This window comes from Pollicipes pollicipes, unplaced genomic scaffold (assembly GCF_011947565.3).
Source record: "Pollicipes pollicipes isolate AB1234 unplaced genomic scaffold, Ppol_2.1 Scaffold_2555;HRSCAF=2994_pilon_pilon_pilon, whole genome shotgun sequence".
Classification (NCBI taxonomy): Eukaryota; Metazoa; Arthropoda; class Thecostraca; order Pollicipedomorpha; family Pollicipedidae; genus Pollicipes; species Pollicipes pollicipes.
Window position 1 is genome coordinate 9,778,447 of NW_023596136.1, and position 141,857 is coordinate 9,920,303.

The following is a 141,857-nucleotide window of genomic DNA, read 5'->3' on the forward strand; positions in this document are numbered from 1 at the left end:
TTAGGTTAGGTCAGGTTAGGTTAGGTTAGGTTAGGTTAGGTTAGGTTAGGTTAGGTTAGGTAAGGGTATGGTAGGGTAGGTTAGGGTAGGTCAGGTTATGCTACACTGTCATTAGGTTATGTTAGATTAGGTTTGGTTAAATCATCTGGGCCCTTGGTCTCAAAATCCAATATTAACATATCAATAGGTCCCTTAACAGTCCCACTTCATGCAACTCCGTCCTCACGTATGATGCAATAACGCTCGACTGCATCAACACACGTTGATGCTGTGACCTCCACCTCGGAACCTACCTCTGTAATGGAACGGATTCCCACGGGTCTTCTAGGATAGTTGATTCCAGCTCGTCACCCACCCAGTGTAATACCCACCGACCCACTTACCACCCGCACGTCAACGCCCGTCCCCTGCGCCCGTCCGCGACAAGATCAGCGTCAGGGGACCAATGGGGAAATCCCTCGGCCCTGGTTGGTATCAGAAGGCTGCAAGAAAAATCTGAATACAAAAGTGACGCGATGGAGACAGCTGAAACGAATACTTGGGCAGACAAGTGTAGAATTTCGAGACGCAGCGCGGGGTTTGTCATGCAAAACATACATTGCATTCGCGTTCGAGTACTGCTGAAGGGGACACGTTCCGGCCATCTGGGGTGGCGCGTGTTGGTGTCTGGATAAGTGTAGAGCATTTTTGACAGGCCATACGAACGGTGGAAGCTAGTTCTGTGGGGTCACATTTAATTTACTTCTGAATTTCTTCCTGTTTCAAGACTTCGGGTGAGTCTCAGTGTAATGTTCTTTCTTCTTGGTGGTGATGGAGTGAAGTGAAGATGACTGGGCGGAGCCGACCCGGTAAGCGAGTGCGTACAGATGAACTTTTCTTTTCTCAGGTAGGGGGGGGAATCCTCAGGCTCATACCTGAAAATAACGCTGAACTCAGGGAAATCATTCAAGTCCAAAGGTTGGCCATGGATCCAGATGTGCGTGAGAGGAGATCTGGGAGGCTCTGGGAAGGTTGAAAAGGCGAATCTTCTGGCTGCAGGCAGCCTTCTGATAAACACCAAAAATCATGGACAGACTGAAAAGTTCATGAAAAATAAAAAGTTTGGGAATGAGGAGTGTGAGGTGTTCGCGAACAAAGAATGAACACATCCAGGGGAACCATCATTGCATATGACCTTGTAGATTTGTCCGAGACTGAGATTGTGGGATGGCTGGGTGAATTTGGGGTAGTGGGTGCTCAGAGATTCACCAAGAGGGTGGATGGAAAGATGGAGAATACCCCAACCATACTTTTGACATTTGACAGGTCCTCATGCCCAGCCAAAATGGAGCTGGATTACATCACTTACCATGTCCACCAATATATCCCCAACCCACTGATATGTTTTGGTTGTGGCGGATTTGGCCACACTGAAACAAGATGCCCTGGTGATCCTCTATGCCTTCGTTGTGGGAAAGGAAAGCATGAAGGGGAATGTGAGCGCTGGTGTGTGAACTGCAAACAGTCAGGACACTCATGTATGGCCAGAGAGTGTGAAATATGGAAAAAGAAAAGGAGATATGTAAGATTAAAACTGAACAAGAACTCTCATACCCTCAGGCTAGAAGGCAATATGAGAAAGAGCATGACCCCCCTGTCCTGAAGTCATATGCTGCAACTGTCCGGCACCCAAGTGTGGCTCCCACTAACAAGCAGCATGATGACCTCAGGGAAAAAGTAGGAAAACTGGAAGAAAAGGGTGGGTGAGATGATTGCTCTGCTTCAGCAACTGCTGATGAAACAAGGGTGCCCAGGGGAATACCAGGGGGAGGGATGACAGTACCAGACCTGTAGGTAGACAGGATGAGGAAGTTGAGGTGGATGTTATAGCAGAGGGACAGAAGGACACTCAAAAAGATGAGCAGGAAACCTATGAGAGGAGGAATGATGGAGAGGTTCAAGTGATGCAGAGAGATGATGTAGAAAGTGAAAGAGTGGACAGGGAGATGAATCATATGACTCTGGAGCATAATGAGGAGATGGAGGGTTGGCAGAGACCATGTAGGGCAAAGAAAAAGGACAAACAACAATGTAACATATCTGAGGTACCTAATGACACTACCCCATCACCAATGATTAGCCGAGCAGGGAGATCTATGGAGAGGCCGAAGAGAAACTCCAGCCAAAGGAGGTCATGGAAGGATGACTAACTAGTATTGAAATGGAGTGAACCACATTTCTTTCTTCTTTGTTAATAGCTGAATAGTTTATTGGTGATTGGTTGACAGGTATGTTGAATATTTGAACGAATAGGCCAGCAATTCAGACGTTCTCCACGTAATTGTTTCTCGTGCCGAGGGCATGCAGTGGTCGGTGGTGTTTGTTTTCATAGTTATTTTAGGACCCTTAATGCCGGGATTGTTATGCGAAATGGGTTTGCAAAGTTGAGGGAGACTTAAATAACGAGTTCATGGTGTTTTCCGGAGGCAGCTGCGTTTTCGGTTTGAGCAGAGGTCGCCCGGTTGGGCTAGTCCCAGCCAACTTGGTTCTCGGAGGTAAGGTTAAACATCCAGGTGCGATACCTAATTCGGGTCAGGGGGTGGACGAGCTGAGGTTGTTTGTCTCGTGGAGGTCACCCTTCGGAGGGTGCGGGGTGATCCTTGCCGGGGGCAACGGTACAGGCACTATTTCCACTCGACCGGCCGGAGCGCGCCTGGTCCCGACCGCGGGGTTGGGGCTGGCTGGGGAGGGGAATAAGGGAAAGGGAAATGTGTGGTGTACTGAGATGTTTGTTCGTAGTTACAGGACAAGTAGTACATACCGATGTTTGGCATATTTATTAATTTATTTATCTGATTTTTTCATGTTTTTGGGTGGCGGTCCTTTGTTGGATTTCGGCGTTCGGGCTGCGCATTGGTTGTATGTTTGTGTGTGGGGATATGGTACGCGGCACAGGCTACTCGCGTGATTTTCTGATGGTCAAGTTTAAAAGTTCACTAAATGTCGAACTGTTGTCGGCGTGTGTGCTTGACTGGACGGAGTCTGCAGTCTAAGGCAACAATAAAATGACTTTCAGCATTATGCAGTGGAACTGTAGAGGTGTGATTTCAAAGTGGGCGGAGATAAACCACTGTTGCTGGCAAGACCACATAGTGCCGTATGTCTCCAAGAGATACACTTACTCCCTACTGACCAATATGATTTCAGAATTCCCGGATATTCTCTTTACAACGCTTATTCTGACGCACATATTAGACGAGGCGGAGCATCAATCTACGTCAGCAACGACCTACCTACCTCATTTTCAGGTCACACTAAATACTAATTTTCAGGCGGTGGCATGTTCGGTGACAATGGGGCATTCTCGTATTTGTGTTTGTTCTTTATACTTACCACCAAACGAGAATTTGACGTACCTTGAACTGAACGACTTGGTTACACAGCTACCGCAGCCGTATATCATAAACACGGACGCCAATAGTCGGCATTTCTTATGGGGTGCAGACCGGTGCGATTCTCGTGGAAAGGTGTGGGAAATGATAATACGGCGACATACCTTAAAAGTGATGAACGATGGTTCCCCAACCAGAATGGACGAGTACACAGGATTATGGTCACATATCGACCTGACTGTGACGTCAAGCAGTGTGGGACAGTTCATGCATTGGCAAACGGACACTGACTTACACTCCAGTGATCATCTCCCAGTTTATATTACATATGACAGGTATGGAGATATTCCACCACGACGTGACGAATTTACTGGTTGGAATATTAACAAGGCGAACTGGTCTGAATTTACTGACAGATGTTGTTTGCGATTCAATGAAAGGGACGGTATGCAAAACTACCAAAACATTACGAAGGTTTTGCTGGGAGCAGCAAAAGAAAATATTCCTCGGAAAATCAGAAACACCAAATATAGCTGCCCCTGGTGGACTGACGAGTGGCAAGGAGGCAATTCGGGCAAGGAAACGGGCGCTCAATCGATTCCGACGTTCGCACACACATCTGCATTTATTGGCTTACAAGGAGGCGAAGGCGAAAGCCAGAAGGATAATTCGTACGGCAAAGAAAGGTTCGTGGGAAAAACTATTGCATATGTTCAATGTGAATACGCCGATGCAACACTTATGGGACATCATTAGGAAATTTACCAGAAAGGAGCGATTTGCGAGACCCTTACCTGTTCTGAAAGTGGCTGGTAACATAATTGACGACCCAACTGAAGTTGGAAATATCTTCGGACGGTTGTTTTCTGACATGTCCTCTCGGAACTACCGAGCCACTTTTAGAGAGCTGGAATGGGATGTGATGGATCAAATGCCGTCATTTATTTCTGACAATGAGGAGGTTTACAACGATGTGTTCACGATAACTGAGCTACAAATGTCTATTGCTAAATGCGGCAATACATCCATTGGACCGGATGAGATACATTACGCGTTTTTTAGACACCTACGTGATGAACAATTGCATTCAATTTTGGAAATGATGAACTGCATATGGTGTGGAGGTGATATCCCTGATGAATGGAGACACTCGATTATTGTTCCTATTTTGAAACCAGGCGAACCTAGGGAAAACCCTGAGTCATATAGACCAATTCAGCTAACTTCATGTTTAGCAAAATAATGGAACGAATGGTCGCCAGACGGTTATCCTGGTTTCTTGAGCGGAACAATATGTTGTCTAAATATCAGTGTGCATTTAGGAATGGAAGGAGTACCACAGACCATGTAGTCAGGCTGGAGTCCGAGATTAGAAAAGGTTTTTTCTACAACAAATATACCTTGGCTGTTTTTTGGACCTGAAAAATGCATATAATCTCACGTCTAAAGTTGCTTTGCTCACAAAAATGTTTAATATGGGTTTTAGAGGACGCCTTATGTATTTCGTTAGATCGTACCTTGATAACAGAACCTTCCAGGTGCGCAATGGAACATTATCGGATACGTTTGAACAGGAAAACGGCTTAGTCCAAGGAGGAGTTATATCCCAGATACTGTTTAACATCATGATTGATGACGCGTGTGGAAATGTCCCGAGTGAAGTGTCCCGAGCGCTGTACGCTGACGATTGCTCTCTATGGGTGTAGGGAAGGAGAATTTTTCATCTAGTTAATAAAACGCAGGGGGCGCTGAACCATGTGAGTGCATGGGCTGATCGGTGGGGTTTCCCTTTCTCACCTCACAAATGCAACGCAATTGTATTTCGAAGGTATATGAAGGCAAGAGAGATGATGAACATACCTAACTTACATATATTTAACCAACCGTTAACATACACCGACACCGTCAAGTTTTTGGGAGTGATGCTGGACTCTAGGCTGAACTTAAACACGATGATGCAGTACATTAAAACAAAAGCTGTCAAAAGGATATCAATATTAACATGTTTATCTGGAAAAGGCTGTGGCGCAGATCGTTCTACACTATTGAGAATATACAAAGCCATGATAAGACCGATATTAGAGTACGCATGCCAAGTTTTTGATGGTCCCCGTAACAAGGCAGTGGAAATGATTGATGTTATTCAAAATGAATGCATCAGAATTGCTACTGGAGCCTTTAGAACTTCGCCCATTTTACCACTGATGGTTGAAGCAGACATACTTCCCTTGAGACTGAGGAGATGCGACTTGTCTCTCCGTTATTCCCTGAAGATACTAAGTCGAGAGGATCATCCATGCAGAAAACTTATGGCCAATGAGGCTGCGTTACATGAGGTAGAGACTGGATATATGAAAAGGATTTCTGGTTTCCCGCTATATGAGAGAATACTTGATATGTGCCATGAAACAGGATTCGATTTCCCAGAAGAGGTGACCTTAAAACGCAGCGTCGTTCCGCCATGGAGATTACGTAAATGTACGTTGATAAAGTTGACTAACAGGAGCAAGAGAACGCTAGATGAAGTGCAAATTCAATGTGAGTTTAATGATTTGAGAAGCAGGTATACAGAATACGAGTTCATATTTACCGATGGAGCAAAAAGTGCAGACGGAGTTGGATGTGCTTTTGTCCACGGTGAAAGACGTCAAAAATTTAAACTTCCTGAACTTTGTTCGATATTTATAGCTGAAGGATTCGCAGTATTACAGGCTCTGAATTATACACATACAAATCGCATCCTCAAATGGTTATATGCACACACTCCTTGTCCATTATAACAGCCCTGGGAAATCCGACTTCTGAAAACCCGATCGTGATCCATTTACTAGAGACGGTCAATCAGCTTATTGAAATGGGCAGTATAATCCTTGTCCTCTGGATCCCAAGCCATAGTAATATACGTGGAAACGAGACAGCGGATGCACAAGCAAAGATGGCTGTAAGATTGAATGACGTGTGTAATTTTCAAATGGGTCCTAAAGATTATTTTCCTAAAGTGCGCCGAAGTATTCGTGAATTATTCAACAAATATTGGACAGATTACAACCCTAGGACTAATTTAAAACGCTTCAAAGAAGAGGTAGGAGACTGGGTCTCCTGTAAGCGAGCAGTCCGACGCGAAGAGATAGTGCTGTGCCGGCTGAGACTTGGGCATACTCGTTATACCCACTCATACATGATAGATAGAAACCTCCAACCTGAATGTGAACGATGTCAGTGTCCATTAACAGTGTATCACATTCTTCTTGAATGTCCCGTATATTTTCACGAAAGACGATCATTGGTAACACTATGTCAACGGTCCGGAGCACAATTTTGTGTGAGGGTCGCTGGTAGGAAATCAATTCCCGGACATCATTGATGGAGTGATGAAATATTTGCGACACTGCGACCTACTGAAACAATTGTGAAGTGCTGCCTTTGCGTGCGGGACATGTGCAATTTTTGCTTTGCTGTCATTGATTGCTGCCATGTTGTTTATACTATATCGTAATTGTTTGAAATGGGTTGTTTATTCTATGTATAATTTAAGCTTGCGTGCATATCTGCGTACGATGTCTGACTGGATGCTTGAGAAATGTGAGAAGCAAGGAGTGGTATAGGAATTATGTGTAGCAAATATGTGTATATGTGTGATACGTGGGGCGTGTGCGTAAGCAGAGGAGATTACACGAATGAGGTTTGAACGAGCATGGTGAAGACAGATGAATGTGCGTGCATGCGTTAGAGTACACGGCATGGCAGATATGTGAAATTTCCATCTGGTAAATGCTTTGTTAAACGGCAATGTTGTGACTGCCGACTGACTGATGACTAACCTGCAACGTCTATCATGTGGGGAAGCTGCGGTTAAAAGAAAATGATAAAAAAGAGCCTGGCCAAAAAAAACCGGACTTTTTGTTCTCTCGTTTGAGTTCACTAATCAGTTTATGTATCTGAACATTTAACACCGAGTTTTCTAGAAACTAACACCGTTTACTGCACCTCATTGCTACACCACTATCCTGCACGAAAATTCCTGACCAGTGCGACACATTCCTTCTATCCTCTGTCGCGCTTAGTTACCATCTGTGCTACCAAACTTCTAAGACAACACTTCAACGATGGACGCCTGGGCCCAAGAGGCTATGCGCCCTAAACCAACAACGACACAACAAGTGTAGAATTGTTGTACCTAGGGCCATAGATTTGTTTGTGTATTTACGTGTTTCAGGACATATGATTAATGTTCATGGTCTGCTAGGAACAGCTGGTTGGAGGTCGCATTTCATGGTGAGATGCTTGTAAAGAGACCTAAAGGAGGCCTTGAGCTACTGAAGTCACGTCTGAAGCGAGCTGCTGGAGTCATCATAGCACTTGAACTTGGTGTTGCTGGAGCAGGATACTGGACTTTCAGGAAAGTCAACAGGGATCAAGGTATGTGTCAAGTGTAAAAAAGGTGGCAATAATGCTGATTATGATGAATAGCAGCAATTGGCAGATTTGTGTGCATGTATGAGTGCATGCATGCATGCATGCACATGCTTGTGCATGCTTGTTTTTTATATGGAGCATGTTACCATACTTCCAGGAAAGTCAATAGGGATCAGGGTATCAGTCAAATGTAAAAAGGTAGCAATGGTACTGATTATGATGAATAGCAGCAACAGACAGATGTGTGTCTGCATGCATGAGTGGGGGCACTGCAGCACTGCACTGCACTGCACATGCATAGATCACTGCACAAGCTTGTGCATGCTTGTATATTGAAAAGCTCTATCCTATAGCTCATTTTTTTTATTTATCCACACTGGCAGGTTAAATTCAAGCTGCTTAAGCTGTTACTATTTGTCCAAATGGGATGGAGTGTGGCAGTTCATAGCAGCCATGCTTAAGGTTGGGTGACAGAAGTGGTAGGATGGACTATGCCAAGTATTATGGCTAGCTTAACTTTTACAAAAAATATGCTGATGTCCTGAAATGTCACAATTGGATGCCATCCTGGAAATCTATCTGATCAAAACTGTTCTCAGGTTTAAAAATGTTGTGTGTGTGTGAGAGTGCTTGCTTTGTGAAGATGACTGCAAAAAGTGCGTGCTTCATTGTATGCCTTGGAACTTCATGTGAATGTGGGGACAGGAACTGCCACTGTATGATAGGGTGCTGGCTCAGTTTTTCCATTTCTTGATACTTAAAAACTGGGCTTGACTAATTTGCATAGGCCAGAAGTGTTAATCATGACCATCCATGAGGGAAGCAAAATAAGCTACAAACTTGTGTGCCCCTGCTGGCAGAGTTTCGTTATTATTTGCAACCGCAACTGGCCGACGGTGCTGTCGGCGTACTACACCTTCTGCAACACCATAGGGGAGGAGTACCGCCAGATTGAGTCGGCCGACATCCAGGCGTGGAAGGACCCGGGTCCACAGAGTTCCGGCCTCATCGTCCTCCCCTCAGAGGTAGGGCATGGAGCAGCGTGACAGCCATTCCCCGATTCCGACGTGGGGCGATGAGATGTGCTATTGGCTGTTTGATTCTAAGGTTTGAGTTATTTGATGCATCATGTGAATGCTACCAGTGACAGTGGGGTTGACAACACAGTTAAGCTGACCTGTTTGATTGCCTTACATGGGCTTGCAGTGCGGCACCATAAGACATACTGCGCGTGTCACAAGGTGATACTGTCCCCACAGCTGATCAATGGCGGCGGCGCGGGCGCTGGCCCACCTGGTGGTCTGGACGGGGCTCGGCTACTTCCTGATGAGGATGGTCACCCCTAGTGATGAGGAAATGCGCAAGGTGAGAGCTTCGCCAGATTCTGGACTCTGTTACCCATGTATCCTCTGTGACATACATGGTATGTCATTGTTTGAATTTTTGGCATGGTCCTGTGCGTGCAATCAGTGGTATGGCTTGGAGCTGGTATACTTTGTAATTTAACCGTTATGTTCGCAGGCGATAAACCCATACGGCGTGTCAAAGAACGAGAAGGAAACTAAGCTGGTTATGGAGACGTTAAAGAGGTCTGCCGGCATCAAGGGTGAATAGGACCATCTCGGATGCCTAGTCGTAAAAGGTACGCGGACTCCATAACTAGTTTTAAAGAAATACGTCGTCCTGCTGCCCTCGTGAATCAGACCATTTCAGTTCATGTCGCGGTTGAAACTTCCACGCGACCAGAAAAACGAATCGCTCTTCTCGCCAAACGGACATGCACTAGATGTTGGCAGTGACCGCCGTATGTGCACATGTGGGGAGGAGAACGGTGCTCTCGTGGGAAGCAGCGAATACATGGCGGTCATTCCATCCGTTGGGGGGGGGGGGGCGTGACACGCCTGACCTGGCCGGATGTCACCACAGTTGATCTTCCGCTCGGCAGGTTGGCGACCTGCCAGTCAGCCTCGGCCGGCAAGGACACTCAAGCCGCGGTTCGGGTGCTCCCGTCCTCCACACGGTCCTTCGACCGAGCTGTGGCGGCGGGGCTAAGGCTGCTGGTGAATTATATTGTTACGTTGCGACGAGATAGAATGATGGATGACATGTAGTATGTTAATAAAGATATGATGTGTGTACACACTGTGTTTGGCTAAGCATGGTTCCTAACCTACTGGCATAGCAGCTTCTTGTGGTCATTTTCCTGAACCCGGCGATGTGCATTGATACTGGTGACAGTCGTTTACCATGATGCAACACCGCGTTCAGAACGGTTGGGGGTAAAGGCCCGATGAAAGTTGCTAGACATAAAAATAAGAATTGGTTTGGGTAGATCACATTCAGGAAGTAGCAGCTGTGATAATTATCCATTGTTAATTCCGTTTTTCCTAGAACCATCCCAGCCGCGCGTACGCGCCATGCGTACTCAAGCTCAGGCCGCACTTGGGCCGGTTTGTGTGTGGAGAGACAAGACAATACCAATCGAACGTTTTCCTCTGCGAAGCTAAATAATGTTCTCAAAACATCAGAAGGATCGAGCTCTTCCACTGACATCTCCAGTGCGGTCGTTCCTCAGTCTAAACTGCACAGTAGGCAATGAATTTACCCTGAGTCGCCTTTGGGGTATAAAGTGAGCGCACCTATCAACAGCTTTTCCAACTTTATTTTCACAGCAAGTTGCGTTTCAGAGTGGCCGTTCAACTTTAAACCCCCATAACGCATGCAATTTAGCTTCTATTATTTGTCCCTGGCCGTAGCAGTGCCGAATAGACTACTGCCACAAAGACATCAAAACACAGACATCTGGCCAACAAAGATCCACGAGGGCCCATCGAGGTTTGTCTACCTCAGGCCCCGTACACATCCTTAAAACTAATTTTACCACTGCATGAATTCAGTTACAAATGAAATCTTTAGACGGATAGAACTTGTCCACACGGTTTTTGGATTTTGTTAGAGGGACTTTCTACAACTTCGTGTGTCAACCTATTCCAGTAGTTCACTACTCTGAGTAAATGACGTCTGCCTCTTCATAGTTTTACTCCTACCTCTTGTTAAATGAAGCTGGTTTCCTTTATGCATCGGCCTAATTTGCAGCGTCCCATTCAGATATACCTTGCCTATGCCTTTCATAATTTTGTATACATCCATCAGATCCACTCCAAGTCTATGATATTCCAGTGAATACAAATGCAAGGTCCTAAGCCAATCCCTATATTTTAGGTCGCCAGTCCTATTTATCACCTTAGTTGCTTTTCGCTGCGCTCTTTCCAGTCGATCTAATCTTCTTGGAGCATGGGGACCAAGCCTGTACAAAACACTCTAGGTGTGATTTGACAATAGCTATGTACAACTTTTTGGCAACATCCTTTCTTTTGTAATGGACATGTAATGATGCACAGAATGGCACATTGGTGCACTTCACTTGTTGCGCCGTACCTCCGCGGGCTGCACGTCCGTAACAGGGCGTAGCATTTCGAGAGCGCCGTACCTCCGCGGGCTCCATCTCCGTTACAGGGCGTAACAGTACGAGAGCGCCGTACCTCCGCGGGCTCCATCTCCGTAACAGAGCGCAACAGCACGAGAGCGCCGTACCACCGCGGGCTCCGCCTCCGTAACAGGGCGTAACAGTACGAGAGCGCCGTACCTCCGCGGGCTCCATCTCCGTTACAGGGCGTAACAGTACGAGAGCGCCGTATCTCCGCGGGCTCCATCTCCGTTACAGGGCGTAACAGTACGAGAGCGCCGTACCACCGCGGGCTCCACCTCCGTTACAGGGCATAACAGTACGAAGCGCCGTACCCTCCGCGGGCTCCATCTCCGTAACAGGGCGTAGCAGCACGAGAGCGCCGTACCACCGCGGGCTGCATCTCCGTTACAGGGCTTAACAGTGCGCGAGTGTCACACGCATCAAATCCTACGAACCGGCCGAGACGTGCAGACCATGCACACCGACTCTGTACAACTTTTTTGGATAGTGCCTGCCAGGCTTTTCGACATCGATTTAAGTCGGCGTCGCCGTTTTGTTTTTAGTATTGGAGGTGAAAATCGAGTTTTTTGCGTATCGCCGTGGGCAAGCAAATACATGTCGTCCGAAAAATAGTTTGCACTGAATTAGCCTCCAGATAATGATTTCACGCACCGTTCATTCTGAAAAAAGCAACGCAGCATTCGATGTGATATATTCGAAGATGATGCGCAACTGTTTATTGCTCAATTATGTATTGCACTTGACTTCTGTGACCGGCCCCATCTTCCCCGCTTTGAGCCGGCTTGCGTTACGTGCTTGCTCTCCAGGTGCGGCTCCCTCCGGAGACGCCACTGGAGCAGTTCCGCTCCAGTGGCCCCAGCAGACGCCAGCGGGCTTAGCTCGGGTTGACCTCCGGCCGGGGTACGGCCCGGCGTCTGGCAACGGTGGAACCTGGCGCTAGCCGTCAAAATCACTGTTCTGTCCCCGTCACTCCCTTGACTGTAGCATTGCTGGAGATGCCTATCAGAACATCGCGTGGTGATGAAGCCATGACGAAATACTCGGAACCATCAGCGACCACGCATTCAGATTATCGTAACCAGACGCTACTACAAATGCTGTAAACCGAGTGCGTGTCCATAGGGCGCATAGTAACCGGAATGTCCGCGTACAGTGCTACAAGAGCTAGCGCCGCCACACGAACCCACCTCAATCGTACTGAGCACGTCATGATGACAAACCCTCCGCCGGGGGACAGCAGATGTCGCTGCAGCGGCGCCGCTCTGTAATCACGATTTATTGTCAGGCGTGCTGCACTAACCACTGCAAGTCACAGCAGAACGAGTGCACCATCTTAAGTGAGGGCATGAAACAATACTTTACAGTCAAAAAGCTTGCGGCAACATGCAACATATACCAGCGTCAATGAAGCCCTTGGTCCGGGATCCACGTCCAGGCTGTTAGAGATGAGTGGGCGATATTTCTACGGTTTTGCTGGATCATATGCACGATATCACAACAAACATTGGACACAAATTTGACTATAGATGCCCGAAAGACGCCGGAAACTCCTGCCCTTATCAAGTTATAAGGGGATCCCAGCCATCATCACGTTCTTATCCGCCTGCCACATGTTGCTGTGGGCAAGTACGTACAATGGCAAGGGTAAAAAATCGTGACTTATCAACAAAACATCAGCGACTAACACGTTCAAGCACGCCCCTGCCGCCTGCATCACCAGCCTGACCTGACCGGCGCCTGGCTGGCACCCTCTCACGCGTCGGCGCACAGCTCGAGCCGACCGGTGCGGCGCAGGCAGCGCCAGGTTCGCCGCAGGGCCGCCGGGTCCAGCTGGCCACGGCTGTAGCCGGCCGGCCGGCCACACCACCAGTCGGCGTCGGGCACGCGGCGCACGGACCGGCCCGACAGCCAGATGCCCAGCGACGTGTCCTCGCCCTGGAACCTGCCGGTGGCCGGGCGGGTACGCTGACGTCCGAGTATCAGGATCCAGACACCCAGTACCGCGTCCTCGCCCTGGAACCTGCCGATGGCCGAGCGGGTATGGTGATGCCCGAGCCTCAGGATCCAGACACCCAGTACCGTGTCCTCGCCCTGGAACCTGCCGATGGCCGGGCGGGTATGGTGATGCCCGAGTCTTGGGATCAAGACACCCAGTACCGTGTCCTCGCCCTGGAACCTGCCGATGGCCGAGCGGGTATGGTGATGCCCGAGCCTCAGGATCCAGACACCCAGTAACGTGCCCTCGCCCTGGAAATTGCCTATGACCGAGCGGGTATGGTGACGCCCGAGTCTCAGGATCCAGACACCCAGCGACGTGTCCTCGCCCTGGAGCCTGCCGATGGCCGGGCGGGTATGCTGACGTCCGAGTCTCGGTATCCAGACACCCAGTACCGTGTCCTCGCCCTGGAACTTGCTGATGGCCGGGCGGGTATGCTGACGTCCGAGTCTCGGGATCCAGATACCCAGCGGCGTGTCCTCGCCCTGGAACCTGCCGATGGCCGAGCGGGTATGCTGACGCCCGAGTCTCGGGATCCAGACACCCAGAACCGTGTCCTCGCCCTGGGATCGGCCGATGGCCGAGCGGGTATGGTGATGCCCGAGCCTCAGGATCCAGACACCCAGTAACGTGCCCTCGCCCTGGAACCTGCCGATGACCGGGCGGGTATGGTGACGCCCGAGCCTCAGGATCCAGACACCCAGTACCGTGTCCTCGCCCTGGAACTTGCCGATGGCCGAGCGGGTATGCTGACGCCCGAGTCTCGGGATCCAGATACCCAGCGGCGTGTCCTCGCCCTGGAACCTGCCGATGGCCGAGCGGGTATGCTGACGCCCGAGTCTCGGGATCCAGACACCCAGTAACGTGTCCCCGCCCTGGAACCTGCCGATGGCCCGGCGGGTATGCTGACGCTCGAGTCTCAGGATACAGGCACACAGCGACGTCTTGGATCCTGAGCGTACACTTTGAGCTAGTATGTGAAAATAACTTTCATTCGAATTTCAGCGCACCAGGAGGTGCTGGTTAAGCATGGTTAGGCCCGGCACGCTCGGACATCGCCCCGAGCGGCGCCCCACCTGGTTAGATGTTGAGCACTGGCGGCCAGCCGGCGCACCGCGTCCATCGAGAGCAGGCTGGCCGTGCCGCACGCGAACGGCGGATACACCTCCGCCTGGTACACGTACTCGGCCCACTTGCCGTACCGGTTCGCTGGCCAGTTGTACCTGCGACGGTCAGCCGCCTGAGAGTCACTTTCACGCCGTGGTTTGTTCAGGACTGGCATGTGTTACTTTTGCCGGCAACGCTGCTCGACGACGTTGTTGAGTAATGCGCTGAATAAGCACAACCGGATAATACATCGACAAAAAGATAGTCACCTAAGATAAGCAAATAAGCCATTGACAGCACCCTATGCACCTCGCAGCTTTGGAAGCATTTGAACTCCGACATATCGAGACAGATAACACACCTGAAGTTTCCCCACCAGATGTCACTGCCGGTGCGTTTTGGAATGTTCTGCAGTATGCGCGGCAGGTCTAGGATTACGTCGTCGTCACATTTGATGACCCAGTCAGCAGAGCTGTGTGTGGAGACCCTGCCAAGCGAAGACAAGACGCAACATACCATACACGCCAGCGTTCCTTCTGGTTCGCCTCCATCATGTGTGTTCAGAGCTGTGTGTGGAGACCCTGCCAAGCAAAGACAGGACGCAACATACCATACACGCCAGCGTTCCTTCTGGTTCGTCTCTATCATGTGTGTTCCAAACGCCACACACTCGCCATCGGTTAGCCATGGGCGGTCGGCCCGAGGTGCGGGACTCACCAGGAGAAGAAGCCGAGCAGTTTGTCGGGCAGGCGGCGGTACACGTCGATGCCGGGCAGCAGGAGCAGGTCGCCGTGCTCGGCCGCCTCCTCCGCTAGCGCCGCTGGGCGGCGCCACCGTCGTCCCGGTGGCAGCTCGCCGGTCGGCCCTCTAACAGCTCTGCCAGCCGCGCCGGTTCTGCGGTCGGTCAGCAAGGTCACCAAATTAGCAGAGGCGAATCGGCACCCGGACAACGCTGTTAGACAGAGCACCATGCTCTTGGCCGAGCGTCGCAATGACTGGTACGTGTTAGGGCCCTCCATCCTGGATTGGATGGGTTGGTTGCTAACGCCATCAGACTAGTCCCCTGTCCTGTCCCCTGTCCCCTGGTGACATTTGCCCTGAACGTTGTTCCAAAACGCTTGGTGTTGCAGCAACAGTGAGGACCCAGCAGAGGGGGCAGCGGCCAGCCGCGCGTCCTTGTACCGTGGACGGTGAAGACGAGCTGAAGCGGACAGCAGAGCGGCTCGTGGCCGAGCTTCACCAGCCGGCCGTCGGTCGTCAGCAGGGCGGTGACGTGCAGCAGGCCCGGTACCGGTGACTTCGAGTGGCGGCAGCGACCCAGCCGGGCCGGCTCCTCCAGACGCAGCACGCCCTCGAAGCCAGCCGGCAGCAGGTGCGCTTCCAGCGCGGCGCCAGCGGCTGGCGGCGGCGCAGCGGCGGACAGCCGGCGCCCGTCAGACGTCTCCAGGAGCACGGCACCGGCGGCGGCGGCGGACGCCACCGCCACGCGGCGCACCACCACCGGGTGCAGCACGGTGAAGGCGAGCCCGGCGGCCGGCTGGCAGCAGGGCCTGGCCGAGCTGCAGTGCCAGCGACTGCTCCCCGGACGTCGCTGCCGCCGAGTGGAGAGACAGCTGAGCGGGGCAGCGCAGTGGAGCGGAGGGGGGGGGGGGGGGCTCAGCGGGGCGGTGCGGTGGAGCGGAGGGAAGACTGAGCGGGGCGGCACAGTGGAGCGGAGGGGGAGGGGCCTCAGCGGGGCGGTGCGGTGGAGCGGAGGGAAGACTGAGCAGGGCGGCACAGTGGAGCGGAGGGGGGGGGGGGGGGGGCTCAGCGGGGCGGTGCGGTGGAGCGGAGGGGGGAGGGAGGGGGGGGGGGGCTCAGCGGGGCGGTGCGGTGGAGCGGAGGGGAGGGGGGGGGGGGGGGCTCAGCGGGGCGGGTGCGGTGGAGCGGAGGGAAGACTGAGCGGGGCGGCACAGTGGAGCGGAGGGGGAGGGGCCTCAGCGGGGCGGTGCGGTGGAGCGGAGGGAAGACTGAGCGGGGCGGCACAGTGGAGCGGAGGGGGGGGGGGGGCTCAGCGGGGCGGTGCGGTGGAGCGGAGGGGGGAGGGGAGGGGGGCTCAGCGGGGCGGTGCGGTGGAGCGGAGGGGGAGGGGGGGGGCTCAGCGGGGCGGTGCGGTGGAGTGGAGGGACCGTTGAGGCTGCTCGGGGCGTCCATCAGCGTCACGACACTGCTGTTGCGTCACAAAAGCAATCGTCGTTCGCCTTCGCGTCTCTAGACACGCCCACACCGCTCAACTGAATACGCGGCATGAACGGCCCACCTATCCTGAACGGACACACGTACCATTATCAGCAGGCTCCCAGGCTTCACAGGAATATGGGTCCAGTTTGCACCAATCAGCCAGATCGCAAGCGGTGTCTCCCACGACGAAGAGGCCCCGGGCGCCGCCATCGTGCAGGCGCGGCCACCAGGTGGCGCGCACGGCGTCACGCTGCGCCCGGTGGTGACGGGCCGACAGGACGCCGACCACCACCTGCTCCCCGCTGCCGCCTGGTGGCAGCGTGCCGGAAATCCTACAAAGGGTGCTGATGTCCGCCCGTCCCCATTGAACAGCTGATTGAAGGTTGACCTCTTGCATAGCAGCTGTTTCAAGCTGATGCCTCCCTCCCCCCTCCCATTAAACAACTCATTTTGACTTTTACTGGTTACCCTGCCGTCCCAAGGAAACGCCATGGATTACAGTAGTCCAGAGAACCCGTAGGCAAATCGCACTAGGCATGAACAGCGTGCGGCATCACGCCAAGCTTCCAGGATTTTCTTTCTTGCTCAAGTGCAAAAACAAATATTTCCTTCCCGCTATATATTGTTCAGGATCATTCCATTCCTATTCATCATTGTTCCAACCAGAGACTTACCTAGCATGTCAAGTTTCAAAAATGTAATGGCAACGGCAAGAAGGCCAATCAAGGCAGCAAGAGCGGCTGATCTGAATCTGGTGCACATTATGTACCTGAAAAGTGAGTACAATATCAGCGTAATTGTCAACGCTGAAAGATGTAGCTGACTAGGATGTTACCAAAAATGCTGTTGAAAACGAAAATGTAATTGAGCCATGCATCAACTGCAATTAACTAGCACAAACTGTCATAAAGCTTAAGCCAACTGTTCCAAGCAAAATAAAGACTGACGAGAGAGAAATTATTGAAAAAGTTGTGCTAAAGCTTTCTGAAGAATTGTGAAAATGTGAACTGAATGTGAAAGAGTTACCATAAAAATGTTAAAACTTAAAGCAGTTCCTGGATGCCGTCGTGGAATCTGGTAGTGGGAGGAGGGAGAGTGAGTGCTGACGCTTTGTATTCGAAGTGGTAATCATGGGACAGAAAAAGACGATGATTTGGATTCATAGCCCTAGTGTTTCGATAGAATGAACGGAGTTATGACTGCGCGTTCCACTCGTTCGGTCACTACTGCACACAGTTATGACCTCCGTGGCCACAACAAGCAGTACTTCCGATCCTGCCAGAGCAGTCGATTGCACTGGCACAGTTTGGCCAGGTACTGCTGACTAACAGCGAGCGACACCACACACACATTCCTGGTCACTGCACCGTCTATTGTCATCCGTGCTGTGCTCGACATGACCTGGAGCGATACAATAGCAACCATGACGTGGCCAAAAACACCCACTTGACAGGCCTCAATCCTCAATCAAGCACAATCTCGGCACGGGCTCACAGCGACGTTGGCTCGGCAAGGTCCAGCAAGGCCCGGATGGTCAAAACACGGCTCGCGTATAAATAAAAACGACTTTACCGCGACCACAGCATATCATCAAATGGTCACACCACGCCACGGGCGCCTTATAACGCCGCACCAAATGGACAGAAACCCTTTTTATATGTTACAATAACACGTACATGTTATTTCCTTGTTATACCATCGACGAGTGGGATTATGTCAGCGCCAGCATGCGTGTCCCGACCCGTCACAACCAGTTCTCGCACCACGTCTGGGGGCAAGAGAGGCCGGGCAGTGATCCAGTAGGCGCGTACGACCCCTTGCCCTGTCCCCATCACAGCCGCCGGCCGGTGCGTGCCAGTTCAGAATCCGGCCGCCCGCCGCCGGCCCGTGTACTTAGAGTCCCTCGCCACCTCCTTGCCCTGGCGGCGGCGGCGCTCCTTCTTCTCGCGCACCCAGTCGCGCGAGCTCTTCGGCGGCTTGCCGCGCAGCTGGCGCATCCGGTCACGCTTGGCGTAAGCGACCGCGCTGGCCTGGCCGCCGTCGCCCAGGGCCTCCGGGAGCGGCTGCGGCCCGCCGCTCATCAGCACCAGGAACATCTTCTTGGCCTTGGTGCTGTTGGGGTAGTCGACCACCAGGCCGCCGGTGAAGCCGGCCTTCATGGCCTGCGCCGTGATCATCTCCACCTGGGCCGAGCTCTCCGGGTAGAACTGGAACACGGCACGGCCGCCCCGACCCAGGCAGCCGTACAGAGACGAGAAGAATTTGTACAGCCGCTTCCGCGGCACGTGCTCTTTCTTGTCGGCGTTGCAGAGCCACTGCAGGGCTGATATGCTCAGCGCCCCATCGAAAGAGCCCGCTCGGAAGGGCAGGCCCTGGCCTAGGTCGCTGAGCAGCACGTCGCCCTCCACTTCGCGCTCTATGGAGACGTTCAGCATGGCTTGCGAGATGTCGCAGCCGACCCAGACGTGGCCGGCCTCGGTGATCGTTTCGCCGCTGAGTCCTGAGCCGCAGCCGAGGTCGAGCACTAGATGCGGTATGCCCTCCGGTAGCGCCAGCAGTTCCAGCGCTCGCTCCGTCATGCGCTCCTGCACCTCTATCATCCGGGAGTTCGACGAATATTTTCGGGCCTCCTTTTCATCATAAAAAATCTCAGGAGGAGCTGCATGCTCTGGACGACGTGTTGATGAAGCCATTTCAACTTCACAGTCTTTGCTGAATCAGTCTGCAACTGCAATGTGTATTGGATAGTTACACTCATGCTGAGCAAGCCCTCACAACCATCGAGAGATGCCGGGATGTCTTGTGTGTAGTTTGTGGCATCTGTTGTCTTAATGAGTTTGTAATAGAGAAAAATGGCATTTCCTGGACAACAAGACATCTTTATAAGCTATGAAGATGTGTTCTATTCTTCCACCCATATGTTATCAATTATCATACTAATAATAGATTTTGTGCTAATTTTGATACTAATTACTTGCATTTCTCAATATGTCACCTTACAAATTATTTGACTGGACAAACCCCAATGTCACATCATGGTCTAAAATTTCAAGTTGGGCCAGTGAAAACATAGATAATTTGATGGCATATCCTAACTGTAAATAAACAGTAATTAAAAGCATTTGTCTCCTTAAAAGCTGCACCACCAATCAACCTCATACTGAGATGGTTAGCAGACCTACTAAAATGTTGAACCATGATCAGAAATATGCATCACAGTTGTTGCCAAGTCAATAACAGTGGAGCCAGGACACAAGGCCAAACAAAATACAAATTAATCATTTATCCCATAACATTAGTTTTGAAGACATGCTACAAGTTTACGGTATTTACTAACTTTGTACAGCTTTCAGAACACCGTCTTTATCTAGACTTCTACTTTAGGACGCACCACAATATTAATTAATCTTCACATAGGCCTTCAAAACATAACTGTTTACATTACACAATGCCTTTACACACATTTTACTATTAGGGTTAAGACAGACTGCTGTATCACTTGTTCACCAGTGTATGTGCCTTCAGCACCTGACCACATAACTGCATACCATTTTTCAGATATGTGGGATGTTATATGCCCATGCAGTGCCACTGACTGTTTACTGGTGTGTATTGCTTCACTACTGTTCCCATGCTAGCATAAGCACTCACATTGCCACTTCTCTTTTGTTTTAGATGAATGCCACTGTTTGGTAATTTTGTAGCAACTACAAGCCTCAGACAAACCTTTGATTTTTTAGCTCTGTGACTGTAAGATGCCAGTCATAACATACAAGTCCAGGGCTCAGACAGCATAGAGAGAAGGAACCATCCACTGAATTCTGTGAGTGCTAACAACATAAGCAGTGATGAGTCAACAATATGGGGTGGGGTGAAAAAAATGAGCAAACCAAAGTATAAAAGAAGTATTTTCAGGCAACTGCCAGCACAACGAGAGTGAATGTTTCAAGGAGGTATGATGTTATGAAGGCACATTCAGGCAAACATATGGATGACACATTTCCAAGCAAAAGTTCTGGAGATGGAGCCAGATCACAGATTCGCGCACAGGCGTGTGCTCACCAATGTCTCGAATGCGTCCAGGACCGTGAATGATTGTTTTCATCCTGGCACTGGCCACCACGTGGGCCTCCCTTTCGAAGGCTCAAGAAAAGAGCTTCGGAAAGCTTAATTCGCCACCAGGCACGACAGTTATCCCCACCTTTTCATTCGAAGTGTGCTACGAGTGTTCGCCGCTTGGCTTGGAACACGCCGCAGGACTCCGAAAAGTCCTTGGGAACACCACACGTCCGTCAGCTCCTGCTCCTGTACACCACGCTGGAGGCGATCGTGACGCCCCGCAATACCAAACTCAGCCGTTGTCGTCCCAATGCCTCTACATGCGTTTGCACAACAGATCCTCGATAGTATTTAGTACGAATTCTTTCTAAGAGGGGGGCGGTGCTCAGCACTGATTTGCACAAAAATCGACAAAGTTGATATGTATAGATGCTAAACAGTAGTGTGTGTCATCGGTAACAAAACCAAGTGAGACGAAGAAATTCTTTGGCGCAGGAGTCCAAAAGCACATAGCATAGCAAAAGTTCTTCCCAACAACTTAAATTCGTGAGGCGCGGGGTCGATCAAAATATCGCCATAAGCCCACGACCGGTGTTGCAGTCGCCCGACGCTGGGCGGCATCCGTCGCCGCAGGTAACACCAAGCCGTGGGCGGCAAGCGACACAAAATGCCTTTGTGTATAAAAATGTTGCTACCGAGCGCTATTTAAGCCGTTATACGAGAATGTCCCCGTCCAAGGTCTAATATGCGGATCAGACATTGCCAGATTTATTGGCATTTGGCGGAAACTTTATGTGCTGTGGAGTATGAACTCGTACGAGCATGCTGGTTTGTATTGCTTTATAATTTCACTTCCCTAAGACAACTAACGCGATGCAAATGAAACAATGCATAGCATATGACTCAAAATATATTGTCTGGTGTACAACTTTATACATACAGCAAGCTCTGCAGCCTCTACCACGAACGTAGAGGTGGGGATGCGGTAAGGTGACCCCATGCACATCTTGCTTTTTGCCGAGCATGTGTATTCGACGCACCGGCCCAAACAGCAACTACTCACAGACTGGATACCCAAAACGCGTGTTGGCAGAGATCGCACAGTAGCAGAAATACTGTCGCAGCTGGGCTCCACGTATTGCAGAAGTTCCAGTTCCAGCCGCAGACGTCCTCGGCAGTGCGGCTCTGCGTTGCATTCCTAGTGTGAACCAGATAGGAGAGATGGTCAATGGTGCCTGCCCTTTGTTCCGCAGCACGCAGTCGCTGAGGTCTCGCAATAGAGGCTGTGTGACTGGTCCGTGCCAGGGAATCAGTTCGGTGTACCTCACGGCCTCGAGGTTCACCGCTGAGATGGCGAAGACCCTGGCGTGAAGAAGACCCTCGGTTCACTGTCCACGAGCGGCGCTACGATCAGAACCACCTGTTTGCGGACCATGCGGTTTTCATCCCATACCATGTCCGGCAGCAGCCGTTCCCGCACGGACCCAGTACCCGCAACGCTGGAGGACTATGTGTGCTGCGGCAGGTCCCGGAGCACCGCGATGCTTCGGAACAAGTTACGTAAGCCAAAGTCGCAGCCGCTGTTTTGCCGGATGGCGGACTATACCGGCACGTAGTGGCCGACCACTCACTGGACGAGGTCCTTGGGAGCGCTGCTGGAGGTCTCGGTAGAGATGTGAACTAGGAGCAGGCGAGCGGCCATTATCAACCATCTGAAAACAAAAGCGAATATATTAGAACAATTTGCTACGAACTGAGCATTAGATTGCTCAACAGTGAGCGCACGAAATCTCAATTGATACTCGATGAACTTTAAAACCTCATCGGTATAAATTGGATGATGCGTTTTCATATTCACCTGGCATGGTTCGATGGTCCGATTTGCCGCTGGGCCGCCACATTTCAGACAGAGCTGTTTTGAACGTCGGAGGCCAGAAGTTACAGCAGCTGCTGGTTGGTGCTCAGCTGCTGAATCAGTTCGACCGGCAGGTTTGGCAAGGACCCCGACCTAGGCTTAAATGCCACAACGTCCCTCTCTTAGACCTCTCCAGCACAGGTCTTGCCGATGGGCCCAGAAAGTTTCGAGCCCGTGGTCCTGTCATCCAGGCTCAGCAGCAGACGGAGGAGGTTCAGCTTGTTGCCGTGCAGCTGGTAGGTGAACCAGCGTGCGGGCGACTCGGTGGCCAGCTCAAACAGTCGGACACACGTCGCCTATCGTTTCGGTGTTGACGGCCGTGCCATCGCAGCCAAGCACATTGATGCACCATCGCACTGCGGGCTCACGGAGTGTAGCCCATTGAACAAGTGCAGGGCGCGGCCGAACTCGGACGTAAAATGAGTCGCGTGGCGGTTGCCTGGCTCAGTGATGACAACCACGTGTTTTTCGACGGCATTCGTCTGGCTCCGTGCGGCTCATGTAGTTGCTGCCTTCACGGCCGTCGGAGTAGAAGATGGTCAAACCTGACGCATGGATTGCTTCAAAATCTTAACGAACCGTCTCCTTTCTCGCTCTGTCTCTTGCGCAGCAGATCTTCTTATGATCTACGATATTTGATTTCAAGTAGCCAGTCCGTGTCTGCTGTCATGTTGAAAAGCGTTGATTATAGCAGCAGCGGCCTGGTTCAAGCCATCGTAGCTGTCAACCGCTAGAGCGGTGTTAGTCAGATCGTTAACACCATAATCTACAGCGGCAGTGGTCTCAACCGGAACAAACAATCGGTGTCGTCGCCACCTTCTACCATGTACGGAAACGTATAAGAATCCGTGCTCTCGGCTGATTCACCAGTGCTAAGACCACTTGGTCCCGGAACAGGCTCGGGGGCAGCACTAGCAGCCAGCGCTGGCTCAGCAGGTGGCGAGGGCTCAGCAGCCGGCGGGAAAGGCGACTCAGGCCCAGCAGCAGACACCACCTCACTGGCGTCCGAGCCACGACACCCCGGTAGTTGTCTGGCCATCCTCTGCACCTCGCGAGCCTCCCTTGTCGCAATCGTATCCCGGCCATATGACCCCGGGGGTAAGCTTCCGGTGCCTGCAGTGGCCCTTCATGACAACCTCCTCTTGATGCACTGTGCAGACCACCGGGCATGGAAAGCTGCACTGAAGTTTGCACTTGCATTTCGCGACATGGAGAAGCTTGTTGAATTTCGAGGTGGCCGCGTCACTGTGTCACTCTCTTTCTTCGATTTCTTTTTGATAGCTCTGTTGGGACTATTTCGGTCCCTCTCGATCAACTTTTTCACGTATTTTAGACCATGAACAGGGATCGCTTCGTTGGTCCACATTTGCCTGATTTCTACCGTCGCGGTCTTGAAGATGGTATTAGTGAGATTCCTCTTCGATTCGCTCAACCACCTAATGTAGCTCAAGGCTTTCCCGTTGTCGGTAGTTGGTGGTGGGGTAGTGGAACCAGGTGGCCTATCACAAAATGTTTTCTGCGCAACCGGTTGGCCTTCGGCATGCTTATGCAAGCAATTGTTCGAAAGAAATGTTTCAGTACCAGCAAAATTAAACTAATAAACCCATATCTCCCACGCCAAAAAGCACATAAATTGCAAATCAGCATCACAATGATGCGTTAGCAATAACAAACTTGAGCCTAACCTGGTCTGCTAGGGAATTCGCATAACTGCACAGCTTTGGGTTTTACCAAAAATTAATGTTTCTTACTAAAAAGTCACCTTAAATGCTGTTTGGCAATGCTTTGCTAGTGCTTTTCATGACGTCTATTTCGTACTTAATCCACCAAGTACCAATAGAATGGAAAGCGGCGGCTTTGAAGCGTGTTGGATGATGATTCCAGTGCGCAAAATAGGTGGCGCTAGCATCGAATAGGTTTTCTTGGCCTGTCAAAGTAAAACCGCTATCGACCCACGAATATTAACATTGGTGCGGTGCGACAGACCCGAAAGTTTGTCATTAATCCGTGTGCCAAGGAAAAACTTTGTCACAGCTGATTGCAAAAGATGAGCCACCTCGATGACACACCCTACGAAACAGAGCAGCCCGGTAACCCAGGGCATGACAGAGGAAATGAGGCTGTTTAGAGGTGAGCGTCGTGAATGTCTTTAGTCGTTCGATGGGAGTAGAAAACATTCACCATTTCGGGATACCAATTCCCATTTGAATGAGAGTTGCTCCTAGGCCGCGGCAAGGTCGGTCGGGTTGGTGGTCAGTGGGGAGCATGGTGGAGGTGGTTAGGAAACGTGCCTGAAGGAAGTCTTGCGCGTAATTTACGGAAGGGTGTTATGTACCGGCTGAGTATGATATTGATATATCCTGGACTACAGGGCCTTGGGAAAGATGTCATCCGGGTAGTGCAAACAATGGAATATACTAGTCCCGAGACGTGGTCAGCATCAGACTCGGGTTTGGCCCGAATGTCTTAAGTCAGTTCCGGACTGGCTCACGGATTGTGGAATCTGATTCAGCTCGTGACTCAGTTGTTCCATTTTTCATTTGACTAAGTTCAGACTATATTACATTGAAGCACTTGACTCATGACTCATGGAAGCTGCAAAATCAATTATCGTAAATGTCACAATATGTGAATATATGACTCAACTCACATCTGCTTGAAATATCAGACACGATATACCAAATATTCTTCCAGAGCGCAAGCGACATGCCAAAATAATGCCAGTTTGCGTGATATGATCACCATGACCAGGCAACCACTGCCAAAATGCAGGATTTTACACATATAAACATGCTAGCCAGAACTGTCTTCGACTCAAGCTGAATCGTGAATCTGCTCATGGGTCAATCAAATTGGTGCGAGTTATAGGCTGCACCTGCTCACTAGGAAACACGCTGGCTTGGGTCATGACCTGAATCAAATTTTTCAAACAGTTCATGAACTGAGTCATGCCCAGCCAATGGTCCCAGAGGTACCAGCATGGTTATTCCTTGCTTGCCTCTGGACCAAGTACAAGCCCAAGTGACAGCTCCAGGGGCACTCAAGCACGAAGCCCCTCTTTATTTGACCCTGCTGGTGGGGTTATCGTGGGTCACCTCACTCAGGGTCCTAGTTGTTCTAGGGGCCCTGACAGCGCTGATAGCAGCACAGCGACCTCAGTCGCTCAGGATGCGTCCATCGAACAACATACTCAGGCTCAGGCTGGTGCTGGCTCCACAGGTTCACAGTGACTACATAATGCTCTTCAGTGCAGTGGTAGGCAAGGTCTGAAGGTGCTGTGCACCAATGCAGACCAGGTCTTTAGTAAAAGAAATGATTTGTGTATGCTTATTTTTTACTGTAAGCCAGATATCATGCTGTTGACCGATGCCCTCCCCAAAGCCCAGAGGCTTCCTATTGCCGCCATCTCTTCTATCGATTTCCGGGTACACCCTGTGCAAAAAAACACCAAACCTTAATATATCTCTGCCCAACCTCGGATCTAGTGGTAGGAGAGGTGCATGTGTCTATGTGTCCAACCTGCTAAATGCAGCTGAACACTCATTGGGGGTCAAATTCTCTGGAGCAAGTGTGGCTGAAGATGGCTTGGAGTGGGAAAAATGCCCCGTTATTTGGCTGCATATACAGAAGGTCCATCAGGAAACATCCAAGACAGTGTGTGCCAATTGGAGGACCTTATTCAGAGAGCATGCAGAGCCCAGTTTTCCCACTTGATGGCTATAGGTGACTAACTTGCCTCATATTGACTGGGCAACAGAACGGTCACCAGCCCCAGAGAGTCACCCCACCCACTCACTGATAGACACCATCCAGGGCTGCTTTTTGTTCCAGCATGTCCAGCAGCCAACAAGCTACCGGGTTGTGAAGCCCCTAGCGTTCTGGACCTAATTTTTACAAATGAGGAGGGCATGGTGAGCCAAATCAAATTTCTGCTTGGGGCTAGGTAACAGTGACCGTGTGGTAATCAGGTACACTTTGGTTTGCTACTCTGGGCTCCAAACTCCTCGTCCCGGCCAATTGACATACCAAATAGCGAGCATCTGGCTGACAACCTCAGGTTAATGGACTGGTCCTTGATGGAGAGCCTCAGCCTCGAAGATGTCTACAAGTTCTTCAAGGAAAGAATCGCCAGGGCTACTGAGGTTTGCTCCGTTAGGAGAAGGCCTAAACCTAGGAAGGACTTGTACATGAAACCCAATGGCCATGCAGCTAGGAAAAGCTAAGGAAAAATTATGGCGTACATACACGCGAGCCCATGATGCTCTGGACCATGCCAGGTTTGTGCGGTGTCGTAATAACCTTCGGAAGTTGACCAGAAGCCGTCGGAAAGAATATGAGATGAAATTAGTAGCGGACCTTAAAAGAAACCCCGAGGCCTTTTGGAGGTATACCAACTCAAGGCTACGCACAACATTCAGAGTAGAAGACCGTCTTGACGATGATTGAGTGTTGACCAGCAGTAACGAAGGGAAGGCCAATGTCCTCTGAAAATTTTTCGCGAGTGTTTTCACGGACGAAGGTATTAGTATCATGCCTGTGTTGCCGCGCAACTCTACTGGACCTTTTCTGGATGACATGAACATCTCTAACCAGGCAGTGGCAAATAAATTGGCTGCTCTGAAGACCTCGAGCGCCCCCTGGGCCGACGACGTTCACCCAAGGCTTCTTCTTGAGTCCGCAGATGTCCTGGCAGCACACCTCAGCATGCTTTTCCGAAGATCTTTGGCATCCAGAAGGCTCCCCCAGTAGTAGAAGCTTGGCGAGGGTAGTCCCGATTTTTAAGAAAGTTAACGGGCAATCTTCAGCGAGCTACCATCCAGTGAGTCTTACTGCCATTCCCTCCAAGATACTCGAAACTTTCGTCCGTGATGCCCTACTTCATCACTTCTCGGAGTCTGGACTTCTGCATGCAGCCCAGCATGGGTTTCTGCCTAAGCGGTCCTGTATCACCCAGCTATTGGAGGTCATGGAAGATCGGAGCGCCGCGGTAGAGGATGGAGAGCCAGTGGACGTGGCGTACCTGGACTTCAGCAAAACATTTGATTCCGTGCCTCATAACCGTTTGCTCTCCAAGCTTCATGCCTACGGTGTGAGAGGTAATTTGCTACGCTGGATCAGGGCTTTTCGTACCACCGGATGCAGAGAGTGCGGGTCCAGGGCTCGAAGTCGGACTGGACCGATGTCGTCAGCGGCATGGCGCAAGGATCAGTGCTTGAACCAACGCTGTGCTCAATTTTCGTGAAAGGTCTGCCAGAACAAGTGCGAAGCGTGGTCAAGATGTTCGCGGATGACATCAAGGTCTACTGTCGTGTCCCGAGGCCCCTGGCTAACTCAGCTCTGCAGGCTGACTTCGACGCTCTGGCCAAGTGGTCAGAGGAGTGGCTGCTCCCTTTAGTGCAGCGAAATGCAAAATAATGCACATCGGGAACTGCAAACCGAGGCTGACCAACTTCTTGGAGGCCGCCGAAATCGCGGCCGAGTCCACCGAGAGGGACCTAGGGATCTTCGTGGATTACCGGCTCAAGTTCTACGTGCAGAAGGCGGAAACGATCTCCAGGACCAACGATGCTGGCGGTCGTGGGACGGTATTTGCCAACGTCGGCGCTCGCATGTTGCCATTGCTCTATAAGATCTTAGTACGTCCGTACTTAGATTATGGTAACGTCATCTGGGGCCCGTTCGCAAACTGGACCAGGAGCGGCTGGAGCGGGTTCAGCGACGAGCTACCCGGCTTGTGTATGAAATGAGGCGTCAGCCATACCCTGAGAGGTTCAGACTCCTTCAGTTGCCTTCGCTGTACTATCGTCTTCGTAGGGGGAGACATGGTAACAGTGTACCAGCTGTTTCACGGAGGAATGTCGCTGGCGGAAGAGGAGTTCCTGACAGGGCACAACTTGGAGGTTACAAGAGGACACCACAAGAACCCCAGAAAACCTCGAGCTAGGACTCTGGTCCGTCGTAACTCGTTCTGCACGCGGGTTGTCAACGATTAGAACGCTCTTCCATACCCGGTCGTGTCGTCAACCTCAGTTGACCAGTTCAAGTCTAGGTTTGATATGCACTGGGCTGACATCCTGGTTGACGTCCCGCACTAAATATACCCGTAATTTGACCGTTCGGCTACCGGACCGGGAGCCTGACGATACCGGGACCTACAGGACTAGTGGCCTTTTATAATTCCCGATCGCCACAAGGTAAGGTAGGGTAGGGTATGAACTAATTATTTCCCACGAAGTTACATCAGTGAGTCATATGGCGGAGGTCAAATTGACAGCACAAGGAAAATGGTGCACCCTAGGCAAATTCACATCTCATTTTAGTGTCAAAATACATACCATGCAGCATAAGTCATAAAACTTCTTGCAGCATCAGCACACAATTATCATCACAGTTCCTAAACAGAAAGCCAATGTTGTTTCATCCTGAACTCTGAAGTTTGCCAAATTTCAGCCAGAAACCAGAGGAAAGATTCACTTATATATATATATATATATATATATATATAAATATATATATATATATATATATATATATATATATAATGAGCCAGAGTTCTGATAATTGATTTTGCAACCTCCATCAGTCATGAGCCAAGTACCTCAATGTTATATAGTCTGAACTTAGTCAAGTAAAAAATGGAACAGCTGAGTTACGAGCTGAATCAGATTCCACAATCCGTGAGCCAGTCCGGAACTGACTCAAGACATTCGGGCCAAACCCAAGTCTGATGCTAACCACGTCTCGAGACTAGTATATCCCATTGTTTGCACTACCCGGATGACGATATCATTCCCAAGGCCCTGTAGTCCGGGATATATCAATATCATATTCAGCCGGTAGATAACACTCTTCCGTAAATCATGCGCAACACTTCCTTCAGGCGCGTTTCCTAACCACCTCCACCGTGCTCCCCACTGACCACCAACCGACCGACCTTGCTGCGGCCTAGGAGCAACTCTCATTCAAATGGGAATTGGTATCCCGAAACGGTGAAGGTTTTCGACTCCCATCGAGCGACTAAGACATTCACGACGCTCACCTCTAAACAGCTTCATTTCCTCTGTTATGCCCTGGGTTACCGGGCTGCTCTGTTTAGTAGGGTGTGTCATCGAGGGGGTTCATGTCTTGGAATCAGCTGAGACAAAGTTTTTCCTTGGCACACGGATTAATGGCAAGCTTTCGTGTCTGTTGCACCGCACCAATGTTAATATTCGTGGGTCGAGAGCAGTTTTCTTTGACAGGCCAAGAAAACCTGTTCGATACTAGCGCCACCTATTTTACGCACTGGAATCATCATCCAACACCCTTCAAAGCTGCCACTTTCCACACTACTGGTCCTTGGTGGAATAAGTGTGAAATAAACGTCAGGAAAAATACCAGCAAAGCATCGCCAAACAGCATTTAAGCTAACATTTTAGTAGAGAACATTAATTTTTGGTAAAACCCAAAGCTGTGCAGCTATGAGAATGCTCCAGCATGCCGGGTTATTTCAAATTTGTCATTGCTAACGCATCATTGTGTTGTTGATTTGCAATTTATGTGTTCTCGCGTGGGAGATATGGTTTTATTAGTTTAATTTTGTCGGTACTGAAACATTTCTTACGAACAATTACTTGCCTAAGCATGCCGAAGGCTACATGGTCACGTACAAAACATTTCGTGATAGGCCACCCGGCTCCACCGTCCCACCACCAACTGCCGATTACGGAAAAGCATTGAGCTACATCAGGTGGCTGAGCGAATCAAAGAGGCATCTCACTAATACCATCTTCAAGACCGCGACGGTAGAAATCAGGGAACTGTAGACCAACGAAGCGATCCCTGTTCATGGTCTAAAATACGTGAAAAAGTTGATCGAGAGAGATTGAAATAACCCCAACGGAGCTATCAGTATGACATCAAAGAAAGAGAGTGACACAGTGACGCGGCCACCGCGAAATTCAACAAGCCTCTCGATGGCGCGAAATGCAAGTGCAAGCTTCAGTGCATCTTTCCATGCCGGGTGGCCTGCCCAGTGCATCAGGAGGAGGTTGTCATGAAGGGCCACTGCAGGCACCGGAAGCTTACCCTGGGGTCATATGGCCGGGATACGATTGCGACAAGGGAGCCTCGCGAGGTGCGGAGGATGGCCAGACAACTTCCGGGGCGTCGTGGCTCGAACGCCAGTGAGGCGGTGTCTGCTGCTGGACCTGAGTCGCCTTTCCCGCCGGCTGCTTAGCCCTCGCCACCTGCTGAGCCAGCGCTGGCTGCTAGTGCTGCCCGCGAGCCTGTCCGGGACCAAGTGGTCTTAGCACTGGCGAATCAGCCGAGAGCACAGATTCTTACACGGTTCCGTACATGGTAGAAGGCGGCGACAGCACCGATTGTTCGTTCCGGTTGAGACCATTGACTGTAGATTATGGTGTTAACGATCTGACTAACACCGCTCTGGCGGTTGACAGCTACGATGGCCTGAACCGGGCCGCTGATGCTATAACCAACGCCTTTGAACAAGACAGCACAGACGGACTGGCTACTTGAAATCAAATATCGTAGATCCTAAGAAGATCTGCTGCACAAGAGACAGAGCGAGAAAGGAGACGGTTCGTTAAAATTTTGAAGTAATCCATGAGTCAGGTTTGACCATCCTCTACTTCCGACAGCCGCGAAGGCAGCAACTACATGAGCCGCACGGAGCCAGACGAATGCCTTCGAAAAACACGTGGTTGTCATCACTGAGCCAGGTAATCGCCACGTGACTCGTTTTACGTCCGAGTTCGGCCACGCCCTGCACTTGTTCAATGAGCTACACTCCGTGAGCCCGCGGTGCGATGGTGCATCAATGTGCTTGGCTGCGATGGCACGGCCGTCAACAGCGAAACGATAGGCGACGTGTTCCGACTGTTTGAGCTGGCCACCGAGTCACCCGCACGCTGGTTCACCTGCCAGTTGCACGGCAACAAGCTGAACCTCCTCCACCTGCTGTTGAGTCTGGATGGCACGACCACGGGCTCGAAACTTTTCTGGACCCATCGGCAAGACCTTTGCTGGAGAGCTCTAGGAGAGGGACGTTGTAGCATTCAAGCCTAGGTTGGGGTCCGTGCCAAACCTGCCGGTCGAACTGATTCAGCAGCTGAGCACCAACCAGCAGCTGCTGTAACTTCTGGCCTCCGACGTTCAAAACAGCTCTGTCTGAAATGTGGCGGCCCAGCGGCAAATCGGACCATCGAACCATGCCAGGTGAATATGAAAACGCATCATCCTTCAATTTATACCAATGAGGGTTTAAAGTTCATCGAGTATCAATTGATATTTCGTGTGCTCAATGTTGAATAATCTAATGCTCAGTTCGTAGCAAATTGCTCTAATATATTCGCGTTTGTTTTCAGATGGTTGACACTGGCCGCTCGCCTGCTCCTAGTTCACATCTCACCGAGACCTCCAGCAGCGCTCTCAGGGACCTCGGCCAGTGTGTGATTGGCCACTATGTGCCGGTATGGTCCGCCATCCGGAAAAACAGCTGCTGCGCCTTTGGCTTACACAGCTTGTTCCGGAGCATCGCGGTGCTCCGCGACCTGCTGCAGCACGCATGGTCCTCCAGCGTAGCGGGTGCTGGGTCCGTCCGGAACAGCTGCTGCTGGACATGGTGTGGGATGAGAACCGCATGGTCCACGAACAGGCGGTTCTGATCGTAGCGCCGCTCGTGGACAGTGAACCGAGGGTCTTTTTCAGGCCAGGGCCTTCGCCATCTCAGCGGTAAACCTCGAGGCCGTGAGGTACACCGAGCTTATTCCTTGGCACAGACCAGTCACACAGCCTCTATTGCGAGACCTCAGCGACTGCGTGCTGCGGAACAAATTGCAGGCACCGCTGACCATCTCTCCTATCTGGTTCACACTAGGAATGCAACGCAGAGCCGCACTGCCGAGGACGTCTGCGGCTGGAGCTGGAACTTCGGCAATATGCGGAGCCCAGCTGCGACGGTATTTCTGCTACTGTGCGATCTCTGCCAACACGCGTTTTGGGTTTCCAGTCTGTGAGTAGTTGCTGTTTGGGCCGGTGCATGGAATACACATGCTCGGCAAAAAGCAAGATGTGCATGTGGTCACTTTACCGCGCGCCCCACCTCCACGTTCGTGTTACAGGCTGGAGAGCTTGCTGTATGTATTAAGTTGTAGACCAGACAATATATTTTGAGTCATATGCTATGCATTGTTTCATTTGCATCACGTTAGTTGTGTTAGGGAAGTGAAAGTCTAAATCAATACCAAACAGCATGCTCGTACGAGTTCATACTCCACAGCACATAAAGTTTCCTCCAAATGCCAATAAATCTGGCAATGTCTGATCCGCATATTAGACCTTAGACCGGGACATTCTCATACAACGGCTTAAATAGCGCTCGGTAGCAACATTTCTATGCACAAGGGCATTTTGTGTCGCTTGCCGCCCACGGCTTGATGTTACCTGCGACGACGCACGGCGCGCAGCATCGGGTGACTGCAACGCCGGATGTGGGCTTACGGCGATATTGTGATCGACTCGCGCCTCACGAATTTAAGTTGTTGGGAAAAACTTTTGCTGTGCTATGTACTTTTGGACTCTTGCGCCAAAGCATTTCTTTGTCTCACTTTGTTTTGCTACTGATGGCATACCCTAATGTACATATATGTGTGTGTCTGTGCGTGTACGTGTGCGTATGGGTGGGTGTGCATATGTATATATATATATATATATATATATATATATATATATCCATTAACTATATTCAGACTCTGCCTGCCTGCCTACCTGACTTTGCCTGGCTGATTGTCAAGCAGGCGGGCAGTGTCAGGCATGCAGGCAGAGTCAGGCAGGCAGAGCCCGACAGTCAAGCAGGCCGAGCCCAGAAGTCAGGCAGACAAAGTCAGGCATTGAGTGATACAGAATCAGGCAGGCAGGCAGAGTCAGACAACCAGAGCCAGACAATCAGGTAGAGTCAGGCAAGCAGAGTCAGGTAGACAGATAGGTTGTAGAAAGGGATATATATATATATATATATATATATGCACACACACACACATATATATATATATATATATATATATATATATGCACACACACACACACACATATATATATATATATATATATATATATATATATATATATATTGTCATTCTCGTCATCATATATATCATTCTTGTTTGCGGTCAGTGCAAACAAATTATTTGCGTAAGTGTCCAGGAGCGTGACGGATGAAAAAGCCGCCAAAACCTGTTGACAATTCCATTCTCCGAACCTATGGCACCGATCAATAAGAAACCTTCACAATTTGATGCCGCTTGGTCGATAGCTTGTTCTTCCCAGGACATGGTGACTTTGGGATAGGTCAAAGGTCACCAAAAATTCCAAAAAGTGGAAAAATCGACTTGAAAACATCCCCATCTCCAAGCGTATGGAACAGATCAGTACAAAATTTTCGCTTATTAATGCGTCATTGTTGGAATCCTCTGCCCTTCAAGGCATGGTGACGGTTCGTCACTCCAAATGTCATGAAAAACGTCCGATATCTCCGATATTGTCTGCAGACGTCCCCATGTTCTGAGCGTATGCGACCGATCGGCACGAGGCCTGTACCAATCGATGCACAATGGTCCATAGCCATTCTGTCTAGAAGCTAATGTCCTCGTGTGACTTCAGAGGCCACCATAAGTACCCCAACTTACAAAAGTTTGTTTGCAGATGAGTTTCACTGATAATCTATTCCTTCCAGAAGATGGTGACCTTGGATCAGAGCAGAGGACGGAAAAATGCCCAAAACCAAAATTATGGTTTGCGGGCAGCTGCATGCTCCGAGTTTGTAAGGCTGAGAGGCACAAAACATCTACTAACAGAAATATTTACCATTCGATGCCACTTGGTGGATAATCTGGCGAGGTCCATCTTTTCACATATTCATCCGGCCACGATCTCCGCACAAACCCTGACGCTCTCCAGCTATCATCTACACAGTAGCTGCACCACTGTGACCATCTGTCTCAAAAACGCACTTCATCCACACATTGCACCTCGATCCGAAATCTCCAAGTTTGGACCACCGGATTTCAAACAGACGTAGGGTCGGTTTTGCCTATGTTAACGCAGATGAGAGGTCCTTGGTCAGATTATCCTTCCAGTCTAAATTGGTAGCACCTTCGGCCACCCATGTAAACGGTAATTTTTGAGGGGATGAATAGCCACCAAACCAGATGGCAGCATTTATGTCCTGGTGCGGATGTCGAGCTAGTGACAATTGCGATGACCTTTGACCCTTGAATCGCATATCAATATCACTTGTGCATTGATATCGTTCTGGTTTCTTTTGTCACGTGTGTTCATCCAAGGTCAAGCTAGGTCGACCGATGATCTTTGTGAACAGATTTGCTCTTTGAAGGTGTTCCTGTGCGACATTTAATGGTCTTGAATTCTGAAAGCTTCCTAATGACGCTGGGTAGGTCAATGCAACAATAGCCTTCCCCGCCTTGATCTGGCATGCCATATCGCATGAGTACCGATAGTGTAGGGCAGCGCGTCTATGAAACCAGAGTTGCGGGGTGGGATTCTTCGCGGTGCCCACTCTTCCTGCCAGGATGGGAGGCAGGCGATGCCCAGCATCTGAGGTGCGCTGTAAAAGCCAAATGACAAAAGCGACGTCACAGGTCACACCTGTAGATGTTCACTTTTCTACTCCTGTTGTAAAGTTTTCCGAACTCATGTGACACCATCCTCTGCATTGTTTTTAGCAATATTAGTTCCTTACATAAGGGGAGGCAGCTAGGCGTCCTAATGAGATCCATGTGACCTGATTGACCTGTCCAATATTACGTTCACCCATATTCAATCACACCCATCTAATGCAGCTTGACCAGAGCTTTCCGATGCCGTGTCTGCCGTGGCCATAGCCTGCTAGTCTCCGACATCTTTCGGGGAGGCCCTGAGGCCTCATCATTGGACGAGTTTGAAAAACTCGCATAAGGCTGAGCGTGTCATGACCGGGTCTGTCCTTTCCTGTCCCGTCTTGTCTTAAACAGAACGTATGAGCGTGCGCTGGCCAGGGCGGACGGGTTTGGGTTTATCTGTCTTCTGTTTTTCGTTCTGGCCGTCATTACCCTCCGTACTCCGCTTTCGCTCCTCTGTACTCAATGCTTGGATTTTTGCCCCCCCCCCCCCCCAAGTCCTCTGTCTTCTGTCCTAGCCTGCTATCTGTCGTGCACTAACAGAACACTGTCGTGTTCTGCTGCTTTGTTTGTCCCATCCTGCCACGTCGCTTCCAGTATCTAGCTTTGGCGCCAGGAGAACGTCCCTGCCATGTCTCTGACGTCAGAGCATATGTCACGGTGGCCTTTACCTGCAATCGATTTTTCAGCGTTTTTACCAGCATGAGTGAGAGAAACGTTACATTAATTTGCGTTTATGCTACAAAAGTTAGCTTAAAAAAAATGTCACGCGGTGTGAAACGCTCACTGGGACAAAGTGCGTTCATACCAGGTGGTTCATTCGAAATTTATCTCCGAAATACGGAACCCCTAAAGTTCCGGCGCCAACAGTACGTTGTGTCTATGATATCTAAGAATCAAATCATCTAATTAAGAAATTCAAACGGTGGTTATCACGAGCTACTTCACCCAGGCACTGATGCCACATAGATGACATGCTTGACGGTGTTACATGCAGTGCAGATTACCTTAGAAATCATCAAGATCCTCAGTGACCCCAGGTCAATGGAAACCAGTATTTTCAAACCAATATCAGAGCAAGTATGCCAGCAATATTAGCCATAGATCTACGTAACTATGTGAAACGAACGAACCATGCCATAAAACTAGAATTTTGAAGTCATGTCAGTTCAGGCTGTCATGTCAGTTCAGGCTAAGGTCATGTCAGTTCAGGCTAAGTTCATATTAGCTCAGGCTAAGGTCATGTTAGGTCAGGTGAGTTCATCCGATACGATTGGTCCGCTTTTCCGATCAGGTGATATGGATTTGGAGGATTATGTTTGATTTATTGTTACTTCTATTTTTCCGCCTTATTTATCTCAAAACGGGAGTACCAAACGTTTTATCTCAACACGAATTTCGCCCCATGTGACGCCTGATGGTAACCTAAGGTAGGGAGTCTCGTGTAGCGTGAACGGCCCTGGCTGGAGGACAAGACAAAATATGGTCGAGAATTATCTGTTTGTCACGGCGGTACAAGCTGCAACATTTCGTTTCATCCCAATATTACCACGGTCAGCAAAGCGAGAAAAATATGGGTTATCAAAACCTTTTCTATCTTATGTCATGGACGACCCAAGTCAACCGTTTAGAAATCATTTTGAGGTGCGAAATGATTTATGGTGTAGACAGTGGAAGGAATTTCCCAGGTTTAACTAAAAGTGAACTCAAGTGTACCAATGCATTGTCTGTCGAGCGTGCCATTCTGTTAGGGCTCCCTGTTTTCACTCTTAAAACTTCAGATGCATTTGAATGTTTTTCAGGTGCACGGGCTCCTCCGTTCACGGACTTGGTCGTGGCCAGCTCTGTCGTGCCCACAGATCCGGTGCGGTGTCGTACGTAACAGCACAATGTCACCAGCTCCGACGTAGTTTCACCGTCTTCGGCGCATCATTGTGACCGTGGTATCACGATTAAGGGCTGCGTAAATCCTGCCAAATCATGACTTGACAAATCTTATAATTCTTGCGGTCTGCAATTCCAAAGTCTGGTTCGGGCAGACCGCATGCACAGCGGGACGAGTTGGAGCAGGTGCTGCCTCTCTCGGAAACTAACTGATCTTACACTGGGGTGGACCGCTGGGTATCCAGCGTTGATGCTCTCCAACCAAGTCATTGTGACGGCACTGGCTCCGATGCTGTGCATCAAAGCCGTCGAAGAGCATCACCTGTGCTATGGAAGCACCTATTTGTCTCCGGTGCCATGCTGGGAGCTTTGGCATGGCATAGCGACCTCCTCCGCCAGGTCAAGTTTGTTGGCATGCTTCGTGTTCGGAAAAATGTGGTGGACTGTGTACAATTAGCTCAGAGATGCAACTTGTGTGTGGTCGTTAAAATGCACGTTGTTGCCGGCACGGGCCATGCGACATTCTATGTGAACCATTGGAATGTTTTTAGGAAGGGTCTAGAGGAAGAAGAAAAGCTTTGGAGAATAATGTTGTGGTACAGAGGTAAGTACAGGAGGTCTTGGTAAGTTGAAAAGGGAGAACACAGCGCAATAAAGACTGCTGATGAAAATCCTCAAAAGTTTACCGGAATTTACCTAATTGTTTCCATCTTATATTCCGGTTTTTTCCGGCGCTCACGCTTTTAGAGGACATCGATGACTTTTACAAACTTAATGGGGGGTCACTGACCCCCAAAGGTTTTTCCGGAATGGTTTCCAATCGGCACAGCGTAGCCTCGCCAATATTGGCATAGCTGTAGACAATTGAATAGCAGAAATTGAGGTAATTTTCCTTTATCATGCTTGGTCTCCAAAGTATACCAAAAGAAAGCTGCAAGGAAAATATGAATACAAAAGAGACCCAATGGAGACAACTGAATCAGACGCTTGAGCCCAGCGGGCTATGCGTCCTAATCCAAGACAGGAAAGTGTGCACATCCTTTACGAGGAAAACATGAGAGGTGAACACGTTAAGTATGCCTAATATCGAATTAAGCAATTGCATCGCTTGCGTAGCTTGGCCGATACCGCATTGCGCAAAAGACACTAGCTATAAAGGATACATTTTAACGGCGGGAGACAAGTATTCATATATTTAAATCGTTGGCGCGCAATCGTCAACTTTGTTCGAGGCAATCAGGCATCTTGGGACGTCACATAAGCAGCGTTTTTCATGTGAAGTACATCTAGAAATGATGCTTTAGTAATTGCCTTGAACCCCTTGACCTAATACTTGGTGCTGGTCATCTATGACTTTAAATTTAATCGTGTGTTTCGACCAGCTCTCCGCACGTCCTGGATATGGGGTGTTTCTATAATGCCATATTGAATAATATTCACTTCATTCAATCGCATTCACTAATGACCACGATAATTTTCCGAAGTTAACTTACTATTGCTGAAAACAATCCCATAGTAACCACCACGATAGTGCATGATGCTGGAAACCATTATTAGCCCGAACTGAGTTGTTATTTGAACTAATTTAAAATGATCAACCCAAACTTATTATGTCTGCATGATGCTGACAATCGAGCAGTCAAGATCGGCGTCCAGAATTGCTCACTGCTGGTGTCGATTTCGACAATTATATTTTCGGGCATAGCGCGGCTATAATTCCGATTCATATTTCGCCTGCTTTCAATGTTTTTAGCAGCCCAAAATGCAGGCAGACCTTACCAGGCTCAACTTTGACAGTCAGCGACCATTGTTCGGCGCGGCAGTTCCAACCGGCTCCATTGCGTCGTGGGGCGGACATGGATTTGTTACTAAGCTAGCAATCCGACCGGCGAACCCCACGCGCGTGGTCTCCGTGATGGTATCAACTGTAGGCGCGCGGCTGACACTGGGCGGGGCAACGCTGCCTGCCAATAGCGGCAATTATTCATGCTAAGGCAGCCGCTCTAGGAACTAGTTTGGAACATTTGGTCTGGACATTCTGTGCCTTGGACAATATGTGCATGGGACATTCTGTACTTTGGACATTCTGGACATTGGGCATTGTGATATGGACTCATTCCACTCTGCACTCTGTTGGAAGTTACTTCCCATTTTGGGCATGGTGTGCGTTGGGCATTATGAACTTTGGATATTCTGTACCTTGGACATTCTGTACTTTTGACATTCTGTACCTTTGGACATTTTGTACCTTGGACACTATGGTACGGACCCCGCCATGCTGACTGGCTGACAAAAAATCTTGGCGTCATCGTCAGCCGGAGCGTGACGTAACAGGCCATGTGACTTTGTGGTGACGTGACATGCGTAGGACGAATACTGGGCCGTGATTGGTGCTGACGACAGACAGAACGCGGCATTTGTAAGGATTCGAACTGAATATCCTCGAGGACGTGTTGACCTCTCTAAAGTAAGGCCTCGATTACTGCCATAGGTACTGTCACAGTTATCTCCACGTCTCGTCTAATACAGGTCAAAAGGATACTGTCCTAGACAATATATCAAGTGAAGTGATCCACGAAAGTTAAGGGTAAAACGTATAGGCACTCCCTAAGTGTAGCTGCTAAACTTAACTGATAAAAAGCTGCGCCAGTCGAATCATGCGCGTCGCAACAGCAATCGGCAGGTCCAGCCCGGCCCATCCACAGACATCCGTTATTCTGAAAGCGTGTTTTACAAACATCCAAGTATTTGAATACTTGACGGATGCTGACAATATGTATTTTCGCGCATCCATCGCCCGATCCATTTAAAAGGAGCATCACCCGCCTGGAACTGTGAAGTTTACTGAATGAGTTAAGTGTATGGAAAATATGCATAACAGTGGTATTCAACAAACACAGCACACCAAGCCTGACTTGGGAGAAGGGAGCCGATCGTACTTCTCGGCTCTCATTTGGTGGTGGGTTGGGTACATCTGAACTGACATGATGTGGGTGGAACGAAGCTGATCCACACCGATTTTACTATGTATCTGCCGTCCAGCGTTGATGATGCAACTGCACACAGCCTGGCCTGAGTTGAGAAGAGAGGATTGGACGCTGGCCCAGTTTCCCAAGTTTCTACCCTCCTGTGGTGGTGATGAGAGTTCACCTGTCCTGACCTCGCCGGAGAGGGACCGGACGGGAACGAGCCCCTTATGCTCTGTGGTGATCACGTCAGTATGCATCATTTGACCCGGCAGGCAAGCAGCCGACCTGGCCGCAACCCGTCTTCGGCTTTATCTCTGCCCTCCTGCAGTACTCCCGTGGGTCGCCTGACTGAATTGAGAGGAACGGCGCTGATCGGGACAGGCCCAGTCCGTCCTCTCTCCGTTTTCATGGGAAAACTGTGCCGTCATGGAGGCCAGGACCACGTGAGCAATCTAAGGGTGGCCAGAGGGCGGTGCCGTCAGTCAATGATAGGCGGTGAAGGAGGAGAAAGGTGTTAAGGCAATTTAATGCACGCAGCGATGTGAGTAAACTGTTGAACGTAAGCGTTCCGTGAAATGGCTCTTGTCTTAAATGCTTTGGAATGGATGGAACGTACGACTTTGGATCAAACCACGCAATGAGCAGGGAGCTTGTCTTTATTCCGGAGCCGCCAGACTTCCGACTTTCCTCTCCAGACCCGGCTGCGGAGGGTCCCACGTACCGTTCAGCACCGCACTACGGACATCCGAGGTCACGTTGGCCCTCTGGCCAGTTAACCGACGCATGTCTGCTCCGGTGGTGCAGTCTCTGCTGGCGCTGAAAACTCAGCGGCCGTGTGAACAACAGTCAGGATCAAGCCGTGTGCTTCGTGGACCAAATGAAGACAAACAAGCCAAAGATATCAGCGTCCCTTTATTCTATATTCGAAAGTCACAATAGCTTCCAGAGCACAAGAAGGCCGGCCACCGAACACATCACAAGTCGCACGACACCAGGTCCGGAAATGTCATGGCACTCATCGCCGAACACATCGCGAGTCGCACGACACCATGTCCGGAAACGTCATGACACTCACCGGTCTTGGCGATCACAATGCCGCCACCATACGCAAGAGGTCCGTGCTATGACAGGGCTCCTCCGGTGTAACAATTGAACGCCACTTACCGCGTGTGGCGTCGATGTACGCACCAAACCGGCTATCACTTTCAGAGCACGGCTCAAGGCGGCCAATGACTGCACCACTGTGAAATGGATGTGGTCTGCCATATCACACCGAACATCCTCGCATTTGTTCAATAAATATAGTATTCATTCGGACAACAAATAACAGTGATCTTTCTTTCTTTCCCCGTAGACATTTTTCAATTAGGACATTTCCGGAGGCAAACCTTAGCAGCGGGCAGAAGAACAGAACGGAGCATTGCGCCAGCTAAGACACGCAACCACTACTTACGGATGTGCTGTACATACCCTGACATGATAGCTATGTGAGCACACTGCGCACACCTGTTCCGAACGCCCCACAAACGGGGTGCGGTGTGACATAGTGTATGTACGTCCCCAAGGGAAGCGCGTCTCCCGCGCACCAGTGGTCCCCTTCACACCAGGGATCTGCATCAGCGCTTACGGGGGCCAACACAACAGTAAAGAACGGCTTGAGAAGATTGTGTGCGACGCGACTGTGGCAGAAAGCCTCTGGCTGTAGGACGGATGGACACTAATATACTACGCGGAGGACTTCACAGCCTAAAACATGTTCTAGGGCAACGCTCTGAAGGCGTCCATATCACTACATGGAGAGGACTCACAATCCTTCTAATACCCGGCTACAGAACCCTTACATGGCGCATAACTCATCAGTGCAAATGGATGAATGAATGAGCCAATTAATAAATTTTTTAGTAAATGAGAGTCGAAAAACCCATCATGGCGCGGACTAACCAAAAAGTAACGTATTGAACAACATTTTTTCCATCTTAGCTTCCTCCAAAAAAGAAGAAGTGAACAGTATTGTCCCGAGCTGGGGCAGGGGGGTGGCGGGGGGGGGGGAAGGGGAGGACGTATACCCGGTGCATTCCCTACAAAAAGCCATTGCATGTACACCCACACCTACGTAAGCTTACCGTGTGACAACTAGCGCCTCGTCTTTGCGAAGCTTGTCAAAAATAAACACTACAATATGATGCTTGTATTATGACTGCTTTGCTTGGTGTTTGAGCCCAAAGGAGTCAGGTCGACGATCATACCCGGGCCATTGAATTTCGTGTCGAGTCAGAACAAGAAAAGACCCGAATTGTCCTACCAGAGCCGTTAAATAACAATTATTTTGGCTATGGGGATGGCGACCAGGACCAAAACTGCTCGCCCTATCCCGTAGCTGACCGGCCGTGACGCAGTGGGACCAGCCCGGAGGAACGGCCAGGACTCATGTAGTGTTGGGGCATAAAGCCCCGGTACCATGTGCCTCGCGTCACATGCTTTGGAGTCTATCATTCCGCCCACAGAATCCCAGTCCTCGAGTCCAGGCGATTTTCCACTTCATAAACAACGGGCTTTGGGCAACCGAAGCGCTCCGTGCCCCGAGCCGGCAGCCCTACGAGGCCTGCCGTCTCTGTGCGCGCGCCTGCCCGGCAGCTTTGGAGAGCTCTCAGCTCTGGATGGTCTGCCGCTCCACCAGCCGCCGGAAGACGCCGTCACTCTCAGCTCTCGATGGTCTGCCGCTCCACCAGCCGCCGGAAGCCGCCGTCACTCCTGACCAGCAGCTCTGGAGAGCTCTCAGCTCTGGATGGTCTGCCGCTCCACCAGCCGCCGGAAGACGCCGTCACTCCTGGCCATGAGCTCGTCGTAGGAGCCCTGCTCCACCACGGCGCCGCCGCTCAGCACGGCGATCGCGTCTGCCGAGGCGAGCATGCGGCCACGGTCAGGGCACGGCAGCCGGCGCACGTGTGACCGCCGGCGCAGGCGGCCCGATCACGTTTGTGGAATGAACAATCGTCGGCGAAACACACCGTGCGCCGCCATGGACTGCTTCTTCTCATTGGCCTTGTACAGTCAGGTGCCTTCGATTTCGAGATTGAACAGAGGTCTAGGGAAAACTCTGAGTAAGGGGATCAGCCTGCTCTCCTCATCATATCACCAGTCTCATTTCACAGCCAACAACGCGTCCCGGAACTAGCAGACACAACGCTGACGTTCCGCGGAAAAACCTCCTTCCACACTGAGCCGAGTCATTTCCTTGGAAAGAGGTAACACAAGTGACTGAGCTTAAAAAGCCTAAGGCGGATGCCTGTGCCAGCGCTCGCCTGAGCCGCAGGGGGGGGGGGGGGGGGGGCGGGCACGTTGCGTGTTGGAAACGGTTGTTTTCGTCGGGATAAAATTCACGGACGTCTATAAGGTCGTCCTGGTGTGGAGCACACATCCGGTGTCATAAATAACTGAGGCGTTGGAGCGACGACCCAAAACACACGCATATTAGTAACGCCCTCGCACTGATCAGCAAATACAGAGGTGATATGCGTTTAGGTCATGCACGAGCGGGCCGCCGCTGCCGGCAGGCGCTACACGTACCGGCGCGCCGCACGGTGCTGAGCCGGTGGGCGATAGTGATGACGGTGCGGCCCCGCATCAGCCGCTGCAGCGCCTCCTGCACCAGGCTCTCGCTCTCGGAGTCCAGCGCGCTGGTGGCCTCGTCAAGGATGAGCAGCCGCGGGCTCTGGCGGCGCCGGCCAACCGTCAGCGCCTCCCGCACGGCCCGCCCCCGGCAGCACGCGCTCCACAGTCACCGCCAACACTGCTCAACTACTCATTGTAGAAAGCGATGTCGTGTTAAGAAAACAGTTAATAATAACAACACACGCCCATTTCACTGGCATGCTATTTCCATTTCTTTCGAACAAAAATCATTCCATTACTATCCATTTCGCTGGTCGATTACCTTCATTTCATCATATTCCCTCATAACGCAGATGTTGTAAAAGCAGACTAGCGCCTTTTGTCCCCCGCATACCCTTGGCTGTTTTGAGTGAAGCTGGCAGCACTTCTTTGGAAGTTCCAGAAGTCTTATTTAGGTGCAAAAAATGACATAAGACGGGTTTTTTCTAACAGAAAAGACGGCGGGCCGGACACTTCTGCTTACCTTCAGTATGGCGCGGGCTATAGCGATCCTCTGCTTCTGACCTCCGGACAGCATCACGCCCCTCTCACCGACCAGCGTGTCCATACCGTCCTGGAGCCTGAAGACGGAAGCTATGTGCATATGCTACAAAGTGATTTTCGTTAATTTCGAATGCCCAAAAAACATACCAAGAAACTTCAAATCAAGTCGCGTACCACATTCCCCGCCCCCGCCCCCCCAAATATGCACGTTACAACAGAGGCTCAAATGGTATGGCAGTGATTGAAGTTTTCATGTGGATGTCATCGTGTGCCCCAAAAACTGTCAAATATTATGCCAGAGATGAAATATACCCAAAACTGCCGAACAAAACGATAATTCACAATCCAGTTGAGGGTCCAAGATCCAAAAAGCACGCTGAGACTACGCAGATAACGAGCAAAACCGCGTAACTAAGCGCCAACCCCTAATCCAAGCTGCTAGTAGACCAAATCTCACACTGTTTGACTGTGTCCAAAGGCGGGGAAATCCCAACCAGTCTTCAATGTCCAGATATGCGAGGTCAGGCAGTCTCCAGTGTCCAGCCGTGCGCGGTCAGGCAGTCTCTAGTGCCCAGCCGAGGGCGATCAGGCAGTCTCCAGTGTCCAGCCGTGCGCGGTCAGGCAGTCTCTAGTGTCCAGCCGAGCGCGGTCAGGCAGTCTCCAGTGTCCAGCCGTGCGAGGTCAGGCGGTCTCTAGTGTTCAGCCGAGCGCGATCAGGCAGTCTCCAGTGTCCAGCCGTGCGCGGTCAGGCAGTCTCCAGTGTACAGCTGTGCGCAGTCAGGCAGTCTCCAGCCGTGCGCGGTCAGGGAGTCTCCAGTCTCCAGCCATACGCGTTCAGGCAGTCTCTAGTGTCCAGTCGTGCGAGGTCAGGCAGTCTTCAGTGTCCAGCCGTGCATGGTCAGGCAGTCTCCAGTGTCCAGCCGTGCACGGTCAGGCCGTCCCGCACGGCCGGATCCGCGGCGCACCAACAGCCGGCCAGCAGAGGATCCCGGCCGCCGTTCCACGCCCGCCCGTCCACCCGCACGTGCGCGCACCCTCTCACCTATCGACAAACTCTGCGGCGTTGGCCTGTTCGACGGCGTCGCGCAGCTGCTGCTCAGTGACCGTGCTGGCCACGCTGGCGCCGTACAGAATGTTCTCGCGGATCGAGGTGGAGAACAGCACGGGCTCCTGCCGACGGGGGAGGGGGATGCGTCACGACGCGTCCGCGTCAGTGGGCGGCCGCACCCACGCCGCTGGGGAGAGACGCGACAGGCACGGGTGCAGCGTCCTGCGGCACACCGGCGCCGGCAACAGACGGAGCGCGACCGTGACCGACCACTGAGCCGACCAGTGATGCGTGACACCGCCCGGCCTGACCTGGCTGACGACGCCGATCTGGTCCCGCAGCCACATGGGGTCAAGCTCGCGGACGTCGTTGCCGTCCAGTGTGACGCGGCCCTCCAGCGGGTCGTACAGCCGCAGCAGCAGCCAGGCCACCGTGGACTTGCCAGAGCCGCTCGGCCCGACCACTGCCAGCACCGAGCCTGTTGCCCGGGGGGGGGGGGGGGAGAGAGGAACCGGCCGTCAGCACGGGGAGAGCACCAGCCATCAGCACGGGGAGAGGGACCGGTCATCAGCACGGGTAGAGGACCGGCCGTCAGCACGGGGAGGGACCAGCCGGCACCACAGCGAAAACGAGGGAAAACTCGTTGTGAAACACAACGCCAGCGTGTGTGACGTGTGCAGCGCCTCACGCGGAGATAGTAACTACGACACAGACATCGCTGTACGTCATCTGGGTGGTGCTCCGAATACTTTCGCCCACACACAATGGTCTCGCCGCTTCGGCGGATCACAGCACGCCAAACGCCGCTGCTGTGAGCATGCAGGCGATCCTCGCATGACGCTACCGGCAGCTCTGGGCCGACACACACCCTGCCTGCCGGGGTACACGGCGCGTGGTCTGACCTTCCGTGACGCTGAGGCTGAGGCCGCGGAACACCAGGTCATCGGGCCGACTGGGGTAGGCGAACGTGACGTCCTGCAGCCGCAGGTCGCCGCGGAGGGCGGCCGGCCGCGCGCCGCCCGAGTATGGTAGCTGCGGCTGCCGGTCCACCAGCTGCCAGAGCCGCGTGCTGGCGCCCAGGCCGCGCTGCAGCTCCGAGTAAAACGAGCTGAGGCCGCCTGCAGCCCCACCAACCACACCGGTTACAATAGCCGAACGGCACGGCGCTGGAGTGGGGAGGGACGCGAGGGCACTGGCACAGGTGCACACGGCCCGAAGCCCACCGCGCTGGAGAAGGGTGGGACGTAGGGGGCGCTGCCAGAGGTACACACGGCAGGCAACGCGCCCAGGCAGAAACGCCAGTGCATAGTCGCACAGGTACACGCTACACAGGTACTGGCAGAGTGGTGTCCGAACAAGTAACCGTGCCATGGTACACACGTACATACAGCTGCTGCGGCAATAGCCCGGGCGTCAACTCTGAAACTGTAGCTTTCACAGAAACAAAACTCTAGCTTGGACAGAACAAATGGTGCAAACATCGTCTTTTAGTCTCGGTCTGCACGTGCGCAAGAGATTTTATTTTTGACCCGAGCCAACGAGATATTCGAGCATAGAGACAGCAGCAGCTTTGCGATATTCCGCTCCGCGGCGTCCGTTTAAACCCGTCCACACGGTTCCGCTCCCCCCCCCCCCCCCCCATTGTGCGGGGGGTAGTCCCTCACCGACGGCCACGCCCACGTAGGCGGCGTACAGCAGGAAGGCGGAGAGGTCACCGACCGTGACCTGGCCGGCGCCCACCAGCGAGCCGCCGTAGTAGAGCACGGCCAGGATCACGCTGTTGCCGCTGAGCCCCGTCTGCCGGCGCGGGCGGAGACGTCACGGGAAGGTGGGGCACGTGTCGTCCGGCTACCCGGCAGGACGGCGACGCGTGAGGTACAACGTCGAGTTTATGCGAGACGCGTGTGAGCGGGCTGAGGACGCTGCTCAAGCTGGGTTATATGACGTTACTCTTTACTGACAATGAGGAAGCTCCAGTTCAACACAACGTGCCTCGTAAATGAGCATCCTATCTATATGCGCAGGATTGCATCAAGGGTCCTCTGCAAGCTCGTGACGCAACATGGAATAATCAATACGCAGAATGAGCCCGATTAGACAATGGTAATACCGCGCCGACACGCCTACACCTCTCAATCAAAATTCATTGAAACGTAAATACAGAAAACAAATATTTGCATACAATGAACCACAATAAACGTATTAAGCGCTGGGATATGTGCCGTGATAACTCAATGAACACACCGAATCGACAGCAGCCAGCAGTCGCCTCACCATTCCAAAGAAGCCGGCCCGTGCCAACGTCTCGCGCTGACACAAGGCCAGCACGTCACGCGTGCTGCGAGCGTACCCCTCGGCCTCGTGGTCCTCGCGCGCGAACACGCGCACTGTGCGAATATTGGCCAGCTTCTCTTCAGCCACGGCGTTGGCATCAGCTAGGCCGTCCTGCCGTGCGGATCAAAGCGGAGGTAGTGGGGGACGATCGGCGCACGCGCAGAGGTCATAGCTTGGTGGTGCGGTTCAAAGCGGCGGTGGAGGGGGACGCCCGGCGCGCGCGCAGAGGTCACATATTTGTCATGGTTTGCCAGACGTGAATAAACCGGCAGTAACACGATATTGAATGACGTGCTGAGAGTAGTGAAAGAGTGTGTGATTTTACTGGTGCCTGTGAACACTCTCCAACTTATACTGTTGGTTTGGTTGGGCGAAAAGCGATGTTCTGACAACACACAGCGCGTGACGAACATTTCACGAGCCTGACGACAACAGTGAGCTGATCACACAGTTCTCTGAATACACAGCACTGCTATCCCGAGAGATCATAGAGAAGTAATACTAAAAGGTTTGCAAACCGCTGAGACCAACAGCACTGAGCGAGCGCCAGTGGCTACCGGCGGGCCGGAAGGGCAGGTGTCCGGGGAGGAGGGCAGCTCACCTGGACGGCTCTCGTGATCCTGCGCACGTATCGGCCATAAACGACAGCCACCATGGCCACCGGCGGCACGATACTCAGTCCCACCAGCGCCAGCTTCGTCGACACGTAAAACTGACAACAGAGAGGGCATGGCATCCATGAAGTTAGGACAAGTCCGCGATGGGAACCGAGCGCGGCGGATGCTACCGAAAATAAAGTACGATTTGTTATGCGCTCAGTGGTTTACACGGACATAAACCGGACATCTTTTAGCCCGTTGACCCATTATCGAGTGGTAGCATCAAATACCTGGCCACACCAGAATGGTCCAATATAGCCTTCAGACTCGTACCTCTCTGAAAGGAATGAGCAAATTGCGGTCGGTAAAAATGCTAGTGGTGCTATTTTCTTCGTTACCTTTGTTATCTTCGTGAATCGCATGGTATTCAAAACTTTTCTGTGCCTACATCATAAGCGGGGCGATCGCGTGCTACTATTACAAGTATGCTCAGAATCAACTTTCAAGCGTGAAAACTTGACAACCTCGGCATCTGGTAGACCAAGAATATCCCCTCTCCTTCGCCTAAACTCAAACGGAAAATTAAGTCACCAGACAGAGCGACTACGAAGCAAAGATGACCTCCGCCAGTCGACTGCTCCTCCTGAACGCCGTCCAGACATCCGCGGCGAGCGCCTCACCATCATGGATACGCTGGCGGAGGCCATGGCGGTGGCGCGCAGGCCGTCCGAGATGTTCATGGTGACCGACTGACTGACGAGCGCCGTGTCGGCCGACAGCCGGTTCACCAGCTCGCCCGTCCGGCTGCGGTCGAAGAAGGCCACCTCCTGGCGCAGCAGGGCGCCGAACACGGAGACGCGCAGCTGCTGCGCGATCCGGGCGCCTGTCGACGCCACGCCGCGTCAGCGGGGCGCCGCAGAGCCGGGCCGCGGCCGGGCGACGACGGGCCGCGCCGCTGAGCAGGCCAGGGTCGGCGCGGAGCCGTGACCGGCCCGATCAGCTCCGTGCAGCCACGGGGCCGATCGCCGCTGTCTAAACGGCGGGACCGAAAACAATAAGGCACGGGTGCCTGCAGCGCAACCCGGGCCTGGCCGCCGCAGGGCGAACGTGAGTCGGACTTCTGCAGAGTGGTTCCCAGGCGAACGTGAGTCGGACTTCTGCAAAGTGGTCCCTAGGCGAACGTGAGTCGGACTTCTGCAGAGTGGTCCCGGGGAATTGGTTATGAGTCACAGCTTAAACTCCCGTGTTGTTGTCTTTTGGACGCTGATGGAAGTTCACGCAGTGCGCGCAATACTTCATGAACATCGTGTTCGTGCAGGGAGGGATGAACTTTGAATGACGACCATTAGATCTTATCTAAAAATACCGCGGGCCAATGTCGGACTTACCTCGCAGTTGATCAAAACAACGAAATGGCTTTCAATATCAATACCGGGGAAAGCCCAAGCATCCTGCCTGAAAACACCAAGTCTCCCTAAGTCAGACACAAAATCATGGCTAAACAAACTACATTCCTTCAGCAAAAAAAAGAAGAAGATAAAACGAGCCACTAATCCTCCCGTCACACCCGGCTATCGGGTTACTCTGGCGGGGGCCGCGCGTTCGCTGCTGCCGCCGCCGCCCACCTGAGATGCCCATGAGGTAGACTCGGCCGCAGTTGGCGGCGGCGCCGACGATGAAGACGCCACCCAGCGCCAGGCAGATGGTGATGAGCCGCTGCCCGGCAGTGTCTGCCTCCTCCTGGTAGATGATGTCCACCACGCGGCCGATGGCAAACGGCACCGTCATGGTCACGGCGCTGGAGACCAGCAGCAGGCCCACGGCACCTGTCGCGGACAGACGGTCACGGTGGACGCCTTCTGTCGGTGCGAATGACGAACGACAGCTAGCGTTGGAGCGCAGCACGTCGGCCGCGATCAAATGCGCGAAACGTATTACCGTTAAGCAATTCCATTACGACCCAAATAGTATTTCTACGAACAACCGCTCGGCCATTTCGTACCAGAGCACAGTACAAAAGGCAGACAATGTCTGCCTTCTCAGAGCACCGTCTCAAAGAGGAATACGCCGTCCCAGAGGGGAGCATGTCATCCGAGAGGGGCACACCATCAGAGAGGAGCATACCATCCCAAAAAAGAGCACACTGTATCAAAAGGAGCGCACCGTCCCGTTCCTCAGATTCGTCAGCCGCCCGCCAGAAAGAACCGCTCCTCAGACCCGTCCTCCAAGCCCGTCAGCCACCCGCCAGAGAGGAGCACAGTGTCCCGTCCCTCAAAGCCGCCCTTCAGACCCGTCAATCACCCGCCAGAAGGAGGGGGCACACCGTCTCGTCCATCACAGCCGTCCTTCAGTCCAGTCAGTCACTCGCCAGAGAGGAGCACACTGTCCCATCCCTCCGACTCGTCCCTCACACTCGTCAGTCCCCCGCCAGAGAGGAGCACATTGTCCCGTCCCTCAGACCCGTCCCCAAGACCCGTGCGCTGCCCATCAGAGAGGAGCACGCCGTCCCGTCCCTCAGTCCCGTCAGTCACCCGCCAGAGAGGAGCACACCGTCCTACCCCTCAGACTCGTCAGCCATCCAACCGCGGGTACCCGCCACCGCGGCCTACGCCTACCTCCGATCCTCCAGCGTTCCGGCCGAGCCAGCGCCATGAGCCGCCGCATCTCTTGCGGCGCGAACCGCGACGCGCCGAGCTTGCCACTGCGCAGGCGCGGCGGCGCCGTGAAGAGCCAGCGCCGAAGCGGACCGGTGCCGGGCGCCACGCGAGCCGTTAGCGGCGACAGCCGCACCGCAGCCACTCCCAGCAGGCGAGCCAGCGCCATTGGCCTGTCTGGGGAGCGAGCAGCCCGCTCGCCTGCTGTCGGCGAGAGACGGCCCCATGAGGAAACTCAGCGCCACTTGCATAACGTTATGCACGACATCGTGAATGTTTGGAGTCACGGAGAAGTGGGCGGTTGCTTGGGGCTTTGTCATGGCAGTGGGAAATGGCTGTGTACTGGCAGTGTACTGATGACAATGATCAGTACAGTGTCTGCATCTTAGATCATACACTCCTGAATTACATCCCAAGCCTCTTAACCTTGCTCCTGTGTTGCCCCCATGGACCTGGACCTGTTAATGTTCTTGGAGCCCCCCCCCCCCCCCCCCCCACGGACCTGAGATCACAGCATCTGCTTGAAAGATCAGCTGACATAGAGCCCAAAACAAACCAGTGTGGTTCCATACAGCAGCAAAAAACAATCTCTAAGCATTTGCTGTTGAAAGGTGACATCAGAAGCCTTAAATGGGCATAACTACACACAAATTCCAGCTTTTTGAGATAATGACTAGAAATGTTTGAAAAAATAGTGAAAACTTTCCAAAAGCAATGCCTGTTTCAGGTTGAGCAGGTAAATTAATCATTAAAAATCACTTTCATGTAGATTTTATCCAAACATTTTGATATGATGGATTGCTGGGTGGCTACAGTCAAATGACATTGGTATATGCTCAACCCCTTGGATGCACAAGCACTGATTCCCACAACCCAATTATAATATTCTGAGTTGATAACATTATTTTGTGGTGGAATTTTAGTGTTCTGCAATGCTTGGTATAATTTGTAGTATGATTAATAGTAGAAAGGCACACAAAATTGCAACTAATAAATGCAAGCTGGGCACCTTTATTTTTGTCAGAAAATAATCACAGAAAATGCCTGAACCCAGAGGTCATAAGTTAATGTGCATGCCATATAACACCAGCAGCACATAACCAAACACTTATCATGTCTGGGTTACATCTCCAGAGCCTTGCAGTGTAACTACAAACATTGGTTACTTTACACCAGCCATATTGCAATGTTCAGTCACATGGGTCACAGGTATATCAATATTTGTCATACTATTACAACTCCAGGTTAGGTCTCACTGTCTGTTGCCCCTGCCCCTGCCCAAATTCAGTCAATCAGCATCAGACAGATTGGTAGCTGCCCCAGCATCCAACCATCTCAGGCTTGATTAACACACGCTCTGGTGGGGTTGGGTCAAATTGACCCCTCCCAAAGGTATTCCGGGAGTGGCTTCCGAACTGTGTGGCTCATCTGTGCCAAATTTTGCAGAGCTGTAGACAATTAAGTGGTCAACCATTTGGCACAAAAAATAAGATACACCTTGTAAGGTTGCCGACTTATGGCAAATCAAAGTCAAGCCACGCTTTCAGCACAGTCAATTCCTATGAATTGTTCAATCTGAGTGAGCAACAACAGAGTGTTATACAAAGGCATAATCTCTGAGATGCTTTCTTAGGCAATGAAAATATTGAATGACCAAACCACATTGACCTAAAGTCAGGTATAAAGGCCAGACAAAGGTCAAAACCAACTTCTTTTATTACTCTTGTGCTTGCTGTATGGGAGTTGCTGGTGCTTGTTTCAACTCTACTGATAGCAGGAACTGCATTATACACCTTTATAGACTTCTTAGAGGTCAGAATAGGTCATTGACCTAAAATGACCAAGGTGAACATTTTGCTTGTAGAAGCATACTGCCTAGCATAATTTTTGTTGTTTATTCAAATGCAAAACTCTGAGCAGTCTTGCATGGTTTTGTCACCATGGCCTTCAAAAGGTCAAAAAAGGTCAGTGACCTTAACTGAGGCATGTGAGCTTTTGGTTAAAAACAGATATCTAGGTTCTGAGGGCACTTTGGAGACCAGCCTGGAATTTAACCTTGCTTCCCCCCCTTATGTCACCCAAAGATCATGGCCGAGGAACATCAAACTTTGACCTGAGTGAGTTCACATACAGGTCAACACACCCTGAAAGTTAGGCATCCCTAGCATTTTTAGTTCCTGAGAACTCAGGAGGAGGGGTCAAATTGACCCTTCCCACATGAGTAAAGGGTATCTAGCCAGCTACTCTAGCATGTGTTCATGGGCCAGGCAGGTTAGATGTCTGGATTCAGGGTCAAAGGGTAATGAATCAGCTTCAATGAATTGTGTACAATCTGTGGCAATGGCTCAGAAACCAGAGCTGATGATGATGATGTGAGCTTTGGGGTACACTAATTTAAATCACCATATGGTGCCCATAAGACAAGCAGGCTTCTGGAAGCATGAATTTCTTTTTATATCCTAGAAACCCTAGATAATGAATTTTGGAGTAATGAGCACCAGTGGAGCTCATCTGCTTTAGAGCCACTTAATACATCACAAAAACAAAGTCAAAATAAACAAAATATTCTACAATGGTTCAACTCTACTTAGAGGGGCATATGCCAGAACAAAAGTTACATCAGTTTTAACAAACCTAGCATTCAAATACCAATGGTCAGGTATTTTTACACTAGCTTTAAATGCTGCTGCGCCCTGAACCATTTTTCCTATCCCGAATGCAAAGGTGTTAGGTGATTATTATTCTTTAGTCTCCAACTAACATTTGAAACTGCAGTTGATGTCACATACGATGTGGAGAACAAATAAAGCTCTTGCTTGGTACGTGCAGGTTCAGAACATGCTCACGCAAATGGAATGAGCCTCCTCGCATCATCTCATGAAAATGAGCGTCACTATTGGCTGGGATGCAGGGCCATCTTGAAAAGTGGTTACAAAGTCAGAACATGCATTGTTGCACCCGTGTGGACATGACAGTAGAGACCAGGGCGTTTAGTTGCTACTCCTTGCTCTCCCTCCCCCCTCCAACGTACCTCTGATCCCAAACACCTACGACTTATGCCTTGCGCCTCCACCAAATCACCCAAGAACACACTGAGGGATGCTCTAGGTATATCCCCGTGGTTTGTTTACTCCCTTTCGTCGCCGTAGCGCCATGTTAACAGGTTTTGACGTCAATTGAGCATTAAAGTACAGCCGGGATTAGTCAGCAATAGATATTTGCAATTTTTCAAGTCTTATTTCGATGGGTTATTTTGTCGTCCTATAAAAACTCTCGATGCTATATTTCCATCATATTCACATTTGTGGGTCTGTTTGGTCTCAAATTCAGACGGTGCACCGTGCATGGCTGTACCGTGCTACGGGCTGTTTCCACGAGAATATTAGAAACTATTATCTAGCAAAGGCGCCGAAGCTGGTAAGAAACCTTGTAATACACTTAAATAATGCAGTAGACTATACTCAAGCACACACACACAATGCCTTTCTATATGTTCAATTGAGCTTACCGTCGCATGAACGCTGGACTTCATAAGGGTGATACGTGTTCTGTTTCGTCACAAAATAACGATATGGTTTCATCAAGCCTTACAAAATAGTTTATTTACAACGTCACAATATTTTACTGCTCCCAAAGACCCGGGAATGAGTTAAAGTTTTGTTATTTGCTGTAGCCAAATTTCGTTCCAAAAAATTAAAGATATGTCGCCCAGCTCTATTTCAATCGATCCAAAGGAGTATTTATAGCGCTTCTGCGACGATACCCCAAGGCCTTAGTTTGTAAACAATGTGAGGGGGCGGGGTGCGCAAGTTAAAATGATTTCTTTGCACAGATCTCATTTGTGGTGTCTTTAACCAGCAGACATAAGCCACAACCCTTCAACCACAGAGCAAGATGGGCACTCGAGCGGCTGCATGTAAGTGCGCTTTTGTCTCCACACTGTCGCAAGCAAATAATGCATGGGAACATTGAATAATCTTTATTTGACGGGATCGTAAAAGTTCATGCATGCATGGGGCGAAATATTTTCTGCCTTTTCTCCCATCATTGAGTTTTTGGGATTTTTGTCTGCAGTACCATGAACCCTGGGTCCTTTCAGCCTGTTATGCTACTGGCCCACCAAACACTATCTGCAGAATGGCAAGACATTGATTTGACACTTCTTACTTGATTTTACAATAATATTGTGAGCTGCACTTTTAAAAACAGGACTTAAATGCTGATATTATCTGCTTATGTAGTGCCTACAAAATTTATAAGGTTTTCAAATGATTAAACTTTGGCTGCAGTGTGCCAGATGTAGACTTGATAGGGGCTTGCTTAGGAGCCTTTGACATTCCAAGATAATTGCTAGAATTTGTTTTATATCACATTGCCAGAAACATGTGTATCACGGTTGACCTAGCTCCATCACAGGCCAGCAGGAGTTTTTTTGCTTGGGCAGCTTGCTCCCTGTTTGAAAACATGCAATAATGACCAGTACATAATTTCAGTCACTGCGAAGATCAAGAATCTGCAGGACTATTATCTGCGTCTTCTGCATGGAATACCATTACCATCAGAGCTGGATATTGCCTGCACACTGAAATACTTCTCTTTGACACTTATGGGTGAGTAAAGCAGATTTGAGGTGGAAGGATCTGATTCTATGCCTTAGCTCTGTTGTGCCAAGGTGAGAAATGACAGCCCAGAAAAACACCACAATAGTAGTGCTGTATTAATCTAAAAGAGGACCATGATTATCCTGCACATTAGAGTTGTGGGTCATTCTGTGGGTGAGCGGCCCAGTGAGGGACAGCCCCATCACTGACCTGTCCCTCTGAGCAGGCGTGCTAAAGGACGTGCCTGAGGCACCGTTGGTGATGCTGCGCCGGCCTGACCAGGACGCCACACGGCTGGCGCTCTACCCAGCCTTGACTACACTGGCTGCACCGTGCGCTGGTTCAGCTGTTCGACATCGTCCCACTCCTACAGTACGGCGTGCACGGTCAGTGGCTGGTCCGCCGCTGGTCCGCTGGTCCTCCCGGGCACCAGCGGCGACTGGGGTGTTGCGGCCTGAGAACAGGTGATGATGTTGGGGAAGTTGCCTGTACCTCGTGGAAAGGCGTGGGTGATGCCGTTTCGACCAGTTTCTTCTCCCTGCTGTGATGCAATATCATGTTGTGTCTTATATCCTGTGACCAGGTATGAGGTGTTCTTTTGTAGTAATCTCGATCCTATCCATCATTCTGTCACACTATCATATATGCAACGCCGCCTGGGCTGTACTATGTGCCGGTCGCTACGGCGCACTCATGTGTCATGACCTGGTGCCTGCCGCTTACACATCCCTGTTGGGCGGCCAGGGTTCGGCCAGTCGCTGTTGCACACCATGTCGTGCCTGGTGCCGTTTCTGGAGCACAGCCTGATCGACACGCTGCCCTACCTGGTGGCCTCCAGCCTGGCCACGTTCCCCGTGTCGCTGCACCGGGACATCGTCAACACACTCTGCCATTACCTGCTGCCGTTCACGCTCAGTGAGTCGAATGCAAGTTTCGTGGTGTGGCATCAGATGTCCTGTCAGTTCCAAACCGCGGTACGGTTTAGGAAATCGATATTCAAATGATACTGCCCCCGTTACTTTTTTCAGCTGTGCATTGCTTTTTGCTTCAGTTGTTTCAAAAAATAATGCGATCAATTTCCCAAGACGTTTTACCACAACGCTGAGTGAACAGGGCACGTTGGTTCCTCTCATGCTCATCAAAACATTACCCCACATTAGCCTCTTATCCCCTATCTTGCTTCATCCTGCATCCTCGTGACACGCCGCTTGTCCGGGGCAGGCTGCATGCGTCAGCCACATTGGGCCAACAGCCCCCGCGGGAAGAGGACCCCGACCGGGTACCCAGCGCGCATGCGCGGGATAAAGCTCGTCGGTTGCCCCCCCCCCCCCCCCCCCCCGGCGCATGCAAGTCTTCTCCACCGTTAACCATTTTCCTCTAGCCCACAGCCCTGAAATGAGCATTTCTGTTCGAAAGGGCTCTAATAAAGCAATTGCCACACATAACCGACTTGTTTTTATGTGCTGTGCCGTTGCATATATGTAGACACTGGCATCCGTGTGTAAATGGCTTACACGTTTTCAGGCCCTGATGTAGAGAATTATACTTCAAGCTCCATCACGGCCATCGTCATGGTGGTGTTCCAGTATACTGACGTCACAGGTAGGGACTCGTACCCCAAATGTCTTAATTGTTGCCGTCTTTTGTGTGTTGTGACTGCTTATTGCTTGCGTAAGTGCCTGCTTATTGCTTGCGTCTTTTGTGTGTTGTGACTGCTTATTGCTTGCTATAAGTAGGCTTTTTGTAAACTTGCGTCATATCAGTGGCTGAAGACATGCCAACATAGTCCATCCCTTTTCTGGTTTGTAGTCGCCGGAATGTCAAGCGTTGTTAATGCAAGCATGGCGTGTGGATGGGATGCCGAAGTTAGGTTTAGCAAAATAGGTCGTGTGGTTAGCGTACGTAGTCTTGATACTAGTAGCGCAGGCAGGGGGGCACAAGGGGCATGTGTCCCCCCCCCCTTAGGTTCCGAGGGACCCGGGGGGTCCTCGGAACCTGCGATTAAGGGCCCGAATAGCCAGCCGGAGGTCTCATTCAGGGGCCTGGCCCGCAGGGCCAGGCACTCCAATGCCAGCCAGAGGGCCCTGTGCGCTGATCAGGGGCCAACTTAGTTGATAAGGGCCTATATTTCCGTCAGACTCCACCAGTAACGCACAGTCGGCTCCGTGGCAGTATGGACCTGAGGGCCCATTTCCCAAGCAGGGGCAAAGCCGGAGGCAGCGATTTACATTGATCGGGCCCTACAGCGTCTAGCAGGGGCGCTCTGTTGTCAAGGGGCCCCAAGTCGCCCAGAGGCGGTGTTTGAGGAAGCCCCAACAGCTTACTTGGCCCACAGGTCCGACGATCAAGGGCCCGATTGGATGTTCCAGGGGCATAAAAGGGCTGGTCGGATCCTTATTCAGGGGCCGCGACGTGTGAACACGGACCCTCAAATAACGGTCAGAGGACCCTTTGCGCAGATCAGGGACCCCTGAGTCGATATGGGCCCGTATGCTGGCCGAGCAATACCAGTACCGCACAGTTCGGCTCCTTGTCAGTATGGGCCGGAGGGTCCACTTATCAATCAGCTACAAAGCCGGGGCCAGTAATTTGCACTGGTTGGGATCTGTGTCTGTTATCCACCTACAGTGCCTAACAGAGGGTCCTGTGCTCTCAAGGGACCCCCGCGCCGACCAAGGGCAGTGTTTGATGAGACCCGAAGAGGGGCTCGGGCGGCCCCCTAGAACCGACGATCAAAGGCCCGGTTGGAAGGCGTAACGACCCGAGGGACTGGCTGTAGGTCTCAAAGAATCGCGGCTTGTAGGGTAGTGACCTGAAATATCAGTCAGTGGTCCTCTTGCAACGTTTGAGGAACTCCTGAGACAATACGGGTGTATAAGTCGGTCGGAGACCACGAACACTGAAAAGTCGGCTCCACGTCCGTCTGAGACCCTGGGACCCATTACCCAAGCAGAAACGACGGCCGGGTCAGCGATTTGAAATGTCCGGGTTCCCTCACACAATGAGGGGGCTTCTGTGTCGGTTAGGTGCCACAGTGCCGAACAGGGGTCCTGTGGCGGAAAGTGTTCCCGGGTCGGAGCGGCGTGTTGAGGGGCCCAAAGAGAGGCCGAAGGGTCTCGAGACCAAAGATAAAGGGCCCAATGGGATGACTGAGGGATCCGAATGGCTGGGTGTAGGTCACATTAAGGACCCCTCCCACAAGGCCGTAATCTCAAATGTCAGTGAGATGATCTCTTGCACCTATAAGAACCCTAGAGGCAGAGTGTTCTTCTATTTCGACCAGAGATTACAAGTGACGAACAGTCGCTTCCTTACTTGTCTGAGCTCCGGGGCCCGTTTCTCAAGCAGGGACAAGGCCAGGCCCCCGATTTGCATTGGTCGGGTTCCTGTACCGTGCAGGGGCCTGCAGTGCCTAACAGGGCATTCTGTGTCAACAAGAGGGCCTCGATTCGGCCAGGGAAAGATTTTTCTCAACAGGAACGGGCACGGGAGCCTGAATGACAGAGGATCTCTTACGTTGGTCGGGGCCCTCTGACAGTCAAAGGGAACATAAGAACTTATGATGAGTGCTCGCATTGAGGGGTACTAGAAGAGTCCTTTGCCAGTCAGGGCTCCACTACCGAACGGTGGACCGCTCCGACCCTGTTCCAGTATGGGCCAGTTCAGCCCCACTGGAGTGTATGTGTTAAAAAATTTGGCTACCTGCGGCGAACAGTGATGTTATTGCGTTAATGACGGCTCATGCGTCAATCCGGGGCCAACCCGTACGGATCCGAAGGCCTCTCGCGTCAGGGAGCGGACCAATAGGATGTGATGTATCCCTCTAATGGCCTCCGGATCGGCCAGCGGATGCCGCCCTGAGTCGCCAGAGTGACGGCCAGAAAACACATCGCGACGGGACAGAATGGCGCTGCAGCCCTTGACCGGGAACAACAATGTGCCCCGCAGTGTTTTACTTCAGAGGATCCCTTTGCCGGAATAAGGGGTCTCACTAGTGTTGGATGTGAACGGAACCAAATGAGTTCAAAACACGAGGCCGAGCCATGTTTCCCCGAGAGCGTTCATTATTTTGCAGAATCGACTAGTGAAACAAATACCATCAAAAGGTTTGAGCCTGCGCGCCGGGTGCCGCTAGTGTAGTGGTTAACGCCAATGCGTTATTGGGTCGCACTTTTCGCAAAACCGAATGGCGTTGGCCACTGCAAGTAACGTCTGGAGGCGGGTGCCGAGCGCGCAACATTGTGCATTGTAAAACATTGTTTCTTAATGTCTTTTAAAATTAATTCGTGCAGTTCAGCAATTACACTGGGCGTTGTTGTTTACAACTTTGAGGTTGTTCTCTGGACAGGATAAGCAGTTACAGTAACGCAGACATTAGAGATTTCACCCTACTCTTCCACTTCCACGACCAGATTCCAGCACCACTTCGCCTTGCTGTTGATCTAAATACGTACAGGTGAAATATACGCCCGGCATATCTTGAAATATAAGATTTGGTGTCCAAAAGTGTTCAAAGGTACTTCTTTCAGATGCGGCACCATTTTTGGTCACCTGTTAGCCACGACATAGTGTTAGCCACGAGGCCGGCGCTGCGCGACCTAGGAGACTGCAACGCCTGGCGTCGAGTTTTTTCCAGGATATGCGGGTGCACTTGCTCAAAAGTACGTTACGGAACTTTTACCACTAGTCGATTCTGACTGAATGTTGAACACATCCAGACAAACATGGTTTGTCAATGTTAATACGCATTTTGACCCATTTTGATCTTCAGTGTACATACACGGAACCCTTGCTATGCTCTGTACAGCCCAGACAGGAATTCTGGCAAAATTTCTTAGCTCTACCCACTTGAGAATCCACTGGATCGTTGTCAAGTGAAGAACGCTGGCGATTTATTTCATACAGTCAGTTAACGCATGGTTTTGTCAGTATGTTTATTGCAAACATAAGGCAGAATTGATTTTGCAGTAGCGTCTCGCCTTTATTCCAGTTAGAGAGGGTAGAAATGTGCAATGCACACACACACACACACACACACACACACACACACACACACACACACGCACGCACGCACGCACGCACGCACGCACGCACGCACGCACGCACGCACGCACGCACGCACGCACGCACGCACGCACGCACGCACGCACGCACGCACGCACGCACGCACGCACGCACGCACGCACGCACGCACGCACGCACGCACGCACGCACGCACGCACGCACGCACGCACGCACACACACCACACCACACACACACACACACACACACACACACACACACACATATTATATATATATATATATATATATATATATATATAACAAAAACGTGTCTCCCAATAACAAACGGACCATATCCGGGGATGTTTTTTGGGGAAAGGACCCTTTTATTGTCAAGACTCAGAAGGGACTGTGTGAACCCTGTGTCCCCCCTTGGCAAAGGTCTGGCTACGCCCCTGCTTGGTACGGTTGGAGGTGGGGATATGCACGTGTTCTTGTGACGTGTATGGTAGCTGCCTGACGTCCTTAAGTCATATGCTGGTGCGCTCGTTCGCTTAGTGGAAAGGTAGGGGGAAACCGTTTATATTACGCCCAGTACTTTGGGGGTGGGGGGCACCGATTTTGGGCAGGGGAACCAAAAGTTCACATATCAAAGGAAACTGGTGGGGGGGGGGGAGGAGAGGGGGGGGGGGCTAGTCTTGAGTGGGTTTTAGCGCCATCTCTTCGCCCGGCTGACCGGTCCCGGTTCGTGTCGTGAAGCCGTATTTGCGACGGCAAGCGCTGCACTGCCAGCTGCTGGAGACGGTGATGGTCGCGTCGGCGCATGGTGATTCGCGACCTGTTCTGCATCATCGCGCACGGCACGGTCAGCGCCCGGCTGCCGGCCGCCCACCTGCTCTTCCACTACTGGCCGGCGCTCAATCCGTCGTCTGCCGACCGGCGCGGCCACCTGCTCAAGTTCACAGGTCAGTCAGTGGGTCACCGGCCCGCTCAGGGGTCAGAGTCACGGGTTACTCGCCTGCTCAGGGGTCAGTGTCACGGATCATCCGCTCGCTCAGTGGTCAGCGTCGCGGTTCACCTACCCACTCAGGGATCAAGGTCACGAGTCACCCGTCTGCCCAGGGGCCAGGGTCACGGGTCGTCGGCCCGTTAAAGGGTCAGAGTTACGATCATCCACCTGTCAGGTCAAGGCCAAGGCTGTGCCAAGGCTCCCATCGCTGGATAAAATGCCCGATTGTTACGTTGAATGGCCCGAAGACATAACTCAGCACGGATGCATATTGAAGCGTCCAGAGCTCATAACGTTCACTGGTCAAACGTCTAGAAGCGCAGCATCCAGCGTTCACAACATGCAGAAACCATCCAATGTCCCTGGACAGAGGAGAATCAGAAAGTCCAGGCGCGCAGCGTCCAGAACCGCAGCCAGAGCTCAAAACGTCCAGCGTTCATAAAGTCCAGCGTGCGTGAGATCCACGGGTCGAGATACTCTACCGCTTCCTTGCAACCCTCTGCTTAATGGTTCGGATATTGCCCGATAGAGGCTACCGTAGCCGATTTCGTCCGCCTCAGCCGACGAGTGACGTCATGCGGCACAGTGCTGCCCAGTTTAAACCAACGTGCATGGATATGGACAACGTTTTGTTTGAGCATGTAAGCCTTGCCGTGTCAGCACACGCTTGGCAGCAAGCGCATGAACTAATTCAAAACTTGGATCCCTGGCTCGTGACATCGGAAAACAGCTGGTTACTCGGCAGTAGCTGCACGGTAACCGTGGGAAGCACTTGTCAGGGCGCCTGCTGTTTGGTATTGTGGGCTGTGGATAAAATACTCTGTGGTATTTTGCTCCGTTATTCACTGCATTTGTTGATGATGTTTCTAATTTTGTCAAGGAATTCGTGACTGATGTGTAACGCTGACTGATTTGATGACTGCTCCAGGTAGGCGCGCATGTAGATCTCCAACTCCTGGCACGTTAACCTATATTTTTAGTGCTTTTATTTGGCTGTTTCCCCTCCCTCCCCCTCCCCCAGTTGCAAGTTATTTCTCACGCTTCTGCAACCAGGACTTATTACAAATTTTACATGCCTTTATTCTCAAAGGAGGGCGGGGGAAGGGGGGGGGGGCTGTCTCATCAGCTGAACCCGGATACCACCTCCCTGGTTCGACATGTTCAATGACCTAGTCTACAAACAATGCGTTTCTTCAGTTTGTTTCGTTGAAATCGGGGGCGTGGTTTCCCAAAATAAGTTGGTTGGCTGAGCTATGAAAAAAACGAAGAGTACCCTAATAGAATGCCCTGATAATGTGCCGTCAACTTGGTTTCTCCCCGGAATTTGGCTGACTTTTTCACAAATATGCAGGCTGTAGCCAAAGTTCCGGCGTGGGGTGAAATCTCTGCAACTGAACAGGGAACCCGCGCTCCTGATTGCAAGCAAATAGGAAATAAAAGAGCACACTTGACTGCGGATGTATTTAACTGCCTGCCAAACGTCATGCAAAACACCACGCAAGTGCTGCGCCTTAAATGCGCTGTTGATTCACCATCTGAACAGCGGAGCCGTGTGTATGTCACTGAGTTGGTTTGCGACACATAGGCTGGATGAATTGGGAGAAGAATCGTGGGCTTGTATTCACCATCCAGTTTATCAATCTTGACACGCTGTACTCTTCTTACGCCTCCCGAACCTCCCTCGTATAGAATTTGGGAGTCCAGCAACACCAGTCTGGAGTTTATAGAGACGGGTGCAGTTCACGCCGCAGAGGAGCGATGGTTGGCATGGTGGTTAGTGGTTAGGGTGCTCATCTCTGGACTTTTCTATCCTGGGATAGGGTCCGGGGCCACAGCACTACCGCATCCCACGTACCTAATGCCTGATAAAATACGTAATAGACACGTTCTGCCTCGAAACAACCCCTGGCAGCCGGTGAGACGTAAAGCCCCAATCGGTATTAGAGCCCGTCCCGACAAACAAATCGTCGCCCGCCAAACTCGCAAACAACGCTTCCGCTCAATCACTGTATATGTGTGGGGAATAAAAATGTGCATCGGTTGGACGCGGAGCTCGGATACACAAGCCAGCCCGGAGGCTCTGCCCAGCTCGGCGGTCTGGCCGGCAGCCACGCCCGCGGCGGGCCGGCGGACGAGGCAGCCCGGCCGCCAAATAAAGAACGCAGCCACGCGCGCGCCGCCGCTCGGCCGAGAACGGAGCCACCGCCACATGTGCGCGAGGGCCTGTCCGTGCGGCAGCTCGTCCGCGGTCGAAAACACTGCCAGCTCAGCCGGGCACGCCGCCATCTTTGCGTTAGAGCCCGGGGCCTCTGACTCGGTTTCACTCGGTTCGCCGCGGTACACATCCCGGCGGACCGGACATCCGGGACATGTCGGACATCCCTGCATCTCGCTCGTGCTGGACCGGAGCCCCCCCCCCCCTCCCCCTCCTCCTTCTTGACGGGCGGCGTAATGGAAGGGTCTGGTGTCAGTCACGGTCCAGCACCGGACAGGGGTCGCTGTACCCGTTTTCTGTAGGACCCAGATGGTGTTGAACTGGGATCCCTGTGCCATTTATCAAACCGGCTGCGCTTGGGACCTTTTGAGTCGGCGAGTGTCCCTGCGTCGATCCAGGGTCAATCATCCCGGTCAGAGGGTGTTCGGCGTGAGAGAGGGGACCAATGTATCATGTGTATCAATAGTAATCGATAGGCAATCAGAAAGGATACGGCAAGGTCGTTCAGCCTCAATCGGGAAATGCACGGGGTCTCCAGTCTTGGCTGAAGACTCTATTAGGCTCTGGCTGTTGAAGGAGGAGAGGTGGGGGGTCCGGGAACCCCCCGGAGGAGCTTTTTCGGACCCGTGAAGTTCGAAAAAGGGCCTTCTGAATGACAAGAGCAAAAAGTATTGCCAAACGAAAGTTCAGAAAATACCGTGGCATCGTCTAGCAGCCCGGAGGCCCCATCTGGTAAACTCGGGGTCCCCTCTGGCCGCTCAGTCAGGACTTCCTGACCGCCAGGGATATGGAAGTATTTAAGGGCTCTTACAAGTGCTTGGACCTCTGTACCCTTCAGTCTTTGGACACTAAGGGACCGGGAAACTACTCGTATATTCTGGTCGTTCAGGGGTCGCATTCACTCCTCAGGGACCTCCAGTGGCCCACACAGGAGATGTACAGGGGCACGTGCCCCCCCCCCCTTCCATCCCGCCGTAGTGCTCTGGGGAAAGCGATCAAAGTCCCGATTTGTTGCTCCAAAGGGCTCGAAGGGCTCGGTGGAGATCGTATTAGGGATCCCGGCCATGCGGCCCGGGCCCTCAATGCCTTTCAGAGAGCCTTTTACGCCGGTCGCGGACCTCCAGCAGTCGATTAGGGCTTCTACTCGATCAGGCACCAGAAAGAGCCCTGACCCTTTACCCTGAGAGAGCCATGAACTCCAGGGGCATATAAACTATGTTGAGCCTTCCACACTGATAAATGCTGGATCGGACCCGTAAGCAAGCAGGCGCAGACACCTCCCTGGGGAGGCGGGCATCATCTTTATTTTCGAAGGGTACTAAGTCGAAGCAGGGCCATTTATAAAGCCCAAAACCATAAATTTAGAAATGTACCAAAACCCAGTGGCTTCACAATCGGGATGCCTTTCACTCTGGAAAATTCCGAATCAGACAGGACGGAATCGGATGGATGGGAATCTGAATTCAGGGAAGGGGCACCCTGTGCAGGGAAACAGGCACTATGAACCTTTGTTGTCATTGTGGCTTTACGACGCACTTAGCTGCTGAGGCAATATGGCGTCGCCTGCCTCTCACCCTGGTGGGAAGGGCGGGGCACCACGGAGAATGGAATCCTGTAACTAGGGTTTCCTCGACGTGCAGTAGTTAACGCAGGCGCGTTAACCACTACACTATTGTCACCCTAGTCTTCTAACCAGCAACCTTCCTTTTGGGGCATCGTAGCATTTATTTTCCGGAGGCACATAATTCCAGGAGTCATCACAATACCCAGGCCTCTCCATTAATGAAATCCCTGCATTGGCCCGTTCGGCCAGGAATGACCTTTCTTTCGGACCAGCGCTGCATTTATTTCCCTGAGATACCAAATGCAAGTGGGCGGATTGAAAGAACAATTGAAGGTGGTCCAGAACTTGTCTTCAAGAGGCACCGAAATACAGGGGCACCACAATTGCCCTGCCTTACACTGTTGAAATCCAGGGTTCGGCACCTTCGGTGAAAAGGCATCAAGAAACCGTGAACGTTCCGTGACATTATAAAATGTATTTTTATCAGCACCCATTTTCAATCGGAACACCACAAACGGCCCAAACATTCATTCAAAGCGGATACAAAATTTCAGGGGCACTTAAAATGGCCTCTAAAGCTTAATTTTCACGGGGACCGAATTAAGTACAACTCCCTCCAACCTACCTCTTAAACTCCGAGGGTCCCATGTGTACTGAGAGTCCTTTTTTGGCCCCTTGGGGCCGCAGATTAAGAGCCCGATTAAAGCGGCCGAAGGGCAGGGTCAGAGGTCGTATGGATGGATCACACCCCAAAGGCCGGATCCTAAAATGTCAGATCAGCACTGATCGGAGGCCCCATGCGACTTTGTCTCTATTTGAGGCAGCTGACAGAACAGCAATATCGAACAGGTCTTTCCGCGCCATTCTGGGGCCTAGCTGTCATGTCCCGAGCAGGGGAAAGGCCAATATCTCCAAATGTCCAATCAGAAGGCAGCCTACATTCGTCGGGACACCTGGAACAATGAAGGACCCACGCTGCTGGTCAGTGACCACAGTCGCTGGCAGGAGACCATGTGTCGGCAGCGAGCCCCAGGTCGACCAGGAACACATTTGCCTAATAGGGACGATTATGGGACCCCGTATGGTAAAGGGCCTATTGTGCTGGTTTGGCCCCTCCTGGCAATGAAAGGATTCATGAGATATGATAAAAAGGGCTCACATGTACAATGTGATAGCGGAGAGGCTTGTACCAGTCAGGGACACCAGTACCAGACGAGGATCCTCCGCACCGTTTCAACCTGGCGCCGATAAGGCGGATAAGTGTCTCGCTACCAATTATTGGACTTCCTGTGCCAGCTAGCAGTGCTTGCATCAGCGAGGGTCCCTGCGCCGATCCGTTGCTGTATGTCTCAGGCAGAGGGTCAGCCGCATCCAGGGGGGGGGGGGGGACCGGTTGTGGTGCATCCTTCTGAGGGTCTCCGTACGGTCCTGGGGGTTATCACCAGAATGAAAGCCGCTGTGGACTCCAGGATGAGGGTGGAATGCCCTTCAGCTGCTGACCAGAACGTTTTACCAATGTAATTCAGTTGGCTGACCAGTCGATTCTCTGAACGGAAGCAGTTTGCAGCGTTACGAGCGAGAGAGGTCACGCCATTGCGCCTTCCCATTGCGCCTTCCCGTAACCCGTCCGTACTACTAATCTAAAATTGCCACTGGTGAAACATCCCGCCCGAGATACCTTTTACACGCGTACCAATTGATTTCATAAAGCGTTGGAAAGAACCGGTTTCCAATGCGTGGTCATTTCCACTCTCCTGTTCACCGCTGGCTAGGTGTTCTGCGAGGTTCCGTACCCTACAGTGGTGTGACTACAACATTTTTGTCCCGACGTCTCACAGAGCACCTCACGGAGGGGGCACCAAGGAATCACGTACAGCCCGGCCACAATACTCTCCTCTCGCGCCGAGCGCTTACACAAAACACTGCAATTCTATCATCTACACACAAAACAACAAACTCAGCATTCTGGGTGCATTACTGATTCATGACCACAAACGACTTTTAAGGAAACATGTGGATCAAAACTATTGAGTTATCTCTTTAGAGCAGCATCACAAATAAAACATTTAGACGAGGAACAAGACACTGATGAATGACGCTGGTATTGGGTGATTGGCATGCAGTGTTGTCATTTACCATGTTATTGTGTTATTCACAATGTGCGGTGCTAATGATGTCCTCTGCACGGCTAAAGAATCGTGTGTTGTTGCCAAATCAAAACGGGAGTGGGTGCTATCCAGTGAAAAAACCTATTGTTGTTGGCATGTTCGTGTTTTATGCTCTGATTTGAAGTGTTTAAGTTGCATAAGTGAAATGAAGAACCAGATATGTAGAAGAGCCAGCCACCATTCATATACCGTGCAAGCTCTGCGAGCTTGGTCTGCCGTTTGTTACAAAACCACATATATATATATATATATATATATATATATGTGTATGTGTGTATATATATATATATATATATATATATATATATATATATATATATATACATATATGCATAAATATCCACACATGTACACCGCGAAAATGCTACACAACTGGAGAAAGCCTCCTACTTTGTGAACTCCCAAGGGTTCATTGTTCCATCCACCAGAAATCGTCGTATTCCGACCATCGAGTTTGATATTCTTATGCATGCAGTTTGTAGACTGGAACATAGTTTACTGTGCGCAACCCTAGAAAACCAGGCGTGTTCCGTATGCAAATACATGGAGCTGGCTCATTTTCTCCAGATCATGGTGGATCCTGTCATTTTGAGGTTAAGTATTTCGGAGAAAATATTGCAGCATACACTTAGATTGGACGCTTATACCATCAAAATAAAAACTCAAACCTGATTTCTAGCTTACTTGTGGCTAGCCGGGTAGTTCATGAGATCAGCTGATGGCTGAGGGACTAATGCAGAGTTTTTGCTTTGTCTGTTGCAAGAAAGTACAAAATATCCTATCCTTCAAAATGTATTAAAGATGTACGTACAAGTACAATAGCTGCCACAAATTCGATAAACAACGGAAACGATATGCATGATATCGGCGGTATGTAGAATTATGCTCGACAGTTACAAGAACAAATTCATTGGTGTAGTCGGCATAGCCGGTAAATTCAGGTCATCAGTCGATAAGACGCAAAGCCCCACTCAAAACTGTTAAGGTTTAGGTCCAATTCAACGGCGCATGCCCCTCCTAAAATTTGGGAAAACCCTAGACCAATAAGGACGGCACCTGAGCGGTCGAAACTACTGCGGCAGCCCGACAAAGAGGCTCCCGTCAACAGTGAAGGGTCCTCGTAACGAGCGAGAAGAACCTAACAGTCATATGGTGGGACCCCGAAATGATCGGGAGTGCCCCGGCAGGCTAACATATGGGTCCGGCCAGGCACAGGATCCTCTGAGCAGGGGAAATGACCCAAGATCAGTGTGCATGAAGTAATGCCTCTGTGCGATCAAGAGTGCCCGGGCAGGTCAACAGAAAGAGCTCTGACAAGTGAAGGGTCGTCAGCAAATAAGTGCCCCAAAATATGCGCCCCGGTGAGCCCCGGGACGCAGCCCGCGCCCAGGCCGGACACGGCCGCCAGGCGTCAACGTAATTTATAGTGACTATGCTCCGCGGTAAGCATCACGTGATCATCGATAAAATGCCAGGTTGGCTGTGCCATCTGGTTACAAAAGCGGGAAATAGCGGCAGGGAGTAAAAAATATAATCTAATCTAAGCTTGCATAAGTGCCGGGGACACTGGACATTCTAAACATTGGACTTTACGACTCTGGATTATGCGGCTCTGGACGTTGCGCGCCTAGACCCTTTAAATGCCCCCAATAGGTAAGTTGTTCAGTGCATAACCGAGAAACATTAGTCACATGGATAAGACAGTAGTATTAGCCTTATTCCTCGGAAAAACCAGGAGAATGGGGATAGATCATGGCCAATTATGCTAACGTGATGTGTGCCTCTATGTGTGAGGTGCGCTAGCTTAAAATCGATTACATGTGTAAGTGATGCCTGACGCGTGATGTGTGATAGCCTGTTTAATAAAGTCGTTTGCTGTATAATTGGTGCGCGATGTGTGATGCCTGTTTACTTCAACCCGCTTGCATGTTTGAATGAAGCGTGATGCGTGATGCCTATTTGCTTGAATTCATTTGCATGTTCACTGTATGTCCGGGCATTCTAGATCGCAGATATACGCTGTACCTTGGTAATGGCTGGCAATCGCTCTTTGTGTAATCCCCTGAATGCCGGTGTCTTGTAAAAACTGTGACTTGCTGTTTCAAACAAGAACCCTGAAAAATCGAGCAGGATCATCGGCAGGCAATTTTGAATTCATTTCTATTATTGTTTCGAGAAAGGCATTTAGGCGAAATATCAACCTAACTTTATCTCCATTCTCCTGTTTTTTTCCGAGGAATAAGGCTATACTACTGTCTTTCCCCCAATAGGTACGGAATTGGACGCATGCTCGACGTTATGAACGCTGGATGTCGCGATCTTGAACAATGTGAACACGGGACTTTGCAATCTAGGGCGTTTTGATGGCTCCCCTTAGAGAGGAGGGCACGGGTTTTTCGTGACTGTACTACACTTTTTGTATCACTGTATTGCGGGTAGAGCTCAGCACCGCGTCTTCGTTATCGTACTACGCTTTTTGTGTTACTGCAGTGTAGTTCCTTGTTGCTCATGCAATAATAGCGCCATGTCACGTTCTTACCAGGCCTGGATATCGAGGACATCGGTAAGTATAATTTACCATCGCCGTTTTTTATCCTTCTTTACGCGTTGTTCAAAACAGACATTGCTTCCAGCGTTACCTGAGTTTTTGGGCAGCTTGCCAACATACACGAACGTATTTAGATCATAACAGCCACTGTTAACTTGCTCAGCTTTATCTAAAAGATGAGGTACCTGCCATCTGTATGTTAATGATCTTGCGTATTCACCATCTTGCCGACATGTCATCTTCATCCTTATGGTTTCATGAAGCGCAAATCCTCTCCCCACGTCTCCATCCTCCAGGGGTTGAGGACATCTGCGTTCTGAGTGGTCATTTTTGTCCGTTGGTGCCGGATGCAGTCCTGTTATGTCCGCGTGCTGATTGCCAAGCCGACCCCCCCCCCTCCCCCTCCCCCCCCCCACAACCGATCCGCCTTTTCCCCATGCGGGCCTCTTCCGACATCTTTTCCACTCCGGGGGCCCTTTCAGAGCGGCGTAGCTCAGCATTGGGTCTGCTGACGTGACAGACTGCGAGGCCTTATGTCGCGGGCCAGAGCAGTCCCTTGCCCCGAGCTGAGGCGGCTGAGCCGATATAAGCCGATACACTGCCCGTCAGGCTGGGAGCCGCACTCAGTGCGAGCGCGACAACTGCCCCTCCAACGAGAACAACGAGGCCATCCAGCTGTGTCTGGACCACAACGTGGCCGTACTGCAGGGCTCCGAGTACCCGCCGCCGCTCTATCTCTGCCAGGTGGGGATGGTCCGGCTCCGCTGGCGGCGCGGGGGCACGCGTCAGCGACTCTAGGGACCAGGCGCCTGTCGGCCAGCTGGGCGGCACAGGCAGAGCTCAGGCCTCGTGTTGTACCACACTTTGTCCGGAGGTCTGAAGTCGCCCTACACACGCTACCCGGATGCCTTTTTGGTGTTGCATGTGGTGGGTTGGGATCTGGCTGGGAAGATAGCGATTTTACTGATAGTTACTGTGTCGTCCAAATAACCATTACAATTTACGAAAGCCTTACTAATTATGCCTTAGTAAATTTACTTATAATACCTTTGGCGGGCACGGAACGGAAGTTCCTGCTTCATAATTGGTGCCAATCTCTAGTGTCGTGCTCACAAACACTATCGTTTCTTTGCAGCACTGTTCGCAGGATATCCGGGCCGCCAACTCGCAGATCAGCATGTTCGAGATCCTGCTTCCTATGCAGCACGTGTCCACCACTTGTGAGAACAAGGTGCGTGTGGTGCTTAGCTGGCGGAATGAGCTTTTCGGATAAACTAGAGTCTTCAAAGTGGGTGAAGGGACCAGCGAGTGACTCGCCACCGGTATGTAGCACACAAGAATGATGCGTTTTTCGCGTATTCAGCGATTTTGTTTACCCGATCGCCCATTTCGCAAATATGCCAGTAATGACATAATCTTATTTTAGGAATATTTCCTCTGTTCTCAACAACCCGCCTGACGTCAGTTTCATTTTTTGTTTTCATTCCAGAACTGCCGTTCGAACGAGAAGCTGGCCATCTGCACATGCTTCAGCATCGAGTGCGCCTCCTACAACGGTAACCGGCCGATCAGGTACTGTGCCCAGTGCGACAGCATTCGACACAACAACCGGCGTGGCTGGCGACCACCTGGTCCAGTACCGCATCGGCTCGCCGTGGAAAATGGCGCCCGACGTCTCCCGCTACATGGTGGAAGCCGTGGTCAGGTGAGTCGATCGGCGGCGCGTGGGCGGCCACGGGGCTGTGCCGCTCCGTCTGAGGCCTGTGGGTGCAGTCGCTGGCAGGACGTGTGTGCCCATCGTAGCAGGTGTTGTGTGGTGCCTCGAAACATTTCCAGTGCCGTGGTGTCAACCACGCCACGCCAGCTGAGTGGCGTTGCCATGACGCTCGATGACGCCCCGTCATACAGGACAGTTCTTCAATGACTCCGCAGTGGCAACCCGATGACTCCGCGGTAAACCCGACGGTTCCACTGTGACTCCATAGTGACTCCCCGTCGACACCAGGTGGCTTCCCGTAACACCCCCTTTATTCCTCGTCGACTCCCGTTAACACTCCAGGTGACTCCCCGTTTGCATGCCATTGACTCCCCGTTAACATCCTAGTGACCCCCCGTTTATTCCCCGTCGGCCCCGTGAACACCCATGTGACTCCCATTTACACCTCATTGACTCCCCGTCAACACCCAGTTGACTCCCCGTTAACACCCCATTGACTCCCTGTTAACACCCCTGTGACTCCCCCGGTGCGGTGGCCGGCAGTCTGCTGAAGGAGGCGCAGCCGCTGGCCGACAGTCGGCGGAAGTCGCGAGCAGGACCGCCACACCCGCGCCGGCCTCCTGGATGACGCCAACCAGGTAATGGACGGCCGACTGGCACACTCATCCACTCCACTTGACCCACTGGCACAATCATCCACTCCACTTGGCCCACTGGTACGCTCATCCATTCCACTTGGCCCACTGGCACACTCATCCACTCCGCCTGGCCCATTGGCACATTCATCCACTCTTATTTGCCCCACTAGCACGCCCTCCCGCTCCACTTGCCCCAATGGCACGCCCTCCCGCTCCATTTGGCCCACTGGCGCACTCATCCACTCCACTTGGCAGGCCTCATGTAAGTAGTAATCCGCAGGTGAGCGTACAGGCCATGTCGCGGGGAGAGTGCAGCTGCGTAGGCACAAGGCGTGACAGGTGCAGTGAGGTCACATGCCTGATTGGACAATGTACAGATTAGGAGCTCTGAGAAAGATGGGCCACCGGGTCCAGATACTGGGACCTGCCGTACGGTGGTGGGACCGGCCGCGGTACCAGGGTCCCGACTGCGCCGCGGGGTATCCAGGGCGGTGCGCCAGCCTCTGCGCGGTGATGGTGCTACGCCTCGGTGACGCGTGCTGGCGTGTGGCTCCGGCAGCCGGAGGGTCCGTCGCTGGAGGAGCGCCGCTCGCTCAGCCGCTACGGGCGTCTGGCTGCTGGTGAACCTCTGCACGCCGGACCGCACCACGCCGGACGCCACGCTGGCGCGCCTGCTGGCAGCCCTCTTCAACTGGTTCGAGGCGACCGCTTACCTCGGAGACGGTACGTCAGCCGGCCGCTTACCTCGGAGACTGTACGCCAACCGGCCGCTTCTGGTGGTCAAGGTGGCTTTGAGATCGCATGCAAGTGTCTAGTATGCAAGATTGCATACCTGTGGGCATATAGATATGAACACTGATAAGCACACTTTGTGAGTGCAAATCTGTTGCTGTTAAGATGCCCAGTATTACCCGTCACAAGGTATTTGCAAGGGAGGGGCAGACCGTTTGCTGCTACAGTGCCGATTACCAGGAGTTTGTCAGTCTCGATATCCTGTTGCCACGTTGGCTGCATAATCACGCATCTTGGGGACGTGGAAAGGGTATCGGTACCTTCATGCCTCTCGGGCATGCACGAACACCAACAAGAGCTGGCTGGCGCGTCCGGCTGGCGGTGGCGGCCGGTATCCGTGTCCGCGTGCTGACGGTGGCGGCCGATCTCAGTGCTGGGCACGCGGACGACGCCGGCCGGTCTCCGCGTCTGGCGTGCTGACGACGGCGGTGAGTCTCCGCGTCCGGCGTGCTGACGACCGCAGCGAGTCTCGGCGTCAGCCGCGCTGACGACGGCGGCCGGTCTCCGCGTGAACCGCGCTGACGACGACGTGGCTCGTGTTGCAGACCAGACGGGCGGCGCGCTGGAGCTGCTGAAGTCCGAGTACATCCACAGCTGGCTGCAGAACATCCTGGCCGGCCACTTCAAGACGTTCGCCTCCTGCCTGCTGCCGCGGCCGCCCGAGTACGCCAGGGTCGGCGGACACTGGTCAGTCCTGAGGGTGACGCCGCCACGGTCGTGCTGGTTGCAAGCAGAAACATCACACTGGGCGTCTGGGCTTCAGGACACAGCCGCTAGTGCTGGCTGGGAGAGCCCCCGGGTAGTTGGAGCTGGTACCTAAATTCAGCCGTGCTTTTGAGATGTTTGTTATATGGCTTCTAGATGATCTCGATTGAGCTTATAGCGGTCGTTGTTAAGCGAACATATTCTCGCAGCATGCACGTCTAGGACGTTAAGCCTCGGTGCTGTCTCGTCCGCTTCGGTGGCTTGCGGCCTGACCGACACCGATAACCGCCGGCCCGCAGGGACGGCCTGGTGTCGAAGACGCAGCACATCCAGGAGGGCTTCCACAGGCTGTTCTGCCTGGTGCCGTACGACATCATCAGTGCCGACTTATGGAACCACATCATGCCCAACTGGCTGGAGGCCATCCTGCAGGACGTGCCCGAGGACGAGCTGCCCGAGCTCAAGATCATTCTCAGGTCAGCGACTGCCCGGCCTCGCGCCGGCGCGGTTCGACGGCTCGCAGAGGACATCGCCCTGTTGTTACGGCGCCGGCGAGCGATAGCTCTTAGTGTTCCGTGCTACTGGTTTGTGCGCGCAATTTAAGTGTCCCTGGACCCAATCCATGGTCCCTAACAGGGATGACCCTGTTCGATACTCGAGGTCCCTTGTCTTGTGTGTTGGTCTCCATGCCTTTGTCTCAGTGCTTTTGTCCCCCTGCTTTTGTCCCAGTGTTTTAGCCCCATTGCGGTGCTTTAGCACCCTGTTAAAAGTCATACGTGGTTTGGTTAAAAGCTGTGAGGTGTTTCCTTACAATTCCTGGAGGTTGTTTTACTGCGTCACTTGCAGCGTGCAACAAACGATTTTCGAAAACATGATACAGTTAACTGCGGTATGTAACACACGGTCGCCAGTGGCGTCGCTTGTGACCCTACTACATGCATGTTATGTTTGCAGCAAGCTGCTGGACCCGGATATGTCTCCGCTCGGCTTCGACGCCGACCAAATGTACCAGTTTGTGTCGGTGCGGTTCCACTCGAGCGCGCCACGCGTGCAGGAGCAGGCGCTCGCCTGGCTGCAGGTACGGCACCACGCCACCGGAGCCGCACGGCGCTGGAGTGCAGGTCCACTCGAGCGCGTGCAGGAGCAGGCGTTCGCCTGGCAGGTACGGCACCGCGCCCCCGCAGCCGCACGGCGCTGGAGAGCAGGTCCACTCGAGCGCGTGCAGGAGCAGGTGCCAGGAAACATATCTACACAGACCGTTGATGTATTCACATCGACTCGAAGCCCGATACAAAATGGTCGGTTTCAAAATGAAAATAAAACAGACAAAGCTACATCAAAAGCCGTGTTGTGTTGGTGGCAGTCTTATCATACATGCGCAGCACCCTCTTCTATACGATCCGTGGGTCCTCTGCACATCACATTAGCGACCATTTGCGTCGTCACCGAAGCCATCTAACATTCACACAGCACCAGCTCTCCTTTTATCCAGTAAGGTCGTAGGACCCGGGTTGCTTGACGCTTGCGGCGTGTGCTGGTCGAGCCGGCCGCCCGCTAACCGGACCCGCCCCGCTCTGACAGATCCTGCCAGAGGTGAACTGACCGGACCCGCCCCGCTCCGACAAATCCTGTCGATGGTGAACTGACCGGACCTGCCCCGCTCCGACAGATCCTGTCGGGGTGAGCTGACCGGACCCGCCCCGCTACGACAGATCCTGTCGGGGGTGAACTGACCGGACCCGCCCCGCTCCGACAGATCCTGTCGATGGTGAACTGACCGGACCCGCCCCGCTCCGACAGATCCTGTCGATGGTGAACTGACCGGACCCGCCCCGCTCCGACAGATCCTGCTGATGGTGAACTGACCGGACCCGCCCCGCTCCGACAGATCTTGTCGATGGTGAACTGACCGGACCCGCCCCGCTCCGACAGATCCTGTCGGGGGTGAAGCTGACCGGACCCGCCCCGCTCCGACAGATTCTGTCGGGGGTGAACTGACCGGACCCGCCCCGCTCCGACAGATCCTGTCAGGGGTGAACTGACCGGATCCGCCCCCGCTCCGACAGATCCTGCCAGAGGTGAACTGACCGGAACCCGCCCCGCTCCGACAATCCTGTCGATGGTGAACTGACCGGACCCCGCCCCGCTCCGACAGATCCTGTCGGGGGTGAACTGACCGGACCCGCCCCGCTCCGACAGATCCTGTCGGGGGTGAACTGACCGGACCCGCCCCGCTCCGACAGATCCTGTCAGGGGTGAACTGACCGGATCCGCCCCGCTCCGACAGATCCTGTTGATGGTGACTGACCGGACCCGCCCCGCTCCGACAGATCCTGTCAGGGGTGAACTGACCGGATCCGCCCCACTCCGACAGATCCTGTCAGGGGTTGAACTGACCGGAATCCGCCCCGCTTCCGTACAGATCCTGTCGAGGGTGAACTGACGCGGACCCGCCCCGCTCCGGCAGATTCCTGTGCAGGGGTGAACTGACCGGATTCCACCCCGCATCTCCGACCAGAGTCCTGTCAGGGGTGAACTGACCGGATCCGCCCCTCTCCGACAGATCCTGTCAGGGGGGAACTGACCGGATACCGCCCGCTCCGACAGATCCTGTCGATGGTGAACGGACCGTGAAACCCGCCCGTCTTCCGACAGATCCGTGCAGGGGTGAACTGACCGGACCCCGCCCCGCTCCGACAGATCCTGTCAGGGGTGAACTGACAGGATCCGCCCCGATCCGTACTAGATCTGTCCAGGGGGTGAACTGACCGGATCCGACCCTCCACGATCTGTACGACAATCCGTCGATGGTGAACTGACCGGACCCGCCCCCGCTCCGACAGATCCTGTCAGGGGTGAACTGACCGGATCCGCCCCGCTCCGACAGATCCTGTCAGGGGTGAACTGACCGGATCCGCCCCGCTCCGACAGATCCTGTTCAGGGGTGAACTGACCGGATCCGCCCCGCTCCGACAGATCCTGTCGATGGTGAACTGACCGGACCCGCCCCGCTCCGACAGATCTGTCGATGGTGAACATCGCAATCCCCGCTACCGATCCTGCACAAGATGCTGCGGCAGCGGCGTGCGCTGTCTGCATGTGTCGCGTGACGGACCCAGCCTGCCGCAAAGTCAGCTCCATCCGCTCCCAGGTCAACACCGGACCTCGGTACGCTGGCCGTTGAGGACCTCCAGATCGCTGTGCCTGCTTGACGGCTGTGGCACGTGCAGCCTGCAGCTGTGCGGAAAATAACTCCAGAAATTGTGCTATATTTGGGACTGTCATAAGGTTAAGTTGACAGTCTACCTGCCATAAAGCCGTCGTAAACCTGTTTTCATCCCGCATGCGTCATGCATGAATTGTCCCCTGACCCAGACTTGACTTGGCAGGTTCCGTTGTGCAGAGCGAGTCCTGCCTCCCTCGCCCCTCGCCCCCTACCCGTCGTCCCATTCCCCTCACTCCTCGCCCCTCGCCCTTCGCCCTTCGCCCTGTGCCCCTCGCCCCTCACCCGTCGTCCCAGTCCTCTCACCCCCTCGTCCCATTTCCCTCACTCCTCGCCCCTCGCCCTCTCACCCCTCAATCCATTTCCTTCACTCCTCGTCCCACCCCCTCGCCCTTCGTCCCATTTCCCTCACTCCTCGCCCCATGCCCCTCAATCCCTCACCCCATTCCCCTCGTCCCTCGCCTCTCGCCCCTCACCTCTCATTCCATTCCCCTCACTCCTCGTCCCACCCCCCTCGCCCCTTGTCCCATTTTCCCCTCACTCCTCGCTCCACGCCACTCATCCCTCACCCCATTTCCCTCACTCCTTGCCCCACGCCCCTCATCCCTCATTCCATTCCCCTCACTTCCTCGCCCCTCGCCCCTCGCCCATGTCTGGAGAGGGTCGCCCGTGTTGGCGCTGACCCGGCCTTGGACCTGGCAGGTCCGGTGGTGCAGAGCGAGTCCCGGGCCGCGTCGCCCCCTGTCGGGGGAGGACGGCATGCCCGAGGAGGAGGCGCCGCTGGATACCGTGGACACGGCCGACTTGGTGGTGCCCTGCTTCGTGCTTATGCTGGACGTGCTGCTCAAACAGGTGATGTCATCGAGGCTGTTGGCCGACTCGCGTGACATCAGGGACTTTGCCCACTAGTTTGTGCCAACGTTGCATAAATATGTTTACGTGAATTTTGATGACTTGTTTTTAGTATATATGCATTTATATATATATATATATATATATATATATATATATATATATATATATAGATATAGATATATATATATATATATATATATATATATATATATATATTACTAGCTCCAAATGTCAGTATATTGTTGCTGGCCCGAAGTCGTTTGCTGTTTCTTACTTTCCAACCAGGCGGTCCATTTTACCCTTCAGATGGAGATCCAGGACATCCAGCGGAGCCAGGGCGTGCAGAACAGCCTGTCGCAGCAGGCGGTGGTGCTGCTGAAGGCCATGCTGTCCTCGCCCACCGAGGGCCGCCACACCTGTGACCCGGACGACATGCCGGTGTTCGAGGTGAGTGCCTGCCGCCGACAGACGCCGGTCGCTGGGCGTCCTCAGCTGCAGACCGGCCCTGGCCGAACCGGGCCGAGGACTGCACGGCGCGGCGTGGCCACTGGCGCAGAGATGGCGCCCATCGGAGGAGGCGTAGGACTGGGATGGGAACAAGACTGCGTTTGCACTCCGGCCTGGAGGCTCATTGTGAAGTTTGTTATGTTGCCTTCGTGGGCGAAGTGTTCCTGTTTTGAACACACTGTATGGCTGACCCGCCTGACTTTCTGTGCCATGTCGTCTGCTGCCCAGCCCCGCCCCCACAGTCAACCTTTGACCGCTGACCGTGACCAACTGCACTCCGTCCTCCGCCCGGAACATGCCGAACCAGCCTCGCCTCCACAGTCACCTCCGTGACCGCCACACCCTGTCTCCGCCCGGGACCTGCCGAGCCAGCCCCGGCCCCACATCACCTCCGTGACCGCCACACCCTGTCCTCCGCCCGGGACCTGCCGAGCCAGCCCTGGCCCCACAGTCACCTCCGTGACCCGCCACACTCTGTCCTCCTCCCGGTACCTGGCCGGGCCAGCCCCGGCCCCACAGTCACCTCCGTGACCGCCACACCGTCCTCTGCCCGGTACCTGCCGGGCCGGCCCCGCCCCCAGTCACCTCCGTGACCGCCACACCCTGTCCTCCGCCCGGTACCTGCCGGGCCGGCCCCGCCCCCACAGTCACCTCCGTGACCGCCGCACCGTCCTCCGCCCGGGACCTGCCGAGTCAGGCCCGCCGCCACAGTCACCTCCGTGACGCGCCACACCCTGTCCTCCGCCCGGGACCTGCCGAGCCAACCCCGGCCCCACAGTCACCTCCGTGACCCGCCACACACCCTGTCCTCCGCCCGGGACCTGCCGAGCCAGCCCCGGCCCCACAGTCACCTCCGTGACCGCCGCACCGTCCTCCGCCCGGGACCTGCCGAGTCAGGCCCGCCGCCACAGTCACCTCCGTGACCGCCGCACCGTCCTCCGCCCGGGCCTTGCCGAATCGTCCATCTGACACCACCGCCCACAGACGTACCGCGAGAACGGCAAGGACGAGCCGGTGCGCGTGGATCAGTGCGACGCGTGCGAGGCGCTTGCTGGAGCTGTACCAGCTGGCCGGCGAGCTGCTCTCTTATATCTGCCCCCAAGAGATGGTCAAGCCGGTCGAGGTGAGGCGAGGTCCGGGCCGGGGGGAGAGGTGCCCGGCGACAGACGCGCCGACGCCGCTCGTCCAGCAGCGCAGCCAGACGCTGTACAGAGCGGTGCTAGCGCCCGCTTCTGGTCATGTCCAGATGCTCATCGTAACTGTCGCAGTAGTAACTATCCAACACGGGGATGTGCGTGTTGCGTCGTGATGTTGTAACACAGCTGGACAGGAGCCGTGTCGGTCCGACCGGCGCGTCAGAGGGTCCCGCCCCGCGCAGTGTCCTACCTCCGTCCACGGCGGCGTCAGTGCCGTTCCGACCGGCGCGTCAGAGGATCCCCCGCGCAGTGTCCCACCTCCATCCGCGGCGACGTCTGTGCCGATCCGACCGGCGCGTCAGAGGGTCCCGCCCCGCGCACTGTCCCACCTCTGTCCGCGGCGGCGTCACCAGTGCTGTCTCAGCACCGCTGACGCCGCCCTGCCGCTCAGCTGGTGGAGGAGGCCGAGCCGGGCATGGAGTCACCGCCGCCGGCCCAGCAGGAGGAGCCGCCGCCGCACGTTCAGGAGAAGCCGGCCACGGCGCCCGAGGAGCACGTGGTGCCCGTGGAAGCGCCGCAGATGGGACAGCAGTCGCAGGTACGCGGGGATTGCAGGATCGGGTACGGTCGCTGTCTGCTCAAGAAACCGGCTCAGATCCTGGCCTGTCTGCGTGTGGAAAAGTCGTTTGATTTCTTAGCATAAACGCATATTGGGCAGATTGTCACATCCAGAGAATGTGCAAACTACGCATTTTTGTGTGATTAATACCACCAACAGCTGGAATTGTGTGACAATCGTGCATAAAGACGGGAGAGACTGAAGCCACGAAAGCTCATCAGATCGGCCTGACCTGCAGCAGCGGCGACCGCGGAGGACGCCGTCGCGCCGCCGCGGTGCGGGGCCGCGACACTGACAGAGCCGGACCCACGCCGCCAGGTGATGATGGCTACGGAGACTGTGACGGAGATGGATGTGGCGGCCAGCATGCCGGCTGAGAAGGTGATGCGCGCTGTAGCCAAGGCGGTCACCATCTCCGAGGACGACATCGGTCAGTGCAGCGCCCCGCCCTCCCCTCTCCTCCCTCCCCCCACCACTCACCCAACCACACACACTGCAGGTTCAGCGGTTGGCCAGTTCTCATCGTGTTCTGAGGAACAGTGGAGTCATGGACCAGGGAGATGAAAGCTGGTGTGCGTCCGACCGTGCAGAAGTGACCAAGGCGCCATTGCCCAAATGAGTTGCTGCCAACATGTTTGTGGTTTACATGTGAATATTTCGATGTGGATGATCCACTTTCCCACTCCGTCTGATCGGTAGGGGGGTGGGGGAGGAGGCGGTTTGCCGAGTTACGTCAGCACATTTGGGGGGAACATGCATGTCGTACCATTCTCGGCGTGTTTGGAACGGGGCAACATCGACGGCACCATTCGTTTCCGTTTTATAGACGATAAAGCCATGGACCTTCAGAAGTCGTACGCTTCCAGCCGCGCCTCTGCTGCACCTCATCTGACCCCATCCCCCCCCCCCCCCACACACACACAAACACACGGCCAGGGTCTCCACCCGGCCCGGTTTACACCCACACTTGGGCGCTGTACACCGCTGGTCCAGTGCGTCGGTTTGCGCTGAAACCGGCCGCGGTCCGTGTGCCGGCAGCGGTGGCCAAGGTGAAGGTGGTGGCGGCCCGGCTCGTGGGCGAGAACGACCAGCCCGTGCTGGTGCCCACCATCGAGGAGGGCGACAACTTCTGGACCACTTCGCACGGACGGTTCCGCTTCACCGTCGACGAGCTGCCGCCCGATCTCCAGCTGCTCTACGGACTGCTCAATGTAAGTGTCACTCCCGCCGTCGCCCCTGTGTTCCTTTGTCCCATTCTCTTGTTTTCCCACTCCCTCATTCTTGCTCTCATCTGGCTTTCTATTCAGTTTCGTACTCTCCAACTCGCTGATCTTTGCCTTCGCCTTTAAATTTTCATTCTCTCACCGTCCCACGCTCTTTCGCTTTGTGTATCTCCCTTCTTCTGTTTGCGTTTTCCCACGGTCTTTCATTACTGTTTATCTTTCTTTCGTTTGTTTTCTCCTCTTCACTCGTCTCGTTTGTTGTCGGTCACTCTCCTCTTCGTCTGGACGGGACCTTACACATGATTCCCTTACATTTCCATCATTTGCTCGCGTCCTTTCTCTGCGCGGTGGATACATTTGTCGTAACGTGTCTGGTGCGCCCGTTCTCTGTGCCGTACGGGGCCAGACCAGCACCGGTCCGGTCCGGCCAGTGCTTGACCAGGCTGCGGTGGCCAGGCCCCAGCCGTACATCCCCGCTGCCCGGTCCCGGGCGTCTGCTGGCGCGTCCTCCCACGCTAGTGCGCGACAGCGCAGCTGACGTGCTGCCGCGCCCGCAACAGCGCGTCAAGGAGTGCGACGACCAGGACGTGACGTCGCACCTGCTGTCCTGCCTGCGCCTACTGGTGCTGCACGCCGACTGCCTGCAGCGGGCGGCGCGGGACCACCGCGGCTTCCACATCTGGTGCCAGGAGAACCTCGTCATCAAACAGTAATCAGACGTCTGCTTGCTCGCCGCGGGGGCGTGTCTCACTCAATGCTGAAGTCCCTGCTGCAGCCAGTTGCAGCAGGGACTTGCCTGCCTGACTGCAGGGACTTGCCTGCCTGACTGTAGATACTTGTCTGCCTGACTGCAGGGACTTGACCGGCTGACTGCAAGGATTTGTCTGCCTGACTGCAGGGACTCGACCGGCTGACATGCGCTGGTGTAGATCAAGTTATTCGAGGCGACCAATCTAGCGAACCGAGAAAGGGATGTTTGTCTTTGGATTATTGAAACTTTATATCGTTTGGCTTTTAAGTTGTTCAGTGCATTCGCGAGAAACATTATTTACATAGATGAGAACGTAGTAATAGCCTTATTCCTCGGAAAAAGCCAGGAGAATGGAGAAATAGATTAGTTGATATTCGGCAACATGCCTTTATTGAAACAATAGCGGACGTGAATTCAGAATTGCATGCCGATGATCATACTCGATTTCTCACGTTTTTCTTGTTTTTGTTCTCATGTTTCTCATTTTTGAAACAGCAAGTCACAGTTTTTACATGACATCAACATTTCTTGACAACAACATTCAGTGAAAATATTATTGTAAAAGTCAGCGACCAAATCTTAACGTACAGGGCTCATCATGGTCGATTATGCGAACGTGATACGCGATATGTGTGATTATGTGTGATGTTCATGGACAGGCAAATGTTGATGCACTTGAATCCAGCACTCTTGGGGTTTCAGCTCATGCGTTCGATTTAATTGCTATCGTTTAAGTTCGGGCATGGATGTGTGTCACCACTGAGCATGGCATGTGAGCACGCTTCTCCGTCGTGTGCTTAGTTCCGTGCCAGCCTGTGCAATTGGTTGATGTGCTTAGATACGCTTGTTTTTGGTTGTTGAAATGTGTCGGCGCCTTTTGATCTGCCTTCTTTGCCTCTCGTTGACATTCCCGTCTCTTGATGTGGCTTTGCTACGTTTAGTTAAGTTTAACTATTATTGCTTCACCAATATGTGTCGGTTTTATTTTCGAATCATGGAGTTTGCATATGCATGTGTTGTGGCTGCATGTTTTTTAGTGCATGTCTGTGGTTTCAACTTTCAAATTGTGCTCTGTGTATGCACTGTATCTTCTTGCGCCGCTACGCTGCGCACATTTCACACAGTGCTCTGCGTGCGCACGCTCACCTCGTTGTTCCGCCGTCCGCCGCTGCCGTCCCGGCTACGTCTGCTCTTTCCCGCGGCCGCCGGGCGGGTGTCACCGACTGCCGGGCGGGTGCCACCGACCGCTGCGCAGGTCCCACCGACCGCCGCGCAGGTCCCACCGACCGCCGGGCGGGTGTCACCGACCGCCGGGCGGGTGTCACTAACCGCCGCGCAGGTCCCACCGACCGCCGAGCGGGTCCCACCGACCGCCCCGACCTGGGCGCGTCGCGTGACGGGCGGTCCGTGCGCCGCAGACTGTGGGACCTGCTGCAGGCCGAGTACTCGCAGGTCCCGGAGATCGCCGTGCCCGTGCTGCTACATGCCATCACACTACCGTGCGGCGCCGACGTCTTCTGGCAGATCGTCGGCAACGAGTTCCACAGCGACGACTGGAAGGTCCGCTTCACCGCAGGTGACTCTCGCGCGGGGGAGAGGGCTCGCTCTGCAGCGGACCGCTGGTCTGTCTCCGCAGATGACCCACGCGCGCGGGAGGAGGGGGGGGGGGGCTCACTCTGCAGCGGACCGCGGGTCTGTCTCTGGTTAGCGTTGCCACAGGTGGCGGCCTAAATCCTGGATGCTACATTCGGACTTGTGCAGTTATCTTGTGGGATTGTCGCGAGCTCGCTGGGATCTGGTGTTCATGTCTGGCTCCAGGGCCGGCTTGAGCGTCGCTGTCGGTGGGCGCCTGCCGCCAGCCCTCTCAGCCTGGCCACATGACCCGTATCTGCTGTGAGCGTGGACTGAGCTGACCGCGCGCCCGCCTGGCGCCGCCAGTGGAGCGCGCCACCGTGCTGGCGCGTTTCCTGGAGCCGCCCATGGTGCGCCAGTGCGGCGCCAGCATCCAGGCGCCGCTGGCGCACGTCTTCTCGTACCTGATCCACGCCGTGGACGACTTGTCGGCCGCCGTGGCGCAGAAGGTCCAGCTCTACATGGAGACGATCCCGGACGGCGGCATACGGGTAACGGTCCGGGCCGGCCGGCCGGGCGAGGACACTACGCCTGCGCCCAAGCTGACCTGGCTGGCTCTTCAGGGCAAGGCGGGCGTCCCTGTCTCTGCCAAGAAATCGAGACAGTAACATGATGGAGGCTTTAACAAGTATCGTTTTAGTGAGCTTAGAGTTTGTTTTTTGTTTGTTGTTCTTGCTGCCAATGAAGTTTTCATGTCTATTGCGTGGTTCAAAGCATCTACGAATTGCTGTTTCCTGCCCATGTATGGATCATCCGACCTGTTCTTTTGTTTGTTTTTGTTTGTTTGTTTCTTGTTGTTGTTGTCTTTTTTGTCTCGCTTATGATTTCCTTGCTGTTCACGTGGCATTGTGATTATGGCCAGTATTAGGTGCCACCTGGTCTAATATGTCGTGTTTGTCACTGGATCGTGTACGTGTGGGGTGACACGCACTGCTATCAGCAGATGGGGTGATACCGCAGTACCGCAATACCGTCATACCGCAATACCACCGGTATGACACTTAAGGCGTGGTTTGAAACAGTGACCTGATCCACCAGCTGATGTTTTGTCGTTGTTATGCCGTCAGACCATCTGCATGTGTCTGGAGACGCAGTTTGACACGGTGATCGTGGACCGTCCGTTGGTGCTGAAGACGGTGCTGCAGCTGTTCCACCTGCTGCCGGCGCGCGGCATCCTCTCCTGGGAGTTCTTCAACAGCCGCCTGGACTCGCTGGTGATGGAGACGCAGATCCGCCTGGAGCGGCGGGGCGATATACCGCTGATGAAGGGTCAGTGCGGGCATATCCGTCGGGAGTGGCGGGGTGATATACCGCTGATGAAGGGTCAGTGCGGGCAGATCCGCCTGGAGCGGCGGGGTGATATACCGCTGATGAATTGTCAGTGCGGGCAGATCCGCCTGGAGCGGCGGGGCGGTATACCGCTGATGAAGGGTCAGTGCGGGCAGATCCGCCTGGAGCGGCGGGGCGATATACCGCTGATGAAGGGTCAGTGCGGGCAGATCCGCCTGGAGCGGCGGGGCGATATACCGCTGATGAAGGGTCAGTGCGGGCAGATCCGCCTGGAGCGGCGGGGCGATATACCGCTGATGAAGGGTCAGTGCGGGCAGATCCGCCTGGAGCGGCGGGGGTGATATACCGCTGATGAATTGTCAGTGCGGGCAGATCCGCCTGGAGCGGCGGGGCGGTATACCGCTGATGAAGGGTCAGTGCGGGCAGATCCGCCTGGAGCGGCGGGGCGATATACCGCTGATGAAGGGTCAGTGCGGGCAGATCCGCCTGGAGCGGCGGGGTGATATACCGCTGATGAAGGGTCAGTGCGGGCAGATCCGCCTGGAGCGGCGGGGCGGTATACCGCTGATGAAGGGTCAGTGCGGGCAGATCCGCCTGGAGCGGCGGGGTGATATACCGCTGATGAAGGGTCAGTGCGGGCAGATCCGCCTGGAGCGGCGGGGTGATATACCGCTGATGAAGGGTCAGTGCGGGCAGATCCGCCTGGAGCGGCGGGGCGATATACCGCTGATGAAGGGTCAGTGCGGGCAGATCCGCCTGGAGCGGCGGGGCGATATACCGCTGATGAAGGGTCAGTGCGGGCAGATCTGTCTAGGGCGGCCTCCAGCGTGAACTGGGCAGTCGTTGGACCTCAGTCTTTCGTTAATAACGCGCTCACTCTTTGTATCTGCCACCAGCCGCTACGGCTTATCTCGATAGGTTTGAGGCAACACACTGGGGTGTGTGTCGGAATCAGGTTAAAACGAGTGACCCATTTAGTGCACTGCACAGCTGTGCCATATGCACGTCGTGACCCGTGTTTCCTATGCACTGGCTAAAAATGGGTGCCTGGTGTGAGACTGATGATCAAAAACTATCGACTCGTGTGACTGATGTTCACTGCTCTGGAAGTCCCGAACGCTGCGTGTCTGAGCAGGGCGATGCGCCAGAATCAATCAGAACTCCCGTCAATAATCCCATACACTGTATTCAAGGTTTTGCCGAAGCGTGTTCATACCACCAGCGTGTCTGGGCTCGATTATCGCTGTTGGCAGCCAGCAGTGACCCCTGCGCCGCTCTGAACAGCTCGCCTGATCTGATCCCGTTCCCCTCCCTCTAGACCTGAAGTCGGACGGCGGCGCGAGCGAGGCGTACCTACGCCGTCTGACGCGCGCGCACGAGGCGCTCACCTCGGCCGCGGCCGGCTCTGGTCACCGGCGCACGCTCAACTCCAGCATTGGTACCAAGTGGCCCTACAAGCGCACCATGTCGGCGCCAGCCGTCGTGCCGCGGCCAGACAAGAACGGTACGACCACACCGCGGCGGATGCGATCGTGGCCGGCGGCGCCGCGGCTGTCGGACAGACACCCAGTCGCGGACTGCGGCCGGGCATGGGATTGGTCGCAGGATTGCGAACGGACCGCGCGTTATGACGAGGCGCACGTTTGTGCCAGCCGGTTAACGTGTTCTCCGTCGGCCGGGCCACGACAGGAATGGCAGCTGGGGACGAGGGCGGCACTCGGTCGTGTCCTGTCGCTGGCGGCAGCCACTGCCGGGCGATGCTGCCGAGTGCCAGACGGACGGCGAGGGCAGTGCTGTGGACTGACCGTCCCGGCACCGTTGCGTTCCAGACATGCAGAAAACACAGCTATCCGCGGCAGGCCTCGGCCCCGATCTTGAAGCGGAAGGCGTCTCGGTTCGGCATCTCGCAGGTCAACCACGTGCCGGGTAAGTACTGCCGTGAGGGGGACCATAGGTCGATGACCCTGACGGCACGGCAGCCTTTTAGGCCGGTGGTCCCGCAGTGCGTGTAGCGTGCGCTGCAGCACAGCATTTGACCTCGGGTTCCGCGGGCATGACTGGGTTGTGCCGCCATGTGTGTGTCGTCTACCACCGCGTGCCATCAGCGGTGTCCCGCCCGCGTGCCATCATCGGTGTCCCGCCCGCGTGCCATCAGCGGTTGTCCCGCCCACGCGCCATCAGCGGTTGTCCCGCCCGCGTGCCATCAGCGGTGTCCCGCCCGCGTGCCATCAGCGGTGTCCCGCCCGCGTGCCATCAGCGGTTTGTCCCGCCCGCGTGCCATCAGCGGTGTCCCGCCCGCGTGCCGTCAGTGGTGTCCCGCCCGCGTGCCATCAGTGGCGTCCCGCCCGCGTGCCATCAGTGGCGTCCCGCCCCCGCCGACAGAGAATAGTAAGACGTCGGCGGCGGCGGCGCCCGGCTCGGACGCCTGTCTGTCGCTTGTCTACCGCAGTCTGGACAGCGACGAGGGGGACCGCGAGACCACCCACCTGCTGGTCGACCTGCTGATGAAGTTCATGGCCCGGCCAGACCAGGTCAGCCGTGCCCGCCGACCCGTGCGAGTCGACGGCGGCGGCGCTGGTGACGGTCATTCGTCATCCGTCGGCTGCTGACGTCAGCGCTCTGTCGCAGCCCGCTCTGCGGCGAAACAATGGCGACAGTATAGTGACGCTTCTTGTAGCTGTGGCTGTTGCCGGTGTTTGATCGTAATCCACCACGTCATCAATGTGCGATGTCTTCTCAGACGCCAGCGTCCAATGGGCGTGAGAGAAGCGTGCGTGCGTGCGTGCGTGCGTGCGTGCGTGCGTGCGTGCGTGCGTGCGTGCGTGCGTGCGTGCGTGCGTGCGTGCGTGCGTGCGTGCGTGCGTGCGTGCGTGCGTGCGTGCGTGCGTGCGTGCGTGCGTGTGTGTGTGTGTGTGTGTGTGTGTGTGTGTGTTTGTGTGTGTTTGTGTCTGCTACCGGATCGTCGCTTTCCACATTATAATATGTAGTGGCGAAGCCCTAATAGTTAGTTACACGCCTGTGAAACCAGGATGACAAGTTTGGATTTCCGCAGAGCTCGCCCTTCCTGTCCGAGTGGAATGCAGGCGACACCACGTAGCCTCAGATGCTGCGTGCGTCATAAATCCCTGATGAAAACAACGCCGGAGTCCGATCTGGTGCCGAGCCTCCCCATGCGCCCGCCGAGCTGGCTGCGGCCGCCGCCGGAGCCAGTGTCCTGTAGGTCCGTGGCGGGCTCACGCGACTCTGACATCACGTGTTCGCTGTGTTCTCGCCCGTGCAGTATCGCCTGTTGACAGTGTGCCCGGCCGCGCGCAGGCGCCACCTGGCGACGACAAGCAGCAGTGCCGTAGCCAGCAGCTGGTGCTGCGTCATTTGTCCATGATGCTCGGCTTCAATCAGACCGACAAGACGTTCTTCATGTCGCCCGCTCGCCTCAGGTGCGTGCAGAGGCGTGCTTCGGACCCGGGACCGATACTTGGTGACAGGCATTACATGCTGCAGCGATAGAAAGATAATACAAATGTGACGGGAAGTTAAGTCGTGTGGTATAAAATAATTGTGATCGAAAGATTGTGGTTAAACTCGCCAAAGCTGGTCAGTTTTGTATGAATTCTGTGTTGTCAGTTTGTGTAGCCTGATACACACCACAGCCCGCGCGGCGCCAGTTCGGACGCTAGATTGACAGAGGCTCTGGTCAGCTCGGATACAGATCTGGTCGGGCCCACGCAATTGCACTGTAGGACCGCACGGAGCCAGCGCCGAGCGCCAGGCTGACCGTGCCCGGGGTCTGGCGCCATCGGACCGCAGCCCGCCTCGTCCGGCAGGTCGAAGGCGGCCTTCAACGCGTTCCTGTCGCACCTGAACCTGGTGCTGGACCACAACTTCCCGCTGGGCAGCGCGCTGCTGCCGCTGTGCCTGCCGGTGCTGCTGTACAGCGCGGCGCCGTCCCGCCAGAGCGCCGAGACGTCCGGCCGGCCGGCCTACAGTCTCTGGCACCTGGAGGAGCGCCAGCGCCATGACTGGCTCTCCGCCCTGCTCACCGTCCTCTACAAGGTACCGGCGACGCCCGTCAGACGCGGCCCCCCGTCCGTCCGCGACAGTCCAACCCGCCGCGAGCCAGCTGGTTCTTTCGCCGAGGGTCAGCTCACGCGCAGCGTTGGGATGAGTGAGGCGGTGATTAGGGTCCTGATTGTGATATGTGTGTGTAAAATCCCATGTCTCAAACGACCATCAAATGCTTCTGTGACTTACATGACAGAACTACGTTGGTAGCATTTTGCGAGTGATTGTAAAAAGGTTCGATTAATTGTCTTCGTGTGACTTCAAGTAGGACTTGAAGCTATCGCCAGTGAGATTATTCGACCGTTTAAGTTCATTGGCCTTTGTACGGTACAGCTGCCAAATGACCACTGCATTCGGCGCGCCAGAAACCCCCAGTAACGATAACAACAATCTTTGTATCGTAAGATTATGTATTAGGCTCCTGTGCTGGCGCTGACCGCTCCCAACGTAATGCTAAACTCGGTACGCCGGTCCATGTTACACTGACGCCGCTCAATAGCGTGTACACCAGTGGTTTCTCTCAATCCGACACGTTACTTCATCTAGTCGCCACGTATCTCCCTACAATGTCAAGTAACGGGGAGCTTAACGCCTTTCGCAATTACATCACACAAAATCTGTCGGTTTCGTGTCGGTATTTTGATAATGCGACGTTGATTTCACATAATAAAACAACTCTAAAATGTCCATGAGTGAGCGCTACATGGTATTTGAGCCAATCAATGCGGCCAAGCTGGAATAACCCGTTACGCTTTAAGACGGACTGGGGTGCAGCCCTGTCTTCCGTCGTCGGACTATCGCACACCTCAACTGACCTCATGACGCACCTCAATTTCAGCGCATGATTGAAACATGTAGGGTGCAAATCACGTGTGTGATGTGTTTGTGTTTTACCCTTGTATTATGTTTGACGATACGGTATTGCATGACTCCTGTACCCCGACACCCTTGCTGGGTTCAGTGTAAGTTTCTGTTAAGAGCAGCTTTTGCTCATGTTTTGCTCGTAATTCTTCATGGCCATTAAAATGTTATAACTGCTTTCCTCGATTGCGATTTTTCGCTTTGTGCACCCAGTTTTTCTACGTACGTACCGGGGCTATTTGACCCGGTGACATCCGTGTGGCCCGGCTGCACCCTCCACCTGATACGGTCGGCTGCTCCTGTCGCCCGCCGCCTGTACGGACGGCCGCTTCTGACCCGCCCGCCGCCCCTGTGGGCTGCTTGTGGCCCGCCTGCCGCCGCCTGGCTTGTGTCGGCGCCGCTGCTCACGCGCTGGCCGGCATCCGCTCTTTGTCTCTATTCCCGGTGTACCCCGCTCTGCCGTCTGTCGGCGCCGCTGCTCACGCGCCGGCCGGCATCCTCTCTCTGTCTCTATTCCCGGTGTACCCCGCTCTGCCGTCTGTCGCCGCCGCCCTCTGCCGTCTGCCTGCCCGCCTGCCCGCCTGCCGCCTGCCGCTGCCTGCAAACGCCGCCCGCCTGCCTGCCGCCGTCTGCTTTCTGGGAACGTCCACCTTACTCTTGCTGCTGTGCGGAAACTCGCTCCCATCGGTCCGCCGTCGCCTGTTCTCGGGGGTCGTCCGCCCGCCTCCGACTGCGGCTGCCTGGGAACGCCCGTGCCGCCCACCACCGTGCGCTGTCTGGCGTGGCCGCCGCCGTGCGCCGGGACGCGGCCAGAACGTGAGCTGCGCTCCGTTGCAGTACCAGTACGGTGACCCGACCCTAAGCGGGCCGCTGCTGGCGCTCTGCCAAGTGGTGCTCAACACACTGCATCTGTGCCGACCGCTGGCCGAGCCGCCAGCCGCCGCCGCGGCTGCCGCTGCCGCAGCCGCCGCTGCTGCGCCGCTCAGTCGCATAGGTGAGCCGACGCGGGGTGGGAGCTTGGGGGGGGGGGGATTGGTTTGGGGCAAGCTGTCCCCGCCTCCGGCTATTGGTGGGACGGGATGAGAACGGCAGTCGGCCTGCTGACCGTAGCGGGGCTTTGTCCTTTGTTGCAGCTGTTTTGTACCTGATGATCGTAGCGGGTCTGTGCCCTTTGTTGCAGCTGTTTTGTACCTGATGACCGTAGCGGGGCTTTGTCCTTTGTTGCAGCTGTTTTGTACCTGATGATCGTAGCGAGACTGTGTCCTTGGTTGCAGCTGTCTTGTACCGAACGCGTTACGCTTACAGTCATGCCATTTGCTGGTGTGGCTTTAGAGATGTCAGTCACACACATGGTGCACTTCACTGCATATTTCATGGCGGCAAGCTTTCAGACGCGTAGTACGTTGCACCTTGTGATGCTCCTGATTCCTGTCCTTTCCACCCGCCAGGGCACTTTTCGAACAGCTTAAAAGCCTCACTTAACACAGCTAGCCTTCAAGCAGACATAGGGCGACCTGGCATCGGCGGCGGTCATGTCGCGTGAGCGGCCTGACGCCGCGTGTCTCCGGGGCAGGGTCGCTGCAGCCGGCCGCGTGCAGCCCGCCGCCGGGCGGGGCCGAGGACACGCCGCCGCTGACGCCGCGTCCGCCGCCCGAGCTGGCGCCGCCGGCCGCCGCCAGCGCCGTCGGCGACGAGTGGCGCCGCGCCCGACAAGACACCGTCTGGTGAGGGGCACGCCATCATTGCTGGCTGTGTCTGGCGAGGGACGCTATCACCGCCGGCTGTCTGGCGAGGGCGCGCTCGAAGGTGTGGCTGTTTGTCTGGTGCGACAGTATGGTACGCTCGGCTGTTGCTGCTGAGATGAAGTCTCGGCCGGAGCTCATGCGGTGAGGCGCGTGCTGAGTGTTCGAGGCAGGAATGGCGTGCGGTGAGTGGCGGCTTTTGACGCATCTGGCGCCTGTTGGCGGTTCAAGAGGCATTCTGTGTGACAAGCGTGCCAGTGAGCCAGTGAAAACGAGTTCCGGTCAGTACTGGCTCGTAAGGATTTTTCGATCAAAACGAATTTGTCATTTGGTCTGGAGAGACGCAGATAGTGGTTCGGCTGACGGACCGATCCGCCACCCGCCAGCGGCCGCCCCGGGATGGCACCCATTCAGATTAGTGCAGCCCATGTGGTGACTGCAGTCAGCTGTAAAGCGGCCCGGTTCACCGGTCTCGCGTCTGTCATCCGCGCTGTGCGGCTGTTTGTGGTCTGCAGTCAGCTGTGGAGTGGTCCGGCTCACCGGTCTCGCGTCTGTCATCTGTGCTGTACGGCTGTTTGTGGTCTGCAGGCAGCTGTGAAGTGGTCCGGCTCACCGGTCTCACGTCTGTCATCCGCGCTGTGCGGTGTTTGTGGTCTGCGGTCAGCTGTGAAGTGGTCCGGTTCATCGGTCTCGCGTCTGTCATCCGCGCTGTGCGGCTGTTTGTGGTCTGCAGTCGGCCCACGTTTCAGATTCTGCTTTCTTCGCTCTGCGAAGATCTCGCAGTCGTGTGCGGTGTTGGTAGGCGTGAACTTTTGACGTTTGGTTGTTTTGCCGCCGTTTTAGTTACGGCAGCGAGGACGGCGAAATCGAACCAGAGCTGGAAGCCATCCCAGAGTCTCCAAAGACAGCTTCATCCCACCAAAGCTTCTGTGTAAGTGGTTTGGGATGGAACCATATAGTACCCGCATCCGGCTTACACCTAACGTCCCATGTATATTTCGTAGGATTCGCTGGTGCCGCGTACGCCACCTGCGCTGGGTGCTCTCTGTATGTCCGCTTGAAGCACCGCGCGTGCGTGACGGCCGCGTTTGGGCGCCGCCAGGGGTCGTTGGTGGACCTGGAGGAGGTGTCGCCCATGCAGTCGGTGCAGCCGGTCCGTGTCGGCTCCTTCTCCGGTCTCGGTGTGGTCGAGGTAGTTCAACCCATCTGCGTAGCCAATGAGGTCAGATAGACCGTTCTCGTCCGTCACATACAACGGCCATTGTCTTCAGTTGCTGCACCGTGCACTCGATTCAATTGAAAGTACATGGTAGCTCCAGCTAATGGACCGCCATTAATGAATGCACCCTTTTAATTCTTTGCTTTCAATCTGAGTGTGGCCCCATACTTCTTGGATGGAGGTAGAATTACCCAAAATGATTGCACTGTTCGCTGAAGTGTAGTTCCGAGCTGGTCTTTTGCGCGTGATGGACGTGTTCGGCCGACTCCGCGGCGTTTGGCCGCCCGGCTCACTACTAGAGTCGAACTGGCGTCTCCGTCTCCGGGCCTGACTGGACTTGGTGCCACCGCAGCTGGCCACAGTGGTGCCGGAGCTGGTCACCATGGTGGACCCTGCGCAGGTGGTCTGCCAGCTGGTGGAGCAGGTGCCAGCCGCCGACTGCAAGTACGGTACCGCGTAGGCCCGACAGAGAGACTGTAGACCTGCTGTCGGAGCGTGCTCTGGCGGTACGGGCTGCTCGGAGGGCTGTTTTGTAGGGAGTTAACGATAAATGCATATGTCTGTAATTTTTCTGCGGGGCCTATTTGTGTGAACATTGTGTGGGGGAAGAAATGACCGCATATCAAATTGATAAGGCGGTGGTGATAGCCTTATTCCTCAGAGAAGAACCAGGAAAATGGATGTATAGATTGGTTGATAGTTCGGCGACATGTCTCTGTTGAAACGAGAGCAGAAGTGGTGATCAGAAGTTTTCTCAAATTGCTTGAAATTGTCCGTTCTATCGTAGATATCGTAGATATGCGCGATATGACTACCTCCAAATGCGCTCCTGGGTGTCAACATAGTGTGATTGGGTGCTGCTCGGCATGATCTGACCTGAGCTGAGCCGGGCTGCGGCCGCTACAGGGCGGCGCCAGCTGAAGAGAGTGTGGCACTGGCCCGCTGCCAGCCGGCGGTCGCCGCGGTCGGTCCAACCGTACACGAGCAGCCGATCGTGTCTGCGCTCTCGCACGTCACCAGCATCGGCAGCGTGCCCTTCTTGCCCGGCGCGTCGCCCTTCGAGCACAGTGAGAAGGCGGGCAAATTCGCACCACTCGCGCCATCAGGGATGTGGGAGGGGTATTAATCCAGGCGGTGATCGGGGTCAGACAGGATGTAAGCCAATACGATGGCGCAGCTTTGCTGTCGTGCGTTTGGAGCTTGTTATATGTGAACTTTGATGTAAGTTCTCGGCCGGCACCACTCGATGCGTGGGTTATGCCTGCAGCAGAATGTCTGTATCTGTGGCACTGGGCTGCGTCGTCCGGGACCGAGGGTTGCTCTCTGTAGGCGTAGTCTTGGCCATCCCGTTGTGACCTGACCCGGCGAAAGCGTGCCTGAACCTGACGCCTGGCGATGTCGGCTGGGTGACAGGTCTCTCCCTGGAGGCGCGGTCTTGGCCATTCCCGTTGTGACCTGACCCGGCGAAAGCGTGCCTGAGCCTGACACCTGGCGATGTCGGCTGGGCGACAGGTCTCTCCCTGGGGGCGCAGTCGTGGCCCGCCCGTTGTGACCTGACCTTGCTGAAGCGGGCTTGAACCTGACACGCCTGGCGATGTCGACCGGGCGACAGGTCTCTCCCTGGAGACACAGTCTTGGCCATCCCGTTGTGACCTGACCCGGCGGGAGCGGGCCTGAGTCTGACACGCGATGTCGGCTGGGCGACAGGTCTCCTCCTGGAGGCGCAGTCTTGGCCAGCCCGTTGTGACCTGACCCGACGGGAGCGGGCCCGAGCCTGACACACCTAGCGATTGTCAGCCGGGCGACAGGTTTCTCCCTGGAGGCGCAGTCTTGGCCATCCCGTTGTGACCTGACCCGGCGGGAGCGGGCCTGAATCTAACACGCGATGTCGGCCGGGCGGCAGGTCTCTCCCTGGAGGCGCAGCCGTCGCCAGCCGAGTCCTGGCAGCAGCCGCGCGCCCAGAGTCTGGCCATCGCGCGCAGCGAGCCGGCCGCCGGCCAACGGTGCGGCCAACGGCACCGAGCGCTCGCTGCTCGAGCGGCTCTCGCTGGTCTTCTCCAAACAGGACAGCCATGGTCAGTGTCGGTGAACGAACCGAAACAGAGGAGAGTCGTGTTTTCTCCGCGGCCGATGTGGTGGGAGTCCACACCTGCGTACTGTAGTGGGTGACATGGGCTAGCCTTCCGCAGAGTGCAAGAACCACACTTGGCGTCTGCGCCCCATGTCGACTCCTCCATATTGCTGGGAGTGGACGTCACGCGTGCGGGTGGGCGAGTACCAGACACCGGGTATGCGCCTTCGTCTGGTCACCCGTCGTCAGAGGACCTTCCTTCAGTGCTCGGAGTCACCGACCGCCTGGCCGGTGGCGCACGACCTCGTGACGGCGAGGATTGTGCCAGTGGGGCGGGTTATGAGCTGGCCATCTGACCCTCTGAGAGTGAGGCGGTTTGTGTGACCCTGGCTCGTGACCGCGGCGGCAGGCCCTGGCGCTGCCGGACGCCTCGTCTCGTCGCTCCAGCTGCAGCTGGGCGCCGGACAGGCCGCCCCGGACGGCAAGAGTCGCGAGCCAGACACGCTGGCCAACCAGAGCAGCGCCAGCACCGAGGATGACGGTCAGTGCCGCGCCCGGCCGGGCTACAAATATAATGAGGGCGCTGAATTCATCCAGATCTGTGTCGAAACGTCACACGGGCTCGGCTGCCGACCGCGGCGTGCTGCTCTGGATCCACGACTGCTGTGAGCAGCTGCGTTACTTATGACCGGAGTGGTTTATGGAGCAGTTATGGAGCAGAGCGTTACTTATGACCGGAGTGGTTTATGGAGCATAATCCCACCACTGTTCAGACCACGAGTCTGGTCAGGATCGCGAGCTGAGGTCTTGTGTCATTACTCCTGAGTTTAGCTGGAGGCTCAGACTCAGGCCTGAGCGAGCTGTTACAGCCTTTCTTCGAGGCGGGTGTCAGCGCCGCTCAGTGATCCCGTCACCCGCCTTCAGTGCAGTGGCTGCGCGGTGACCGAGCAGGCTCGTGGCGCACTGTGAGCCGCGCGGTCCGTGCTGACACCGCCGTCCTCTTCAGCCGGTACACCCGGCGACGAGCCGGCCGTCCATCGTGCCTACATCAAGCAGCCCAAGTCGAAGAAGCTGGGCCTGAGCCCCGTGGAGCAGGCGGCCGCCGAGAGTCGCACGGCCAGGTGAGGCACGCCCCTCTCCACAGACGGCCAGGTGAGACACGGCCCGCTCCACAGATGGTCAGGTGAGGCGTGACCCGCTCCATAGATGGCCAGGTGACGCACGCCCCGCTCCACAGATGGCCAGGTGAGATGTGCCCCGCTCCACAGATGGCCAGGTGGTGCACGCCCCGCTCCACAGATGGTCAGGTGAGTCATGCCCCGCTCCACAAAAGGCCAGGTTGGCACGCCCCGCTCCACAGACGGCCAGGTGAGGCGTGCCCCGCACCACAGACGGCCAGGTGAGGCACGCCCCGCTCCACAGATGGCCAGGTGAGGCGTGCCCCGCTCCACAGATGGCCAGGTGAGGCATGCCCCGGTCCACAGACGGCCAGGTGAGTCATGCCCCGCTCCACAGATGGCCAGGTGAGGCGTGCCCCGCTCCACAGATGGCCAGGTGAGGCTTGCACCGGTCCACAGACGGCCAGGTGGCGCGCGCCCCTCTTGGCAGATGACCGGTCGGCGGCGCTGCACCGGCACTCGCGCCGGCACGCCGGCAGAAGCTGTAGTTCTAGTTTGTGTTGTGCGAGCTCTAGGTTATGATAGTGGATGGGTATCCCAACAATATGCAGCCGTCGTTCCGATGTGCTCGATCCGAGATGTGCTCTTCCGTGGTCGACATTACGGGTAATACAATCTGACTCATTTGTGGATCACCTGATAACCTCCTGGCGAGGGCTGACCTTGGCCATGTCTTGTGGATGTGTTTGGTCGCAGGCGCTGCCCCGCACGGTAGTGATTCGGCCGGTGGCAGTGCCACAGGCCCCGCTCGGTGCCGTAGTGACGCTGGCTGGCGGCAGTGCCCCAGGCCCCGCTCGGTGCCATAGTGGCGCTGGCTGGCGGCAGTACCACAGGCCCCGCTCGGTGCCGTAGTGACGCTGGCTGGCGGCAGTACCACAGGCCCCGCTCGGTGCCATAGTGACGCTGGCTGGCGGCAGTACCACAGGCCCCGCTCGGTGCCGTAGTGACGCTGGCTGGCGGCAGTACCACAGGCCCCGCTCGGTGCCGTAGTGACGCTGGCTGGCGGCAGTACCACAGGCCCCGCTCGGTGCCGTAGTGACGCTGGCTGGCGGCAGTACCACAGGCCCCGCTCGGTGCCATAGTGACGCTGGCTGGCGGCAGTACCACAGGCCCCGCTCGGTGCCGTAGTGACGCTTGGCTGGCGGCAGTACCACAGGCCCCGCTCGGTGCCGTAGTGACGCTGGCTGGCGGCAGTACCACAGGCCCCGCTCGGTGCCGTAGTGACGCTGGCCGGTGGCAGTGCCACAGGCCCCGCTCGGTGCCGTAGTGACGCTGGCTGGCGGCAGTGCCACAGGCCCCGCTCGGTGCCATAGTGGCGCTGGCTGGCGGCAGTACCACAGGCCCCGCTCGGTGCCGTAGTGACGCTGGCTGGCGGCAGTACCACAGGCCCCGCTCGGGTGCCATAGTGACGCTGGCTGGCGGCAGTACCACAGGCCCCGCTCGGTGCCATAGTGACGCTGGCTGGCGGCAGTGCCACAGGCCCCGCTCGGTGCCATAGTGACGCTGGCTGGCGGCAGTGCCACAGGCCCCGCTCGGTGCCGTAGTGACGCTGGCTGGCGGCAGTACCACAGGCCCCGCTCGGTGCCATAGTGACGCTGGCTGGCGGCAGTACCACAGGCCCCGCTCGGTGCCATAGTGACGCTGGCTGGCGGCAGTACCACAGGCCCCGCTCGGTGCCGTAGTGACGCTGGCTGGCGGCAGTACCACAGGCCCCGCTCGGTGCCGTGACGCTGGCTGGCGGCGGTACCACAGCCCCGCTCGGTGGCGTAGTGACGCTGGCTGGCGCGGTACCACAGGCCCCCGCTCGGTGCCGTAGTGACGCTGGCTGGCGGCAGTACCACAGGCCCCGCTCGGTGCCGTAGTGACGCTGGCCGGCGGCAGTACCACAGGCCCCGCTCGGTGCCGTAGTGACGCTGGCTGGCGGCGGTACCACAGGCCCCGCTCGGTGCCGTAATGACGCTAGCTGGCGGCAGTACCACAGGCCCCGCTCGGTGCCGTAATGACGCTAGCCGGTGGCGGTACGGCGTGTGTCCTGTCGCTGCCATCCGCCTCACACCGCCATCCCTTGCGTCCGGTGGAGCTGACGGTGACGCGTGTGGGCCCGCAGCCGGTGGTCCCGCCGGGACAAGCCGGCCGAGGAGAAGCCCGCGCCCAACGTCAAGCAGTGCAGCCTCCGCGTCGGTAACGACTGTGTGCAGGAGAGGTGAGAGCGTCCTCCCTCTCCCCCCCCCCCCCTTCCCTATTCATTCGTCTATTTTAAGTGACCTGCGAAGGCTGACAATTATAACGATTCCATTGTTTTTAAACGCTATTTGAAAGTTGGAAAAAATCAATTCAAACTATGTTGTGCTGTGTAGCGTGCCCTTTGGCCGTGCGGTGTCGTACGCCAGTAATTAAGGTTATTTGCTTAAGACTCAAGGCTGTCCCAGCTATTGATGAGTGAATACTTGAAGGACTAGACAGTACTTCCAGAATGAGACCCGGTTTACTGTTGCCCGACTGGTGGTCCGGTGCCGAGCCGTCTGACCGTGCCCCCGGCCGGCCCCAGGTGTCCGCAGTGTGGCCTAGTGCCGAACCGTCTGATTATGCCCCCGGCCGGCCCCAGGTGTCCGCAGTGTGGCCTGGTGCTGGGCCGTCTGACCGGTCCCAGGTGTCCGCAGTGTGGCCTGGTGCCGGGCTGTCTGACCGTGCCCCCGGCCGGCCCCAGGTGTCCGCAGTGTGACCTGGTGTCGGGCCGTCTGACCGTGCCCCGGCCGGCCCCAGGTGTGCGCAGTGTGGCCTGGTGCCGGGCCGTCTGACTGACCCCAGGTGTGCGCAGTGTGGCATGGTGCCGGGCTGTCTGACCGTGCCCCCGGCCGGCTCCAGGTGTCCGCAGTGTGGCCAGGTACGCGAGGACTACACGGAGGAGGAGCTCGGCCTCTGCGTGGTCGTGCTGGCCACGTTCGTGCACCGTGAGCCCTCGCTGGCCGCCTGCATGCTGCCAGACATGCTGCGTGCCGTCTCCACGTAAGTCGGCCCGGCGCGTGGGCCGGGCCGAGCTGGCTCGGCTGCAGCTGTATTGGCGGTCCTCCGGGGGCGGCTCGCTGTGGCAGCGTGCATCTAGTGCATGCAAGGGACATTTTCAACAGGAGTTGAAAACGTCCGTTGGCCTGTCTTTGCACTGTTGTATGTGAATAGATATACTTCTGCCACAATTTGATTGTGGTAATTGTTTTCTGGGTGCAAATGCCTTACAGATTGTTGGTTTCAATTGTAGGGATATGTAGTCATAGACATCTCTCAAAGCACATTTTTCAGCATTTCATTTGCTGTGTGATGCTAAGTGGCCCCCCCGATCTGTTCGGGTTGTCTTTGTGTCATTACTGAGTTCAAAGCGAACCCAGTGGCTGTATTACGCCACTGGTCTGCATCGCCCGGCTACCGCGTGTGAGCGACGACGATCTGACCACCGCTGTGTGCTGGTCGCCGTTGTGCTGACCGCCGCTGTGTGCTAACCGCCGCTGTACTGGCCACTGCTGTGTGCTGACCGCCGCTGTGCTGGGCGCCTCTGTGCTGGGCGCCGCTGTGCTGACGGCCGCTGTGCTGGCCGCCGCTGTGCTGGCCGCCGCTGTGCTGACGGCCGTTGTGCTGACGGCCGCTGTGCTGGCCGCCAGCCTGGCCGGCCGCCAGCGGTACCCGTGGCAGTCCGAGTCCAGCTACAGCCTGCCCGGCTCCGTCAACAGCGTGTGCCGACAGTTTCTTCGCTGCGTGCTGCACCGTCTGGCCGCACACAACATGTTCTTCAAGCTCTTCCAGGTGGACATGGACGGTGAGCTGCCACCAACGCCCGTAGTCAGAGTGTGCAAAGATTGTATTTGGATTTAGTTTTTCAACCGTTTGAGTGGCAGTCTCTTTACGAAATGAACTTTGCCTCGCGCTTAGGTGGATCACGTTTTCGTGATGCACCTAATGCACCATCATCGTTTTCCTACGGTTCTTAATCAAATGGATTTCAAAATATTTTACCTTCGAACTAACTAGTGCTGGTTTGACTGGGTCATATGAAGCTCCGTAAGGTGTCCTGCACATACGTTATCATCATAATGAGACTGCAATAAATTCACGTTAGGTAAAGCACTCCACAGCATCTTTTCATCTGTCAGCTAATTTTCATGTTCTCGTCATAGTTTTAACAAACGTTCATGTGCCGCTTTTCAGTGGAAACGACGCACGCGTTTTACCGGACTCTGGCGCAGGCGCTGGCGGACTTCGCCGAGCTGAACACGGCCGCTCCTCTGCACCATCTGCTGGAGGTCTGGAACACTGGCCCTGTCCAGCTGCTGTTCCCCCTGATCTACATCCATTGAAGCCAATGTGTGAAATGTGTCTAGAGCCTGTGAATGCGACGTGCGGGTATTCTGGTGCGTCGTCTGTGATTTGTTATGGTGAACAGCGCGCTGTAGTGTTCCTGTTCGGGATATCATGTTGAACTGAGATGATGGCGTTGCGGCGGCGATGCTGCACTATTACAGTCGCACGGTGCGGCTGCTCTGTTGCGACGCGGCGGCGATGCTGCACTCTTACAGTCGCACGGTGCGGCTGCTCTGTTGTGACGCGGCGGCGATGCTGCACTATTGCAGTCGTACGGTGCGGCTGCTCTGTTGTGACGCGGCGGCGGTGCTGCACTATTGCAGTCGCACGGTGCGGCTGCTCTTTTGTGACGCGGCGGCGATGCTGCACTATTGCAGTCGCACGGTGCGACTACTCTGTTGTGACGCGACGGCGATGCTGCACTATTGCAGTCGCACGATGCGGCTGCTCTTTTGTGACGCGGCGGCGATGCGTTTCAGTACTTGAACCGTCAACGGACGGCGCCGTGCCTGGACGAGATGCCGACGATCCTGTACAACATGTCCGTGTACCTGGAGTCGGTGCCGCTGGAGACGGCCGGCCAGCTGTACGGGCCGCTGGTGCCGCAGCTGGACGTGCTGTTCCGCCGCCTGCTGCCCTGCCTGGCTGCCCTGCCGGAGCTCGACTCTCTGCTCGCCATCATGTGCTCCCTCCTCAAGATACCCACCGTTAACATGTACAAGGTTCGGCCTCAGCACGTGCGACTGTGGCAGCTGCACCGAGGCGCTGTGCACAGGACGCCCTCTTTCAACACGTACACGACCCGCGTGGGGCACGGGCGAGCGAGAACTCCAGGGAAGCGGCGATGTACGTGACATCTGCTCCAGAACCACGTAGTCCGTGAGGCATCAGCTGACGTGGCGCTACGTCCCGTTCTCAGTCCTCGGATCACGCACATCCGTGCGTCATCAGTGCAGGACCTTATGTACACCAGTGCAGGACCATAGGCTCACCAATGCACGTCCCTCATGTCCATCAGTGCATGTCTTTATGCCCATCAATGAACGTCCTTATGTCTACCAGTGAATGACCTTATGTTCACCTCTGTATGGTCCTTAAGTCCACCAATGTACGTCCTTATGTCCACCAATGTACGTCGTTATGTCCACCAGCCCGTGGTGAGACGCCTGGAGTGTTGGCACGCCTCCGTTCGGGCGGTCAGTCGCCTGTTGCTGTCCTCAGACGGTGCTGGAGCCGTTCTCCAAGGTGGTCAGTCTGCTGGTGCAGAGTCGGCCCATCGACTACCGCCGGCTGGTGGAGCTCTGCCACCTCTGTAACCGCGTCTTCAGTCGGGTCAGTGGCCGCCGCCGGCCGCCGTATGCCGACAGTGTACCGGGCCCCCGGCACCGCAGTCCGGCACCTCCGCCACCGCCGGAAGTCTTGGTCGCCGATACAAAGGGCGCGCTCTTCTGCCATGTTTTTGCCGTATTAATGTTGGTGTTGAAATTCCTGCTGAATTAGAAACTGCCATCAAATGGCATCCCAGCGTCGAACTTGATATTTTTGAGCATAGACTTCCGCATATTGGAGCGAAAAAGCTGATGTTTAGATTTTGATCGGTGAGCTTTTTGACAACGGGACTGAAACATCGGTCGTTACGCCACTGGCGTGTGCTTCATTTGACGCGTGTGACCCCCAGGAGCGTGAGAAGCAGCAGCTGTCGCGTGTGGTAGTGTTTGAGCTGGTGCAGGCGCTCAAGTTCAAGTCAAACCCGCCCGATACCAACCTGCTGCTGCTGGTCCACTTTGTCGTGCAGGTCAGCTGTTATTCAGTTTCATTCGTCCCGTCGGCCCTCGGCGCCGTCGGACCTCACTGGCTGGGCCTACTCAAACATGGACTGGTTAAGCATGCTACAGAGGCATTATAATTTGTTGTATTGTTGCATTTATGTAATGAAATATTTTGTAATCTGCTAGAACTAAGCTATTTCGGGTCAATGGCCAAAGAAGGAAGCATGGTTTGGTATGGATTATTTTCCTGTCGGCCAGTAATGACCATTTTCGACCTGTGGGATGAAGGGTAGTGGATGACGGTGAAGCAAAACTGCGTGCGCCGGGGGCCCACCCGCCGAGACTTACTTCGCATGAGGATCCCTGCACGGCGTATGTGCTGGGCGCTGTGACAGGGCCATCACCAGGCAACACTTAGGCCCCCTCGTGGCTGGTCCGTGAAGATCGCCCTCGGACAAACGGGGCGTCGTGACGATGCAAGACAAAGCGGGAATGAGGCAAGAAGGGCGGATAAAGCAGAAAGTCGATGTGTATTTTCCTTCTTGCAAGGAAGTTGTTCACATACCGCGGTATCCCACAACGCTGACTGAAGTGCAAAACCTTTTCATTTTTATTCCACAAATCTGTGTTTTTGGTAGCGCAGTCTGCCCGGACGGGGCTCGGAGCTGTATGTATCGTGCCCATGCGAGGTGCACCCCAGCGCCCAGTGCGACGGCACCGCGGTCGCAGTACGTGTCCCCTACGTCGGCAGGACGCCGGCCGGCGCGATGGCGCCCAGCACGGTGCTGGACCAGGTGCCGGACCTCGGGACGGACACGGCCGGCAGCACGGCCCGCCTCCGAGTGCATGCGGCAGCACCTCAACGACACGCTCGACTTCCTGGCTGACGTGCACACGCTCACCAAGATCAAGGTAGCCGCGACGGTTCAACTGCACAGGGCAGCATGGTGGGAGCGCTCGGTCAGGCGCAGGCAGGCGCTGGTGAACATTGGTTTGGTGGAAATGTAGATCATAATCAAACATCCCGCCACATGGGCCAGATTGGAGGCAACGGTTGGTAAACAGTATTGGATTTGGACCGAATATGGTGCGCTTCCTCTGGCGAACGGGGGAGCACTTTGACGACCCGCGACCCAACAGCTGCCAAAGTGCGTCCAACGTACGATCTTGCGTGATCGGATGATGCCGGTGGCATCGTGGCTTAGTTACCGCGTTACTTTTACAAGGTGGTGACCTCCGCTGTGTTGTAGACGGTGTTGCGCGTGTGTGCTACCTGCAGCAGACCTGACCGCTTGACCTGACGTGACCTGTCCATGCCTGGTGTCGTCCCGCCTGCAGAGTAATTGCGGTGGTCCACTGCGCGGCCTCAACGAGGACACGATGGGCGGCGTGCTAAAGGCCGGCATCGCGCAGTTTGTGGCGCTGGAGATCAGCCGCGGCAACAGCAGGGAGAGCCGCGCCATAGGCCGCTACCTGCCCTGGCTGTACAACCCGCCCTCTCCCGTCCAGCAGGGGTGAGCTGTACATCCCGCCCTCTCCCGTCCAGCAGAGGTAAGTTGCTGGCACGGCGCTCATGAACCGGCGGCTGGGTGGACAACAGCTTTATGAAAATATCGCCACTTGTGTAGCTTATCGATGCTCCGCCCGTCTTAAGCTAAGGCATACAGGCGATGTGCGTCCAATAGACGCAATACTACTGCATCAAAGCTGTCCCTGAACTGTCAACTGCCTGACATTTTGTGTGGTGCGTGCCTCTGCCAGACCGAAGGAGTTTATCGACTGCGTGTCTCACATCCGGCTGCTCTCGTGGCTGCTGCTGGGCGCCATGACACACGCCGCCGTCATGGGCCCGCACGCCACCGTGGTGAGTCGGTGCAGCCTGCTCTCACCCTGCTGGATAAGCCAGCGGCCGGCTGCTCCCGTATCGGCTCTACTGATGGTTTGTCGCAGTGAATTCATCGAGATATTTGCCGTATATTACCACTCAACATAGCTGATTTGTATCCGTTTGGCCGCTTCTGATTGTCCGCCAGAAGGATTGCTCTGACATTCCGGTGCCTTTAGTCGGTGTTCGGCTCGCCGCCTGCGCCGGCCGGTCTGGCGGCGGGGGCTGTGATGGCGCCGGTCACGGGCGCGGCCGTGCTGACCCCAGCCGCGTGACCGGTCTGCGGACAGACGTGCCAGCCGGTGCCACTGGAGGCCAGCTGCCACATCGCCGACCACATCCAGGTGATCCTGGCGGGCTTCGCCGAGCAGAGCAAGGCGTCTGTGCTGCACATGAGCTCGCTGTTCCACGCGTTCATCCTGTGTCAGCTGTGGACCATGTACCTGGAGGTGGTGTCGGCTGGCCAGGCGCCGCCCGGGCACGAGCAGCACCAAGCGGCGCTCGCCATCCTGGCCGACTTCTGGGCCAAGGTCACGCCCGGCATCCTCCAGCTGGTCTCGCACTCACGCGTGGTACGTGCTGGCGGCGCCGACCGGTCCCGGCGGGCCTATCGACCACTGCTTTCATTCGCGGATGTTCAAAAGCCGATGGCGCTCAGCAGGGCGGGATATACCTGGAGAAGTCAGGGCTTCAGTGGGAGGCTCTTGATAGGCGTCGCGTGTCTGCTGGCAAAACCGGCGCACAATTTCGATGTCCCAAATTATAATTATTTCGAAGCATGACTGTCATGCTTCATGACATGACACGACATCATGTGTCACATGCTGCATTGCTGACAAATGACCAGCTCCTATTCAGATGTGTCGGGGAGGGGCTGTGGTTTGACCACTGTCCTCAGTTGTCTTATTATGAAGCTGGAGTTCCGCAGCGTCATTGCTTCTCTATGTGGCCGTTATAAGCCGCCGATCTGTGCTGTCCTCTGACGCCTCGGACAGGCGCTCGTGCCGGTCGGGCCGGTCCCGTCCCGCCCGCCTCGCTCTGTCGCTGCCCGGCTCTCCTCTGATCCCTGGCTCCTCCTCACTGTTCAGCTGGGCGAGATGGTGAACCTGCACTTTCTGAGCTTGATGGAGGCGCTGGCCGAGTGTAACGCCTCCACGCTGGCCCGCCTGCTGCCGGTCTGGACGCAGGTGTTCTACGCGTACAACCAACAGGTGAGTGAGAGGCAGCACTCAGTACCGCCACTCAAACCTGCACACACTGGTGAGCCGTAGGTGAGTACACTGAGCCAAAACTTTAACCGCCAACAAGGAACAGCGACCAGTTTGATCCTGCTCCCAGTGTAATATTTGGGTGGTACATTTTTGTCGAGTAAACTTGGGGCTATGATGTGCTTTAGATAATGGCGCGGTGTACTGGTTGAGACATATTGCAGCACGGTCATTCAATTGATTATAAATCAGGATGTAATTTTTAGCAAGTGTTGAGCAAGCTACAAACATATCCTATTTGGTAATTTTACCTTGTGACATTAGTCTTGGGTGGCAAGGATTGTCAACGGAGATGTAACTGAGATAATTCCTCTGTATTTACTCGGCAAATATACGCGCAGTTCCGCCGGTCAATGTGTTCTTTGTTTGCGTATACGTGGTGGCGAGCGTTATCGCTGTGACAGGTGCGTCGAGTCACGACAGTATATCTGTACTTACGTGGGCCCCGTCCACCACTGCCGGCCTGCTCCTCCAAAAGGGGAGCTAGCCGGCCGAGCCGGAGATCCACCGTGTCGTGTTCTCCTCCACTGCAGGCTCGTGACCACCCCGGCGGTATGTAGCGCCCCCACGGCGTGGCTGCCCGCCCGCTGACCGTCGTGCGGGCCGGCCCCGGCCTGAGCGCTCGGCTGACGGGAGCGCGTCGGCGTGTCTTCTGTTCACAGCTGCCGGGCCACCTGAGCGTGCGGCTCCAGAACTGCCAGTCGCAGCCGGCCGGTCAGGGCTGTCACCCGCAGGGCTGCCAGTCGCACCCGACCGGCGCCGGCGGGTGTGCGGCACAGCCAGGCGGTGCCGGCGCCGGTGCCGCCGCCCAGCGGCCCGGCGGCGCCGCCCAGCCGGCCGGACACAGCTGCCAACAGCTGCTGCTCAGCTGGATCCAGCGGCTGCAGTTCAAGATGGGGCAGATCGAGTTGCAGAGCTCGGCGGCCGCGCAGTTCTACACTGTCTGAGGCAGCTCGGTTCCAACACGGTGTGAGGCCACACGGATTGGCACTGTGTGCGGTTCGCCGCAGATCTACTCGGTTTGACTACGCCCGGTACTCCGTATTGAGATCGTGCAGTTGTACTTGGTCTGAAGGTCAGGTCTCAGGCGGTCTCAGCCGGTTGGGGGGTCGCAGAGTCCGCCGCACCAGACGCACGGGATGGTGGCGTCGAGCGTCATCCGTCGATGTGATGTCCCTGCCTGTGGCACCCCCGTGTGAGCGGCGAGCACCACCCGTCGATGTGATGTCCCCGCCAACATCCCCCGTGTGAGCGGCGAGCACCACCCGTCGATGTGATGTCCCCGCCAACATCCCCCGTGTGAGTGGCGAGTACCACCCGTCGATGTGATGTCCCTGCCAACATCCCCCGTGTGAGCGGCGAGCACCTTCCGTTGATGTGATGTCCCCGCCAACATCCCCCGTGTGAGCGGCGAGCACCACCCGTCGATGTGATGTCCCCGCCAACATCCCCCGTGTGAGTGGCGAGCACCACCCGTCGATGTGATGTCCCTGCCAACATCCCCCGTGTGGGCGGCGAGCACCTTCCGTTGATGCGATGTCCCCTCCAGCATCTCCCGTGTAAGCGGCGGGCGCAAACGTCGATGTGATGTCCCCGCCTGTGGCACCTCCGTGTGAGCGGCGAGCACCTCCCGTCGATGTGATGTCCCCACCAGCATCCCCCGTGTGAGCGGCGAGCGCTACCCCTCGATATGATGTCCCCGCCAGCCCCCCCCCCCCCCCCCCCCCCCGTCACGCCACCAGTCGAGTGTGCACCTGCCGACGAGTCAGGGCCGTCTCAAGGTCTGTAACGGTCGCGCGGCGGTGAGCGTGACTCGGTTGTGTGGCGACGCTCGCGGCTTCAGCGGGACTGAGCGAACCGCAACAATCTTCGGAGCTTCGCGTTTGTTGTCGCTACGAAAGTGACTGTAAAGATAGCGATAGTCCCAGGCAGAGTATAGCAGTGGCTCTCCCGACGCGTCACGTACGTACTTCTGTGGTTTATACGAGCCCGTAGGAGCTTGCCAGAAACTAACGGCGCGCACTTGTCATTGACATCGCACGGGACACGTGTGCCTCGCCACATGCGTCAAAGCATATTTGCGACATGACTGCCAGAGGATAGTGCCCAAATTGTCTTACGGAGCGCGCAGCCGATTAACAACGCCGCCCGTACCGCCAAACAATCTGTACATGTTACGTGTTAGGTATGTTACACATTCTGCCGCGTACTGTGGTTGTTGTAAGTGAGCTGCTATTGCTATCGTTGCGCGCATCTAGACGGCTCTATGAATGCACAGAAAACACCAGTACTATTTTGCGTCGTTTCCGTACTTCCCCTAGACTGTTATATGTGTTTACCCCTGTATTACGTGGTATGCCTAGTCTCCACATTTTCGCGTGGTGTTGGTCTACGACGCCTCCGTTAAGCGGCTCCGTCTCCCTGTTGGTGGCGCCTCGTCTGCGGGCGGGACTCTGTGCCATTCATTACCAGTGATTGGCAGCATTTGCTGTGCAGTCTGTGTATGTGTAGCCTAGTGCTTGCCCCGGTCCGGGACTGATGACTTAACTGTACCTGCTCTAGTCACTGCTAGTCAATACATGTATTGTACACGTCTGTCTGCGATGTATTCGTACCTGATGAACCTGATGAGTAGACAGGTGCTTTGATGTCAATGATCGAGATGGCGGCAACGCGAATCCGAAAAACGACCATGCATTTGTCTGGCGCAGGTGCAGGGTAGAGTCCCCGCCGGCCCCTCGCAGCATGCGCTTATCGGGCCACTAATAGGGGCTTGCTCAGCGATTTCACACCCTACCAAAGCAGAACACGAGCGGCGATGACTGCCTGAGCTCGAGTCGCCATATTTTTACCAGGGACGATATAAGACTGTACCGGCCGCGTGAAGTTCGTCCACTATGGGCGACCCTCGTTCGGTCAATGTCGAACTAGTACGGTGTTAGCTGAGTGAGGGCTGCACGTGTTAGGCCGCGTTGGCCGCCGTAGGCCAACATTACGGGCAGCGTATCAACCGTGAACAACATCGTGTGACCTAATGTGCCTTTACTGCCAGCGGACTTGCGGCCCCAACCTGCCTCGTGGCTGCTTGAGTGGCATAGCGTTGAGACAAGCTGGTCACTTGACCCTTGGTCGCCATCTAGAAGAGCCGTGGCTTAGCCCTGGAGGATATTACAAATCCCTCCCAGTCCTCAGGGTTCCGTCAACGTTATCGCATGTTGTGAATGACCCCTCACAACTTTAAACCTGTTCGGGACGTAATGTCGACTGGAGACTGGCGGAGCCTGTCCGGAGAGTGGGACGGAGCGGAACCCGCCTCGATCCGAACCGGCAACTGACGGCTGGGCCCTGGCGGTCGCCATCGCGAAGCATGTCGAAATAGTGGCAGTTCGGATGATTAAGTATTAAGTAAATAATGGGCATGGTATCCTATATATGTCCTATGAGAGCCGCATTTGTCTCATATGCAACAGGACTGAGCCAGCATTCATCGTTGAGTGTTCACTTGCGATGAACCGTTGGTATCCAGGGCAGTAGAGCACTTTGTATCCATCCGTGGTTGGTATGGTACGTGTTGCATTGGTACCCACGATATCCGGAGGTGTTTACCGCGGTCTTTACAGGACTGTAGCAGTGCGTGTGATTAGTTTTTCATGACGTAGACCATTTTAATGACATCAGCGCAGTCTTCTTGCGTTGTGTCCATTTGGTAATGATAAATAGCATATTGGACCTCATTCATGTGCCTTATTATACCAAAGCCTTTCTTTCATACATGCTATGCTGCCAGCATGGAAGGCTTTTAGCTGGTTAACTACAGCAACATCATTTATTTGTTACAGTTCTAAAGATATGCTACTTGCTACCATGATGACTTACTGCACCAACACTTACGGGATGATGCATGAGGAGCAGGATCAGATGTGTTTATTTGGAAGCCAGTTGTCAACCCAGATGTTAAGAATATATAGGTAACATAAAAATTTCATGATTGTCAATACATGTTGCATAGACAATGACAACTAATATGATCCTGGCATTGATTCTGCATAAAACATATGATTAGACATGATGCCAAAACATGCCCTGAAATTCATTCAGCCACCATGAAAAGTTATTTGTGAAGAACAAACACTCTTGTTGTCTTTTGAGTGGACAATCAATATAATTACAACTAGTTATCCTATGCTCAAAACTTGTTAACCAATCAAAGAAAACTCCTTGCTGCACAGCATATTCCTATAGTCCTATGCACCCCAAATCTATATAATTTTGATCCTGTAAAATGGTTTACTTAGCTCAAGTGGGTACCACCAGCTTAAGTTGGCACTGGTATTTATTTGAAAATTTTACCAGCAACTCACCAATGCTGTTCTTGGTTTGAATTTTTGGCACATTGGGTGTCTTCTCACTTGTTTTGTCATTTAAACTGTGCCAGTGCACATTTTTGTACTGTGTTCCTTGGTGTACACATCTTTGTATGTGGAATTTGCTATCGCCTTGCTTTATATTGTATGTCTTCCCATGCAAATCTTTGTATATGCAGATTTTTGTAACTGAAAGACTTAGTGCACAAATCTTGGTAACACAGAACTTTTATTCACAAATTATAATTGTAGAAGTCACAAATGGAACAAAGCTAAAGAAAGAGATTTTGACATAATTGCCAATTGTGCAAAGTTATAAGTGCCATTTTACCTAATGGTGCTTCAACATCTTCTGTGGATTACAGATGATGCTAGTTTTTCAAACGGTTTACACATATTCTCACCTCAAGTAGTGTCAATCATTTATCTGTGGACTTCCACAGTGCATTGCATTTACACCCAGCTGCTAGCCAGCGGCTCTCCATGGATCGGGAGGAGTCTGTCTCCTCCCTGGGAAGCATCAACCTGGATGCCAAGCCCAAGAAGAGCATCCTGAAGCGGAGCGAGCCGGACGCCATCGAGTCGGGCGACGGTGGCGGCGGAGCAGGCGGCGGTGGCCGGCGCCACGTGCCCTTCAGCCACATCCTGCCTGAGCTGTCGCGGCTGGAGGAGGAGGACGACCGTCTGGGCAGCGCCGCCGTCGCCGCCGCTGGCTACGACCTGCAGAGTGTCAGCAGCGCGGCCAGCCTCAGCCCACTCAGTTCTGACGACCAGCTGGGCGGTGAGCCGCCGCCGCGCCGCTCCGACAGCCCGCCGCCGTTCGAGGAGGACGCCCTGCTCAGGGGGCCGCTCCGGCGCAGGAAGCGCGGAGGTCCGCATGAAGGGCCGCCAGCGCCGGCCGTCCGGCTCGCCGCCGCTGTCGGCGCTGCTCGCCTCGCTGGGCGCGCTGCCGGCGGCGCGGCCGGCGCCGGCCGAGTGGCGCCCTCCCAGCGAGAGTCCGCCACGCCGCGTTCGGTACAGCCCGAGTCCGCCGCGCCGGAGCCGCAGCCCTGCGCGCCGCATTCGCAGCCACCGCAGCCGCAGCCCGGCGCGCCGCAATCGCAGCCACCGCAGTCGCAGTCGCAGTCCGGCGCGCCGCAGTCCAGCCCGCCGGAGCCGCAGTCCGCCGCGGCGCAGTCGCAGTCCGCTGCGGCTCAGTCCGGGCGCGTTCCGCGGCCTCAGTCCGCGCTACCGGCGACCCAGCCCGGGCAGCCGCCGCCACTGGAGCCGCAGTCCGTCGCCGAGGCGACTCCGCAGTCGCAGCCGCTCGCCGCCCTGGGGCAGGAGGTGGGTCGGCTGACGCCAGCTGAGAGGCGCGCTCCGTCGGTCCCATCTGCTACTCAGTTGGGGCCCGGCGTTGTACACCCATTGGCCGAGGATGAATTGAGATGAACTTTGCTTTTTCTCTTATGTCGTGCGAAATGGCAGTAGTTTCCATATCACTGCCCCGTTTTGCTATGCATATGATGTGCTGGTTGCTTGCAGTAAGCACCATCGGGATGAGACCCGGGCCTTTTATCCACTGTGTGTTGTGTCCGAGGCAGCACCCCTTCAATGCGATATGAAGACCTGGATGTCTTGTTGGTACCTTGTAATCAAAACCAACTCAATGAGGTCATAACCGCGGCGTTTGCTTCGTCGTCGCGCCGTCTGCTCCCAGCCTGCACCTCCGGCCCATACGTCAGTGTGTTGTATCTGATGGGCCTGACCCGCTGATGCGCCCCGTCCTGCCGGTGACGCTGACGCTGCTGGGCCGCAGCCTGGAGCGAAGTCTGCTGATGTCCCGCCAGCTGCCGCCGGTCGGGTACCCGGGCGGCGTGGCGGCCGGCTACGCGCCGCCGCCGTACGGGGCGCCGCCGCCGCCGCCGCCGGCCGCCGGCTACCTGCCGGCCATGCCGTACGCCAACCCGCCCTGCCCCGGGCCGCCGCTGCACACGCAGATGGCGCCGGTACGTCGTTCGTTGGCTGCCCGCCGCCGTGGGGCGGCGGTCAGCGGCCAGCGGGAGCAGCCGCGGTGCCCGCGCTCAGTCCGTGTCGCTGTATCGGGGAAGGCGGTATTCGGTGTGGGAAGGTGTGGCTCAGGAGCCTGAGTCGGCGTCTTATGATGTCTTCGGTGTCCCGTTGCTCGCTAACTGCGATATGCCGTATTCGGAGACTTGTGCCTGACTCGTGGCGCATCTTTTAGAGCGTGTCAGGATAGCAGCGCCCCGTCTCGCGCGCGTCACGCTGCCGGCGGACGGCGGCTGGCCGTCACTCGAGACTGGTCTGGCGTGTCCGTACTGATCCTGCTGGACGGTGCTCGCAGGGCATGAACCCGGCGTACGCGCAGCCCATGTACGCGCCGCCTGCCGCGCCCGCGTACCTGCCGCCGGCTCCGCAACCGCAGCCGCCGCCGGCGCCCAGTCTCAGGTGGGTGTTCCAGTCCTCCGCGGCCAGGTGGGGCCTTCGGGCTGCGACGATGGAGCGCGCCAGGAGAGTTCTCTGGCAACTGCACAGCCTGTGGTTCGTGCTGCTTTGCTTTGCTGTTGTTCCAGCCGAGAGACTCGCTAAGAACTCGTAGTTCCGTTGATGCTCTTGGGACTGGCCTCCATTGGTAAGCGTTGTTTGAGCTCTGAGTGACGACCTGCTCGGCCGTGTACCGTCCAGCGTGCCGGTGTCGGCGTGTGACGGGCCGCGCGCTGCCGCCGTGCGCCGCAGTGTACCGCCGGCGTCCTCGGGCGTGGTGGAGCGGATAGATTCGGACACGTTCCTGCGCGAGGTGGAGAAGCGGCGAGAGCGGCGCGGACACGTGAAGAAGCCCGAGCGCGAGCTGAGGACGGTCGACACGAGCGCCACCAACACCACCGTCTCTCCGGACCTGCGCGACTTCGAGACCACCACCAAGGGTCAGAGACAGGCTCGGGCGTGTCTTTACGCGGGGTCGGCAATGGTGACGACTGCGCTCGGCTCCCTGCACGGTGGGCCGATGCTATCGCGTACGTGGTTATAGGTTATAGATATCCTTGTTTATATATATATATATATATATATATATATATATATATATGTGTGTGTATATATATGTATATATATCCTTATCTTAGATATCCTTGGTTGTAGGTGAAAAACGGTTTTCGCCCTGTGGTTTCTTTGGTAGTCTAGTTGGCAATCGCAGTGACGTGTGCCCTTTCAGAACTCAACAGAAAGAACTTGAAACAGCTGGAAGAAATTAAAAAAGTAAAACCCTGGATGACAGAAGAACTGCTGGCGCTTCGTATAGAAATGGATGAACACAAGAGCAAGGTTGGGACCAACAACCAATATTTCAAGGTACGCCAGGAGCGGACTGTTCGCCGTTGGTTTCGGGTAGCAGCTTCAGTACATCTGCGTTGCCGTGGGCTTGCGTGACTAGAAGCTACGCGGGGTGCTGCGAACCCAGACTGCCACGAGCAAGCGCTTCCCGTAATACGAGATCGAGGACAGATGGCTACCCGAGCCGGTGTGATCTTCTGTGCATTGTTAGCCAGTTGCGATGATAGTGTTTATACAGTTGACCTCGAATCATAGACATTATGCAGGCACCCTTGCATGCGTACATTATTTCCTTTGCATGTTGGACATGATTGGCCTGGTACTGCAGGGATCGGCTTGATCTACCGCCATTGTTTATTTTTTGTTACGGACGGAATCGGTAACTTAAATGTTGGCGAGGCAGCACGAAAAGCGTGACTGATAGCCAGGGCATTGCGTGAGTGCTGTGCGCACGGCCGATGATAATATCGACGGCTCAGTCCCCGGGGTATCCGCAGCGTAGCACCAATGAGTATCGTTTTTTCTCAACCCAAATAATCGAGCCCGGACATAAAATGGTGACGCCTCTGCACAGAGTGCAGCACGCCTCTGCACGGGGTGCAGCACTCGCCGCCAGTTGAGATGTGCTAGCCCAGATATGTCAGTTTTATTGCTTCCCTGAATGTGCCTCTGCTTGCGTTGTGTAGGTCCATGAAAAATGCAAACTACGAACAAACCAATAACATACATAATCTAGCGTCGGTGATTTGATTTGGCAATGCACTGGTATTAACGGCCACATTTATTTGTGCAATGGCAGGCGGCTTTTGTCATCTGCCTCTTCCCTCAGACGATGGCTCGGAAGTGGAACAGCCTAGTGGTCGAGTCGAAGAAAAAACTGGACCTGGCAGCGAAAGCAGCGCTGGGCAGCAACGGTGAGCGTCTGGCCGCCCCAATGGGAGGCGCGCCAGAGTGAGGCAGCGATGTTGGACATCGTGCGAAGCAGCGGTCTCTCGGATGGCGCCAGCCGTTCGTCACGTGCTGGTCATCAGCTAGTCATGGCACGCCGTCACCGATCCCCGGGGGCACCGCTCCGTCTCGCCGTGCATGCGGCCCGATCCCCGGGGGCACCGCTCCGTCTCGTCGTGCAGACGGCTATATAGGACCGCCCTGATTAGATGTTCATTTGACATTCCAGCTAACTCGCAGCGACTGGGAGAGTCCGCCTGTCTTCTGACGTAAAGTTGGGGCGAGCCACACCGCGCTGTTGTTTGCTTGCATGACCTGCATTAACTCAAGTACTTGACATGCTTTACGTCGTCTGCTAGGCTGTGACGAATGTGGTGCTCGCAAGGCTCCACTGCAAAGTGACCACTGACATGAGAAAGTAATGCCTTCTCTTAGATTGGGCCCAGACTATGTATATGAGGTCACATGACGCTCTCAGTTGATGCGTTGCTGTCGAATATCAAACTTCAAGAACCGTTGTGCAAGGAGCAGCATGGATGGGCCGTGTTGTCCTGGGGCTGGCCGCGGCCGGTGTGAGCTCGGTTCGGTGCTGCGGTCGTGCGTCACCGCCGCAGTCCGGCTGCAGCGGCCTGACCGGAGTGTTGTCCTGGGGCTGGCCGCGGCCGGTGTGGGCTCGGTTCGGTGCTGCGGTCGTGAGTCACCGCCGCAGTCCGGCGGCGCGGAGCAGCGGCCTGACCGGAGTGTTGTCCTGGGGCTGGCCGCGGCCGGTGTGGGCTCGGTTCGGTGCTGCGGTCGTGCGTCACCGCCGCAGTCCGGCTGCGCGGAACAGCGGCCTGACCGGAGCCCGTTCCAGACGGACCAGTGCCGCTGTCGGGCACGACGATAGCGCGGCTGGCGTCCCAGCGTCAGGAGTACGTGGCCAAGCGGGACAGCCTGGCTGGCGAGCTGCATCAGCTGAAGCTGGAGCAGAAGCTGCTCGACAAGGCTGACGTCATCTGGAAGAAGGGCCAGCCGGTCACCAACAAAAAGCTGCACGACAATCTGAAGAGACAGGTGCGCCGAAACCCGACAGTTTCTGTCGCGGGGCCTGCTTATGCCGTGGTCGAACAAGCCTAAAGTTGCATGTTAACAACCAGTTAAGATTTGAGACGTCCTCGGTCAACGACTTTATTAAAACTTGACTTTGAAGCTGATGCTTTTTTGACGTAAGAAGAAGATATAGTTTGAAGAAGTCAAGTAATACCGTCAAACGCGTCAGCCTAGAATGTAACCAAACCTGCGCACTTCTGCTGAGCGTGTGTCCCGATGTTGTTGCTGAGCTGTGAGAGTTGCCTGCTGACGACGCCGCCGGCGTGCTCCGGCGCAGGGTGAGCTGCTGAAGGAGCTGGAGTCGGTGACGGCCGTAGTGGGGCAGCTGAACCAGCTGCTAGAGCCGGCCGAGGCGGGCGGCTCGGCGGCTGCCCTCAACGGCGTCGGCAGCGCTCTTGTGCGGGCCGCTGGTGGAGCTGAGACGGCAGACGATGCCGACGCCAAACCTCAGGTAGTGTCCAGGGAGCAGGACGGCCGATGGTCAGCGTTGGCGCCGCCGCCGTAGGGTAGTGTCCCAGGGAGCAGGACGGCCGATGGCCAGCGTCGGCACCGCCGCCGGTAGGTAGTGTCCAAGGGGCAGGACGGCCGATGGTCAGCGTCGGCAACCGCCGCCGGTAGGTAGTGTCCAGGGAGCAGGACGGCCGATGGTCAGCGTCGGCGCCGCCGCCGGTAGGTAGTGTTCAGGGGGGCAGGACGGCCGATGGTCAGCGTCGGCGCCGCCGCCGGTAGGTAGTGTTCAGGGGGCAGGACGGCCGATGGTCAGCGTCGGCGCCGCCGCCGGTAGGTAGTGTTCAGGGGGCAGGACGGCCGATGGCCAGCGTCGGCGCCGCCGCCGGTAGGTAGTGTCCAAGGGGCAGGACGGCCGATGGTCAGCGTCGGCGCCGCCGCCGGTAGGTAGTGTTCAGGGGGCAGGACGGCCGATGGTCAGCGTCGGCGCCGCCGCCGGTAGGTAGTGTTCAGGGAGCAGGACGGCCGATGGTCAGCGTCGGCACCGCCGCCGGTCCCGGCCCGGCATGCCGCTCGTCACCCTGAGGTGTGGTGACGTGCCCTCTGCTGGTGAGGTGGCTCGAAGCGTGGCAGTCGTGTTATCTCTACCCGATCCCTGTGAACAGGTGGCGACCTCGGCTCGCAACCCTGAATAAGCGAAAGTGATGCCCGGACCTCCGATTGCGCGCTGCTGTTTGCACATGGACGTGACAGCCCCGCCACCGAGCCGCCCGACACCCAGACATCGCGGCGGGTGCCGCACCGTGCCGTCAGTCCCCCAGCCCGCCGACCGACCGAGCTGGGCGCCTCCGCAGGTGCGCTTCCTGCTGCTGGGCGACGAGACCCTGGCCGCCGTGCAGGTGTACGTGCGCGAGCAGGAGACGCGCGCCGCGTTCGGCACCACGCTGCCGGCCGGCCAGATCCGTCTGTCGTCGCGCGCCGGCGCCGCCCTCTCCGACGTGGAGTTCCGGCTGTGGGTGCGCTCCACCGTGCGCCAGTCGGCCGCCGAGACGCTGGTGCTGCTGGTGAGCGCCGCGCTGTCTGGACGACGAGCCGTGGTCGGCGGCGGGCGGCGGCCGCGCCGCTGCTGCCGCTGCTGCGGGACCTGCGCGCCGACGGTCTGACACGCGCCGTCGTCGTCGGGGTGCCGGCGCTGAGGGGGCGCCGGCGAGCGGGCGGCGCTGTTCAACCGCGCGCTGCAGCAGCAGGTGGAGTCGGCCGGGCCCACGCGCCGCATGTCACCTACACGCCGGTCAAGGCCGGCCCGCAGGACGGCTTCGGCCAGCAGACGGAGGGCGGACTCACGCTCGACCTGTACCGCACGCTGCTGCAGACTATCCACCGCTGTCAGCAGCAGCCGGTGAGTACGCGGGTGGGGCGGGGCTGTGGTCGGACTCACGCTCGACCTGTACCGCACGCTGCTGCAGACTATCCACCGCTGTCAGCAGCAGCCGGTGAGTACACGGCTGGGGCGGGGCTGTGGCCGGACTCACGCTCGACCTGTACCGCGCGCTGCTGCAGACTGTCCACCGCTGTCAGCAGCAGCCGGTGAAGTACGCGGGTGGGGCGGGGCTGTGGCTGGACTCACGCTCGACCTGTACCGCACGCTGCTGCAGACTATCCACCGCTGTCAGCAGCAGCCGGTGAGTACACGGCTGGGGCGGGGCTGTGGCTGGACTCACGCTCGACCTGTACCGCACGCTGCTGCAGACTATTCACCGCTGTCAGCAGCAGCCGGTGAGTACGCGGGTGGGGCGGGCTGTGGTCGGACTCACGCTCGACCTGTAGCCGCACGCTGCTGCAGACTATCCACCGCTGTCAGCAGCAGCCGGTGAGTACACGGCTGGGGCGGGGCTGTGGCCGGACTCACGCTCGACCTGTACCGCACGCTGCTGCAGACTATCCACCGCTGTCAGCAGCAGCCGGTGAGTACACGGCTGGGGCGGGGCTGTGGTCCGGACTCACGCTCGACCCGTACCGCACGCTGCTGTAGACTATCCACCGCTGTCAGCAGCAGCCGGTGAGTACACGGCTGGGGCGGGACTGGGGCCGGACTCACGCTCGACCTGTACCGCACGCTGCTGCAGACTATCCACCGCTGTCAGCAGCAGCCGGTGAGTACGCGGCTGGGGCGGGACTGGGGCCGGACTCACGCTCGACCTGTACCGCACGCTGCTGCAGACTATTCACCGCTGTCAGCAGCAGCCGGTGAGTACGCGGCTGGGGCGGGACTGGGGCCGGACGGGGCACAGGCGGCCGCCGACGCGCGATATCCGGGCTTGGTCATGTCTTCTGAGGGAGGCATTGACGGATTTTGTGATTTCGACTCAGGCAGGTGGCTTACGCTTTGGTGGTAGAATAAGGCATTGCGGCGCCAAAGAGAACTAGTAAAGGCACTTCATGTCTGTTCTAGTTGTGCCTGGTAAGTACAGATTGTAACTGGTAGACACTGCAGTTAAGTCGACCATTGGTGTAGGCTGGACTGTGCGCGATCACCGCTGGTGGTGTGCGCACATCTGCGGGCGTCAGACAGTGCGAGCGACCAGTCGGTGACGGTGTGCGTGTGCGCGCGCAGTCGGCGACCGGTCTGGAGTCGACGGCCGCGGAGCCGGCGCGCCAGCTGCAGTCGATGGAGGAGGCGGCGGACTCGGTGCAGACGCTGCTGGACGGCCTGCGCGGCCGGCTGGCCGGCGACGAGGCCGCCGAGCTGGGCGCCGTGGCCGGGCTGCTCGACCGGCTGCGCAGCGAGCGCAGCGTCGATCAGCTGCTCAAGCAGCAGCAGCAGCTGGTGAGTGAGCCGGGCCGGGGTATCGGCGATCAGCTGCCCAAGCAGCATTGTCGGGTGTTGAGCGCCCCGCACCGGCAGCTGCGTGACCAGCTGCCCGGGCGGCAGCAGCAGCAGCAGCAGCACCTGGGTCTGGAGGCACGAGCAGTGGTGCCGATCTCCAGCACGATGGTGTGGTAGTCTGAGTGTCTGCGCTGCGGCGGGCTCTGCGTGATCGCCGCTGCCGTGTCGTGAGCTGCTGCCCGGTGACAGCCCACCCAGGAATGCGCTGGTGGGCACGTGTCGCCTTCAGCTGGGATGTGGGCTGGCGCGTCTGCCCCGTGCAGCGGCCGGTTACGGCATGACCCGCCAACCCTCGCCGTGACCGCAGTTTGCCGTGCTTCTTCGCACGTACCTGAGTGCTGGGATGGTGGCGTGGCGTCCAGACGCGCGCTGTTGTAACCCCGGCCGTGTGTTTGCGCTGGGCTGCAGAACCCGGACGCCGAGGACCCGGCCGTCTTCTTCCGGGACCCTGCCGACCACATCTGCCTGCACTGTCAGCAGATCTTTCTCAACGCCAAATCTTACCTGCAGCACCTCCAGTCGGCCGAGCACCTAAAAAAATACGCGGCAAGTATCGGATTTGTGATGGGCCGGCTTGTCGGCGCCGGCGCGCGGGCCCAGCCCGCCGCGGCCGTCTGACAGCCGAGTGCCTTCAGCGGGCGCCGTGTGACGGCTGTGGTTGCCGGGCAGAAGCGAGATATCTCTGTCCTGGAACACTGTGTACTCAGCGCACCGCGATTTAGGTTTATTGAGTTGGGTGACCGCTCTTGCGGGCACGCTCGCACGATGTTTTTTCTCAGTCTGTTTTTTTCATACATGGTATTTGTCCTACCTGTCCAGGCCATGCCGTGATGGTCTAAGATTTTTGGTATGGGCTTTTCTTTGATATGGACAGTGGTCCTAGTAGAGGATGTTCTATTTGCCCAGAGAGTGCACGTCCTGGAGCCTTGCCTTTCCTGACGTGAAGAATGCTGCCAGTGGGTTATTGTGTGTCGCCTGTCTGTTGCCAACCCGTGCCGTCGTCGACCGACAGAAATCACAGGACGGCGGGGCGGCAGCACCGTGGCGTAAGGCCATTCCTCCGGTGGAGAAGAAGGCCAGAGACGCCGAGTCGAAGCCCATCAAAGGTCAGTAGTGCTGCTCCGACGAGCAGGCGGACGACGAGACGGTGCGGGCGGGTCGCGTGCAGTGTTCAGGCGACGCCGCCAGGTGTTGAGGTCAGCCCAGAGTGTCAGCTGTGCTCGGGGCCCGTGGTAGGCCTCGTGTCGGACGCTGGCGTCGGGGGTGAGTGTCTTTGCGGTATGGTGCGACTCCGGTCCAGGCCGTGCGCCTGTCGATGTCGGCCGCGTCTCTCGAGCGCGCTGACCGCCGTCCGCCGTCTGTCGCAGGGCTGGACATGTTCATCCGCGTTGACTGCTGGTACTGCAAGGTGTGCAACATGTTCGTGGGTGACCTGCGCTGTGCCTCGTCCCACCTCAAGTCTCGCCGGCACAACAGCAACTACGACGTGCGTGGGACGCGCCGCGGCCGGCTCGCAGTTGCCGCACAGATGTCGTGCCATCACGACCTCGCGCCTCGCTGATGTTTCATTAGCTTCGCGTATTTGTTGATGTGGGAGGAATCGCATGCTGGTGTGTCTGAAAAGTCCTTGGATTTTGGCCGGTCTTATTGTCATGATGCATGCGTTACCGAATATTTGGTACACAGTTAATGTTTGTGGTGTTATTTTGACATGCGGCCACCAGCTCTCTGCGTGGTATCCATTGATAACGTTGCGTACAAGAATCTGATGCATGCAGTACATGCAGTATATGTTGTTTTGCACACGATTCATCTTACCTTGGACGTTTTTCAGCATTGTAGAATCCACTGATAAGTCGCTGGAACTTGGAGAATGTTTCAACTGTTCGTAGTCAGCGATTTTTGACAAGCCTCCCCAGGAATCACGGAAAGGGCAAAGCCGTGGCGTATGTGCGCCACCACGACGAAAGTCGTATCCGGCGCCGGGCAGACTCTGCCAGGTGTGTCCGTTCTAGTTCACGCTTTACTGGTAGTGCCGATGATACCGTGGTACCTCCCGCCACGGACCGCCGGCCCGCCGCGCCCGTCTGACATGCCTTGTCGGGCCACAGGAATACCTGGAGAATAACCCGGCCTACCACGCGGTGGTGAGCGAGAGCCGCAGTCGGCTGCTGCTTGACTGCGCCATGCGCGAGCAAGAGCGCACGCGCCGCCGCCGTCGCGAGGAGATGGAGAAGCGTGGCGACCGGCTCAACGAGGAGATGAGGCAGCGGCGCCAGAGTGAGGGCGCCGTGCAGGACGTGACTGATGACGCGGGCGGCGCGGCGGCGGCGGCGGTGGCCGGAGGCGCCAGCGTCACCACCCCGCCGGGCGCCGCCGCCGCCAAGAAGGCCGGCATCAGGCTCAACCTGCTGGCTGTCGCCGACCAAGCCGGTCGACGAGCTGGACCAGCTGAAGCGGAAGGTGCAGGCCAACATCGCTGAGCAAGAGGCGAAGCGAAGCCGCGCCGACAGCGAGGGGGAGAAGCCGCCGCTGGCCGGGGCCGGGGCCGGGGAAGGCGCGGCCCGGACCGGGAAGGAGCCACTCGAGAAGAAGGCCGAGATTGCTGTGAAGGTGGAGGTGAAGCGTGAGGAGGGGGTGAACCGGGACACGTGCACCACCGATCCAGCCCCCTCCGCGGCTGCCACCGCTGCCAAAGTGACGATGTCCCTCCCTGCGAAAGGCGCGCAGAAGGTACAAGCGACTGCCGGTGCCGTCCGGAAAAAGGCTGGCGCCCATGATTGGCAAGCTGCCGAAGCTGAGGGCAAAGAAGACAGAAGCGTCCAAATCTTGCCCGGTCGAAGAAGCCGGCCAGGCCTCGGGCGGCCAGGATGCGGGAGAGACGAGTGAAGAGACGGCGCGGCTGGTGCAGCACCGGGAGCAGCAGCAGCGGCGGCAGACCGAGCCAGCCGCGGCGCTGGCCGATGTGCCGCTGCCGCCGCCGGCCGTGCCGGCTGCAGCCCCAGCTCCGGAGCTGGCGCCGGCGCCGGCGCCAGCTTCGGCTGGTCCGGCGCCGGCGCGGCCGCCGCCGATGGTCGGCGCGCCCGACACGGAGGCCATCAGCGACGACGACGAGGACGACGCCGGCGACCTGCTGGACATCGACCTACCGGACGCCGACGTGCAGACGGACGCCGCCGAGCTGCTGATGCTGGGCATCTGCCAGGAGGACGTGGCCGTGCAGCAGCTTCCGGCCACCCGGCCACCGCCCTAGTCCAGGTGAGCACGGCCGAGAACGAGGGCCGGCTTGGCTGCTGGCCTAGTCCAGGTGAGCGCCGTTAAGGCAGCCTCCGCAGGAACTCTCCGGGGTGAGCATGGTCTTTGTGTAGACGGGCTCGAGAGGTGTTCAGTGAAGGCTCCCGAAGGCCATCCGTTTCTGGACGACCTCCTGGCGCCGGGGCTGTGTGCCGCTTGTCCACCCCGCCGGCGCCAGGTGTGGCGGGGTGCTCGGAGGCCGCCGGTCCGCCCCGCCAGCGCCAGGTGTGGCGGGGTGCTCGGAGGCCGACGAGCAGGCCGTCCGGTGGCGGCTACCCGCGCTCGGTACGCGTGCGCGCTCCTGTAGCACAGGCGAGGTGAAGCCATGTCTGCGGCGCCACCTCCTGTCAGGCTGTGGTGCGCCTGACCGTCGCGCACCTCCGCTGCTGCCCAGACTGTAGAGCGCCTGACTGTCGCGCACCACCGCTGCTGCCAGATCGCTCCCCGCAGGGAACGCGGAGCGAAAGGTGGACTTCCAGTCGGAATCGGACAAACCCGGCGCCGTATTGTTCCCGCTGCTGGATTAGCTCGTTCGCGGGCCTTGTCAGGGATAGTGGGAGTTTGAGCTTCATCAAGGTTATTTGTATTCTCAATTTATGCCGGGTGGTTCAGCTGGAATGGGCTTTAAGCCTGGTTGAATGTCTGCGCTTATGTGCCGGAGGACGACTTTAGGGCCGTCGTCAGGCACTGTTGTCACCATTCATAAATGTTGGAGGCTGAAGACGTTCGGCTAGGATCTGCTCGTCGGATGCGTCTAGACTATTTTAAATATATACCATCTTGGCAACGTTTGATCTCTACAGCCCTCTCAATGCAGCCTCAGGCGATATGCCATATTTAAAGCGCGCCAAGCGTGCGCGTCTATTGGAAATGGCTGTTCAATTGGATCTGGGCGCTTGTTTAAGGGACAGCGGAACGGGGTCGGGGCAGACCTTGCTTCTACGCAGTGCTAATTGCGGCTCACCTCCCTTTTGTTTTTGCCGTGTAAAGTCGAATGCTGTTGTGCACCACAATGCAGTGCGGGCATCGAGTTCCGTGATAAAAATCACGGCGAGCGTCGTTGAAGCTCGTGATCTCGAGGTCCATGCTCACCCGGCGCTGCCAAATACGGTCCGATTGCGGAGGTCTCTGAGAGCGGGCGACGGCTTCCGCGAAAGACGAGCGTCTGGGCGCGGTTCGCACGCCGCCGTCGGTGGATGCTGGTACGGACTCTGCACCATGTGCTCTGGTCTGTAACCTGATCTGTGCTCAGCTAGTCCCGCGCCCAGAGCGCAAAAGCACGGCTGGCCGAAATTAGAACGGTACCATCAATGCAGTTATATTCCTGTTGACTGGATAAATCCATTGTGCAGAATGTGGATGTCGTGTGATCCGCCTAATGAGCTAGCTCAATTAGCCCCACGTGTTGCCTTTCAGGCGTCGTCTCTGTGGTCTATGTTTGAACACGAGCTCGGGTGTCCTGGCCATCTGCTTTTTGTGGATGAAAGATGCTGGTCTGGTGATCCAGTGGCATTGGCTATGAAAATGTACTATAGCCCGTGGACGTCGTTTGGCGTGACTGATGTGAGATGGTCAGCTGACTTTTGGCCAGAGGCTTCGCCTGACCGGGGGTGGCCGTGTCCTGCCTTTGTGCGGTACGCCAAACACGCCTTATGTCTGTCTGGCAAACAGCGCCGAGGCAGAATAATCTGACAAGCTATGTCAGCATAGCTTAGATGGTGGGCTATGCAAGCCCATCGAGTGCGTTTCTAAAAAGGACTGGCAAAGTTTTGTACGTAAGCAAAGTTTTTTGTTACATCACGATGCAGCGTTGTCAAATGGGAGGAAATGCCATGCCATAAGAGCTGAATGGGCTAGAACAGCCAGCAAGAGTTAGTTTTCACTGCTAATGGTAGATTTTACGATACCCTTGTGTCAAATTGGGCCAAAAATAACTGTTTGCCGATAGCCGTAGTGTCGCACCACGCACCACGGAACTTAAGGTCAGCTCTGGAACAGCGAATGAAGTACGGGAACGTCATTACCTTTAGCCGCCGTCCGATTGGTGCCATCTGAGGGATGGTTTTCCTGCTGGCCTGTGTTGTGGCAGCCCACATCGCAAAGGCACCCGAGGATACGGTTTGTCTGGGCTGGCTGCGTCCATCATTCCATTCCCCTGTTTCTGCCTCGTCATCTGGACCGGACCTTGAATTTTTCTTGTTACTTTGGCGGCCCTGAGACCCGTGCGACCTTGTGCTCTCGCCGGACCGGGAGCCGTGCGACCTTGTGCCCCCTCCGGACGGGGAACCGGGCGACCTTGTGCTCCCGCCGGACGGGGAGCGGGCGGTCTTGTGCTCTCGCCGGAACGGGAGCCGAGCGACCTTGTGCTCTCGACCGGACCGGGAGCCGGGCGACCTTGTGCTCTCGCCTTCTCTCGCCGGACCGGGAGCCGGAACGACCTTGTGCTCGCGCCGGACCGGGAGCCGGGCGACCTTGTGCTCTCGTCGGGCCGGGAGCCAGGCGGTCTTGTGCTCTCGCCGGACCGGGAGCCGGGCGGTCTTGTGCTCTCGCCGGACCGAGAGCCGGGTGACCTTGTGCTCTCGCCGGACCGGGAGCCAGGCGGTTTTGTGCTCTCGCCGGACCGAGAGCCGGGCGACCTTCCTTGTCCTTTGAGCCGGACGTGGGCTGCACACAGTTGCAGCCTCATTCTCTATCCTTCTGCCCTGTCAGTGGACCGGTGCCAGCTGCATGGTGTGGACGGTGGTTACGTCTGCGGTCGGCCGGGCTTCTCCCGTACGGGCAACACCGTCGAACCATATCACTGTCCCACTTGTGTCATGGTGCCCTTGACGGCTGGAGTTGTCAGGGCTATGCCTTATGGTTTAATCAGGAGTGCAGATGGCAGGACAACGTGCTAAGGTAACCCATGACCTTGACGTATTAGTTGGTGCTTAGCTGGTTGGAGGAACTTCTCATCCTTGCGGTCTGCATTACGCTATGTGACGGCCTTGTATAATGCTTACATGCGTGTGTTATGGATCACCCTTATTTAAAATCTTATCGTGGTCCATGTTTTCTTTTCTGGTTCAAATACATCTTCTCTGAGAATTCGATTAAAAAAGTGCTCACGGACTTAAAGTTTTCACCCCCCCCCCCCCTAGTTTTTTGTTCCCTGTAGCAAATGACACTTGTCCTCATTATTATCGGGAAGGACGTATTAAGATAGAGGATATTTAAATACGTTATAATAACTCACACCTTGCCATTCGTCTGCTTTAGCCAGGTCCGCTGGGAAAATTGCTGGTCGATTGTCGTTCGTCCCCTACAATATGTTTTGGTTTATGTCACGTCATTGCCTCACCACGCCATTTCAAATCGCTTGACATAGTCGGCCCCATCTGCGGACTTCTCCAGCTGCCTGCGCCCCGCAGCATCGACGTTTCCGCTTTTGTTCGGTGTATGCAGCCCTGGGCCAGAATAGGGCATTCCCGTGCCAGCGTTCACACTGCAGAAGCAGCCGTAAGAGGGACAGGGTCTTCCGAAAGATCGCTTATGAGCTGGACACGTAGAAAGTTGGAGTATGTCCTGATTTCTGGGTGCTTTGTTCTTTTTATTGTAATTTGTTACCACAATTTCGTTTTACGGGCGAATGTATTGGTCACGATGACGCCAAAGAAACCATAAGATCAATCCGTAGAAGACCCGTAGGAGATGCCGCAGCTTTCTACGTAGCTCCTATGCGACTTAAAAATCGGCAGGTCCCATCCGAAAGTACCGTTTTTGGCACGTGATGTTCGGCACCGTGATGTGCCGCACGTGTGCCGCTGTGCGGCCGAGCTCGTGTAGAGCTGACGCCGGCAGTGTTTGGGAGTCTCCGCTCTGGCCCGGGTATGGTCGGGCCGCCTCGCTGGCTGCCGGCGGGGCGTGGCGGCAGCCAGCGAGGCGCGTGTCGTGTCGCGCCATGTTCGTTGTCACGCATGGTGTGCAAAAATGCGTGTGACGTTTGCACCCAATCAACCCCATGCACGGGTGAAGAATGCTGAGCTGCTGATGTCGCTGATGTAGGCTGGCCGACGGAGCGTTATTCAGACTGGCAAAACGTTCAAGTCACACAATAATCAATAGAAGTTGGCCAGGCTGCCGACAGACCTACCATGCTGCATTCTCCACTTATGTACCGGTGGTAGTATATTGCCTTGCAAATGTCGCGTCATGCTTATATTTGAGCGATACATTGTTAGCGTTCAACTGCGTTCATAACTCGTATTTCCTATGTGTCCGCTAGCAGTAAACTATTCACAATAAACAATGTTCAAATGCTCCTTTGAAGATTCAGACTACCACTCAGCATGAACAAACTTACTTTTTGATTACCTCGTCACTGTGCTATGCAGTGATGACACATTTTGTTTAGAGTCTTTAAACTATTTTAGAGTCTGGTTTATCTTTAATTGTCTGCCTCCCATCGTAGAGCGTGAACATGAGCCTCGCAATGTTGAATTCGACCCCCATACATTTGCTCAAACGCATCAGACCATGTATTCTCGTGGAAGTCCCGACATTATCAGACAGTGATCTGATGAGACGGCCTCAGGGTTTCGTTGTTCGACGCTCTCTCCGTGGCCTTACCGCCAGGTGACCATGAACAATAAGCATGCCCGGCAGTTACTGCATCTTGCCGTAAGCGGAACACCCGAATAAACGCTGTCTTGAGCCCTCGCCAGCGTGAGTATTTCAAAACTATTCGGTTAAAATTGCAACGCTTAGCATTAACATCAGCGCTTGAATTTCTTTTCACTAATGGTAACATAATTTTACGAGGAATGAAGTACAATGATGAACAAGCTATAAACACAGGCGACACAGTCTCAGCGAGTGATGAGCAGTGCATGCAGTTGTTGCATTATTATTTTCGCGTATCCGGCGGCGGCCTCTGGTATTTTTCTTTTCGCTTCTGCTAGAAACTTTCCAGTTAGTACCCATGACACAAGCACACGCGCAGTGTACAAAGCAGAGGTTCTGTTTCCGGCACTCGGGCGAGATAGCCCGGGTCATGCGCGTGTTGTCGGGCTGGCCGCCGTGGCACGTATGTATGTGGCGGGCCTTCCCCGTTACATTGAGCACGGTGGTCAGAGGATTGATCTAGTGACCCAGAGCGAGGCAGTGTCCTCCCGGATAAAACAACGGACCGGAGGGTCGGTTTGAAGACGAACCATGCCCGTGAACGTCCTGCCGCGGGTGCTGGTTGGTGCAGCGCAGTCCCGCGACAGCAGTCAGCAATTGACTCCACAGTTGCTGCCGTCTCCTGGGAAGGGAGCTGGTCGAGGAAAAGCCCACCGTGTTGCGGCCGAAACCAAAGGCCTGCCACCTACATTGGCACGCGCATTAAACTACTGGTCGGCCGCCGCGGCTGGTCCGGCGTCACGTAACGTCAACGCACGCCGTCTGTTCCAGCCGGCGCGCCGTGCCGTGCCGTGCCGTGCCGTGCAGTGCCATGCCGTGGAGATTGGCGTCAAGTCCCGCCCGTGCGCTGGCCCAGTGTGCAGTGACGGCTTTGTGTGGCGCTCGGGCCAGCCAGGCTGCCTTGTGGGCCGGCCCGACTGCCCGTGCGCGTGCCGCCCTTCCGCGGCGCGGGAGTGTGCGGCGGCGGGCGGCGCCTCCGACGGCGCTCGGACGCCCGGACCGGGGTGGTGCGCCGGACCCGGACCCGGGCGCGATCCGGATCGGAGGAGTGGTCCGGATCCGGCCTGCGGGCCAAGGCCGCCGCAGTGAGACAGTGGACCAGCCAGTGAGCCGGGACCAGGCCAGTGGTCGGACCGCGCCGCTCTTCGTCTCTGGCCAGGCGTGCCGCCCAGCGTCGGCGTGTGACAGGCGACGGCCGTTCCGTGTACGGGATGTTCCCAGCGGATGTCGCTCATTGTGTGCGCCGGTGCACTTGCAGGTGCACGTGCTCTGGTCACCAGTGCTGTGGCTTTAGAGTGTTCTCATGACTTTCTTTGGTGCCCGAGGACCGAGTGTGCGAGGAGCCATGACTGCCAGCCGAAGTTTTGTTTTAACGGATGGCATGTATGGGGCTGTGCATCCGCTCTGTGTTGTGTCGATTGGCGTTGCCATAGTAAGGCTACTTGGAAAACGACTTTTGTCTTGTGGTTAGTTTGCATCTTGTCATATGTTGGTAAAGCAATATACATTTAACCTCACTACCTGGGTATATCTTTTTAATTTGCATACATTGTGCGGTGTTCCATGCCGCGTTTTTGATGCATCAAATCGCTGGTTGCTTGATACATACATTACTGAGTGATGGTTGCGTGTTGCCGTCACAAATGCATGGACCGTCAGTAGCAAGGAAATGCATCTATTCATTGCAGACTTTTAAATCTAAAACTGATCTTAACTATGTCTTCACATAAACGTGAGATTGCTCCATGCCGTTTTGCATGGAAGTTCGGTGCTAATAATTGATCGGTAGAACTGATGCATTTTAAAACGTGAACTATTAACTCGTTAGCTTTCAGTTGTACAGAATCAATGCATTTGCGTGCACACGGTTCAGTGAACATTTTTAAAGACAGACGGTTAAAAGAGTCAAAATTCCTTCAGACTTTTTAGAAAATGTATAAAATACGTCGAGGCGTAGAATAGGAAATCAAAAATTTAAGACAAATTAAGAGCGGCCAGCAACAAGGAAGGCCGCGACGGCTTGAGTCCCGCTGGCACGGGAATACTGCCAAACATTTAGCAAATGGGCGCCCGAAGACGAAGAGCAGACACCTGGAACGATCCCTGCCCAATCGCAATGAAGAGGAACATTTCTGTTCGCCAGATTTCTTGTCATCAAAAGAGGCGAGACGAACTACAGACGGATTGTCAAACATGTGACTGAGTTTGTGAGCGACTTCATGGCGACTGTCGGCTATCTAAGCGACTTCATGGCGACTGTCGGCTCTCTAAGCGACTTCATGGCGACTGTCGGCTATCTAAACGACCTGTAAACTAGCCCGTCGCTCCGCCGAGCTTCTAGATTCCGTGCCACTGTCGAGGGGAACGATGCGCCGGGCCAAGTGTGAACGGCTGGCATCGTCGTATATCGCTCGCGGATGAGGGGTGAGGTGCTGAGAGGGGATGGCTCGCAGTGATGGAAGTGATAGGGTCCGGACATTCCTATGGCCTGTGTGCTTCATACCGTCATTTAGGCTCATGCCTTCAATTTTGTATGTATAGTTGCGCATGGGTGTTCTTGTGACTGCGACGCTTGCCTTGAACAGACGTTTTTGGATGACATATAAATGCATGGTTAAGATGATGGTGATGAATGGCACAGGGATGTATGCCGAACGTGATGATGAAAAGTGACCGGCATGGCACCGCGGACGAAGAACGCCTATGACAAGTGGGACTGCGAATAGATTTCATGGTCATGGTCATGTGTCATATGGTTGAGTACAAGGAATAAACATCCCACAGGTCGCGCCGTTTGTGTGTGAATTGCACGGTTCTCAAGACGCGCATTAGCTACTGCGTTCAGCTGTTTATGGGCGCGTGATGTCACCACATTGGTCAACGGGTACGGACAGTTCTCGCTCATTCTGCCAGAGTGCGGATGTCACTGGTTGTCGCGGCACGAGATCACGACACTCGCTTATGGGAGGCATGTCAGGTCATGCGGGACGCACCGAGCCGCTCAGCCGTGCTGGGTCTACGCCAGGTGGTGTCACTGTCGCTCCCGCCAGGCTGGGCAGCATGACGGCCGGAACGCCTCGACAGTCGGCGAGCGGCCATACGCAGTGCCGCCCCGCTGTGCCGGCACGCTGCCCGTAGCCCCTCGCTCGGCCCGGAGGCCGGTTGGCGACCGGTGTCGACGGAGCGGCGGCGCCGCCCGGCCCTGACGGAGAGAGTGAGCGCGCGCGCGCGCGCCGGCAGGCCGTCGGCGCTGGTCGGCGCCGACCGCCAGTGGACGCCATGGTCTGGGCGGGCGTGCTGGCCGCCCTGCTGCTGGCGCGGCTGGCCTCGGCCGGCCCGCCGGCCGCCGCTCCGGTCGGTAAGTGCTCCGGGCTCGACCTCTGACAGAGGAGGAGACCTCCGTCGCCTCTGAGGACCTGCGGGCGCTGTGCGTGCGTCTCGCGGCCCCTGCGGCGGCACGCACTCGAGTCGCCTGTTGAGCGCCGGGCAACGGCAGCTTAAGTCCGAGCCTCGCACCGAGAGCCTTGTGCCCTTCAGGAGCAGCCCTCCACCCCATGCTCGCAGCCTCCTTCCCCCCACACGCGTCGGGTGACTACAAATTTGGATGTTGTTTTGGAAACGTCAACGCGCTGTTGTGCGCGTGTCGAGCAATCGGCCGCATAGACAGAGGACAAGCAGCCGATGGCGTGGACGAGTCACTGAGGGGAGGTGAGTGCCCGCAGGCAGGGCTCGGGACCAATCAGAGCGGAACTGACACCAGACGTGACGCCTCACCCCCCTCCCGCGGGGTATGCACGAAAAGGCCTGTGTGGTAGCTGCCTATCTGCGGCACAACGTTCAGTAGTCATTTGTGGCATGACTTTGTTGGATGGTGGGTACTCATTTGCGGACCTGGAGAAGCCAGGGCGATTATGGCCTCACTCCCCGCCTTCCAAAGCGGTGTAATAAGTGCGTTTTCCTCCTGGGCTTGGTTTTTAGATAGTGAGTTATGTATGGGTGCGGTGCCCGGACCGTGTCTCCTTCCTCAGCATTCAGTATTGGGCCGGCCCGTGCATTTGATCGGTAATAAGCTGTGGTAGTTCTTAGCTGTAGAAATGGGGACGAGCTAAGGATTTTTTCATGCGAAAATGACTGTCCAGCAACCTTCGTAATAATGCAGTGTACGTATGTGTATATATATATATATATATATATATATGTTCGTTGGTTGCTAGAATAATGTAGCAATAATCAGTTGCATTCGTAGTAATAAGTCAGTGTCAAGACATTCATGATAAAAATAGGCTGACGTGCCCGGAGCGAGCTACGATACAACTGACGAGAACCGCATGAAAGGCGTGGAGTACGGCGACTGTACGGCGGTATTTTTCAGTATCGTACCAGCCCCAGCGTAATATGATGTAAAACGCCATGGGACGCACGTGATTCGCTTCCGCAACATGGCGGACAATGAACATAAACCATGCACACTTAAAAAATATATATTTATGCTATGACCGTTACCGTTCGGAACAAGTCCATTTCACCATCTCAGATCAAGTACGTGCGCCGTTAGTTACCTGATTTCGTGTTATAGAGTATTGCAGATAACGTCGTGTAACCCGAAGAGCGACGGAATGACAAGACGCACACTCGCATACGCGCAGTGTTACATAATCATGTCCCAAACGACCAAATCATAGATCTCAAAAAGCATCGCTGCACACTTCATACTGGCATATAGATGCATACAAACAAAGGAAGTGCATAATCAACAAAAGCCATTTGGCCCGGTGGTGGACGTAGAAGTCCTGCTTCTACAAGCGTTCGCCAGTTTGCTCGCGGCTGGCATCCGTTGCACGTGACGAGTTACGCGGTTATCTGCCGTACTGGCGACTAGAACCGGCCTGCGTAGCGGCGTCGACCCTGCCCCGGCCATCACTCGCTCTTTTTGCTTTCGTCGCGCTTGTTCATGCAGTCGCGCACAATGCCGTCCCAGGAGTAGTGGAAGAAGGCGACGACTAGGCGGAACAACGGCATGAGCAGCACCTCGCGCGCTAACTGGCCGGCCGAGCTGACCGGACCCATGCCCAGACCGACGGTGGTCATAAGCATGCCCCTCCGAGCCCACTGTGCTGGTAATGTTCCCGCGCATCATGTCGCGCAGCAGCTGAGCGGCCACCTCGTCCGGCGAGAAGAGCCCGGCCGTGGCGCAGATGAGCCGCGTCTCCTCCGGCTTGGTGCGGTTCTCCTCCTCGAAGCCGGCTGTGTCCGTGTCGGGTGGGTAGCAGAGCGTCACGCCCACGCCGTACGGCTTCAGCTCCTGCGCCAGCGTCTGGCCCAGCCCGACCAGCGCGTACTTGGAGGCGCAGTAGCCGGCGAAGCCCCACAGGCCGACCACGCCGCCGAGCGAGCTCACTAGCGCCAGCCGGCCCTCGCGCCGCGCCTTCATCGCCGGCACCACCGCGTGCAGCACATTCACCACGCCAAAGTAGTTGACATCCATCAGCCGGCGGTACGTCTCCAGCGGCATCTCTTCGAAGCGCTGCGCCAGGGCGAAGCCGGCGCAGCAGGCGGCCAGGTGGATGGGCCCCAGTTCCTGCTCGGCGCGCGCCACAACGTTGCGCACGGCCGCCGCATCGCCGGCCACGTCCACAGGCAGGCAGAGGAACGCGCGCGCCCGGCGTGGCCGCCAGCAGCCGGGCGCGCGCCGCCTCCAGCCGAGCCGCGTCGCGCGCCACCAGCGTCACGTGCGCGCCGTGCCGCGCCGCCAGCAGCGCCAGGCTGCGTCCGATGCCGCTCGAGCCGCCCGTCACCAGCACATGGCGGCCGGCCAGCGCATAGCGGCGCGGCCAGAGGGCGGCCAGCAGCCGGCGGCCGGCCAGCAGCAGCAAAAGCGCGGCCAGCGCCGCCAGCAGCAGCCACCACATGGTGCCGAGCGATGGACGTGAACGCGGGGCAGTCCCGAGCGTGGGGCGCGTCCGACCGGCGTGGAGCGCGGCAGACTCGTGTGTGACCCGGCCGGCGGACGGCGGCTGAAATTACAGGACACGTGCAACTGACAGCTGTGGTAATTGGCCCCGATAGCGGGGTCGATACGGGCGTAATGAGCTGATTAGCGCGGTCCCCCTGGGACAATGAGCTGAACGTTTAGCCGAGAGTGACGTCGGCCGGGAGTGGGCCCAATCTCGCCTTTCATTAGCACTGTCGTCAGCTATCAGCGGTGAAGAGTGATCGCTGGTGACGCTTCGCCCGCGCGCGCTGCTAGGGAGGAGTCCCAAAGTGCAAGGAGACTGAAGTTGTTCACATTTATAAATGTGCTGAAACCACCTATGGCATGGAGGTCATTCATTCATTCATTCATTCATGGTTAGTCAACACTCAGCGAAGCAACGATACGATAACGCGATAGACGATAGTGCTGGTGCATTCGGCAAACGGCGAAGAAACCCACGTCCGTTACTTGGTTATCCCAGGATGCAGCTCTCCCAAACACTTCATCTGAACACGTGAAACCCCAAACCCCTGTTCTTGGCCCTGTCGCACACCCAATACCGATCCTAAACACATTCAGCAGGTCCCTGTCAGATTATCGACTTCATGCTGCGGATAACTGCAGCGCTGTGATCAGCGTGCCTGGTCCGGCACGATATCCATACGCGAAAGAGCTCCAAATCGCCGGTTCCACGACGTCATTATTGCAAATATCTTCACAGACTGGGTGCCTAGTGAACTTTGAACATATTGGTGTAGCTGTTGTCGTGAGACAAACACCGACCCAAAAGTTGCAGAGCCAGCGTCGTCATCATTGCCGGGCGCCACCGCGTGCTTGGGGTCCGGTCCGGTCGGCCAGTCAGTTTTAATGGGCTTGTTTCCTTGCAGCCACTCATTGTACCTATGTCGTTGTCCTAATTCCCAAAAGGTCGTGCTGTTACACTCACAGCGTGCTTGGAGACAACCTGTTTGATCAATAAAATTTGAAATTCGCTCGATTTGAAGAGAAAGTTGAGAAAGATCGTAATTCAAACAGGCCAGGAGCATGGTTCGCAAGTGGGTCTTTATATCGGGGGACGCAGGATGGCAGTGACGCGGGACAATCGCTACCTGAGGCGGAGGGAACGGACAATCCGGCTGCCAGCAGTGTGGGTCTTTATATCGGGGACGCAGGGTGGCAGTGACGCGGGACAATCGCCACCTGAGGCGGAGGAAGCGGACAATCCGGCCGCCATCAGTGTGGGTCTTAATATCGGGGACGCAGGATGGCAGTGACGCGGGACAATCGCTACCTGAGGCGGAGGGAACGGACAATCCGGCTGCCAGCAGTGTGGGTCTTTATATCGGGGACGCAGGGTGGCAGTGACGCGGGACAATCGCTACCTGAGGCGGAGGGAACGGACAATCCGGCTGCCAGCAGTGTGCGTCTTTATATCGGGGACGCAGGGTGGCAGTGACGCGGGACAATCGCTACCTGAGGCGGAGGGAACGGACAATCCGGCTGCCAGCAGTGTGGGTCTTTATATCGGGGACGCAGGGTGGTAGTGACGCGGGACAATCGCTACCTGAGGCGGAGGGAACGGACAATCCGGCTGCCAGCAGTGTGGGTCTTTATATCGGGGACGCAGGGTGGCAGTGACGCGGGGACAATCGCTACCTGAGGCGGAGGGAACGGACAATCCGGCCGCCATCAGTGTGGGTCTTTATATCGGGGACGCAGGGTGGCAGTGACGCGGGACAATCGCTACCTGAGGCGGAGGGAACGGACAATCCGGCCGCCATCAGTGTGGGTCTCTATGTGCGCAATCAGTAATGTGCACCAAAGCAACAGGAGTGGTGATTGCGGAGTGTTTTTAAGGACCCAATGTCCCATATGTACAACTGGAGCACATAAAGACACAAAACAGGCAATCCATGATAAAACCATCTAATGACAAACAATAGCAAATCCATCTAACAAACCATAGTGAAACCATTTTCTACCAAACCTAGTAAAACCATCTTCTAACAAACCATAGTGAAACCATATAACAAACCCAGTAAAATCATTTCACAAACCATAGTAAAATCACCTAACAAACCACCACAAAGCTATCTCCCAATTCACATCCTTCGGTACCTCAGCTATGTTTCGTGAAATTGGGAAAGATATTCCAGTCTGCGTGGGTGTGCCTGGAAGTGGAGTAATGACAGCAAAAATGTGATATTTATGAATGCATACTTCCATCCTCGACCAGTCCTTTTGCTTTGCCTGAGGTGTGCTGGAGTGACATCTTATGACACATCTGCAACAAAAGTTGAAGTTCCCAGCTGATGGCACATTCCACAGCATCTTTCCACTCTATATGTCTGTGACTTGTTTCTGCTTAAACACCTGAACAGACCACAACATAGTTTTGTGGTACATGCTGGACATGAGCACATATCAAGGTGTTATGTCAGAATAAGGATTTTGAGAGACAGAGCTTGATTAGAATGCATTAGGACAACGTTTGCCTTTGTTTGTAAGCTGTTTTTGGTGCAGAGTGAAGGGCCAAGAGGCAGGGGACCCTGCCCCCCTGCCTGCACCCCATAAATTAGTAATGCCTGACCACCTTGTCAAAGTGTGGGCATAATGCACTCAAACAATTGGGTACAACTTGATGACCTCAGCTTTCTGCACCAAGATGGACAACCAAAACCTATTTAGACCAACTGGTGGCATATAGCTCCAAAGGCAAACAGAGCTAAAACCTGAGGAACTTGACCCTGGGGTGATTTTATTGCCTCAGGACTTACAAACCTTCAATCTTAGCAGTGTACTGCATGCATGCCTGTACTAAGCAGCCCTGATTTGATCTATCCAGAGCACTAAATGAACAAGATGCATGCAGCATTACCATTGCAACAAAAATGTCAGGAATAATGTAAACAGCATAAGGCAAGAAATCAGAGGGCATATAAATAATAAGCATGACTGTGTGTAATAGGTAGGTAATGTCATATTCATTTTTAGCAATGGTTGCAATTTTACATGCATTGTCAGCATAGCTGACAGAGATGTGGTTGGTGATATAATAGCCATGCCTATAAAAACCTATCACTGTGCCAACTTAGAAAAACTTGAGAACCATGAGAGAGCCACGAGACATGAGAACCTGCTAGCAAGCATCTCAGTTATACTCCAACAACAATCATTCTGCAAATATTGGCTTTAAGGTAGTATGTAAATGATAACCAACATCTGGTGAGCATTGCATGTTGACACCTGTCACAGCAGTCTACAATGTTACTGCCAAACCAAAGCATGAGTAAATGTCTGTCTGTTAAATATGTGTCTTGATGGTTATCAATCAGCTCACTACAACCAGTTTAGTGAACTAGCAAAAATGAAATTGCTCTTTTATGGTGCAGTGTTCAGTATAATATTTTGACCATGCCTACCTGTTCAAACTACAACTGTCATATCCCCAACAATGCTGTGTAGATGCCAAATACAAGTTCATGATCCCTATAGATATTACAGCACTATTGGAAATTGGGTTTTGGTTCTTGGGGGAGAGAACAAAAATATTAAAATTGCAGCTTGTAGTGAGAAAAAATGGCCCAAGAGGAGTTTGCACTGCATTCACAGCTGGCACTAAAGGACATTCTTTGGCGGCAGATGATGGTAAACAACACGCTCCAGCTGGTCTCAGTGATTGCCAAAGACCATTAGAAACTGGATACTTGCAATTTTAAATTTTCTAGCTTCCTAAGTAAGTGCTTCCTTTCTATGTCTATGCTTGCGCCTACCATATTTTTTAAGCTGAGCTGATAGAAAATTGCTGATATTGATAATTCTTCTGTAAAGGTGTAGTCCCAATACAGGCTGATAGAAGCAGATGCTCAACATTTGTGCACCAGTTGCACCATTCCCTGGAGCACATAATGCTATGTTTATGATTGAAATATCATGCAAGCCACAATGTACATAGGAGCATCTGGGGCATAGTAATTAGTGCAGCTACATTCTAGCTAATGTGCAATCTTTCTCACCCAGAGGAAAGATTCTGGGGTCATGTGATACCTGCCTAGGCTTTTATTGAGCTAGGTGTACTTAATTTGGGAACAAGTATGTAATTCCCTACTTAGTTGGATAGGATGCCCCTCCACAACTTTGAGAAAAAACTTGATCAAAATAAGGGAGAACATGGTTTGCACCATTCCTTAGGGATACGAGATTTCTCTGCTCGCCCGCTCCACAAAGTTACGTACAAAACTCCACCACCTGGGACGTCAGGCTGCTGCGTGATCGGGGCTCGGAGGTCAACGCAGCAGGGGCGGAGGAATTATTTTCTCCCCACAGAGCAATCCAGCCGCATACAGTTAGCATCACTACATCTACTCACCGGCGTTGAGTCTGATACAATACTTTTCTGTGTATGACACTGAGCTAAATTTATGTATTGCTTTATCCACACCACCCAGCCGCCCTACCACCGCACCTCGTGCGGCTCCTCCAAAACAAGGTCGGTTGGATACATAACTGGCGCGCAAGCAGATCAGTCTTCAACGACAGAGCCACTGTACGCTATTAATCGGTTTTACTATTGCTTTTTAGGAACTCTCCTATTTTGTTAAAAATAATGGACGGTAAAACCTGGCTAAAATAAAGGTGAAATCTCAAAAAACCTAAAAAGTCAAATGAAACACACCAGTTATAGTTATGTTCAACGGAGAATAAGAAACCCTGCTTTAGCTTTATACTCAGATCATGATTTTGTGGTGACGCTCTGTAGATCGATAGAAAAAATCCATACTTTTCTTTAATGACCCTTTTATGCATTTCCATCGCGTATTCAGCTCGGATTTATTCGTAGAAAATATGCCTTCTCTCCAATGCTAAATCCTCCCCAAGGGTCGGAGACTCGCAGAGCCGTGGTTCTCCGCGTGCCCAAGAGATGGTATTTGATGGTATTTGGGATGGTATTTGACGTTTATATCATTCGTTCTATATAATAACATTGTTTGATAGTTTTAAATGGTACTTTGATGAAATTTTATATAAAAAGAATATAAATCATTTATTCTTCAATCTAGGAGTATTGACACTATATTTTGAGGTACTTGTCATTATGACATCATGTACTTTCGTATCAAATTTTCTTGCGTGCCAATGCTTTCTACGTGTAATCCAGAAACGTTCAATACTACGGCGTAAGAGATATTCTCCGCGCTCCTCCCTGGTCCGTCAAAAGACATTTGTTGTTTTGGGTGCGGGCTCGGGTCCGGTGTGTGAGCGCATCGGTGTCGTTGGACGGTAGGTGGATTAAACATGTGCTGGTGAGCAGCAACATACCTGGACACTGAACGCACTGCAAGGGAAGATTGTGTGTGATATGGTAGAGAGATTCGGCCGTAACTCGCAAGCGGTGTCCCTCGTTCAGTCGTGAGTGTGTGCACGATGCTGTTGAAGTTGCAGAAACAGGTTGCCTTCATCCGACGTCCCTCACAGAGAACAATTTTTTACATTATGTCCAGTGTGTATTTGTGGAGAGCAAAATGTATTGGAGCTAAAAACACTAAGACCCAAGTTTCAGACACTGTAGTACGGCAGACAAAAAAGATCGCACCAAGATGTGGTCAGTAAATATCTGTCGCAGCCAGGATCCGGTGCGCTAGTTGCCGACTGTATCCAAAGGTACTAGAGGGGACTACGCAGGGCGTGACGTCACAAGAGGCCTAAATTTTGGTAGCCCGTAGAATGGTTTATTTGGTTGAAAGTACGCAAAGGTTGGTAGATACTAGTAACATGATCACGAATTGAAATGGTCGCCAATGATCTGGGTAGGAATCCTGTTCTACATCTTCACTTCAATGCTATATGAATGGATATTGTACATTTTGTATTAAAAGCCATTCTAAAGACAAAATGAATACAACGATCCGCTTCCACAAATAAGCCCTACTTAAGCACTTCGTTTTGCTGGACCAATGCAGGCCTCATTTTCCCCTCGACAGACTTAAAGTCACCTCCGATGGGGGGGGGGGGGGAGAATTTATTTCCGGCATACGGCCAGGCAACGATTACGTTAAGCCGGCTTATGCTGTTCGGTGCAAGGGAAGGATATTTTGAATTGACGCTACATTAACCTGGCTCATTTTTGCCCAGCAAGATCAAAGCAAGTAAAGCAGACCGCAGCAGTAGATATATTTATTTCATGACGACACAACGCATTCAGTACGTTTGAACGACAAGTGAGCCTCCTTACCGGTCCTTCTGCCTTACTCCTAGGGTGCCGCGAGTCCCGTGTGGGGAGTCCGTGTCAGCGATGGCCTTGGCTCAGCTGACTTGTCGGCGACCTGTGCGATGGATGGATGATGCAGGGCCGCTTCATCGCAGCAACGGGGAGATCAGTCCCGGGCTCCGCTGCCCGGTACGACCTTGTAGTTCCGTGTGCTGTTATTGAGTCCTGGAAAGTCCTAACTAAGAAAAACCAGGACCTCCTATAGTGGCTCCTATAGCAAATAGCGAAAACCCTGCAATCTCTGCCAAATTATGCAGGAATAAACCCTTTGTCTAAATGATGGTATCTAATCCTGTGCTGTGTAAAACTCAAAGAGGAGAACGATCAAACCAGGACAAGAATCACCGAGGAGAGAATGGAGGTTGAATGGCAGCCGATTAGCGTTGGTGTAATTGATGAGCGGCTGCCCTGATCGTTGGTATACCGGACACATGAGGAGGAAGTGATTTATTGTAAATGGGATATCGCAGCGATGGCAGCAGAGGAGTGTGTTCGAAAAGGTGGTAGCAGGTGATTTGGTGTGACCGATACGCAGTCTGGCAAGCAGCACTTCCCTGAGGCGATTATCTTGATACATTGTCAGTGGGTTTGACTGGGTACTGGTGGTGACGAGCGCGTTGATCCCACTCGGATTGGTGAAAGAGACGGAAGTGTAAATTGATGACTGCTAGAATATCAGAAACCGGACAATGAGGGTGATTACGTTCCGGAAGCATGAGACTTCGTTTTGCTTCTTCGTCAGCATTGCTGTTTCTATGAATATTTACGTGTCTAGGTATCCAGAGAAATATTACGTGAGTTTGTTGAGGAAGGGAGCAGTTCGTTCGTCGTATGTCGTTTAAGGTTGGATGGGATGAATTATGAAGTGATGAGAGCTTGTAACGACGAATGAAAGTCGTTGCATATGACTGCGCTTTGTAGATTACCCCTGCTTGATGTAGAGCAGGGCTGCCAGGATTGCTGTGAGTTCAGCCGTATACACAAGTATTGTAAATTTGACAGGCGGTTTTGGATTTGTGGTAATTATGATGTACGAAGGCAGCTCCTGTGCGACCATGGCGTCGGGAGCCGTCAGTATAAATAAAGACATGCTGGTCATGTTTTCCTTTGAACTCAACAAACAGTGCTTGGACTTTGGTTTCTGATAACGTCTCGTTTTTTGTGTTTTAACAGAACTAGATTACATTAGGTATATGGTCGCCACAATAGCGTCGGGGACTGGGAGTTGGGTTGCAGGGAATGTCCGGGAGATTGAGCGCTCGCTGCGCTCGAATAACGCGAAGTACTGATGGTTGGATGCTGTGAGTTCCGCGTTGGTAAGTGTGCGGTTGGGGCGGAAAGTGTGCGAGGGTGTTGTATGTTGGGTTACCAAACGTGTGCTGTGGCGCGTGCGTAAAATCTGAGAAGGTGCAATTTCGTCGGTTGTGGTAGGGAGGGGATATTTGTGTCCGCGAGCAGATTTGGGACCGGGGAGGTGCGAAGTGCACCAGTCACTATGCGGAGGGCTGCGTTCTGGATGGTCTCCAGGGTTTCGACTTTTTTTGGAATAAATGTCATCAAAACAAAGCCGCTGTATTCCAAGATCAGGCGCATCAGGGAGGTATAGAGGCGGAGGAACGGGGGTCTGTCAGCGCCCCCTCCCGCCTTGCTATGCATTTCAAGATGTTCAATCGTCGGCGCAGCGTTGCTTAAGGTCAGCAAAATGAGCATTGCAAGTAGGACGATGATCTAATGTTATTCCAAGGTATTTAAAAACTGTGAACTAGAGGAATTATTTCACACCAAGATTCAGGGGGCGGGGAGGTTGAGCATTATTTTGCCTAGAGAAGATAATTGCAGCCGACTCTGCGGGTTAAATCTGCAGTCCCCACCGTGCACCCCACGCATGAATGTCATTTACAGCTAATTGTATAGAATGCAGTGCGTGACTGACTTAGCATGCGTATGCCAAACAGCCAGGTCGTCCGCGTATATATAAGAATAATGAAAATGTGGATAAATATTATTAACGTTATTGAAAACATCATGATCATCACAAGGAACAGGGGTTGGAGACAAGACACTGCCCTGAGGAAGACCGTGATCCTGCGCCGTCGGAGAAGAATGAATATTTCCGCAATGCACAGAGAACGTCCTATCAGTAAGGAAGTTGTTAATGAAAGCGGCGAGCCGGCCGGGAACTCCAATTTCATGGAGTTTAATGAGGAAGACACTTGTATTTACCCTGTTGAAAGCAGCTTTAAATCCACGAATAGTGCTATCGTACTTGATTTAGTCTGAATTCCGAACTGAATTGAATCCATAATGTGGACCAGGCTGTCCGCCGTAGGGCGGCCGGGACGAAAGCCGTTCTGAAAAGGTGAAAGGTGATTTGACTCAAGGAACACCCTGATACGTCCACTGACCATTCGTTCGAATATTTTAGTAGCTTTGCTCCCAGCTTTCCTGTTTTGCGCGTGTAATGGTTATATCGGGTTGATGTTAAACTCTCCGAAACTCCTCTTCATGTGCTATGCAAATGCACTTACGAAAGGCACGCCTAGTCCGGCGTCGCAGGGCTACTGCACGCTAACACTCATCGTTCCACCAGGGCGCACGTTTGCGCCCTGGTCGACGATGAGTGTGTGGAACGTACTGGCGCGCTGAGGCTAAAATATTGTTTAGAAATGTAAGGAGGTCGGGAGTTGTGCCTGGAGGGTGTGCCTCATCTATATAATTTTGGAAAAATGCCCAGCCCGCGCTGAGAACACTCCATCGGGGAAGAAAATTAGTTTTTTTTGCCCTGATGGGAACTCTAAATTTATGTGGATTGGGTAGTGGTCACTAAAAAGCAGGTCCGGTTGAACATTATGCGTAAAGAGTGGTGTTATGCGTGGTGTTGTCAAGGCCAGATCTGTAACAGAGTATGCCACTGTGCCTCCGTGGTGATGTGCATGCGTAGGTGTCAGTCGTTGTATACATATGAGGTCGTGAGTGTCCATGAGTGTGTGTAAAACTCTCCCCCTTGCTTGTGTTGTGCTACAACTCCATGCGCGATGACGGGCGTTCAGATCCCCAAGAATACAGGGCGAGGGAATTTGTTCGAGTAAGGCGAAGAA

At 54.8% G+C, this 141,857-nt stretch overlaps 4 protein-coding genes, 1 long non-coding RNA gene and 1 pseudogene across 8 annotated transcripts in view; 2 read left to right on the forward strand and 4 right to left on the reverse strand.

Annotated features, from left to right (window-relative positions):
* Nucleotides 1–4,222, reverse strand: part of LOC119108634 (lipopolysaccharide-induced tumor necrosis factor-alpha factor homolog) — an 8,312-nt gene extending 4,090 nt beyond the window's left edge. Inside the window, exon 1 of one of the 3 annotated variants that reach the window (XM_037232248.1) lies at nt 4,166–4,222. In XM_037232248.1, the coding sequence (XP_037088143.1) occupies nt 4,166–4,190 (25 nt within the window). In that variant the 5' untranslated portion in view covers nt 4,191–4,222. The other 2 variants (XM_037232263.1, XM_037232257.1) reach the window with 2 other exon arrangements.
* A 4,548-nt stretch (nt 4,223–8,770) lies between these two features.
* LOC119111785 (uncharacterized) lies at nt 8,771–9,925 on the forward strand. Its single transcript, XR_005095616.1, has 4 exons — nt 8,771–8,812; nt 9,047–9,152; nt 9,309–9,429; nt 9,733–9,925. It is a non-coding gene; the product is annotated as an uncharacterized LOC119111785 (long non-coding RNA).
* A 7,344-nt stretch (nt 9,926–17,269) lies between these two features.
* LOC119112449 (putative 18S rRNA (guanine-N(7))-methyltransferase) lies at nt 17,270–20,955 on the reverse strand. 2 transcript variants are annotated; one of them, XR_005095720.1, is made up of 2 exons: nt 20,802–20,955; nt 17,270–17,369 (listed from the first exon to the last, which is right to left on the reverse strand). XR_005095720.1 is itself a non-coding variant. In XM_037236649.1 (2 exons), the coding sequence occupies exon 2, from the start codon at nt 19,291–19,293 to the stop codon at nt 18,460–18,462; it is 834 nt and encodes a 277-aa protein (XP_037092544.1). In that variant the 5' UTR covers nt 19,294–19,328; nt 20,802–20,955; the 3' UTR covers nt 18,396–18,459. The 2 variants fall into 2 exon arrangements, 1 of the variants encoding a protein (XP_037092544.1); XM_037236649.1 differs by lacking the exon at nt 17,270–17,369 and adding an exon at nt 18,396–19,328.
* Nucleotides 20,956–42,152: 21,197 nt separating this feature from the next.
* On the reverse strand, nt 42,153–53,980 carry LOC119112178 (ATP-binding cassette sub-family B member 10, mitochondrial). Its single transcript, XM_037236253.1, has 13 exons — nt 53,926–53,980; nt 50,856–51,098; nt 49,866–50,066; nt 48,921–49,123; nt 48,243–48,353; nt 47,582–47,752; nt 46,972–47,104; nt 46,210–46,425; nt 45,619–45,785; nt 45,302–45,429; nt 44,240–44,336; nt 43,672–43,816; nt 42,153–42,998 (listed from the first exon to the last, which is right to left on the reverse strand). The coding sequence occupies exons 2-13, from the start codon at nt 51,061–51,063 to the stop codon at nt 42,880–42,882; spliced, it is 1,899 nt and encodes a 632-aa protein (XP_037092148.1). The 5' UTR covers nt 51,064–51,098; nt 53,926–53,980; the 3' UTR covers nt 42,153–42,879.
* A 713-nt stretch (nt 53,981–54,693) lies between these two features.
* Nucleotides 54,694–106,443, forward strand: LOC119108513 (protein unc-79 homolog; annotated as a pseudogene).
* A 24,539-nt stretch (nt 106,444–130,982) lies between these two features.
* Nucleotides 130,983–132,318, reverse strand: LOC119108542 (3-ketodihydrosphingosine reductase-like; the record flags this gene model as incomplete). Its single annotated transcript, XM_037232137.1, has 2 exons — nt 130,983–132,176; nt 132,211–132,318. Coding segments are annotated over 2 exons (1,017 nt in total), but the record flags the coding sequence as incomplete, so codon positions are not given.
* Between the last annotated feature and the right edge of the window lie 9,539 nt (nt 132,319–141,857).

Bases quoted from the DNA above. Each gene is read 5' to 3' on its own strand.
- LOC119112449 (XM_037236649.1), bottom strand. From the start codon at position 19,293: ATGGCTTCATCAACACGTCGTCCAGAGCATGCAGCTCCTCCTGAGATT.
- LOC119112178 (XM_037236253.1), bottom strand. From the start codon at position 51,063: ATGGCGCTGGCTCGCCTGCTGGGAGTGGCTGCGGTGCGGCTGTCGCCG. The intron at 47,105-47,581 runs GTGAGGCGACTG...CCGCGCCGGCAG, and splicing joins GGGCCGGCTTCTTTGGAATG to ACGGGGCTCAGCGGCAACAG. The intron at 45,786-46,209 runs GTCAGACCACGC...CCCGGGCAACAG, and splicing joins CAGCCTCAGCGTCACGGAAG to GCTCGGTGCTGGCAGTGGTC.